General features: G+C 41.2%; 1 protein-coding gene across 5 annotated transcripts; it reads left to right on the top strand.

Annotated features, from left to right (window-relative positions):
* Positions 1-56,067: 56,067 nt before the first annotated feature.
* Positions 56,068-106,114, top strand: GPCPD1 (glycerophosphocholine phosphodiesterase 1). 5 transcript variants are annotated; one of them, XM_047852002.1, is made up of 20 exons: positions 56,068-56,252; positions 61,206-61,282; positions 63,799-63,895; positions 67,907-67,991; positions 73,780-73,855; positions 75,728-75,769; positions 77,646-77,769; positions 81,618-81,849; positions 83,731-83,893; positions 84,210-84,342; positions 85,089-85,143; positions 87,580-87,672; positions 90,326-90,403; positions 91,134-91,173; positions 92,563-92,624; positions 94,316-94,381; positions 95,912-96,048; positions 96,551-96,686; positions 97,121-97,281; positions 102,696-106,114. In XM_047852002.1, the coding sequence occupies exons 2-20, from the start codon at positions 61,234-61,236 to the stop codon at positions 102,883-102,885; spliced, it is 2,019 nt and encodes a 672-aa protein (XP_047707958.1). In that variant the 5' UTR covers positions 56,068-56,252; positions 61,206-61,233; the 3' UTR covers positions 102,886-106,114. The 5 variants fall into 5 exon arrangements, with proteins under 5 accessions (XP_047707958.1, XP_047707960.1, XP_047707959.1 ...); XM_047852004.1 differs by lacking the exon at positions 56,068-56,252 and adding an exon at positions 56,384-57,381; XM_047852003.1 differs by lacking the exon at positions 56,068-56,252 and adding an exon at positions 58,549-58,584.
* The last annotated feature ends 38,065 nt before the right edge of the window (positions 106,115-144,179 follow it).

Raw genomic sequence — 144,179 nt, 5'->3', positions numbered from 1 at the left:
CAATTTTTTCGCATCTATGTGAAGTGATGGATGTTAGCTAAACTTTTTTGGTAATTATTTCACAATATATGTAAGTCAAATTATTACGTTGTACACCTTAAACTTATACAGTGTTGTCTGTTATTATATATCCATAAAACCAGGGGAAGATAAACAAACCCAAAACACACAATGTTGGGATGGAAGGAACCACAATTTAAAATCCTTAATGGCAGGTGGGTGAAATAGGTAACGCACGAATGAATACGAAGGAATGCACTTGCCATGATGAGCACTGTGTGGTATATGGAAATGTTGGATCACTATATTGTACAACTGAAACTAATATAACACTGTATGTTAACTATACTGGAATGAACATTTTAAAATAAGTAAATAGGGCTGCTTGGGTGGCTCTGTCAGTTGAGCCTCCAACTCTTGATTTTAGCTCAGGTCATGATCTCACGGTTGTGGGACTGAGTCCTGTGTTGAGCTCCATGCTCAACATGGAGCCTGCTTAAGATTTTCTCTCTCTCTCTCTCTCTCCCTGCCTCCCCCGCCCAGCCAGTCTCCCCCCCGCCACGTGCTCTCTCTCTCTCTAAAAAAAAAAATTAAATTAAAAATAAAAATAAATAAATAAACAAATAAATAAAATCCTTAACAATAATTATAGTTAAAAAATCACCAATGGTGAATTAGGGTAATTAAATTATTTGCAGTTTACTTTCGTGTATTTCTCAAAATTTAAAATTTTTTTTTTCAACATTTATTTATTTTGGGGACAGAGAGAGACAGAGCATGAATGGGGGAGGGGCAGAGAGAGAGGGAGACACAGAATCAGAAACAGGCTCCAGGCTCTGAGCCATCAGCCCAGAGCCTGACGCGGGGCTTGAACTCACGGACCGCGAGATCGTGACCTGGCTGAAGTCGGACGCTTAACCGAGTGCGCCACCCAGGCGCCCCTCTCAAAATTTTACAATGATCATGTTTCCCCCTTATAGTCAGAAGAAAAACAAGAGGATTTCTTTTTTTTAATGTTTTTATGAGATGTTATAATGTTTTTATAATATCTTATAATTTTTTTGAGAGAGACAGAGCATGAGTGGGGGAAGGGCGGAGAGACAGGGAGACACAGACTCTGAAGTAGGCTCCAGGCTCTGAGCAAGCGGTCAGCACAGAGCCCGATGCGGGGCTCGAGCCCACAAATCATGAGATCATGACCTGAGCCGAAGTTGGATACTCAACCAACTGTGAGCCACCCAAGCGCCCCAAGAAAAATACGGGAATTTCTTAAAAAGAAAATTAATTATCCAGTCAGCCTGTTTAATATCTTATATGAAAAAAAAAATCCTACCTTAGACTGACCAGCTACCTCCATTTTGAAAGTGACTCACCTGATGCCATCTGGTCATTTAGTGGCTGACTGGGGCCATTAATTCCTGGGATGACCCAATGCATTGGTCATCCTTAATGCAAAAACCCCAGGGGCTGACTCTGAGGCAAAGGCTTAGAGTACTGGTTTATGTGGCAGATAATTTCAGGAATCCCTGTGGGAGGACAGGTGAGATAATATAGGAAAGCAGCCGATCAAGGTGAATTACCAAGGGACCTAGCACTTGGAGACCCCAAGCTGTGTCTGCAGGGGATCTCTGGGAGCCAGAGCAGAATACACCTTAGGGTGTCCCATTGCCACTGCCCATCAGTCAGGCATCCAGGGCTACTCAGGGGCAGTGACAATTCCTGGGCACTCTGGCCTGTCTTGGGGGTGGACAAAGTGGGCTCTGGCAGGAGAAAGCCCTGGCAGCTGGAAGTGGGGCCTGCACCCTAACGGGGTCAGTGTGAGGGAGCATGGGTGGCCAACAACAGCATCTGCTACAGGTATAATAGGGAGGAAATCAAACAGTGAACTTGGAGGTGCATCTAGATCCCTAAGTACCAAAACCATAAGCCTGCACTGGTGGTCACAGGGCTCCAAAGTCATCACCATGTGACAGGGATAGTGGTTTTGACTACTGTGATTACAAAAGGCAACAGACATTACTGAGAGAAATGCTATCATACCGTTTCCTAACTCTTCGACTTTGGGTGTGGCCATATGACTTACTTTGGATAACAGCATATGGAAAGAAGTGACAGCATGTCAGTTCTGTGTCTAGGCCTTAAGCCATGTGTGTTTCTGCCTGTGCCTCTGCCATCAGCACGAAATGAACATGTATGAGCTAACCCGTTGATTCCCGGAGAAAGGTGAGAAATACATGGAGCTGAGTCAAGTCACCAAGGCTGAGCCAGACAAGTTGCCAGACTCATGAGCAAACAAATAATTAGTGCTGTATGACATAAGGATGTGAGAGCTACTAGTTACACAGCAATAGCTAACTGACACATTATGTTGGATATAGCCAACTTTACAGCCCCTATTGTTCTTTACTGCACTTAGTGATCTATATGTCATATCTCTTCTAATGTACTATGATATTCCATTGGGAAGGTAGTGGGGTTTTTCTTTTTTCTTTTTTTCTCAGCACCTAACCTGTACCCAGCACACCGTGTATACTCAGTGTATACTTATTGAGTAAATGAAGAGATGAAAGCATGGATAAATGGATGGACTTTTCTTTTCTTTTCTTTTTTTATTTAAGATTTTATTTTGGGGGCACCTGAGTGGCTCAGTCAGTTAGGCATCCAACTTCAGCTCAGGTCATGATCTCACAGTTCATGGGTTCAAGCCCCACGTCAGGCTCTGTGCTGACAGCTCAGAGCCTGGAGCCTGCTTCAGATTCTCTGTCTCCCTCTCCCTGTGCCCCTACCCCACTTGCACTCTGTCTCTGTCTCTGTCTCTCTCTCTCTCAAAAAATAAACACTTAAAAAACTTTTTTTAAAGATTTTATTTTTAAATAATCTCTGCACCCAACATGGGACTCAAATTTAAAACCCTGAGATCAAGAGTCACATGCCCTATTGACTGAGCCAGTCAGGTGCTCCTGAACGGGCTTTTCTACATGGATTATGATTTTAAAATTGTCCTTGAAGGTCCAAAAGAACTTGTGATATAGGGAGAAGGGGAGAAAGTTTATGAAACTTCTTTCAAATTTTAAACTCTATAAGTGATTATATGATTATGTCTATAAGTATACTGAAACAGTGTATAAAATAATAATCATAACTAGTATAACTACTATTATAAGTAGTAGTATATAGTATAACTACTATATATCATACTATTATAAGAACACTTTTTACACCACTTCCCAAAAAACCAATCAGCCAACATAAAACTTACCCCCAAATCAAAACAACGTTTTCAGGTATTGATTGCTCAAAACAAGTTTTTTTTAATATTCACGTGGTAGGAATTCTTTATTTGAACCTGGGGGAAAAGGGATTTGATTGATCTGGATAGTTGCCTTGCCCTGAGGAAAATGGTGTCACTCATCCAGAAAGTGTGTGTCCCTTCTCTGGGGACCAGGGCTCCACCAGGGCAGAGAACTAAAGCACCCCAAAGGGGTTGCTTTGAGGCAGCAGCAGAGGATAAAGCAGCCACACGTGAGGAAACCCAGGATGACAAAACAGCTTGCTGTCTACCTGGGTAAGTGTGTCAGAGATACGAGAGGAATATACAGCAAAATCTTTCCTTAAATAAAAAAAGGAAATAAATAAATTTCACCCTAGCACAGTCACGTTGTTCTCTGTTTTATAGATGGAAAAGTAAAGGTCACACTTTCCTGAAATGAAAACATGAAACTGGCGTAAAGTTTTCTAAATAGTTTTGCAATACTCTGACAGCTGTTTGCCCTTCTTTTCCAGGATGTTAAACTGGCCTCCATCCATTATTGACTTTTAAATTGGAAGCATAATGTAGATTGTTTGTTAAAAGGAAATCTGTGATGGTGAAAATACAATGTCAAAGTGTTGACACTTCTGTTTTACCATTTCAGGGAGTTAATTTCCCTTTCACATAGCTCTGTATTTAATAATTAATTTGATGGCAAGTTAAAACTAAGTTATTTGGGATGAAAAAGTCACAAATTTGTATTATAATCAGATCATATTCTCTGGTTTGTTTGGAGGTGGTAAAACAAAAGCTAAGAATGCCAAGAGGTCTGTAATTGTTTTTTTAAGATTTTATTTTTGGGGGGCACCTGGGTGGCTCAGTCAGTTAAGTGTCCGACTTTGGCTCAGGTCATGATCTCATGGCTTGTGAGTTCAAGCCCCAAATCGGGCTCTGTGCTGACAGCTCAGAGCCTGGAGCCTGTTTTGGATTCTGTGTCTCCCTCTTTTTCTGCCCCTCCTCTGCTCTCTCTCTCTCTTTCTCTCAAAAATAAATAAACATTAAAAAGGGGGGGCACCTGGCCCCCTCTCTCTGCCCCTTCCTTCACTTGTGCTCTCCAAAAAAATAAACATTTTTTTAAAAAAGATTTTATTTTTTTTAAGTAATCTCTGCACCCAACGTGGGGCTCAAACTCATAACCCTGAGATCAAGAGTTGCATGCCCCACCCACTTAGCCAGCCAGGCACTCCAAGAATGCCAAGAGTTACATAATAGAAACTGAATCTATTTCTCATCCCAAGCCTGAAATTCTCAGTCTCCTCCCTAGAGGCAACCATTTCTTCTTTCTAGAATATTGTCCCTAGAATATTCCATGCACACATATGCATGCTATAGCTTTAAAAATTTTAAACACAAACTTCCCAACACCTGTGGTGTCATAGCACCTTTTTCCCAAATGTTCTCTTTCTTCCTTCTTAAAAATATCCACTCTTTCTCATGGGAAAAAAAACAAAATCTTGGAGTTCATTTTCTAAGTGACTTGCACTTCAACACAATCCCTGGAAAGTGACAAGAAAACATGGGAAACCAAGATTGTTTTGAGTTGTTTTCTTATGAAAAAATAGGTTAGCAAGTGTTTTCGTTCATGAAAGCACCCACATGTGCTCTGGCATTCATGAACTGCATATTAGAAAACCCAAGGTTGGGGCGCCTGGATGGCTCAGTCAGCTGAGCTTCTGACTTCGGCTCAGGTCATGATCTCACAGTTCGTGGATTCGAGCCCCGCATCAGGCTCTGTGCTGACGGCCCAGAGCCCGGAGCCTGCTTCGGATTCTGTGTCTCCCTCTCTCTCTGCCCCTACCCTGCTTGTGCTCTCTCTCTCTCTCTCTCTCTCTCTGTCTCAAAAATAAGTAAACATTTTAAAAAATTTAAAAAAACAAAAACAAAAACCCAAGGAACGTAAGACGTGAGCAATCAACTGAAGGCATATTTTGTAATGGCCACTGACTGTGAACACTAGAAGCACTAACATGAGCTTCGTGGTAATAACTGCTTTGTCATGCCTTCAGTGTCACTGTTGGGGATTATAAGTCATAACAAAGTAAACAGTGCTCTTTAACAGGGAAATGCAAATTAAAATAACGATCAGCTATGATTTCAGAGCCATTAGGTTGGCAAGGTTTTCAAGTCTAATCAACTGTGTTAAGAGTGGAGATCATATATGGGGGCTTTCGTAGTTGGCCTGTGGGAGTGAAAACTAGAATAATTACAATAGGGGGCAGTTTTGCAATACTTAGCAATGTTAACATGTACGTAATCTCAACTCAACAAACACTTTTGTGTATATGTGCAACCAAGGTTTTTGCATGTGTGGGTCGGCCATCTGTACCTAAGCTTGTTCTTTACCGCACTGCTTGCAATGATGAAATGATGGGGTACTCTAGAGCAATTAAAGTGAACGTATGAATTAGAGCTACGTTTTTTTCAGCATGGATAAATTATCAAAACTATCATGGCGAATGAAAAAACTTAAGTTGCAAAAGTGCGTATAAAAATCGGACACCCTCTAAGCGCATCTGTGAACCACACAACCAATGCTTTGTTTTCTTTTGGATACATATTCTCTGCTGCCGGATCCACCTTCCAGCCTTCTCTCCCAGGCTCTGGCCCTGGGAGGCTTTGTGGACTTCATTAGGGAGCTCTTTTTCCTGTGGCTTCAGTTGGGTTCATCCCGCTGGAGGCACCAGTAGGAGTCTGAGGGGAGGAGGAGAGGGAGGCTGGGTATTAACTCTGCCCCCCTGCCTGCCCACTGCCCCATCGTCAGGCTGCATTAGTTCACCGAACGCCACAGCTGCAGTCAGGTAGTGGCTCCTATGGTGGCAGGTCTACCTCAGTCTATAGGGGACTCCGACAAGTCCCTCCAAGCCTAGACATGATGACGACTCCCTTCAGCTGCTCTCCCCAAGGTGATTCACCACCCCTTTCTGAGCGTCCTCATCACAGTCTACACATTTGCAGATAGAACTTTTAGTCGACTCCCTCAGGTAGCTCACTCACTGTGCCTGCCAAAGTCCCGAATGATGCACGTATTTCCGTGGGAAGATTTAAAAGCATGCCTGCTAATGTTACGTATACACTCAGTTCAGGAGACTGGGTACCTCTGCGAAAGGGAATGAAATTAAAGACGGGAGAGCAGAGAGGAGAACTGTAGCTGTGCTGTATTTGCCAAAAAATGTTTAAATAAAATTTTGAATAAAATGTGTGTGAAAGTATATCAGCTAAATCTGGGTGGCTAACACATGGGTGTTGTATAATGTTTCGATTTAAATATTTCTAAATATGTTTTCTTTTAGGGGCACCTGGGTGGCTCAGCCAGTTGAGCATCTGATTCTTGATTTCGGGTCATGATCCTAGGCTGGTGGGATCGGGCCCCATGTCGGGCTCTGTGCTGAGCATGGAGCCTGCTCAAGATTCTCTCTCTCTCTCTCTCTCTCTCTCTCCTTCTGCCTCTCCCCCCATTCACATGTTCTGTCTCTCTCTGAAATAAAAAATAAAATTTAAGATATATATATTTTTTTTCTTTTAATAACGAGTTTTAGAAAGTGAAATGCTTCTTTATCCAAATTGACACAAGAGTAACAGGAGGCCCAAGGCACATTGCATCTGATGGAAAGTTCTTCTTCCTCACCCTGGGATCTCTCTTCACCAGCATTTCTTCCAAAGACTCAGGATAAATCCTGCACAGCTGGACCACCTCTTTGCTTGGAGGTTGTGAGATAGAGAAGAAGTGCAATTAAAACTAATGCACAGGGGCGCCTGGGTGGCTCAGTTGGTTAAGCATCTGACTTCAGTTCAGGTCACGATCTCACCGTTGATGGGTTCAAGCCCTGTGTAGGGTTGTGTGCTGAGAGCTCAGAGCCTGGAGCCTGCTTCAGATTCTCTGTCTCCCTCTCTCTCTTCCTCTCCCCTGCTCACTCTCTGCCTCTCAAAAATGAATAAACATGTTTAAAAAAAAATTTTTTTAACTAGCACACATGATGAAGACGAGTTAAACTTGGCCCGTATTCAACTCTGGAAGGCATCATCATTGGTGACAGCCAGCCTGTTCACAAGACAGATCATTGGTATCTGTTCTTTGCAAAGCATTGTTAACCAAGGCCTGAACTCATGTTGCTAAGGAAGTTGCTTGTATAGCCAAAACAGATACAAAGCAGTATTGAAAGTTGCACAATTGTTCAACTTCCTTGAGTGAAACATTTGTAACTCTCTAAAACTTAGAATTTAGAGTCAAAGACTGTGTTGCCTTCCCTTAGGTACTGCTGGTTGTATGTTCTAAGGTTTTTAAATATTTGTATTGCTTTCTATGGTATTTACACAAGTTACATTTATTGCTGTGAAAAAGTAAACAACACAAAGTGGAAAGTTGACGGACACGTCCCCTGGGCTGTTCCAGCCCCACCCAAGCCTCTCCCTTTCTCAGAAATAAACACTGCTATGAATGTGGTGTGTTTTCTCCTGGACCATTTTCTATGTGTGTGTAAGCATGTGCACGCAGAAAAACTGTCTCTAATAGCAAAGCTTTCATCTCGGTGTTTTACAACTTGATTTTCTCATTTAACGTATAAAAGCTAGTGGCACTTGTTGATAACGTGAGACAGGTGTGATTCAAATGCCTTACCTAACTCCCATGTCAAAAATTTAAAAAACACAAAAACCCAAAACTCTGAGAGGAGCGTACCATCTTTTTTCCCATTTTACAAACAGGGAAGTGGAAGCATAGAAAGTTTGCCGCAGCTCAGACAGCCAGGAAATGCAGGCACCAGGAGATCTGAGTCCAGGCAGGCGGTGGTAAAGCCCTCATTGGGTACCTCTGTTCTATACTGCCTTTGTCTTTAAGATCTTGTCATGTTTGCCCACATAAGTCCTCCTAAATCTTTTTAGGTGCTGCATGGTTTTCAATAGAATGGATCAACCATCGTTTACGTAACCACTCTCTGATGCTGAAGGTTTGCACTCTTTCCGATGTTTTGTGACTCAGGCCTGCTCTCTGTGTACATGGGTAACCACTTCTGGGCTAAAATTGAAGTGCATGCATGGAGGGTATGCATGCTGAATGTTGGACATATACCACCAAATTCTCTTTGGGAAGTGCTCTGCCAATTTTCCTCCTTTCTTTATGTGTGTGTTTTTATCATGATAAGAGCACTCTTTAATCCCCATTACCTATTTCACACAACCCCCCCCCCCCACCTGCCTCCCCTCTGGTGAACATCAGTTTGTTCTCTATAGTTAAGTGTCTATTTCTTCGTTTCTCTTTCTTTCTTCTATTCGTTTGTTTTGTTTCTTAAATTCCACATATGAGTGAAATCATGTGGTATTTGTCTTTCTCTGACTGACTTATTTGCTTAGCATTATACTCTCTTCTTCCATCCATGTTGTTGCAAATGGAAAGACTTTATTCTTTTTTTTGGCTGAATAATAATCATATATATATATAATATGGTATAATAATATATAATTCCATACATATGGTACATCTTTATCCATTCATCTATCAGTGGACACTTGGGCTGCTTCCATAGATTGGCTCTTATAAATAATGCTGCAATAGATATACGGGTGCATATGTCCTTTCAAATTAGTGTTTTTGTGTTTTTTGTGTAAATACCCCATAGTGTGATTGCCGGATCATATGGTAGTTCTATTTTTTTTAATTTTTTTTTTTACGTTTATTTATTTTTGAGAAACAGAGTGACACAAAGCATGAGTGGGGGAGGGGCAGAGAGAGAAGGAGACACAGAATCTGAAGCAGGCTCCAGGCTCCGAGCAAGTAGTCAGCACAGAGTCTGACGCGGGGCTCAAACCTACGAACTGTGAGATCATGACCTGAGCCGAAGTTGAAGTCGGACACTCAACCGACTGAGCCACCCACGTACCCTGGTAGTTCTATTTTTAACTTTCTGAGGAAACTCTATACTGTTTTCCAAAGTGGCTGCACCCGTTTGCATTCTTACCAACAGTGCACAAGGGTTCCTTTTTCTTCACATCCTTGCCAACACTTGTTTCTTGTGTGTGTTTTTTTTTTAATTTAGCCATCTGACAGGTGTGAGGTAGCATCTCACTGTAGTTTTTGATTTGCATTACCCTGATGATGAGTGAGGTTGAACATCTTTTCATTTGTCTGTTGGCCGTCTATATGTCTTCTTTGGAGAAATGTTTGTTCACATTCTCTGTCCGTTTTTTAACTGGATTTGTTTTTTTTTTAATTTTTTTTTTAATGTTTATTGTATTTATTTTTGAAAGAAACAGAAAGAGCCAGAGCACGAGCAGGGAAGGGGCAGAGAGAGAGAGGGAGACACAGAATCTGAAGCAGTCTCCAGGCTCTGAACTGTCAGCACAGAGCCCAATGAAGGGCTCAAACTCATGAACTGTGAGATCATGAATGGAACCAAAGTCAGACGCTAAACCGATTGAAACACCCAGGGACCCCTAACTGGATTTGTTTTTTGGGTGTTGAGTTGTATAAGCTATGTATATATTTTGCATATTAACCCTTTATTGGATATGTCATTTGCAAATATCTTCTCCCATTTAGTAGGTTGTCTTTTGGTTTTATTGATTATTTCCTTTGCTGTGCAGATTTTATTTTGCTGTAGTCCTGATGGTTTATTATTGCTTTTATTTCCCCTCGCCTCAGGAGACATATCTAGAAAAATGTTGCTACAGCAGATGTCAGAGAAATTGTTGCCTGTGCTCTCTTGTAGGATTTTAGTGGTTCTAGGTCTCACATTAAAGTCTTTAATCCATTTTGAGTTTATTTTTGTATATGGTGTAAGAAGGTGGTCCAGTGTAGGGACGCCTGGATGGCTCACTCAGTTGAGGGTCTAACTCTTTATTTCAGTTCACATCATGATCCCAGGGTCATGGGATCGAGCCCGGGGTCAGGCTCTGTGCTGAGCATGAGCTTGCTTAAGATTCTCTCTCTCCCCCTCTGGCCCTTCTCCTGGTGCACACACCCTTGCTCTTCCTCTCTCAAAGGAAAGAAAGAAGGAGACAAAGGAAGAAAGGAGAAAGAAAGAAAGAAAGAAAGAAAGGAAGAAAGATGTCCAGTTTCATTCTTTTGCATGTAGTTGTACAGTTTTCCCAACACCATTTTTTGAAGAAAGCGCTCTGACAATTTTAAAAGTACGTATCCTCGGGGCGCCTGGGTGGCTCAGTCAGTTAAGCGTCCGACTTCAGCTCAGGTCACGATCTCATGGTTCATGAGTTCAAGCCCCACATCGGGCTCTGTGCAGACAGCTCCGAGCCTGGAGCCTGCTTCAGATTCTGTGTCTCCCTCTCTCTCTGCTCCTCCTCAGCTCACTCTCTGTCTTTCTGTCTCTGTCTCTCTCTCTTTCAAAAATAAATAAAATGTTTAAAAAGTACATATCCTCATAGACGCCGAGTATTATTGGCCTTTTAAAATTTTTAAGAGAACTCATGCCCTCACCAGCTCTGGATATTACCAATTTTTAAGATGTTTCCTAAACAGATATGCTAAAATGATATTTCATTAGTGGTCTCAGCTAACTTTCTTTGGTTTTTAGTGAGGTTAAGATCTCTTTATGTTTATTGGACATTTTAGCTTTGACTTCCCACAAATTACTGTTATCTTTTGTCCAGTGTTTCATTGGGCTGTTTTCTTTTTCTAATTGATTTGTATGAGGTGCCTAAATAATTAAAAATCTTGTTCTGCTATACATATTGCAGTCTTTTCTCCCAGTCTATCCCTTGTCTTTTTACATTTATTTTTGGTGTCTTTTGACTCAAGAGGTACTTAATATTTATAAACACAAGTTCATCAGTCTTCTTTTTGATTTCTGAGGTTATATTTCTCACTCCCCACTTTTAGAGGAAAAAAATACATAGTAATTCATGTTTATTGCACTACAGGTAAACAAAAAATAAAAACAAAAGTCAAGTATAATCCTATCCTTCAGATACCAACCAAAAAATGTTAACGTTTTTGGTATTTCTTATTAATATTTTAAATTAAATATTGTGCCTGGGCGGCTCAATCCATTAAGTGTCTGACTCTTGATTTCGGCTCAGATATGATCTCATGGTTCGTGAGTTCGAGCCTCACATTGGACTCTGTGCTGATGGGAAGATCCTGCTTGGGATTCGTGCTCCCTCTCTGTCTCTGCTCCTCCTCTGCATGTATGAGCATGGGTGTATTCTCCCTCTCAAAATAAATAAATAGACTTAAAAAATTTTTTAATTAAATATTTTTACTTAAAACATTTAGACATTTAAAATTAATATTCTTATTAATATTATAAACCTTTAAAAAAAGAAAAACAGGGCTTTTTTCTTTTAAATTAAAAGGTTCTGGTGTTACTATCTTTTAATGTTTGGTAAGCTGTTTTAAGACACTCAAGACTGTAGGGTAATTATTACACACCAAGGAAAGCAGTCTGGGCTGGAGAAATGTAAAGGCGACATTTTGAAGCAGTTGGTAGGATTTACCTCTTTTATTTCAAGGTGAGGAGAAGATACCCAGATGAACAGAGGCAGCCCCATTTGTTGGAAAGATGCCTTTGCTTCCATTAGGACCCTGGTTACCCCTTGTGTTAAAAATGGGTAAACACCTCTGGTTACCCCTTGTGTTGTAAATGGGTGACCAAGGACCCTGGACTCCAACACTCTCTCCCTCCATCACAGACCCCATCTGAGCACTCAAGCCCCATATGTCAGCTGGAACTGAGCCCCAAATTCTCATGAGTCTCATTTGCTGTCTTGCTCTAGGCGCTAAAGAGGCCGAGAACAGTCTCCATTGTTTTCAAAAGAGACCTGCACTAACTGAGCTCCTGAGGCTGTTAGAAAAATATATGACTTTGAAACACTAAGAGATGAGGGGGGGGCATTTTTTAGGGAGAAATGTGTTTAGAAGTATTGTTTCTCTCTCAGGTCCAATCAGTGCACAAACATCATTATAACAAGGTAAAGGAAAGAAAACATTCATTGCTCCATTACCACCTGTTTTCAAATTTTTGATGCCTTCCAGCAAAAGCAGTATGTTTAAAAGAACAATTTAATTTCCTTCTTCTCACCTAAAATCACTCATAGTACAGGACAAATTCTCTGCTGGTGAATTTCACTGGTGTGTGTTAAGCACTTCTGTTATAATACACGTGTTTGTTTCTGTCTACATTTGTGATCTCTCTCTGGCTATTAAGCCATCCATGGCTTAATTCATGTATATTGTCAATTCATTGGGAAGTCTAGGCAGAGGGGTACTAAAAATTCTATTTTCTCCAATCAAATTTTTGACCATGCTCTTTTGAATCTCCTTCTCCATTCCTGAATGATATCTACAGCACATGCTATCTGTGCCTTGATCCTATGGCTCTGACAATTCACACCAAGTGCTTTTAGCTGCCAGCACTTGGAATTTTCACCTGAGCTAACTCCAAAGAGGGCAGGGAATTAACACCTCTGAAAGCAGCCCTCAACCAGTGACAGATGGGAGTTGGTGGATAAATACCCGAGCTTTCTTACTCCTCAGGTAGGACAACTGAGGTGTGTGGGATTGAGGGCTAGTTTCCCATTTCTTTCTCCACGTGCTTCCCTACTCCCCTACAGGTGCTTCCTGGGATCCTCTCCAAAAACAAAACAAAACAAGACAAAGCAAAACAAAAACCAAAAAACTACTTTCATGCATATCCTCATGTTTTGCTCTGCTTCTAGGGGAAGGCTACAACAATACTCACACAATTCATTCCTGGTACCTGGCTGTGGCTGGCTGGACCCAAGTTGGGTGGGCATCTGACTGTGCCAACTGGATTCTCTCCACAGATTTTTCATATTGGAACTGAAAGGATATTGGTGAGTGTCTGCAGGATGCTGGAGCTTTCGCATATGAACTCAGGAGCTTTCTGGGGTCATAGTGGATCACAAGTGTAGAAACAAACAGAACCAGTCTGTGGAGTGGGAGTAAGGGGTGTGAGAGAGAGAGAGAGAGAGAGGATGGGTAATAGAATCAGAGATGAGAGATGGCTTCCTGTCCCAGGCTTCCTCCCTTCCTGTAGCCCTTCTACATCCAGCTTATGGTCTGTGAATTATGTCTGTATAGTTATAAGAAATTCCCCCCTTTTCTCTCAAAGTAGCTTAAATAACATACTACCAAACAAAGGGTTAACACAGAAGATCATCAGAAAGTTAGACCCACCCTCTCACAGAGCTGGAAATGTTCTAGAACTCTCCCCCCACCTCACGCCCCCTCCAACCTTCCCAGTCTCATTCTCTGCTGTTGGGACTCATGAGGAGAGGAGGCTCTGACCTCTGACCTCCTACTGTGTGACCGGCTTCCTGGGACGACTCCTTCAGGCTGGTTCTGCCGCAGGTGAGCCCCACAGAGTCGGTGGGCTATGCTGAGAGGGTATATGTGGTACTTCTGGAGTGTTGCGTGACTTCATCTGGACCCTTTTTGCCACTGAACACTGACCTCAGGCAGGGGCAGTCATGTCTTCCCTCATCCCCCAGGCCCCAGGCTTTCTCTGGGTGAAGCATCTCCTTGTTGGACAACCACTGGGGAAGCCCCTTGGTATAGACCTCTACCCTAAGGAGCCTGGGGACCCCTTGAGGTTCTCTTTCATGCCCTCAGGTGAAGGGAAACAGGGTGAGTAAAAAAGTCTCCCCATCCTCTCCTTTTGGGGAATGCTGCAGTGTGGTCACTGCTTATCTAGTACAGATGGCCTCATCAGGCCTCCCTGTTTCAGAATTTTTATTTATTTATTTATTTTGGGAGAGACAGGGAGAAAGCGTAAGTTGGGGAGGGGCAGAGAGACAGGGGGACAGAGATCTGAAGCGAGCTCTGTGCTGGCAGCAGAGAGTCCAGTGTGGGGCTTGAACTCATGAACCACGAGAACATGACTTGAGCTGACGTCAGACGCCTAAGTAACTGAGCCACCAGGCGCTGCCAGAATTTTCTAGTCAAGAAGCATTGGCTGATCTCTGAGTTCATGAGCACTCTCGAATTCCGGGGGCCATATGTCAACTCTCCCAAGAATTACAAATGCCTAAAACCGATTCTCTGATAGTCTCCCCAAATCTGTTCCCTATGGTCTCTTCGTATCTCAGCCAGTGGCAATTCCATCTTTCCAATTACTCGGACCAAAACCCTTCTTGACTCTTCTCTCTTCCCCATACTCCATATCCAATCTGAGAGCAAACCTTGTCAGTTCTACCTTCAAGATATAGCCCAAATTCAGCCACTTCTAACCACCTTGACTGCTATCGTCAACTCTTGCCCAAATTATTGTAATATTCTTCTAACACAGCTTTCTGCTTCCAGCTTGCTCCCTGTATCAGTTATCCATTGTCATTATGAAGATGAATAAGAAACAACCACAAAACCTTAGTGACATACAACAATGAGGCAACTGGGGTTAACTGGGGATCAGCTAGGTGGCTCATATTCATGCCTGGGGCTAGCTGGTTGGGCTGACTGCTATAACTTCATCCTTATTCTTTCTATCAGCCAAAGCAAGTCAGAGTTAGAGGTCCTTTCCAAGTTCCATGGCTGAAATCAAATCAGGTGTCAGGGAAATGCATGTCACTTCCTGTTGGGAAGGGCACCAATGTGACATGGCAAAGGGTGTGGATGAGAGAAGAAATGCAGAACTGGGGCCTTGAATACAATCAGCCTCCCACATCTCTGTCTTGTGAATATTCCAGTGACGCATCACTTCCCTACTTAAACGCTCCCATAGTTATAAAGCTCTTAGAAAAAAAAGCCAGAGGAAAAGCTTCATGATACTGGGTTTGGTAATGACACCAAAAACTCAGGCAATAAAAGTAAAAATAGAAAAATTGGACTCCATTAAAATTAAAACCTTCTGGGCATCAAAGGACATGATCAACAAAGTGAAAAGGCGACCACCTATGGAATGGGAGAAAATATCTGCAAATCACGTATATCTTGCAAGGCGTTAATATCCTAGAATATATAAAGTACGCCTGCAAGTTGGGGCACCTGGGTGGCTCAGTCGGTTAAGCGTCCTACTTCAGCTCAGGTCACGATCTCGCGGTCCGCGAGTTGGAGCCCCGCGTCGGGCTCTGTCTGGGCTGATGGCTCAGAGCCTGGAGCCTGCTTCCGATTCTGTGTCTCCCTCTCTCTCTGCCCCTCCCCCGTTCATGCCGTGTGTGTGTGTGTGTGTGTGTGTGTGTGTGTGTGTGTCTGTCTGTCTCAAAGGTAAATAAATGTTAAGAAAAAATTAAAAAAAAAAAAGAATGCCTGCAACTCAACAATAAGAAAACAAACAACCCGCCTCAAAAATGGGCAAAGGAATAAATATTTGTCAAAAAAACCCATACAAATGGCCAAAAAGAGCATGAAAAGACATCAGCAATCAAATCAAACCACAATATGATACCACCTCACACTCATTAGCATAGCTATCAAAACAAAACAAACCCCCAGAAAATAGCAAGTGTTGGCAAGGATGTGGAGAAATTGGAACACTTATGCGTTGTTAGTGGAAATGTAAAGTAATGCAAACTGTGGAAAAGAATATGGCGATTTCTAAAAAAAAAAAAAAAATTAAACAGAATTACCATATGATCTAGCAATTCTGGGTATATAGCCAAAAGAATTGAAAGCAGGGTCTTGAAAAGATATTTATATATCATATTCACAGCAGCCAAATGGAAACAGCCTAAATATCCATCAATGGATGAATAGATAAACAAAACATGGTATATACATACAATGGAATAATATTCTGCCTTAAAAAGAAGGAAATTTTGGGGTGCCTGGGTGGCTCAGTCAGCTAAACGTCCCACTCTTGATCTCGGCTCAGGTCGTGGGTCGTGGTCTCATGGTTTGTGAGTTCAAGACCCACATTGGGCTGCTTGGATTCTCTATCTCTGCCCATCCCCTGCTTGTGTGCTCTGCTCTCCCTCTTCAAATAAATAAATAAACTTAAAAGAAAAGACGGAAATCTTGAAACATACTATAAGGTAAATAAAACTTGAGGATATTAGTCTAAATGAAATAAGCCAGACACAAAAAGATAAATACTATATGATTCCACTTATATGAGGTACCTAGAGTAGTCAAAATTGTAGAAACAGGAAGTAGAAGCATGGTTGCCAGAGGCTGGAGGGGAGGGCGAATGGGGAGTATAGTTTCAATTTTGCAAGATGCGAGAGTTCTGGAAGTTGGTTGCTCAACAATGTGAACATGCTTAACACTGAATGGTACGCTTAAAAATGGTTATGAGGTAAATGCTATGTTATGTATATTTTACCACAATTATAAACAAACCCTCCTGTGACACTCAGAGTCCCTTCTTTAGCCTTCTTAAACCATGTGTGCTGTCTCCTTCCCAAATACTGTTCTTCTATATTTCTTCCTCACTGTTCCTAGGCTGCCCAGCCACTCCAGAGACAGACACATGCCTGGAATGCTCTTGCCTGGAATGCTCTTTCTCTAGATAGCTATATGGCTCACTCCTTCACCTACTTCAGGTCTTCTCAATTGTCACCTTCTCAGTGAGCCTTACCTGGAACTCTATATCTAAAATGTCAGCCCCTCCCTTCCCCTGCTTTGGTTGTTCCCACTCACCTCTATCTCCATCTAAAATTCCATGCATTTTACTTATTGTCTCGTCTTATTTTCTGTTTTCTCCAATAGACTTCAAGTTGGGCAGGCATTCCCTGGAGGCAGGGATTATTGTCTGTTTTGTTTTGTTTTTTACTGTTGAATTCCCAGAGTTTAAAGCATGGTGTCATGTGTAGTAGGAACATCAAGGTTCTCCAGAGAAACAGAATACATAAAATCTATATATCTGCACCTCTATCCATATCTATACCTATACCTATACCATTATCTGTATCCGTATCTAAGTCCATTGGGGTTGCTGCTATAACAAATTACTTAGACTGGGTGTCTTACAAACAACAGAAATTCATTTCTCACAGTTCTAGAGAAGACCAATGCTCCTACTCAAATACACTTAGGCAGAGAGAGAGAGAGCAAATTCTCTCTTATTCACCCTTTTTTTCTATTCAGGCCTTCCTTTGACTGGATGAGGCCCACCCGAATGAGGACTTTACTCAGTCCCCCAACACAGATATTAATCTCATCCTAAAACATCCTCACAGACAGATTCATAATAACGTATAACTAAATATGGAAGCATCCTGTTGATGAGGGAGTATAAGGCAAGATGAGGGCAGAGGGTAAGCTAACAACCCTCCCTCCCCCACCCCCAGGTGGGATACTGTGTGATATTCCTCAGGCACTCCTGGATGCTCAAGAACAAAGGAAAGGACAGAAAACAAATGGTTAAACTGATAGCTGTCTCCATCAGTTTATAAATGTTTTAGTAAATTACAAGAAAAAGGCAATCTTATCAATAGCTTAATCTCTAGGAACGCCCTACTGTTTTAATGATAATGCTTTGTTAGAAGGAAAAACCACCTTAGCTTGACAATAGCTAGGCCTCTAGTAAACTATGAGTTTTCTTTAGCAGATGGAAACCCTTTAAGAAACTTCCTCTTGACTTTACCTCCCCCATACTCCATCGTATATAACCAGTCATTCTTCACAACCCAGTGCAGTTCTTCCTGCCCCCGGGTCCTGTGCCTGTGCTTTAATACAATCACCCCTTTGGCACCAAAGACGTCTCAAGAATTATTTCTTGGCCATCGGCTCTGGGACCCCATCACTCTAAAACCCCATCACCGTGACTCGGTCAAGCTGGCATAAAATGAACCATTCTGTGCCCAATAAATATTGGCTTATTAAATGAACCCCCATCTTCTGTGCTGACAGCTCAGAGCCTGGAGCCTTCTTCAGATTCTGTGTCTCCCTCTCTCTCTCTGCCCCTCACCTGCTCACATTCTGTCTCTCTCTCTCTTAAAAATAAATAAACATGAAAAAAAAAAAAAAAAGAAGTGGGGGAGAAGTGAGGAGGTGGGGTGTGGCTTACAGGAGCCTGAGGAGGAAGCATCCGGCCCCACAGGTTGGCAGATCTCTTTAGAATAGGAGGTGTTTGTGTTTGTTGTTGTCAACAATGCAACCTGGCAGGCGCCCTTCCTCTTCCATTTTGAAGGGCCTATGTGACTACATTGGACCCACCCAGACAATTCAGGATAATTTCCTTATCCAAAGGTCTGTAAACTTAATACCATCTACAATGTCCTTTTTACTCTGTAATGTTACATACACAGGCCTAACACCACGGATTAGAGCATAGACATCTTTGGAGGAGGGGCATTATTTTATTTACCATAGAGACCTCAGATGAGAGCATCAGAAGAACCACCCCGCTGAGCCCAGTTCAAAAGCTGACCCAGGGGCACCTGGGCGGCTCACTCGGTTAAACATCCAACTTCCACTCATGTCATGATCTCACAGTCCATGAGTTCAAGCCATGTGTCAGGCTCTATGCTGACAGCTCAGAGCCTGGAGCCTGCTTCAGATTCTGTGTGTGTGTGTCTCTCTCTCTGCCCCTCTCCTGCTCCCTCTCTCTCAAAAATTATAAACATTAAAAAATTTAAAAAAAAAAGTTGACCCACAGAATTGTCAGCAAATAAAATGGGCAGTTTGCTAATGCAGCAAAAATGAACTGATACATCCTATATACAATAAGATCTGATCACTACACCAACAACAACAAAAAAGTCTTTGGAATATGTACTTAAAATTCTTGTTCTTGTGCTCTTGGATTCCCGAAAGGTCCCTCAAACCTTGAAAATCCTCAGAGACAAAGTTCTTAAAAGTCTCCCTGAAAATGGGAAATGGATGTTAAATCTTGAGAAACCAATGGATTCTCAAAGCATGTTATCAGTAAAATGTTGTAGCTGTCCCCAAGTGATCATTAAATTTCTATCTATGCTCCATGCTTCTCTAAGTCACTTTTGGCTGCATGTTGAAAATCAGTTGTGGTGCCAGATGGGTCCCTTTAAGGCTGCCACTTGTCCTGCAGACAGTTGGACACATTTCCCTACAGTATGCAGCATCGGTGGAGAAGAAGGCTTTACTGTGAAAAGGCAAAAGCCACAAGACAGACTCCTACATGGTCTTCAATTTCTCATTAAATCCTGCCGCAGTCAGGACAACCACTGGATGCAGAGTGGGCTCATTCCAGTGAAAGGACAGTACCCAAGCTTGTGACTCAATGGGCTGGCTAGCAGGGCAAATGCAACAGCTCATGGACTGCAAATGCCCCAGATTCAAAGTGCTTGGCATCCCCAGACAACTTCACTCAACATCCCAAATCCAGACCATTTGCCACCAATCTGTGCCATAGGAGGGAGAGGAGTTGCTGCATTAGAATAGAACCCATGGCATCTCCACAAATGCCCTGGATCTGGCATAGCTTTCTTGAGATAGGAAAGGAGGGAGGACTGCCTGCCTTTCTGCTTGCTAGTTTTTCCTTTCCCCAATAAGGCTGCTTTCGTACCCATTCTGTATCACATTGTAGCATTTGTTCCTACCTCTTATGTGGCAGATTTTAACCCTGCAGGATCCCACTTTAGCATGATAGTAGCTTTTTGAAAATATACAGATGCTGGTACCACCCAAGATCAACTAAATAGGCCCACACACTGGAATTTTTTATTTGCCATGGGCCTTGTTGCCACTGGTGGAAACCTGTGAACTCCTGCTCAGAGTAGCGTTTTTATAAAGTATAAAATGAAATGCATACAATTACAAAGGAACTCTCCCATAGCAGAAGAGAGAAATCAAAGTATTAAGAAAACAAGTTTGGGATGTAATAACATATTTGCTTCCATGTTAACACATTCAGCAAGATGTAGCGAGGGGTCTAATACCACAATAATTCCAAAACAGTAACAAGCGCAAATTTTTTCTCCAGATTTTGCTCTCTACCAGTTCTCACCTTTATGATCTCTAATGCTTTTCCCAGACAAGAGTCCCTTTACATGGTTTCCCATGTTTGAAAAGAGTCTGTCTTCTCTAGTAATGGCAATAACTCGTTTTCTCATTCCTGGAATGAAAGTAGCTTAAGAACCATTGTTATGGCCTCCAGGAAGTCATTGGATTCCAAGGGCCCTATACTGGAATGACTACATGAGCAAATACCAGCTAAGATATTAGGTGGTAGCACCTTAAACTGATATCCTTCTCAGAGGCATTGACATTGTAACATGGAGTTATTTCTATGTGTATTTAGAATGGAGATTATTTTTGCATTTTATGTAACACATCCCCACTAGAAGAGCTAAGATTACAAAAGCTGACAAAACCAATTGTTGGCAAGGATGTAAAGCAATTCGAACTCTCATACATTGCTGGTTGGAATTCAAAATGGCACAGCCACGTTAGAAAATAGTTGGGCAGCTTTTTACACAGTTAAATGAAAACTTGCCATGGTGAAACATACCTACCTTATGATTTATATTCCCATGCCTAAGTAACAACTCAAGAGAAGTAAAGACATGGGTTTACACAAAAACCTGTGTGGGAATGTTTACAGCAGCACAATTCATAAGAGCTAAAAATTGGAGACAACCCAATGTCAACCAACTAGTGAATGGATAGTATGGTATATCCTTATTATGGAGCAGTATTCAGCAATAGAAATGAATGAACTGCCAATACAATACAGATAAGTCTCAAAAGCATTAGACACTAAGTGAACAAACTCAGACATAAAAGAGTATACACACTATGAATCCATTTATCAGAAATTCTAGAAAAGGCAAAACTGTATAGACAGAAAACCAATCAGTGGTCAGTAAAGCCCTGGGCTCAGGGAAGGGGAAATGTCAGAACATTTTGGGGTAGTGGGAAAGTTCTAAATCTTGATTGTGGAAGCACTTAAACTCTTTGTCAGAGTAGAGTTACATTTTACAAGTATGAGGTTGGAATCAGAGTAGAGGTGTTAATTCTGAAAACTGATAGAAAAGGTAGAGATAGGGTTTGGGACCCTAGGTGCTACTCAGGGGTCTTGGCTACTCAGAGTCCCCGCCTGAATGAAGGGAAGAGACAATGGAGGGATTAGGCAGAACTCCACTTCTTCCCACAGATCAGATGACAAGATGTCTGTTCTGAGTAAGCCCTGGGTGTTACAATCCGAAGGGAGTGAGGAGGGAACTGTTCACCACAAGTCTAGAATTGGATTTCTCCATTGCTAAAGCCAATAGAGGTTGGGTCCAATTTAGTTTCATTAAAGAGTGCAGAGGAAGGTGACAGTTTTTGAGTTTGATTCTCACGGAACAAATTCATACAGATTCATATATGTGAGCATAAAATCATATTAATAGAGGGCTGTTAGGGAATATCCAAAGGAAAGGACAGCTCTCTCACTGAGAGAGGTGGTGGGAGAACACCTTGGCAGCAACAGGGCTCCTGGGGTTTTGCCAGAGGCTGGTACTTCTCACCTGCTTTCTTAAAAGACTCACTTGCTTGGGCTTAGGGTCTTTTCAGGGAAGTGTACTTTGGTGGTCTGTCGTGTAGCAAATGGAAAGTCAGCTTGAGGACCATGAGCAAATTTGCAAAGACTGTCATTTCCAAGCAGTTTGTTTTGAAGAGTGGCCTTGTCTATGAAAGGCAGCCAACAAGCCAACAGAAGATAACACTGTATTGCATCAATATAAATAAAGGCTCTCTTCTTATAAATACATGCCCTAAATACCGTGTGCAGCTCACCCAGGCTTGGGAGTTAGCAACTGCATGTTAAGGTAATGATTGAGAGTTTTGAATTGGGGAAGAACCCTACCAACCCAAGATGTGTCTTTTCAGGGTAAACCGGAGAAATGGATGATTATGTTCGCGTCAGCTTATTATACGTATTTATTATTGCACCAGAACCATCTCCTTACATAATCGCTTGGCTTCCTAACAGTTGAGAAAGGCACTTACATGTATAAATATGGAACTGTGACTGTAATGAGATTATAATGTTGAGGATCTTTAAAGATCAACCAATAGGAGTGGATTAAGAGTTTTTGAAATGTCTCAGGTTTCTCCCAGCCCAGGGGGTCTTAGTTGGCTTGGGCCACCATAACGAAATACCATAGGCTGGGTGGCTTAAACAATGTATTTTCTCACAGTTCTCAAGTCTGGAAGTCTGAGATCAGGATAGCCACATGGTTATGTTCTGGTGAGAGTTCTCCTCCTGGCTTCAGGTTGCTGCCTTCTTGCCGTGTCCTCACAGGGCCTTTTGTCAGTGCTTGTGTATGGACAGAACAATCCTTCTTTCTTCCTCTTATAATCCTATTAGATCAGGACCAATTCTATTAGATCGGGACTCCACCTTTATGACCTTACTTAAACTTAATTACCTCCTAAAACCCTATCTCTAAATACGGTCATATTAGGAGTTAGGGCTTCAACTTATGCATTTGAGACACAAATGGGACACGAGTGGGACACACTTCGCTCGTAGCAAAGAATACACAGTCCATCCTCACCTCAACATGGAACTTTCAATGTAACCACCATTGAACTTGTAAAGCATGAAGCAGTAGCAACTGGTAAGGGGGGGTGGAATCTACAGCTCAGAAAGAGGAGGGCTAGAGTAGTACTCAAAAAAGACTTTCTAAAGTTAGCACTCTCTTGGGACCATCAAGCCTAACTGCAGGTTTTCTAAACCCTGAATCCAATCTGATACTTCCTTGCTCAATGGCTTCCAATTGCTCTCAAGAAAATGTCCAGAAAAGGGCTAGTATCCAAAATCTATAAAGAGCTCACCAAACTCCACACCCGAAAAACAAATAATCCAGTGAAGAAATGGGCAGAAAACATGAATAGACACTTCTCTAAAGAAGACATCCGGATGGCCAACAGGCACATGAAAAGATGCTCAATGTCAGTCCTCATCAGGGAAATACAAATCAACACCACACTCAGATATCACCTCATGCCAGTCAGAGTGGCCAAAATGAACAAATCAGGAGACTATAGATGCTGGAGAGGATGTGGAGAAACGGGAACCCTCTTGCACTGTTGGTGGGAATGCAAATTGATGCAGCCACTCTGGAAAACAGTGTGGAGGTTCCTCAAAAAATTAAAAATAGACCTACCCTATGACCCAGCAATAGCACTGCTAGGAATTTACCCAAGGGATACAGGAGTACTGATGCATAGGGACACTTGTACCCCAATGTTTATAGCAGCACTCTCAACAATAGCCAAATTATGGAAAGAGCCTAAATGTCCATCAACTGATGAATGGATAAAGAAATTGTGGTTTATATACACAATGGAATACTACGTGGCAATGAGAAAGAATGAAATATGGCCCTTTGTAGCAACGTGGATGGAACTGGAGAGTGTTATGCTAAGTGAAATAAGCCACACAGAGAAAGACAAATATCATATGTTTTCACTCCTATGTGGATCCTGAGAAACTTAACAGAAACCCATGGGGGAGGGGAAGGGGGAAAAAAAAAAGAGGTTAGAGTGGAAGAGAGCCAAAGCATAAGAGACTCTTAAAAACTGAGAACAAACTGAGGGTTGATGGGGGGTGGGAGGGAGGGAAGGGTGGGTGATGGGTATTGAGGAGGGCACCTTTTGGGATGAGTACTGGGTGTTGTATGGAAACCAATTTGACAATAAATTTCGTATATTGAAAAAAAAAAGAAAGAAAGAAAACGTCCGGAGGGGTGCCTGTGTGGCTCAGTCAGTTGAGTGTCTGGCTCTTGATTTCAGCTCAGGTCATGATCTCAGAGGTGTAAGATTGAGCCCTGCATCAGGCTCTGCACTGAGAATGGAGCCTGCTTAAGATTCTCTCTCTCTCCCTCTCCCTCTGCCCTTCCCCTGCTCACACTCTCTCTTTCTAAAATAAGAAAGAAGGAAAGAAAGAAAGAGAGAAAAAAAGAAGAAAGAAAGAAAGAAAGAAAGAAAGAAAACGTCCAGAAAGCAGATCCTCAATTCTACTTCTAAGCCTCTTCTCTTGCCAACCTCTGATGCAATCCTACTGAATTTCTTTCAGGATATGCTCCTCTACCTTCAAGCCTATGCCCATGCAGTTCCCTCTACCTGGAAGATTTACCCACCTAATACCTCATTCTCATGCCCTTACCTTCGGTTTATGCCTGCTACTCCCTCCCATCCTGAAGTCTCAGTTTAGAAGACACTTCCTTCAAAAAACTTCAGATTACCCCCACCAGAGCTGGTTATGTGGTTTGCATGTTTACTACACGCCATAGTAGAGAGAACAATACCATGAACTCCCTCTAACCTGTCACTCAACTTCATTCGATGATGGAATATCATCAAATATTCTATCAGTGTTTAAATTCCCTTAATTGTCTCATAAGTAATTTAAACAAGTTTATTTCTTTGAATCAATATTCAGAGTTCACATTTTGCAAAATAACACTTAGAGTTTTTCACTGAATTAATATGTATAATATGTATCGAGCGCTCATCCCTTGCTACATTGGTTGAATCACAGGGTATCGTCTGTACTTGCATACACCCCAGGCCACACACCTGGGGTGCAAACTCACGGTTCACATTTATATTTGCAGAGCTAACTCCAGCCACAAACTACGACTGACGTTGTCCCCCCAGAACTAACTCACCCAAATGTATTGACAGACAGCCCAGATAGACCATCGGTGTGGTCATTGTCAGCACAAACTAGCTTCATTGTAGTGCCCTTCAAAGCTGGAAAACAGACCGTGAGCTTTAAAGGAAAAGAAGGGAAAGGCTGTGTGATGCTGCAGTCAACCAGCACAGCCTCTGAGGGCATCTCAGGCAGTTTATAATAAGCCAGATGAAATGTGTGAGTGCACCCTGTGAGACATACTGCACCAAAGGCTGGATCTAAGTTTAGGTGGATTCCAAGATCTTCCCTCTCCTAAGATCCCCTGAAAATAGCTTCTCTGTTACTGAGGAAATCTGTGCTGCCCCTGAGCACAAACATGCTTTGATTTGACTCCAACAGAAAAAGGCATTACTGCCTGCAAGAAAAAACAGGGCTCTTAGTGAGGGTAGGGAACATGGATGGGTAACGTGCGCGATCTGCAATTAACATTCCTTGCCTTTTAGAATATACGTAATGCTCCTCTACCCCCGTTTCTGTGTTTCGGGCTGAAAACACAGAGGACGGGGGCTTCACCATTGCAGTTTGGGGAGTGTTAGGAGGAGGGAGATACAAGCAGTGTTCCCAGTGCTGCTTTGTGACACAGAACGTGTCAGAGAGAGAAATGCCGGAAAACAGAGAGGAAATAGGGGAGGATTTATATTTCCATGCTGGCAGCTGATCACATTCAGTCTTATTCAGGAAGCTGCTTCAGTGCCTGTTGCCATGGGAACCAGACATGATTAAGTAGTTTATTGGATGCGGCTTCCATGGACCAACATTCTGAAGCTGGGTCAGGTTTTGATCCTCACATCAGGTGTTGTAAAGCTACCAGGGTGTTTTCTTCCCATAGGTGTGTTTCTCATTTCATCACCCGTGATGTCTGGATTCACATCCAAAACATCTGAAATAAAATGGCCACGTGCACGAACCTAATATTCGTAACATTTTTGACTATTTGGTCAGGAATGAAATAAGTTAGCAAATTTGCCCGAAGAAGGCTGCGATTGTAAATTTTGGCTGTGTACATGCTGCATTCTGCATCATGATGTACAAAACTCTGCGAGATCACCAAAGCCATCCCTGATTCGCGGTCTTCTCTTTCCTGACTGTGCTGGGTCAGAAAAACATTCATCACCGTAGTGACTTCTTTGTAACCTTTCCAGATTCTTTACGTGCCTCTTTTTTTTTCAAAGCCAGCAGTTCTCTGGTGTGAGTCTGGCCAGTCATCTGGTCTCCCTACCCACCCAGGGAGGTGTAGCAACACTGATGTCCTCCTCACATCCTGCCCTCTTCCTTACTCACACGACACACACGTGGATGGGCAGCTGACACTTAGATACTGTGTATCTGGGATTCTTTCCAGAAATACTCTGTAGCAGTCAGTGTGTAGAAATCCGCACACAGCAGACAGGAAGCAACAAGGTGAGTGCTGGGGCAATGCGGGCTAAAAGGCCTGCATGCAGATCTGGGCTTTGCTTCTAGAAGTTGGGTGAATTGCTTCCTTTCCCACACTGCTTCGTGATGACTGGAATGCACCGCCCAGATTCCTCTTCAGGCCAGAAGGACTTATTCTCCCAGCTGCTGGAAGTGTTGTCAGCTGACAGCCCAATCTCTCTCCAGGAATCGCCTTCTCCTGAGACGAGCTGGTTCCCACAGGGCCCTGCTCCCTCCCTGGGCATCCCACAAACAAAGTCTGGTTTCTACAACCAGAGGTGAAGGTGGGGGTGGTGTGAGGGCCCCGCCCCTCATTCCCACTTACCTTATTCCAACTCAAGATAACTCTGAAGGGTCAGCCCGGCACCAGAGCTCCCTGTAGAGTTGGCCACAACCCTTGTTGAGATGTCTTTGCAGTCTGGCTTTTCCTGTGCTCAACCCTGCTTCTTCCTCTTCCCTTCCAAGTTGCTGCTCACAAGGACACCCCCTAACGAACGTGTACATGAATGTCCATCTCAGAATCTGCTTCTAGGATAAAAATCTGCAGCAACACTAGACTTCCTTTGAGAAGTTCTCTCTCTTACTTCTGCAGTGCAGTTTGGGAATGATTTCTTTTATACTCAGCCTCAAGTTTAGGGTTTTTGGAAAAGTCCATCTGCTCCTCCACCTCCAGGCCACGTTGATGTCTGAATTAGGGCAATGAAGGCTTGAGAAAAGATCTGAGGAAGACTTCTGAAAATGAAGCTTTCCTAATTTTCCAGAAGATCCGCCAGAAGGGAGCTTCCGTGTCAACGGATGTGAACAAGGAAGCATGTGGCCTTTGAGTTGCTGACAGGCATCTAAAGATGATGAGGGGCTCCTGGGCTGGCTCAATCAGGTAAGCATCCGACTTCAGCTCAGGTCACGATCTCGTGGTTCGTGGGTTCGAGCCCTGTGTCAGGCTGTGTGCTGACAGCTCAGAGCCTAGAGCCTGCTTCAGATTCTGTGTCTCCCTCTCTCTCTGCGCCTCCCTGCTCATGCTCTGTTTCTTTCTCTCTCTCAAAAATGAACCTTTAAATAAATACATACATACATAAATACATAAATAAATAAAAATAAAATGATAACGAGACCTACTTGCTGAGATTATAGACAGCATGGGGAAGTGGAGGCAAGAAATAATCACAAGATTAAAACCACTGGCTCAAACCACGTCTACACCAGTCACCAGGGCATTTCTCAACCTACAAACCAATTAATTCACTCTATTGTCTGAGTCCATTTCAAGTTCCCCAACTGTAAAATGGCATCGATGACTGTAGAACCTTCTTCATGAGGACGTTTTGGAGAATCAATTATCAATGTGCCCAGCACATCGGAAGTGTCCCATGGATTTTAGTAATTCATATGGATTGCAAAACCCATAGCTAATTTACTTGATGGAAGCATGGGTTTTTCAAAGGTACAAGGGTCTTTACTGGACAATATCTGGGGCTTTCCTTCAACCTGTAGTTAGGCTTATTGCAGAGCTAAGATTTTCAATTTTTATGCAGTGGCATTTTAAAAACAATTTTTTTATATATTTATTTATTTTTGAGAGAGAGACAGAGTGTGAGCAGGGAAGGAGCACAGAGAGAGGGAGACACAGAATCTGAAGCAGGTTCCATGTTCTGACCTGTCAGAGCCCAACCCAGGACTCAAACTCAGGAACCTTGAGATCATGGCCTGAGCCGAAGTCGGACGCTCAACCAACTGAGCCACCCAGGTGCCCCCATTTTTTTTTTTTAATGTTTATTTATTTTGAGAGAGAGAGAGACAGACAGACAGACAGAGTGCGAGCAGGGGAGGGGCAGAGAGAGAGAGGGAGACACAGAGTCCGAAGCAGGTTCCAGGCCCTGAGCTGTCAGCACAGAGCCCGACGCGGGGCTGGAACCCACGAACCGCGAGATCATGACCTGAGTCGGATGTTTAACTGACATAGCCAGCTAGGTGCCCCTGCAGTGGCATTTTTAAACCTGAAATCTCCTGTGGAAACTGTGAATACACATACACATAATAATCCCCAAAATGTTTAGCACACTTACTGTGTGCCAGGGACCATGCGTACCGTTTCACTTTTACGTTATATGTGCGTACTTGTGTTATGTACGAACTCACCGGCACCTCCCAACAACCTTGTGAGGTACACGCTATCATTGTCATTCGTAGTTTTGGGGGGAAACTTCTCGAATGCATTCCCAATAGTACAGAGAATGGTGGAATTTGATGAGTATGACTATTTACTCTGAATAATAGACACTGTGAATGCAGTTTGGGGGGGTGGGTCACAAGAGTATAAAAAGCAGGAAATCGAATATATGTAGCAGAAATAGCATAAAGTAATAGTGCGCACACACATTCACACACAGTCACACACACTTATTTCTGAGCTTTAGCTGGTTCTCCGTGTGGCTGAGAACAGTTATTGAGGAATGCAGCCACTCAGTCACAGATCTCTTTCATATTCCGAACAGGCCTGAAAAAAGCCATCTGAAAGGGGGAAAGGGAAGGGAAGGCAGATTAAGGAAAGGAAGGAATGCAACCTTATATAGAGATGTGGAGTTTTATATTCACTGGGGAAAGATAACTATGCCAATTATAGGGTATGTAGGAAAATGTTTAATTTCCTCGTTTTGGTTTAGACTAAGGATTTACGTCTCTCTTTGGGAGACTGTGCATGTGTTGTGTGTGTATGAGGCTTTAGCATCCTGAGGGGCAATGAGAGAATAAAGGGTTTTCTCTGTAACCACACTGGCAGGGACACTTGGAGTTCAGAGTTAGGACTTAGGGACCCACATCCCTATTGGACTCTTGGAAGAGATTTGGAACACCGATACCTTCAAGAACCATCCTGACACCCATGTCCTCAACGTGTTGACCCAGACCAAATAAATCAGCCTTGAGGCCATGAAACACTCAGGGAGGGACACCTGATGAGGACCCAAGGCAAAGTCATATGGGCAGGGGCTGGGTTTGAATGAGCGAAAGAGCTCTGTGTGGCAGTGAAAGAGACTCTTTCACAGACGGTAAAAGATGAGTTGGTGAGGGCAGATTTCAGAACTGGGGTGTGCCAACAGGAAGTCTCAGTGAATAACTGAACTGTTTGAAAAGTTTTCCCTTGAACTAGAGAAAACTTCTTGCCCGGCGTCATCTGAACTCATATCTTTCCCCTCCTATGTGATCTGAGTTTTCCTCAACAGTATGGTGAAATCTGACCCAACAGCATACCTTGTGAGCTGTGACAATCAGGGGGCACAGGACCTGGGGAGACCTGCATCCAAAGCAGAAAAGGGGAGGGGGAGGGCCTCTTAAGACTGGGGGGTTAATGGGGTCCATAATAGATATTGGGAACCTCTTGTGTCCCAAAAGAATGTGCTGGGGGCACCTGAGTGGCTCAGTCGGTTGAGAGTCTACTCTTGATTTAGGCTCAGGTCATGATCCTAGGGTCTTGAGATTGAGACCTGCTTGGAGCCTGCATGAGATTCTCTTTCTCTCCCCCTACCACTTCTTCTCTCTCTCTAAAAAAAAAAAAAGGACGGTGCTGGCCCTCAAAGGGTCCAGAAAACCGACCCTTGAGTTACAATAAGCTTTTCTCCTTAGCAGAGTAATCAAAATGCATTCCAACATTTCTCTACAGAATTAAAAATATTTGTTCAACATTTCCTGTGGTAGAAATGTGAGATCATGTTAAAGACTGATCAAAGAAGTTGTGGGAGCCATGTATTTCTTAAAGAGAGACATTCAGCACCAGTGGACCTCATGTTACCGTGTGCAGAGGATCCTTTATGCAAGGACCCCGGGTCCACGAAACACAAGCACATTTTAGCAAGAAAAGAGAGTGGTGTACGATGGGAAGCCAAGAGCTCCAGCTTCAACCCCCCACCAGCCAGCAGGGTAACCTCCGGCACATCCCCTCAGCCTCTTGGAGCTTCAGGCTTCTCTTGTTCAAAATGAGAGGGTTGCAAAATCTGCCATTAGAGATTCATTCTTTTGGCCTAAAGTGTTTCCTCCTGCTAAAATATATGTACCCCTGAGAGTGTGGTCAAAAACCATAATCAGGTATTTATGCTAAAGCGAATTTATTCAAGAACAGGCTTTAAAAAAATTGTTTTTAATGTTTATTTTTGAGAGAGGGGGAGAGTGAGCAGAGGGGGGCAGAGAGAGAGGGAGAGAGAGAAAATCTGAGGCAGGCTCAGCGCTGTCAGCGTAAAGCCCAACATGAGGCTCGAACCCACAAACTGTGAGAACACGAGCTGAGCTGAAGCTGGATACTCACCCCACTGAGTCACCCAGGTGCCCAAGAAACAGGCTTTGATGGAGGAGAAGGGAGACGTGGAGGAGGTCACTAAGTTGGAGAAAAAGTACCAAGGGGGGAGGCCGGAGAGGCCAGCATGCGGTTTTGATTGGACCTAATGAGCTAAGAGAAGAACAATGAGGAGTCTTGACATTGTTTCCATGTCAGAGTGAGAGGGAAGTAGAAGGCAGACACACGGCACCAGAGTTGAGTTTTACTAAATATCGGCTCTCTTGGTAAACAGTTGTGCTAGTTAAAACCCTGGGGGGCAAAACTGGGGTCGTCATATGACTGCCAGGTAGACCTCGGAGTGGGAGAATTAGCTAATGCCTTTCTTTCAGATTTCCCCTCTGTAATGTATGTCTGGTGATCGTTTTCCAATTAAATCATTTATTGAGAATGTAGGAACGTTCTACTCTGTTTTATCAACTCCAAGCTAAAAGATGAGTCAATGATTTAAAAAAAAAAAAAAAAAAAAAAAAGGTAGCATCAGAGGAGGTCAGCCCTCAAGTTCCTTCCTGAGATATTTGGGTTGCCTGTCTTGCCTTGCATCTGGAAAGTGGAGGTATTTGAAGAAGGCCCAGGCCCAGGCCCACAGGACCCAATTAAAGAAGGGGAATGCACCGTGCTCGGGGCTGACCAATTTGGCTGACTCATGGAGAGCAGAAAATGCACACTGTCGGTATTTATTGAGCAGTAAAAGGAGAGCTGTAAAACAAATAAACAAATAAAAATAAATAAGTCGATGAAGAGCTGTGTCTTGTAGCTGGTGGCATCTCCTAATTTCTTCCAGGAGCAAGGCAGACACTGAGTTAGTGATGAAGCCAATGTCATTTTCTACCTGCAAGTTAAGCTGGTCACCTCAGTGCCGGGCTCAGTACAAACAGCTCCCTTTAGGAGCAGCCAAGGAAACGGTCTTAACAAATACAGCATGCATGGATCGGTTAGGACAATCTCTTAATCCAATCATCTGATCCTTACAGTTCACCAAACAAAACAAAAATGCTTCTCTTGATATCATTTAAAAGTTTTAATTGGGTCCTGCATACCATAAGGATTGTAATAATTGGCAGAAGAAAATATAAAAGTGGCATTTTGGGGGGCGCCTGGGCAGCTCAGTTTGTTAAGTGACTGACTTGGGTCCCAGTCATGACCTCACAGTAAGTTTGAACCCGCATAGGGCAGTCTGCTGTCAGCAGGGGGCCTGCTTCAGATCTTTCTTCTGTCTCCCTCTCCCTCTGCCCCTTCCCCGATTGCCCTCTGTCTGTCTGTCTCTCTCAAAAACAAACAAACATTAAAAAAAAAACTTTTAAAAAGTGGCATTTTTGTCACTAAAATAAGCTTTCTTCCTCATAGAAACAAATACAAACTGGGCACATTTCCTCTTCAGAGTTTCCTCAAGAAAAAATGAGCTTAGGATCTTTGACCCTTGAGTATCTATTGACTCACTCTCTACAGGTGAAAATCTTTTTAACTGTCTGAAGATTGGCCAATACAAGCCTATTCCCTGGACAATACATTTCTTCCCAGAGAATTTCATCCACGCACTTTTTTATGATTTTTATTTATTTATTTATTTATTTTATTTATTTTTGGGACAGAGAGAGACAGAGCATGAACGGGGGAGGGGCAGAGAGACAGGCTCCAGGCTCTGAGCCATCAGCCCAGAGCCTGACGCGGGGCTCGAACTCACGGAGCGCGAGATTGTGACCTGGCTGAAGTCGGACGCCCAACCGACTGCGCCACCCAGGCGCCCCTTTATGATTTATTTTGAAGCACTTGAAACATTTTTGGTTCTTTGGGTGGGGGGTTGGGGAGGATGATCTGAATTCACTTAACATAGGCTGAACTTTCCGGATCTGTAACTTGACAAAGGGATTTATGGCTTTTATGAATGCTGGAAAGTAGGAGCTTCTGCGGGTTAAATTCCACTGATAACTTGCTGGTAATTTGTACCCAGCATTTAGTGATTTATTAACAAAACAGAAAGGGAGCTGTTTAAGGTGTTAGAGCAGGATTCAAATCCTGAGTCAGATGTAGCCAAGTAAATGACAACTCCCAGTTGCATAATTATTAGACCTGTTGTCTGGCTCAGAGAGCATAACACAAAGTGGCTGTAGACTTAAAAGCGAGACATAGGACTTTGAAGGGTCTATTTCCTTAATGTTAATAGTTTCTATGAAGGTGAGAGTTTAAAGTGTGAGAAGCTCATCTGGAATTTCATTCATGCGCTCATCCACAAGAGTTTAAGCCCAGTTCGAACCTTCTTTTCTTACGCCATTTCCCAGGACTTCAATCTTAGGGACAGAAAAAAGAGAACAACAGTCAACTCCAATGAGAAACACAGGAAATGAGACTGGTGAGAAAATTCTTCCAGTCTCTGCATGTTAAGTTGAACGCAGCTGTGTGTCACTGAGGGCCAAGACCGCAGCAAAATAGGAACTGCTTAGTGAAACACTTTCCACTGAAGGGGTCTCAAGAATGTCCTTATTTTTGGTTTCGGATGCTGATTCACCTTATCAATTGTTTAGATATGGATACTATTGGGTGTGGTTGGTCACATCCAGCAGGATCCCCAGAGAGGAGAGAATTCATTGTTTATGTTGCCTTTGGTTTGTTTCAAATCTAATAAGTTTCCTTAAAAGTTTCCCAGTGTCATTCATGGAAAAATTGGGCTGACAGTATAACCATGGGAATAACTGTGATGATGGGGGTGGGGAAAAGGAGCCAAGAAGAGAATATAGAGGAAGAGAGAGGCTTACTTTAGATAGGATGGTCTGGGAGGCTTCTTCGAGTGGACAATAATTAAGCTAAGATCCAAAGGAGGAAAAGAAAGTGCTAGGATAAGAAGAGTATGGGAAGAGCTTTCATAAGAAGGTATAGCATGTGCAAAGGCCCTGAGGCTGGACAGGGCCAGTATAGTGAGCCTGAGAGACAGAGGTATGAAATGACTTGGGGAGGTAGATAGAGGTACTATAGCAGCTTAGAGGGCACAGCAAGTTTATATTTAATTCTAAGTGTGGTAGAAATCCATTGAAGGATGTTACATAGATCATGGCACGATGTGATTTTTAAAATCAACCTATTGGGGCACCTGGCTGGCTCAGCTGGTTAAGCATCCGACTTCAGCTCAGGTCATGATCTCGCAGTCTGTGGGCTTGAGCCCTGCATCAGGCTCTGTGCTGACAGCTCAGAGCCTGGAGCTTGCTTCGGATTCTGTGTCTCCCTCTCTCTCTCTCTCACTTCTTCCACCACTCATGCTCTGTCTCTCTCCGTCTCTCAAAAATAAATAAATATTTTAAAAAATCATAAAACATTAAAATCAAATCAACCTATTTAATATGTAGAGAATGGGTACGATAGGGCAAGGAGATTGGGTGGTAGTGGAGGTGGACAGGTTTGAAGTGGGCTTTGGAAATAAAATCAATAGCCATTCTGATGAATTGGATATAGAGAGTGAGGGAAAGGATGAATCAAGATACACTGAAGTTTCTCACCAGGAAGACTAAATAAGGGGTGGTACTGTTTACAAGGCAGGTTAGGATTAGGGTGTGGCAACAGATTTGGGAGGTGAGGAACTAAGAGCAGACACATTGTGATATCTGTGAAATTCTCTAATGGGAATATCAAGAAGGAAGTTGGATATAGGAGTCTTGAGTTCCAGGAAGAGATCACGGCTGGAGATGTATTAATGTTGGCATTGTTGGTACCTACATGGTGTCAGAGCCGTGGGATGGATAAAGTTATGCAGAGAGACAAGAGAGAAAATTACCAAGTTTAGAGGTTGGATGGTAGAAAAAGAAATTTCAGACATGGTGAACAAAAGGGATTTATGGCCGAAGAGTATTTCCAGAAACAGTGGGATGGTCAACTGGGTCAATGATGCTTAGAGATCAGTTAATACAAGAAACAGAAAAATATCCATCAGATTGGGCAACCAGGAGGTTCGTGTTAACCATGATGAAAGCAGGTTCGATGAAATGATGGGGGCAAAAGCCAGGCCAGAGGGATTGGGGGAGGGGAAGAAGTTGAGACAGCATGTGGAGGGCATTCTTCCAAGAAACCTGGCTCTGATGAAAGTAGTTAAAAAGATCTTTGCTTCCATTCATGTTGTGCAAAAACAAAGCTCTAAGATTCTTTTCATATTAGTCTGGTTTTCCCTTCCTGTTTTGATTGCAAAGTCCTCTTTGCTTCAATTTTCAATTAGCACTAACTGCAAAATCACCTCCTTTCATCGCAGCATGAAACCTGGACATTATTGTCCCGTGAAGTAACTACTAATTATGTCGGCAAAAGTAAACTTCCTAAAAGATTGTGTCTTTGCTGAATAAAGATATCATTTAGGCAGCCCTGATTTCTTGTTAGAAGCTGAAAATATTTATCTTCACAAAACCAAATAGTTATTCAGGAGAAATAGTCTCCTTTATGGATCAGCCAAGAAATTGAAAATGACCTTTAAGGGCAGGGACAGTTTGTCTCCCATTGTTAATACGATAATAACTTTGGAGGAGGAGAAATTGGCCTGTCATGCTCCCTTCTGTTTCACTTCTTATCTTCCACAAGATGTGTCAGGGACTATTAGCCCTCAAGACTCTCTACCCCATTTCCAGCTCCCACATGAAAACTATTGCTTGACTTCTCCTTAAAATGCTCCTGGCTTCAATATTACATACATCCTTTGTGTCTTCTTTTCTTTTCCCAATCATCTTTTCCTTAGTTTAACTGAGCTCAGTTTCTAGGATGGCTCCCAATGATCTCTACCTCCTAGTATTTATTCATGTCCTTATGCAGTCCCCTCTTTCATTGAAAAGGGCCAATGTCTGTGACCAATAGGATATTACAGAAATGACAGAGGATAACTTCTGAGTCCAGGTCACAAAAAGCAATATGGCCTCCACTTTGCTGTCTCTTGGACTGCTTACTCTGGGAAAAGGCAGCCACCGTGTCAAAAGAACAGCAAACAATTCACTGAGAGGTCCTCAAGGAGAGGAACAAAAGATTCATGTCTATAACCAGGAATATGTGAGCGTGCCATCTTGGAAATGGATCTTCCAACCCAAGTCAAGCCTTCAGATGACGACAACTCCAAACTACATCTTGCTACAGTTTCCCACAAGACCTGGAGCCAGAATCACGCAGCTAAGTTACTACTGAATTCCTGACCCATGGAAACTATGATATAAAATGCCTATTGTTTTACAACACTAAGTTTTGAAGTTATAAAGCAATAGACGACTAGTACATCACCAGCCCCTATCTGCTCCAGCCACTCAGCCGAGTGCAAGTAGAGAAGCCATCTTGGACACCTGGTCAGTCTTTTAGCCACCTCCAGCCCCAGCTGCCATGTTACTGCAACTGCATAAGAAACCTGGGCAAGATCCTCCCAGCTGAGCCCAGCCAGCCAAAAGAACTGAGGGAGATAATATAATGGTTGTTTTACAACACCGAATTGTGGAATGGTTTGTTCTGCAGCAAAAATAATTGGAACAATGAAAGAGGGAATTGATCAGAGAACACTAGGATGTGTTAATGCTGGTCATTAGTTTGTAATGAAGCCATTATCCAGCGGTGTGACCTCCTCCAGCTTGGCATCTCAGGTTCAGGAGTAGAGGGAATAAAGGGTAGGGTTATGCAAGATTAATATTTTGCTACATGGCATGAAGAGACAGAAAACATTCCAGGGGTGATAAAACGGGCATGTAATGAAACTGAATTTGATTTAAAAAGGAGAGAAGGAATCCAGAAAATGGAGGTGTGGTTCCTAAAGTCTTGTTGTCTAGGGCCAGTGGTACCCAAAGAATCAAGTTGTTAAAAAAAACAACAACACTACAAGACAAAAAAAGACAAAGCTAATGCATTTTCTCTTCTGAACTCTTCGCCTTCTCGGTTCATTCACACTTTTGTGTCTTCCACTGTAATTACTTAGGCACTGAGTTATTTCCAACTATGACATGGTGACATTTAATAGGGCAATGACCATCTCATTCTTTTGAACATCCTGGTAGTCCCCTGCCTTATGCTTTAATCAGGCCTTCAATAAAAGTTTGTGGCTGCTAGGCATTTAGTTTTTAAGAAGAAACATCAACATCCTCTTACTGTTAACATTTTTCTTGATCATGAGGCAGAGTGCTGGAAGCTGTCATCAAATCCACTAGAGGGGCACCTGGCTGGCTGAGTCAGTGGAGTCTGTGACTCTTGATCTCAGGGTTGTGAGTTTGAGCCCCACATTGGGTGTGGAGCCTACTTAAAACAAAAAACAAAAAACAAAACAAACAACCAAAAAACACTGGAAATATGCTTCCTATCACTGTCTTTGGTCACTTTGATTACTTCTCTTGGTCGGGTCAACCTTCTCATTCTTGGGGTAGCTCTTGACTTTGGTGAGGCTTCTAATGGCAAATATTTCAGACTCGGATATTAGGTACACCACTTAATAATGAAAATGCTTATTCTTCAGGGAGGTAGAGTAAGGCAGGATGTTTTGTTTTGTTTTGTTTTCAATATGAGCCTTTGCCAGGGCATCCGGCTGGCAACAAAGTGACATTTAAGACATTATAGAAAGGACCTAGGAGATGAGTGCCCCTAAGCTTATCAAGTGGATGGTTTCTACTAGACGGTCAAGAGTAAGGTGATTTATTTTCAGAAAGCAGGTACATGCTATTAAGAGAATCAATAGGACAAAAGTTTATTCTCTTGACTTGTACACCTGCTATTTTGAAGGTATTCTACTTGGAGAACAAAATGTGAGACTCATTGTCTGGGATTTCCATAAAAGCAGTCTCAGTGCCTGCTGATAAGTTACAAACTCTACAACAACCACTCCCAGACCATTAAAACAGGCCTGAACCCATCCTGTCTGACAAGTAGCTGATATTTCACAAAACAAAAGTGAGAAAAGTAAATGCAAATAGAGCCCAAGATTGCAACCCATGACTGTGTTGACTGGGCATAGAATATGAAATACCCCTATGTCTACAGCGTTGGGTTTTTAATCTCAATACCCAGAAACTCTCAACATATTTCAAGCAGAGACAATCAAATGGAGACACCAACTTTCATTTCCCTAAAAAAAGAAAAATACAAAGGTTATTTATTACATACTTTGAAAAAAAATTGTTGTTTTAAAATACTTTTTAACATCTTAATCTTTTTTGAGAGAGAGACAGACAGACAGGGACAGAGACTGAATGGGGTGGGGGTGGGGGGGCAAAGAAGGAGACACAGAATCCAAAACAGGCTCCAGGCTCTGAGCTGTCAGCACAGAGCCCAACATGGGGCTTGAACCCGTGAACTGTGAGATCATGACTTGAGCCAAAGTTGGACACTTAACCCACTGAGCCACCCAGGCACCCCTGAAAAATTTTTTTAGATGACTTAATATCTTGAAAAGCAAAGCAGCTGTAATTCTATAATCTCATTGTATCAAATAAATATGTAGGCTATTATATGAATTTAACATTAAACATACAAGTCTTTTTTCTGTCATTTAAAAAACACCTTAAGGGGCGCCTCGGTGACTCAGTCGGTTAAGTGTCAGACCTCAGCTTTGGAAGGTAAAAATCTTTAGTAAGTAAAATAAATTTTAAAAGTTATGAACTAAGTGTTCAAATAAACTTTCACCTATCGATGGCAGTTTTTTTTTTTTTTTAATTTTTTTTTTCAACGTTTATTTATTTTTGGGACAGAGAGAGACAGAGCATGAACGGGGGAGGGGCAGAGAGAGAGGGAGACACAGAATCAGAAACAGGCTCCAGGCTCTGAGCCATCAGCCCAGAGCCCGACGCGGGGCTCGAACTCCCGGACCGCGAGATAGTGACCTGGCTGAAGTCGGACGCTCAACCGACTGCGCCACCCAGGCGCCCCTCGATGGCAGTTTTAATACATCACCTCGCAATTGCTTAGATTCTCAGCTATGATTATGCATAGTTTATAAAAATAGCTATCCTTTTAGCACCTGAGACTGGAAATGGAAGGGGATTTTTCCTAAATAATCAAGTTGTATAGAATCTGTAAGCTCAAAAGGAAGATTTGCGTAGATGAAAACAACATGGTATAATTTAGTTCAGCCTAACTTCTACCTGACTTGGGGAATTTGTAGAATTTATCTCCGTATTTTTTTTTTCCCTTAGAGAGATCACCCAACCCACAGTTTCACAACATCTCTGGTGGGTTGTAAATATTGTCTCTACTTACTGGCTGTGGAAATAGCATAAGAAGTTTGGGGATTTATCAAAGGTCTTCACAAACTTGGGAAAAGCTAAGTGAATTTGGAACCAAAGATGTTGAAGATCATCTTGATGTGTGTCATTTACCTTCTATGCAAATACTTTCCCACTTTTGCTTTGCTTTCATGAGTCATTATGTAAAAGCAACTGCACAAAGGCGGGGTGTGGATTGTCAGCCGGCCTCTGCCGGCAGGGTGACCTGATTGATGGCAGGGGTGGCCAAGCCGTGCATGGCTGAGGGAATTCAATTCACCTGAGGCAGATCAAAGGCTCTAGAAGTTTAGTGAATACACCGCAAGGGAGCAGTGGCCCACTGGTCAGCTAGGGCTTATGGATATTTTGAGGTGGGTCATCGAATGGGCCTGTTTGCATTCAGCCAGGAGGTTGGGGGTCACTGTGGGGCCCTTTACCTTACTCAGGTTTCCATTGCTCAAGCCTATTGCCTAAAAGCAGCCTCTACAGGGGAGGCAATTTAAACCCAGGGTTGCAGGGGTGTCTGGGTGACTCAGTCGGTTGAGTGTCTGACTTTGGCTCAGGTCATGATCTCATAGTTTGTGGGTTTGAGCCCCGTGTCCAGCTCTGTGCTGACATCTCAGAGCCTGGAGCCTACTTCAGATTCTGTGTCTCCCACTCTCTTTTTCCCTCCCCCACTCACACTGTGTCTCTCTCTCTCTTAAAAATAAAATAGACATTTAAAAAAAATTTTTTAAACCCAGGATTGCAGTATCAGGTCATGTGCAGGGACGAATGCTTTTGTTTAAGAGGCAACCCTATGATTTTAGGTGTCCATGTAATTTTTTCATGACTCACACTGGCATCACCTTGAAAGCTAGTTGGTGTTCCACCATCTAGAGCTTCTGAAAATACCTGATCTAACCCAAGAACGTTAGGTGAGAGAGGAATCACAAAAGGCTTACGAAATGACCTATTCCTTGAGTATTACTCCACTGTGGCTAGACTGTGTGAACCTCAGTGGTGATTTGAGGGTAAGTTAAAGTTTGAGAGGCACTGATCTAGGCCCTAGGTTCCAGGCCATCCCATTATTGTATTTAATTGCCTCAAATTATCCAAAGACCCATGACACCTCTCTCCGTCTCACTTCCACACATCTCTCTTCTGTTCTCTTTATCTCTTCATCCTCCTTCTCCTTCTTAGTCTCTTTCTCTCTCGTCCTCCCTGCCTCCCTCTCTCCTTTTTCTTCTCTCATCTATAGAACATATGCTAGGAAAATAGAGACCTTCAATTCAAGCATTTCTATGCGTATTTGCAAAGCCAAATAACCCAGCCCACATGGAGCATAAATCTGTAAAGAAACTGAGACCGGGGCATGGAAAGGTAGTGGTTCTAGTTGTTTCTGCTGAGTTGGAGCCACTCTCTCTTCAGCAGCAGAGCAAGGAAGGAAAAGGCAGGTGGACCGTGGCAAAAGGGGGGTTTTGCCTCCCTCCTCTGCTAGCCTGAGATTGGTCACTGAGATGTCATCACTTAACTGAAGTTATTGAAGAAGAGGCAAGGTATCATGACTCTGTACCCTTGCCCCCTTGTTTTCTTTTGTTACTATTTTATTTTGAAATAATTTCAATCTTAAAGAAAATTGCAGGGGTGCCTGGGTGGCTCAGTCGGTTAAGCGTCCGACTTCAGCTCAGGTCACGATCTCGCGGTCTGTGAGTTCGAGCCCCGTGTCGGGCTCTGGGCTGATGGCTCAGAGCCTGGAGCCTGCTTCCAATTCTGTGTCTCCCTCTCTCTCTGCCCCTCCCCCGTTCATGCTCTGTCTCTCTCTGTCTCAAAAATAAATAAAAACATTAAGAAAAAAAATTTAAAAAAAAAGAAAATTGCAAAAAATAATGCAAAGAACTTCTGTATATTCTTTATCCAGATTCTTTTTTTTTTTTTAAATAAACTCTATGCCCAACATGCAGCTTGAACTCACAACCCCAAGATTAAGAATCACATGCTCTAGTGACTGAGCCAGCTGGGTGCCCCCAGATTCACCATTTTTAACATTTTACTATATTTGCCCTGCTCCCTCTCATTCTCTCTGTACACACACACACATACACACACACACACACACATGAATTATTATCTCAGTAGGCTGTATCCATTATGCCCCTTACTCTTATCCCCATTTTTTTAACGTGGAGCAGACAAGGATCATACCATATTTTCGCAAACTTGTGATTTGAATTTTATGATTTGGGAGATTATCCTGATTGTTTAGTAGGAAAAAAGAAATTCAAAGTTCTCAACATTAAAAAGCTTGCCTTGTCCATGAATTCCACTCTTAGATTAATTAGGCTTTTGTTTTGTTTTTCCTCTATGCCTGTTTACATACTCTATCATCCTTGAGAACAAATAGCCACGTTTAAGCTGTCTTTCTAATCATTTTTATATGTATTTTTTTGATATGTCTGTAGGGAAAACTAGCAAGAGCTAACCACATTTTGCATTTGAGTGTGTGTGTTTTTTTTTTTTCCCCAACTTTTTGAGATAATTAGCATACAACATTGTATACCTTTAAGGTATACACATCGTTGATTTGATACACTTCTATATTGCAAAATGATTGTCACCATAGCATTAGCTAAAACCTCCATCCTATCACATAATTACTATTCCTTTTTTGTGGTCAGATCTACTCTCTTAAAAACTTTTTTTTTCAACATTTATTTATTTTTGAGAGAGAGCGGGAGCGGGAGCAGGAGAGGGGCAGAGAGAGAGGGAGACACGGAATCCGAAGCAGGCTCCAGGTCCTGAGCTGTCAGCACAGAACCAACATGGGGCTTGAACTCACTAACCATGAGATCATGGCCTGAGCTGAAATCAGACGCTTAACCGACTGAGCCACCCAGGCACCCCACTCTCTTAACTTTCAAGTACACAATACAGTGTTATTCATTTTAATCACCATGCTGTACATTAGGTCCCCATGTACATCAGATCTCATAACTGGGAGTATGTTCCCTTTGACTAATATTTCCCCATCTCCCACATCCCCCAGCCCCTGGTAAACACCACTCAATTCTGTTTCTCTACTCCTAATACTTTAGTGTGTATTTCCTAAAAACAAGAATATTCTCTTACAAAATTAAAGTATAAGTTAACAAATTCAGAAATTCAACATTGATAGAATACTATTACCTAATCTATAGTCCATATTCCAGTTTTATTAATTGTCCCCAAATGTCCTTTATAGAAATTTTTTTTCTGGAACAGGATACAGCCCGGGAGCACATGTTATGTTAGATGGTCATGTCTCTGTAGCATTGTTTAATTTGGAACAGTTCCTCAGCTTTTAGACAAAGAAAGATGGGGTGACATTTTAGAACAGTATAGGCCAATCATTATTTTTACATTATTAGATTCAGATTATACATTTTTGGCTTGAATACTCCACATGCTATTATGCCCTTCTGCCTGTGTTTATTCTAAATGACAATCGGGAAGTTTTAGAAAGCTCACACAAGAGATGTTTTAACAACTTTGAGTCTAAGGTTTCAGTATAAAAATTTCAGATTCTCCATATCAATACTCCTTTTCCTGTAGGCTAAAATATTTTCCATGCCCAGGTTGTAACAACCAGAAAGTTCTGTGCAATAGTGGAAATGGTCTGCCTTTTAGATATCAGCATGGACTTGGGAAATGCAGAAAACTTGGGCCAGACTCTTAACAGACATGACTCGGCAAGGCCATGGCCAGGCACTGGCCTCTTAGGAGGTGTCTTGGGGAAGGGAACATGAAGATTACTGAGAAAGGGTAGGCCCTGGTAGCAGTTAATATTCTTCAGGCTACTAATAACAAAAACCTGACTCTTCTTATCTTGTAAGAAAGGGAATATATTGGACTATACTAACGAATATATTAGAGCCTCCCTACTTAAAAGTGTGGTCCCTGCACCAAGAGCATCACCATCACCCGGGAGCTCGTCAGAACTGCAGAGCCTCAAGCCCCACCTTGGAACCACTAAATGGCAGTCTGCAGTTTAACAGGATACCCAGGTGATTCACCTGCGTGTTCAAGTGAGAAGCACTGACATGGGTGGGGCAGGGGTCTCAAGGAGATGGAAATAGCTGCAAACCAAGCGCTAAGAGGCAAGAGCCAGGGCAATTCTGGAGCTGTAGGGGCACATGACTCTCCTGTTGGAGTTCACTGTCAGGAAGACTTAACACAAAGTCACGGAGATGAAAAGCACAGCATAGGGAATATAGTCAATAATATTGCAATGATGTCGTATGGCGACAGATGGTGACTACACTTGTGGTGAGCAGTAATATACAGAGAGCTGTGAAATCGTTATGTTGTACACCTGAAACTAATATAACATTTTATGTCAACTACACTTCAATAATATGATTTTTTTAATTTAAAAAAAAAAAAGACTCAGCCCAAGTATTCCCTAACTCTGATCTCTGTGTTCAAAACTCCCAGTTCCCAGTGAAGTAGTTTCTGTTGATAGCCTAACCATGGTCCTCAGCTTCTCCCAGAGATCACCTGCACACCATTTCCCAATGTTCATGGCTTTCAGTGCCTTCTCTTTGTCCAGAGGTGTTCTCTGGCCACCTGCCTCAAGTGCGGCAAGCCAGCAGGTATGCAAAGCTCATGCCCCCAGAAGCAGCCCTCAGAATGAGAGATGGGATAAATGAGAGTCATGAGGCTTGGGATAAAAGCCTCAGCCTCCTCACCCCTCAGCAGGACAGGGTGGTCTTCTGCACAGCCTCTGTGCACCCCAGGAGGATTGAGCCCTGGTTGCCCACAGTGGTCACTCCCTCTTGTGTAATGGGCTGGAGACATGTTCTACTGGCCCTTGAGAGCGAATTGTTAAATTTTCAGAAATGTGGCAAGCTTAGAACCATGATTAAAATAAATTAGATTAAAAACAAAGGTAATACATACTCAAACTCACTTCCTAATTGCTTTTGAGGTTATTTACACCTATTATTTTGTATGACGGAAATGCTGTATAAGGGCATGCAATTGTGCGTTTCATCCCAGCTCAACATTCAGTGATGTTAAGTTGGTAGGTGAAAATGGCCATGGTGGGGTATTGATACTATGGAAATTGGCAGATGCTGTAAATTAGATTTTTTTTTCCTTCTGGAGGGTCAATACCATGAACTTACACATTCTTTACTGGCTCTTCTCCATTCCTTGTCCCCTTCCTCACTCCCTCATAATACTTTCTGAGATCACTATGCAAACAAACTACTTGCATACAAATCTTGGTCCCAGAGTTTGCTTTTGGAGAAATGCAAACTCAAACAACAGGAGAGAGGGGCACCTGGGTGGCTCAGTCAGTTAAGCGTCCAACTTCAGCTTAGGTCATGATCTCAAGCTTAGTTCGTGAGCTCAAGACCCACATCCGGCTCTGTGCTGACAGCTCAGAGCCTGGAGCCTGCTTCAGATTCTGTGTCTCCCTCTCTCTCTGCCCCTCTCCCACTCCCACTCTGTCTTTTTCTCTCTCTCTCAAAAATAAAAATAAACATTAAAAATAATTTTAAACAACAGGAGAGAAAAAATTTTTCCAAGCTGACACCGCTGCTCACCTCTGGATCAATTAGCTATAGCCAGGGAGGCTGGATCTCTTAACACAAAGCTGCGACCATGTATCCACCCTTACAGTTTCCAAGCAATGAAGAATCCTTGTGAGCCCTGTAGTCACTGCAAAGGAGGCCTGACGGAACTCTCAGCCTGGTGAAAATGTATTTCAAAGGAGACATTAAGGGGAAAAGGAGCTGATGTGGGCTTCATTAGAGAAAAGAACTGAATTCCCTACTCAGCAAAGCTTGTGGGTGTTATGTGTATGGAATTCATGGGTTTTAGCACAGGTCAGTGGCTATCAGACTTTTAGAAATTTTAATCCAACAAGGTCAATTTAAAATAAAATTCTGGATCTAGACATAGGATTGCCAGCTTTTAATATTGCCAAATAGAGCATTATGAAACATCTGCCTTTTACTAGCCATGTGACCTCAACCTCCTTATGCCTCAATTTCCACAGTATTATATGGTAGTAACAATCTACCATTGGTAAAAGAAAAAAAAAAAAAACAAAACAAACTACTGTCATTTCAATTTTAATGCTATTTTAACCTTTAAAAAGTAGAATAAATAGTATTTATTACAGGATATCTTTTTGTGGGATAAATTCGGCTTCATGGAGAATTAATGACACTTCCTTTGGATTTCTCATTTCTCTTCTGACTAGTGAACGTGCCTCCAAGGAATCATTGCTTGGGGAAATCATTCTTCTGATCAGAGTTCTAATGGTTTTACAATATACAAAGAGACAGTCTCTGAAGTGAACAAACATAAAGAAGGAAATGAATGGTTTAATGGCAAGGATGCAGTGGAGATCACATGGTCCATATTTCAGACATTATTCCCTCTGCTTCCTTCTGTACATCTATCCTGCCTGTCTGTTCTTTCTACTGCCTTCCCCTGTTGACTCATCTTGGACTCGGCCTGAGTATTTACAACCTCCTGGCCTAAATGTACAGCACTTGCTGAGGACTTCCTCCTCAGTGTCTGTTATGGGATGAACTGTGTCCCACAAAAAGATGAGTTCAAGTCCAACCCCCACATCTGTGAATGTGACCTTCTTTGGAAATGGGGTCTTTGCAGATAAAATCGAGTTAGGATGAGGTCGTTAAGGTTGGTATGAATCCAATATAACCCGTGTCCTTAGAAAAAGAGGAGAAGAAACACAGACAGACACACAGGGGAGCATGCTGTGTGAGGACAGAGGCAGAGACAAGAATGAACCACCTACAAGTCCACAATGTCGAGGATTGCTGGCAACACCAGAAGCTAAGAGAAAAACATGGAACAGATTCTCCTAGTGCCTTCAGAGACAGCATGGTTCTTCTGCTGGCTCTTCTGGCTTTCGAAACTGTGACAGAATAAATTTCTCTCGTTTTAAGTCACTAAGAGTGCAGTACTTTGTTACAGGAGTCCTAGGAAACTATTACAGTCTCCTAGCCAAAGTTGCTGAGAGAAGCCTCTCGGGTGTCTAACTCTGGTCCACTCAGAGGCCAGCTTTGCTTCCCAGCCTGAGAAACTCTGAGTGGGACAGCTTGACCTACGTGTCTAATATAGGAAGGCTGGCAGTCTAGGACCCCCTGGAGAAAGACCAGTGAGTGTGGCCAGTGGCTTGAAGACATACGGGAAAGCAGGACTCTTACCCTCAATCTTCATTGACTTGCAACTTGGCTTTTAGAAGGGGACGATGAACCCCAAAGTCTCTCATTTCTTCAGCCATAATGAGAAACTCTCAATATTTTATCATGGGAGAAAGGGAAGCTTTCCAGGGTTGAATTCCAAGCGCTAAAATAATGCTGACCAATACTGCCTTATTTTGATAAAATACCTTAATTTCTCCATGCTAGGCATTCTTGCAAGATATGGTTCCACAGGAGAAGAAACACAGCCTGATTAATGAACTAGCTGTTCCAAGGCACAAATATGCCAAACAAAATGGACTATTCATAAAATTATTAATCTGGGCCCTTTCTGGCACCAATAAGCAGGGTAGAGAGTCAAAAGAAAAAGAAGAAAAAAAGCTCACATCAACACCCAAAGATACTGTATGTGGTGTATTGTTTCTCTAATCAGATTGAAGCAGCTGAAATGGGAAAAATCTTTTTCTGGGGCTTTTTTGCCATTCTTGAAATTCCTCCACATTGCACTGGGAAAATAGACCTCATGACATGCAGAGCCAAGTGATGAATCATTTGCCATAAATAAATAAATAAAACCTGAATTTGAGCCAAACCAGTAAATCCATTATCTTTCAATCTAGGAGCTGTGGTGTGTTGGTAAATATCCAACAACCAAGTCTCCAGAGGGAAAGGCTCTGGTTTGCAGCCCTTGCTGGTTTCTTACTCCCACCATGACTTCATTTCCAGTCACCACCCTAAAGACAGTGAACTTGGAGTTGGGAAGAGGTGTCTACAACTGACTTGTGAGCTAGTTCCTGCATGCTATTGCTTAGGAGTTTATTTTAATAGTTGTACTTGACATCTGTAGAGAACCTAAAAAAAGATGTTTTCTTTATATGGGGTGTTTCACAGAAGAACTCCTTCACAGTTGACGTCCTTTTTTAATCCTTATACTTGATGAGGTCGATGCTATCTTAGGTTTATAGGCCATAAAATTGAAAGCCTCAGAGAATGAGGGGTTTAGATGAAGCCAGGTAGCAGAGCTGAACCAGGCAAGTTATTTAATCTCAATGCCCTTTGTTTCCTTTGCTGCAAAGTGGTTTAATAAGAGCATCTCAAAGATGGTGGGAAGAGTTTAATAAAATAATGCGTGTAAAATTCTTAGCACATTGCCTGGTATGCAGTTCTTCTCTATTTCAAATGTGATAAATATTCATTGTAGAGCATTAGAAAGTACCAATAGGCAAAAAAAGGAGAAAACTTAAAATATAAAAATTCCCATTTAAAATATTATAACAACGTTGGTGCAGAATTCTGGTTCTGGCTTCATACGACTTAGGAAGGTCAGGCTGAGCATATGAAATATTTTTTCAGTGATGAAGTATCTGAACAATCGTTGAGTGCAATTCTGTTTGGTTCATCATGGGAGCTTAGGTCGCATACCGATGTATGCAAATTACTTTTTAAAATAAATTAGAGCCGGAATAATAATGTCGTTGTCACTGGAGTGTGCTATGATGTCCTCTCTGGAGTGGGAATCCTAAGGAAGGAGATGTAGCTGGGGCCACAGGCTGGGACATGGGGACACATGGTGGTTGTAAACTACACCTCCCATGAATGTTGCAAGAGAGATGGGGAGAGAACAGAGTCAGCTAAACTCATAGGGGGAGCTAATGTGTTTCTTCCAAGTCTGCTCATTGGTAAATGCTCTGTATGCTGTGTGCTACGTTGCAAAGGACAGCAAGGCCTGTCCTCTGAGGGGGGCAGCAGGCTGTGTGTAGGTCAAGCTTACCATGGAGAGGAGGGGGAGCGGTGGTTTGCATGCCAAGGACACGCTATTTTTGGTAGGTGGCAGTTCTCTCTCTGAGTTGACTGAGGATTTTCAGTGGAAACACGAAGTGATACTTTTCTTTTGTTCCCCAAATTTTACATTCTCTTGTCTCGCTTTTGTTTTCTTTGTTACGGTAACTCAGTATTTAGAAGATGGGCTGGTAGTTTAGTGTGCTTGTGTATGAAAGAATCTTTCCTGTTGTTCTCAGGCATGATAAAAAAATTAACACATATTCACATCTAATATTTGAAAAACTGAGAAAAATGAAAAAAAAAGCAACAATGTCACATAGCCTCACTGCCTTTTTGTGCATTTCTTCAGCCTTTTAAAAAGTGTTATAGCCACTAGGAGGAATTTATCTAAGGGATACAGGAATGCTGATTCATAGGGGCACATGCATCCCAATGTTTATAGCAGTGCTATCAACAATAGCCAAATTATGGAAAGAGCCCAAATGTCCATCAACTGATGAATGGATAAAGAAGATGTGGTTTATATATACAATGGAATACTACTTGGCGGTGAGAAAGAATGAAATTCTGTCATTTACAATGATGTAGATAGAACTGGAGGGTATTATGCTAAGTGAAATAAGTCAGAGAAAGACAGATATCATATGTTTTCACTCATATGTGGAATTTGAGAACCTTAATAGAAGACCATGGGGGAAGGGAGGGGAAAAAAATAGTTACAAACAGAGAGGGAGGGAGGCAAACCATAAGAGACTCTTAAATACAGAGAACAAACTGAGGGTTGATGGGGGGTGGGGGAGAGGGGAAAATGGGTGATGGACAATGAGGAGGGCACTTGTTGGGATGAGCACTGGGTGTTGTATGTAAGCGAAGAATCACAGGAATCTACCCCCGAAGCCAAGAGCACACTGTATACACTGTATGTTAGCTAACTTGACAATAAATTATATTTTTTTAAAAAGTTCTATAGCAACATCTATCTCTGTAGATATACATATATCAACATACACTTCTCAAAAAGCAGGATCATACTATGCACCTACCATTTGCTTTCTTTTACTTAAAAATAGACTGAACATCTTTCCAAGTCCGTTCGTAAGGAGTAATCACATTCTTTCACTTATGTATCACTTATATATCCATTACCATACTTCCAACTGAAGGGTGTTTACATTGATTTACTTTTTTTTTTTTGAAAAATTTTAAATATTTATTTATTTTTGAGAGAGAGAGATACAGAGAGCGAGTGGGGGAGAGGCAGAGAGGGGGGGGGGGGGGCACAGAATCCGAAGCAGGCTCCAGGCTCTCAGCTGTCAGCCCAGACCCCAATGTGGGGCTCAAACCTGTGAACCAAGAGATCATGACCTGAGCCAAAGTCAGATGCTTAACAGACTGAGCCACCCAGGTGCCCCGCTTTACTTTTTTTTTTTTTAATGTTTATTTATTTTGAGAGAGAGAAAGAGAGAAAGAAAGAGCATGAGTGGGGGAGGGGTGGAGAGAGAGAGAGAGAGAAAGAGAGGGAGAGAGAGAGAATCCTAAGCAGGCTCCATGTTGTCAGCACAGAGACCACATGGGGTTCAATCCCACAAACCATGAGATCATGACCTGAGATGAAATAAAGAGCCAGATGCTTAACCAACTGAGTTACTCAAGTGCCCCTACATTGTTTTACTTTTTACTTTTGTTTTTCGTTTCTGTGTGTGTGTGTGTGTGTGTGTGTGTGTGTGTGTGTGGAGTTTTTTCTTTTTGGCAATTTCAAGCTATGCTACATGAATATTCTTGGTATATCTTTATGTGCCTGTATTAGTATTTTTGTAAATATATATTTCTAGAAGTACAATTTGTGGGTTGAAAGCTATGCACACTTAAATTATTCATAGCTATGATCCAAATAATCTCCAAAAAAGGGTTATCAATGAATCTGATAAGGATTAATGTGCCAGAACACTCATTTCCTCACATCCTTCCAACAATGGGTATTACAAACCCTTATCACAGAAATAGGTAAGTTTCCATGATTTCCTCCTTATTAAGGATTCTTGGAAACTGAGGAGGTTGAAGGCCACAGAACTACAGATGGGATGGAACAGATTGCTCCATGGGCTGCTAGGAGAGGTCTTTGGACCTAGAGTCAAGGGGGCCATCCTGGGATCTGGGACTCACGCTTGCCCTCAAACCTCAAGGACTAAAGCACTACACACAGTGTAGGCCTGTGGTGGCAGTAGGGTGGCATGGTAAGATGGTAGGTCCCAGCATTTGGCTCAGGGCAGCATCTCTTGTACGAGAAACAGGATGGGGAGCTAATGTGTACTGGAAACAGGATAGGAGGAGTTTAGTGCTCAGTCCCGTGCCAAATTTAAGTAGTCCTGTGAGATTAAAGATCTGTGATTCTGAAATCCCTTTAAACTCTATTAAAGATTAGATGATCCTTTAGGTGACTGAGTCTAAGTACAAGATAGGGTGGGCTGGGCTTTAGAAGGCAATCTTTTATTTCCTCAGGCAACATAATTCATCAACACTATCTTATAGGCATTGTTCTAGGTACTGGGACTTCAAAATAGAAATAAGATAAGGTTCCTGACTCCAAGGAGTTTCTACTCTAGCTGGGGAGTGCAGAGGAGGTTGAAAACCAGAAACCAGTACCTTCCCTGGAATTCAATCCAGGCGTGAGGAACATTTGCTTATGTAAACTTCTCCCATATAAATTTTTGTCACACCCAGAGAGGAAGAACTAAGGAGGGAGGAGGATGTTTGGAAGGATAATGCTTCCAAGATGAGTAGCAGATCACTCTATTGCTTCTTGGAGCTAATTTTACATTGGTTCAAGTAGGTGGGTGGGTGGCCAGTGAAGAAGGGTCTTGTAAGAGATTTTCTCAAACTTTGTACACGTGAATCCCTGGAGTTCTTGTTAAAATGTAGGTTCTGAATCAGCAGGTCTGGGGTGAGGCCCGAGAACATTTCTAACAAGCTCCCAGTGAATGTCAATGCTCCTGGCTCAAGAATCACACTTTGAATGGCAAAGTTCTAGACTGAGGAGGCCCTGAATCCTTTAGTATGACTGGGAAGGAAAGAAGTGGCTTGGGTCAGAAATAAAGTTTGAGAGGTAGGTGGGAGATAGCTGAAGAATAGCTATCTAATTGTGGGGAGCCATTGGGACACTAAAAAGAGGAATGATGAGTTGGGGAAGGTCATGGAATCTAATTCAGAGAAGCAGACTATGGAGAATAAATCTCCTGCTTCCTCCCTTTCTCCTTCTCTAAGAATTGTTCTTCCTCTCCTCCTCCTTATCTTCCTCCCTTCTCATTATCATCATCATCATCTTGCACTGAGGCCATAAAAGTGGAGAATTACTTGAAGCAGGCAAAGGAGATTTCTAAAACTATAGATTCAACTTGGCCAATAGAACACAGACAACATATGCCAGCAGTATTTACAAAGAGGTGAATAGATACCCTGGAGGGAATCTTGGTTTGGTTGAATTTGGCACACAGTGAAATCAGCACTATTGTGAAGACAAAAAAGAGATCTTTGGCTATTACAGGATTCTTAGGTCTCTGAATTCCTTAAAATTTCCAAGGTGAGTTTTTACCTATAAAACAATTTTGAGCTATTTGCCTTACACACTGGGTGTCTGCTTTGACTGTAATTCTATGATTTGAATAGTGAATTAGTGAGTATACAGTGGCTTCTCTGGACTGTGATCTGATACCTGAAATAATCACTGATTTTACTGACAAGTTTTCTCAGACTCTGAGTCCATTTTCCTATGGAACTTTTCTGTAGTAAACTCTCTACCTGGAACTTCTCTCCCCAAACTCAGTAAAATCAACATCTGTACAACCAAATAGTTGAATTTATCAATGCTCAATTTCTGTAGTTGGCTGGGCAATACAATAATTCGGGAGACAATTTCCATTTCTGATGGTCTTTGGTTGACACACTATAAATTAGTCCTCTAACCATGAATCATAGATATGATGTTTGTATTAAATAAAGGAAGTCTACTTATTAAGATTAAACAACAAAAAATGCCTAGTAGTTTGTTAAATCTGGAGGAAAAAGATGGCCTCAAAATTCTAGCTTCCATCACTTTCATAGGTCTTTAGAGTTTTCTTTCTTTCCTTTAGGAAACGATTTTGATTACTTTAATTTTTGGTGGCTTAGCATTTTTATGTACAGTCACATTAATTGATTGCATGGTGAAGCCGATGAATCCCAAGTGGTTTGAATGATTCTCACCCTCTATACTCCTTGGGTTGGGACTTATAATTGCTTTTTTTTTTTTTTAAAGGAAAATGCAATAAGGAACACAGCCATAGCATGCACTTATTTCCATGATAGGAAGACAAGGTTCTCTTGAGCCCCACTGGACTAGGATAATCCAGCTGGGTTGCCTTGGAATCCAAACTCAGAGGGCTATCTGGGCCAGGAAAGACAGAAGTTGTAGGATGAGGACAATGGATAAGTAATAGGGAATGGCGGGGCCTGTGTTGGGCTGGGGTGTGCATTCAAAATTAAAAAAACCAAAAAAACAAAAAACCAACACTGTGTGAGCCATATATCCATGGCTGTAGGTCAGAATGTCATCTAACTAAATGTCAGTGTTGATAATCAGAGCAGTAATTCTGTAAGACAAGTGAGTGAGTGATGTGAGTGCAATGAGAGGCCATACAGTGGAACCCATAGCAACTGAATCCCTGCTTCTGCGGTGGGTATACACAACATTGCTCATCATTAAATGCTGACTTCTAGAACTGATAAACTTACTTAATACTTTTTCCTAAAATTTTCAGTGATTTCTATAAGCGTGTTTATACCTGCTATGTGCCAAGCACTGTGCTGGGATATGAAGGTCGATAATACGTAATCCTGGCCCTCGAGAGCCTGATTACAGGAGGGCAGAATAGCACTATCACAGATAAAAGCAATCAAGTGGAAGTTCTCACTCTCATTTTCGTTTTATAGGAAAAATAACAATGGTATGGTGTAAGCCAACAAGTCAAAAGTAAGACAAAGGGCAGAATCATTGCCTCTAATCTCCCCCATCTAAATCATTCACATAATAAATGCACCACTATTGCCAAGAACCTCTGCCTTCCTGGCTAACCCGGCTCTCTGGCATGTTGCCAGCCTCGAGTGAGCAGCTGGGATTTTGAGGCTGCTGTGTAGTAGCAGTGCTGTTAGAGTCCTTTTGTTCAAAGTAAGGATATGCCCTGAAAACAACAGCTCATTCTGTGGACAGTCATCAGTATTTTCACTAAAATGATAAAATGATAGCCAGTCGACTGCTGTACAATTTGAGCAGTAAAGGGAATTCCCTTGGGGAATCCATTCTGATGCAGAATGCACAAGACCGAGAGGCATTTAGAAAGACAAAAAATAATGAGAAGAAGAGGCTAAAAACAAAATGGCTCAGTTCAGCGTTTTCTGAAATAACTTGTGCTTTTTAGTTTTATGAGGTCTTGTCTCCTAGAGTCCATAAGATAGATGCCTTCTAGAGTTGTAATCATGTTAAATTACGTTACATGTAGTAATTTTTCTTTAGACACTGATGATATCCAGTTTTACCAATGTACATTTACAAATGGTATTCTACTCTCCTAAATATGAAAATTAGAGCTAACATTTATATGGGGTTGGTAAATGACCCCAAATGGGGCCCACACATGACTTATTTATAGATGAAAAGTTACTTTAGTCAAAATTGAATTGAGATTACCTCAATTACTTATGAAAAATGGTTATTTATATTCAATGATTTATACTCAAAATGTCAGATGGTGAGGGGTAGGTTTCAAGTTGAAGTCTGGCCCCTAAATCTAGAGCTTTTCCATCAATATCATTACCTTAACCCAGCAAACGTGAGTTGGCTCCTTGGTGAGTCACAGAAACTACACCGGTTGAGTTGATACACAAAGAAAAAAAACCTTTATTTGCAGCAAATAAGGAGATCACTTGGAATAGCTTGCAAAGCCATGACTCCCCGAGAGAGGGTGAATGGGTACCTTCTGTGTAGGATTATGATGAATATTTCCATAGGGAAGCCTTGTCATCAAATGTAGAGGCGGACATAAGGTCAAGCATGTGCCTTAAGGAAACATCATATACATACATTGTATGTTACGTAAATGAGGCTGGGGCTCATTCCTTGGGAGGAGATTTACCTTTAATGAGTTAAAGGTCATGGTAGATCGTTCCAGAGGTCACTCCATGGCCCATCTGTGCAGGCTGGAGTTGGGGTTTAGCTCAAAGGGTGCAGGTGGTCTGGGCCAGTGGGAGGTCTTGTCAAGGCAGTTGCTATCACCTGAGGGGTGGTTTTGAGTTTCACTGGCCTGAGATAAGAGGTAAGTTGAAAGAAGAGCTTAAGGAAAAATGCAAGACTATGGTTTGTGAGTACAAGCAAGTGGGCAGTACAGGTCAGGTGTTGGGATCTAGCTGATGACATCACCACCTTTAAAAAAATTACAGTATAAAGTGAGATCATGCAGTGTTGATTTTAGATGAATGAGGTACCATATTTCATTATGTAATCAAATAAGATGTTAATATTTTGTAATATTCAATATATATGGAGCTCTTCTGGAAATAATGAGTAAATCAATCTCATTAATGATGTTTTTAAAAAATAATAACATTCCACAGAAGTGGCAGGAGGAAAGAATGTTTTATATTCTACCTGAATATCTCAATCAGAATGGGGCATATATGATGTAATCTAAAATATCTTGCACTATTAAAGAGTTTTTAAGCAAGGTTTTGTAATATGGCATCTCCAGGAGTACCTTCTTCCTCCGTGTGGGTCCAGGTTTTTCTGTCCTTATTCTTCTTCCAATCATCTAATGCTATTGGCTTGTTTTAGATCTTGTAGAAATTCCTCAACTTCCAGCCCACTGATGGCATCTTTCGAATCTATGTAATGCTTCTATAATTTCAACAGGATTTAGGGAGGGAACACAGACTGGGTCCATCAACTTGAACCATGAACATCAGCCAATAATAACTTGACTAAGTGGTGATTACAGGAAAACAAAGATCTATTACACACATTTAAAGGAAGCAAACTTGGGGTGAAGAAATCCATCGCTCAAGTATGACTAACAACAGAAAGAAATGATATAAACTCCAAGCTATTAAGAAATGTACAATAGCAGACTTCAGCAGATAATGGTACATAATTGGGAGGAAATTTTAAGTCTTTAAGAAATTTGGGATTAAAATGAGCACTATCAAAAAACCACTGCATCCTGTGCCTAACACAAAGCAGGCACTTGATAATTATTAACTGAATGGGTGACATTGTCATTAGAGCCCTGGGATCTCATCCAAGCTCAAACATCAAATGTGGTCGTGAGCAATTTGATTTATAAAACTAGAAACTTTCTAAAGCTAGCGTTTATCCAGTACAAACGCTTTTTTTCAACCAACTTGCAACTCGGAGCTATGTCTTTAACTGCAAGAGTCCTTCAACATTCACTAAAAAGGTAGTTCTTTAATTGTCAGCACCTCACTTGATTTAAATGAAATCTGCTAACGTAATTTTGTATTAGAGGTTAACCAGAGGTTAACTTTGATGCCGGACAGGTAACAGTTTAAGTTAGGTAAGTGGCAAATGCTGATTAATATTTCTGGGACCATCAAAGGAGAGAAAAAACTTCACTTTTTTTTTTTTTCTTGTAGGGTCGATTTTTCAGAAAACAAAAAAGTACTACGTTTGTTGAGAGGGTCTTTCTTGCTTTAGGAAAAGTTCCTTTAAACTTTAATTTGCCTACAAATAACCTGGGGATCTCGTTAAACGCAAATTAGATGAGGGCTGAAAAGGTCCTGAGAATGCGAATTTGACAGCTCCCAGGTGACGCTGCTGGCTCTGTAATACAAACATTCAAACATCTTAGGTCACCTAATTCTCGTTTTCAACTTTAAAGATTTGGTCCAAATGTGCTTGCTGTTTTGTAACGAAAGAAAGTTTCCAGAAAACCTTAGGCCTGCTAATTTCCATCACTTTTGAATGGCAAAAAATGCAACTCAGAACTGCGGTTCCGGCCTCCACATTCGGTCGTCCTAAGGCGGCTTCGGGAACCGACTAAGGAACGCGTCTAAGTCCCGAGCCCGGGTGTCTGCGCGGCATCCCGCCTCGGCTCGAGGTCTGCGGAAAACGCTCACGGCGGGAACTCAGGGGATGCCCGGCCGCCCCCGGCCGCCGATTCCCTTTCCAGGAACGCGCGAGCCCGCCCCCCGCGCGCGGCCGCCGATTGGCCAGGACGGCGCCGGCGTGACGTCACGCCCCGCCCCGCCCCGCCGCCCCTCCGGCCCCGCCCCGCGGGGTGGCCTGGCGGTTTGGTCTGGAGCAGCTGAAACCGGTTTGAGCGGATCCGCTTCCTGCCGCTCGGCGCCGCCGCGGGCTGCCTGGGGGAGCGCTGGCGAGGCGCTGACGGCGGGCGCCGGGCATCTCGGCCCGCGGCCCTCGCTCTCGGGCGCAGCGGTAGCGGCGGCGGCGGCGACGGCGCGGACCCGCGGACCTGGCAGGTGAGGCGGGCCGCCAGAGGCCTGGCCCAGCGCTCGGTACGGGGGCCGCGGCGGCAGCTCACGTGGCGGTGGAGCTGTCAGGGCGGCCCGGCCGGGGACGTGGCGGGGCGAGGGGTGGGCAGGGTGCCCCGGCCCCGGCGGGCGCTGCCCAACCCCCTCCCGGGGGGGGTGTGTGTGTGTGCAAACAGCGGCCTGGACCTTGGCGCCCGCACGTCGGTGGGCAGTCTCTGTTTATTCGACTTGTATTGTTTGCTGCCAACGATTCCGCTGGCCTGCCTGGTGCTTAGTTCCCCTCTGAAAAATGTGTGAAGTCTCTTCCATGCAGCAGAAGGCATGGAGCGTAAGACCACCACGAGGAGACGAACTTAAGGAACGAAGAAACACAAATTGGCGCTGAAGTCGTTTGCGTACCCCTAACCCGCAGCGTGTCCCTCGCCGACCACCTCTCGATCCGTCCATAAGTAATTCCCGGTGTTTTGGCGGCTGCTTGTTTTCTGAAATTGCCCAACCGCATAGTGGAAGGCATGCTTGTGTAATTCAGCTGTATTCCAAAAAAAAAACCCCAAAGTGCCTTCCTGTCCTGGGAAGAGGTTCCAGGAATAGACATCTGTGCTGTCCATGCAGTTTTGGGAGAGCTGCACCTTGTCGCCAAAGCTGTACTTTTCCCAGAGCTGTTCGGATTGCCTTGATGACTTCTGCGCCAAAGCCCCCGTCTCCTACCCCACTGCCCGCTTATAAAGGGAATCATGCATGCGTTCAGTCATGAATCGTAGAGAATTGTTTCATTTTGAGGCCGCCGTGCCGTGCCGTCTGATGCGGTGATAACGTAGAACAAGATCCAACCAAGCAGGATGTTTCGACCTGATGATGTTTTCTTCATACTGTGCTGTGGGGCTCCCTGTGCGTCCCCGGCAGCTCCCCCCTCCGCTGCCCCTGCATGTGTCTCCATCTTGCTACGTTTCTGACAGTTGTGACTTAGCTAAGAAGTGAATACAAGCTGTCGGTCCTCTGTCAACTCCTGATGTTCTGGAGACGAGGAGTAAGTCAGGATGAAGCAAACAGGTCAACCTGCACATGGCCTCATCTGTTCTGGACCTAAGGACTAGGGAGAACCAGTATTCTGGACAAAGTAAGATTTAGGAAAAAGTTGTGTTCAGAAAAATAGTGACCACGAAAGAAGTCTTACAGCGGCAGAGTGGGTAAAATTTGATACTTACAGAATGTAGGTTGATGAATCAAATCCTTTTGTATGTAACTTCGCCAGGAAAAGTATGTGGGTTATACGTGAAATAATACCAAGACCAAGTGAGATGGAAAACATTTGGAAGAGTTTTACTGCATTGTTTACAAAGTTGAACAAGGACTTAACCTGAGTGAAATCTCCAGAAACGCTTTCTTTTGTAAAAGTCCATTCATGTCTGCATACGTTTGATTAAAATATTGGCTCAACTGTACTGGGGTCAGAATAGTGGGGGGATCCTACGACAGGGTGAACAGAAATGAACTCTGAAAAACCTAGGCATTTCATATATTCCTTATAGCCAGTTATGAGGACCAGAGCTGCTGACGTCTAAGAAAGAGCAAGACTTGGAAATGGCTTTTTTTTCTTTTTGAAGGAAAACAGAGATGTTCTTTTTGGCCAGGAAAACACACTTTAGCTAAAAATATCTATGACCTCAATTTAGCTCTAAACTAAATGTCCCTGTACCTTTGGTTTGCTTAACTATCCCTTTTGTTCCCCAAGCTGGTAAACCAGTAAGATCATGTGTTGGGATAGTTTATTTGACAAAAAGAATAGAGTAGAATTTATTTTGGCAGATAGTGTAAACTCTGAAATATTTCTTGAATGTAAATTGCAATGTCATATTTTACTAATTGCTTGTGTCTTTAAAAAACTATTAAAATAGTGTTAAATGCTACTCAAAATCTCAGATAAGAATACTGTTTTATATTTGTCTTCAAAAAGCGCAAAATGGAAGTTATATATAAAACAAATTGAGTTGGTTAAATAACATTTACAGTCAGCTCATACACATAAAAAGGACTAGGATTTTTCATCTTGTTTTGTGTATGTCTGGAAGAGCTCCCCCCTCCAAGTTGGGGTGGTTTTTTTGGTTTGGTTTGGTTTGGTTTAGGGTTTTTTGGCTTGTATGGAAGAAGAGTTGGTGAGTGTGTAAATTTTGCGTTCCATGACAGGACAGTATTTTACTTTGTCACTGTTTTGGTGGTAACTGGGTGTCAAAATTGTACATGCCAGTCCTGCACCAGAATTTTGGCCTCTGTTCACGATCAAGTAAACTGGTGTAGGAGCAGCTCCACAGGCTTTTATTTGGTATGATATTAAATTGTGGGAGGAAGGGGAGTGGAAATTAAACCAGACTATAGGACTTTTGGCAATCCAAGCGGAAAATGATGCTTTGTTGATGTCCAGGGAGTTTTTTTTGGGTGGTATTTTTGTGGTTGTGTATATAGGTTTGTATAGTACCTTTACTGCAGCTGTTTACAGACAAGTTACTATGGCCACTCTTACAAGCAGCCTTAAGATTGAAAGTCAGTTTTAATAATCAGTTGAATTCTTTTATTAAATTTATTGTGTAAGTTCCCCATTTAATGCAGTAGAAATTTAGAGGTAATTTTGTACTCATTGTTGATTTTAATATATAGGAATAATTATATTTGATTTCCCTAAAATTGGCTGAAGTAGATATTTAAAAGTGATCAAAAATAGTTAAGTACCACCTATGTAATTATGTAGACGAGATGATGTAGTCTTCATTGAAAATTGTGACAGTAAACACTGGGTGAAAGTAACAATTCTAGGTAGAGATTGAGGTTGGTTATTCAGCAGTTTTGCTGGATGATGGGGCTTTTTGCTGTGTCTTTAAATTAATTCAGTTACGTAAAAGCCAAGCTCTTTTGCTAGCCTTGAGGTTTCTTTATATTACATGAATAATTAAATGTAAGAAGGCAGTGTTTCAGTCAACTATTTAATTATTAGAAAAGGATTATTCCTACTCTTAGAGTTATACTCAGATTGATATGTCATGTTAAAGGAGAGCTAATAAGATGTTTGGATTGGTTGATGAGGGGGTAACAATGTAGAGCTATTTTTAGATTTAGAACATTCTTTGCTAGAACTGGATGTATATGCTTTAAATAGATCTTGTTTATTCTTAGACACAGAAAGTGGATTAAGGCATCTTGGAAATTATTTTGATCAAGGACAGGTTTTTCTCCAGTGCACGGTCTTGGGTTTTCTAGCTGAAATAGTAGAGTTATCAAATAGGGAATTCTGTATATAGGTGATATGATACTGACGGGTGGTCTTGCTTAATATACTTAACATTTGCGTCTTATAATTGATGAAAGTGGGATGATAAATAATACGTAGCTAACATTGAGCCTGGATTCTTGACCTTTATAGCAGCCCCCAATAGATCAGCTTTCTCAAACTCAGCTATATTAATATTTGGAGCTGGGTAATGATTTGTGGAGAGCTCTTCCGTGCACTGCATGTGTTTAACAGCACTATTGGCCTCTACTGACTAGATGCCAGCAGTATTGCCCCTAGTGAGAACTGCTGCTATAGATCCACCTTGACTTTGAAGTGTAGTTACTGGAGTAGCAGTGTTCTTTAAATGCCCATCACATAGTTGTGCATGCGGGGGCGGGGGGGGGGGTACAGAAAAATGAATAGCTGTGAAAATTACCTCATGATTTTTTAAATAATGTATAAATGCAAATAACATTTATGCTGGTAAATTAATGAAATGATGCAGAGTAGAGCCATTGAAATTCTTTTAGGAACACATTGGTTCACAATGGTGAAATTCAGAGGGAGTTGGAGAAATTGGAGAAATTATGTGGAATATGATCTACCTTTGTGTAGAGTATGGGTTTTTTCTCTATATAAATTGTGTAACCCATTTTAGAATTGATATTGTATATATTTTTAAAAATCTATTTGTCATCTTCCCTCAGGTACTTAAATTAGGGGATAGTAAACAGACTGGTTTGGGTGGGGAAAACAACCAAGTAATGAAAAATCAACTAAAGAGAAAATGTGGATAGGACATCAAAGGCTTAGGGGTTTAGATTTCTATAAGTAATCAAGCTAATTTCAAGCCAGGGACATGAGGAAGAATATTCTAACTGACATAAATATATTATTGGGAAGACATTTAGAAGCCAAAACACAGGTTATAACGGATACTTAGGAGTTTGAATGAAGTTCAGACTGTAGACAGATAGGCATGGATGTAAGAATCAAAAGGATTTGGTAATAGATCGCAGAGTCGAGACTCTAAATTCCAGTCTATAGAACTACAGTAATGACAATCCTATGGTTAATACAAAGAAAATCTGAAAAGAATGATTTATGGGGGAGGGTTGTGTTTCATTTTAAGTTATTAGTTACATTACTTAGAAGCAGAATCTCCCTCTTGTAGCAGAACATAACTAGTTTGTTTCAGTGAATGGTACTTAAGTTCTTCAGTTGTTTCCTTGTTATTAAAGTTGAAGCGTTACTGAAGTAGAAATCTTTTCTTGAGCCAAGTTTTTTTCTATCTGTAGTTTTTTTGTTTTTGTTTTGCTTTTTTTTTCTTCTTCATAACATGAGCCTGGTCTGGAAAGATAGGCTGAGTTCAGACCAGCTGCTTATCAGAAGAGAAAGTTTGTAACAAGAGAATCTTGAATCCTTAAAAAAAATGTTTGGACATACCTGTTTTGCAGTCTTTCTGGCCCATACACACAGACTAGGTTTTAACATTAGGCCCTAAAAATTGCTAGGTACTTCTTAAAAAGTCTTTATATGTAAGTTTTCTGAAAACTTTTGCTCACAATTGAGATGTATTTTGGGTTTTTTTGTTTGTTTTTAATTTGTTTCTTGGAGGTAGCTATCTAGAGCTAAGATTTTTATATACTGTAAATGACGTTTTCTCTTCTTCTTTCTAGCACAACATTCTAAAATAAATTCATCAGAATGACACCTTCTCAGGTCACCTTTGAAATAAGAGGAACTCTTTTACCAGGTATTGTAAAGTTTTATTTTAAAACAAAATTTTAAGTTAAATGAGCATTTTTCTTATCTGGAATGTCTTAAATATAGAGTTTGTTAATACAATGGGCCTAATTTTTAGATGAAGATACCTTTAGGGCTTGCCTGATGTCAGAAATGTGCTTGGAGTATAATAAACTCATGAAAAAAACCCATACTTCCCCAAATAGTAAATATCTTAGTCTCATATTTTCCAAGAAAACTGTGAATGTATTTAATTTTCCATAGACAGTTGGACTATGATTTTTAAGTACTATGAAAATGAGGGAAGTTTTGTTAGTGCAAGAAGTTGGTGAAATAAAATTAGTTGGCTAAGATAACTTTGTTCCCTTTTTTTTTTTTTTTTTTTTTTTTGGCGACTTGTATTTCTTGCTGTCTATTAAAGCAGTGTGAAATAATTTTAGTGTAAGCTAGCAAATCAAAACAGTATCATGCCTGGGATATGGATCTCCTTATTTGATATACTCTGGCTAAACTGACCATTTCTCAAATCTGTTACATTCCTTCCCTCTTTTGGGGGCTTTTTCAGATTATTACCTCTGTCTGTATCTTTGACCTCCCTTCTCCCCTTTAACTCTCCTTACTCTAACCCCACATTTAGCTAGGTTAGGATCCCTGTGAAATTCAGAATTTTAGTACCTTTAAGATTTTATTTGAGGAGCGCCTGGGTGGCTCAGTTGGTTAAGCGTCCGATTTCGGTTCAGGTCATGATCTCACGATTCATGAGTTCGAGCCCCGCATCGGGCTCTGTGCTGGCAGCTCAGAGCCTGGAGCCTGCTTCAGATTCTGTGTCTCCTCCTCTCTCTGCCCCTCCCCCACTTGTGCTCTGTCTCTGTCTCTCAAAAATAAATAAATGTAAAAAAAAAGATTTTATTTGAGATTGATAGATTGTAACCACTGTGAAAATTTGACCTTGTGTTCATGCTGAGTGCCTGCACTTAACACAGTACCTGGCTCAGAGCTGGTGTAAAATATGTGTTCAAAGAATGAATGAGTGGTTCACTTGTGTATATCCAGCATCTTTGGTATAGCAGCCATCAGAGCAGTTGGCAGAATGTGTGTTTGTCCAAGTTCAAAGTCTTAGCCAAGAAGATCTGGTAAAGCTCCATCTCTGGGCAGGATTCTGCAGATTGAAGATTGCTAGTCAGCTGATAGGTTGGCTCCTTTGGGTCAAGAGCTCACCTCTAGTCCAGTTTGGAGCCTTCTCTATGGGTAGAAGACTGCAGAAGTGTATTGTACTCTCTCACGGAATTGTTCACAGGCAGCTTAAACTAGGAGGAGGAGCTTGGCTCTACCAGGCAAATGGACCAAGCACAGAATTAGCCACAGAAGGGTCAGCTTGATGAGGGTCTCAATCTTAATGACTAGAGGAAAGATCGTGGCGGATGTGAATGTAAATGAATCTGTAGGTGCAAAAGAGAATATTTGTATTTAGCAACAGTGTTTATCTTTTCATTTTGTATCAGGGAGGGTAGTGATAACCTAAGTTTACTGCAAAACAAAATCTGGTTACCCTAAAGGATTGGTAAGTATTTTGATGTGAAATCTCTATATGTAACCCCTCTGTGCTTGACAAACATGTATTTAGAACCCCGAAAACTCCTGAAGGACTATCGCACTTGAAACTTTAGTTAAGTTTTAGACAGTCCAAGCTTACAGAGTACTCATGCAGGTGGCTGAACCCAACTATAGTTCTCGTTTTACTAGAGTAGTGCCTAGAAGTTACTCAGAATGTGGAGGAGTTTGTCTTGAACTTTGTTCACTTGGGCTCAGTTCATCTTTTTCTTTTATGAATTTTAATTGTAGTAATTCAGAATGTATTGATACATAAGTCAAAGACTTCTTCATACTTCTATCCAAGAAGTTGTAGACTTTTACCGAATATACAAAATTCAGCAAATGTAGGCAATAGCTGTATTTTGGTTTGTCTCTTGATGATAAGTGTTCAGGTAAAGCAGTAGTCATTATTTTAGTAAGGAAAATTAGATTTGTCACACTCTGAGTCTGTTTTGAGTAGTTTTTGTTATTGTTGTTACACCGCTGCTTTCCCATTGATCATTTTCTTGACGTTTAGTGTGTTAATAGCCACTGTTTGTTCCTGGAAAATACTGGTTACTGTTTATCTAGAATACTTAACATGCATTTAGTGTTTGCCTTTTTAAATTGGAAGCTGCCTTGAAGGTAGGAACTGATCACTCAGACTGATCACTCTGTCTTCTTGGTGCTTGTTATTGGCTCAGTTAAGGAGTTGAAAAAACGAAGGTTAGTTCATCCCTACACATCCCTCCTTTTCTTTGGCTTTGGTTCTGTAGAGGTAGGTCAAGTTAAGAACGCAGGGTCCAACACATGTCTCTGGTAAGGTTCCTCCATCTGCTAAAGGGGACTCTGTATCCAGGTGATCTAGTGCAACGGACTGTTCTTTTCTTCTTTAAACTGAAATTTGAAACTTTCTTACTTATCCCACTGTAACAGGTTGTTCTGTTTCTTTAGGAGAAGTTTTTGCCATATGTGGAAGCTGTGATGCTTTGGGAAACTGGAGTCCTCAAAATGCTGTGGCTCTTCTTCCAGAAAATGAGACAGGTGAAAGGTAAGCAGGAAGACAACAGTTGACAGAGTACTTGCGACATTCACATTATAAACTTAGGGGGTTTATAAGATACCTTCGTATAGTTTCCTCTTCTAGTTTTAATTTTTATCAGTTCTCACATGTGCCAAAGAGTGAGGTAGTTGTACAAGGTTGGTGGTAAACAAACAAGTTTCTCTGTTTCTCAATTTCTACCTCTCAACCATTTTCAGCTTTTGGCTGGTTCTTTTGGTAGTGACTACCATTTTTCTAAATAACTGGCTTATATTGCTATTTCTTTCTTTCTTTTTTTTTTTTTTTTAACTTTTTTAGGTATTATCTTTTGGTTCTCAGTACATATTCTTTTTTTTATATTTTTATTTTATTTTTTAATGTTTATTTTTGAGAGAGAGAGCAAGAGTGAGCACGAGCAGGGGAGGGGCAGAGAGAGTGAGTGAGAGAATCCCAAGCAGGTGCTGAGCTGTAAGCACAGAGCCCAACATGAGATCATGATCTGAACCGAAGTCAGATGCTTAATTGTCTGAGCCACCTAGGTGCCCCTCTCAGTACATGTTCTTGATAAAAGATCTTATTTTTGCTTTAGCCTATAAAATAATTTTCTGTAGCAGAGAGTGGAACAAGTATGTTAGCTAATGTACTGAAATGAATTCACAACCAATATTAAATACAACACTAAACTTAGCATGGATGTATTGGTGCATTGCCCTAGGGAAAGGAGGGTCTGGGTACTGGTTTCAGTTCTGTAGTTAACTGTGATCTTGGGCAGATCTGATTTCTCTAGGCCTAGGTCACATCATCTACACAGTAAAGAATCATGAATGTCGATAAAGGTGGGACTTGTTCAGTTGGGGATATTTGGAAGTGTTATGGGTTGTCGAGATGTTATGTGTGGGAGGTAAGGAGATATGAAATCTTAAATAGTATACAAACACATACAATGGCCTAAGGGAGAAGCACCAGATTGTGTGATTATTAGGCTCAAATTCTGTTTTCCTGTCGAGCAGTGCTACTGAAAATGTGGCCTGTGGGCCAGTGCTAGAGAAAAAACTTTATTGTCAGTGCATTATGGGAGAAATACAGAAATTAAGAGCAAGCAATGTTTATAGCAATTTGACATTGCTGGGACATTCATGCATGTCACTGTGGATTCATCTCTGTTGTACTGGATACATAGACCAGAAGTATTGGTTGCAGGACAGGCAAGCAAACGAAAATTGGTCCTTCACAGCAAATAGTTTGAGGAGCACCAATGGCGAAGCAAAGGAAAATAACAATACAGTATCACAATGTAAGCTAAGAAAAAGAAAAAACATCTATGAAACACTCTTCCCTATTTGTCATTAGTGTAATACATTTTTCAGCCAATTCTCAGCTTTTTTTTTTTTTAATGTTTATTTTTGAGAGAGAGAGAGAAATAGTGCAAGTTGGGGAGGGGCAGAGAGGAAGACAGAGAATCCAAAGCAAGTGAAGTTTTATTGGTAAATACTGGGATCACAGAGGAATGAGATGTTCATTCCTGTTTAGTGGCTGGTTTTTCCTCCAGTTTCAGATCAGCCATTCTGATCTGAAGTAAAACCTCATGTCTTTCTGAACTTGTTCCTAAAACACAACTCTGCTCTGGATGCTTGAGCTGCCCTGTCACCTGTCTTAAGTCCCTTTCCGCCAACCTGGCTAAAATTATGTGAACAGATAACACTTAACTACATAACTTCAAGGGACCAGCCACTTTTGCCTTACTGAAGTACACTGAAATGTAATTGATTCATATATGTAGATAAACAGTGTTTCACATGAAGGAAAGAAGATGATGATACAAGATGATAGAAAAGACATTTGCCTTGGACACCATTCTTGTATTTTAGAAGAGTGTTTGGTGTGCTCTGCATTTTTTTTTTTTTTTTTTTTTTTTAAGTAAGCTTCAGCCTAGCGTGGAGCCTAATGCAGGGCTTGAACTCATGACCCTGAGATTAAGAGTTGGCCGCTGAACCCACTGAGCCACCCAGGTACCCCCTCAGTGTGGTCTGCATCTAAGCCCTCTGTACCTCTTTAGAATCTCTTAAGCCTCTCCATACCTACAGGCTATTAGGATTTTTTTTTTTCAACTTAAAGATAATTTGAAGGTTGTAGTATTGTTTTCTAATAATGCAGAAAATGTGGGTCACTTGTGGTTTTATTTGCTCTTGTAGATTTTATAGTATTTGGGGGCAGGATATGAGGGGGCTATTCAAAATCAGGCAGGTATACTAGACCTCATTGTCCCTGTGTCCTCCCTTTTCTTGAATTTCATCAGATTATGTTCATTTTTGATGTCACTGAACAGTTCTGGTTCATTTTTAACTTTGCAACTTTTATTTAAGGGAAATGGAGTAAAAAAAATTCATTGCTTTGTTCTCCCCATCTCTTTTCATTCAGTGGTTCTTAACCAGGGGTGCACATTAGACCCACTTGTGAGGGCTTTAAAAAATACACGTCTAGATCCTACCCCTGGGCAATGAGGAATAAATAATGCTTGAGAGAGGGGCCCAACACATTTTTCAAAGCTTCCCACTAATTTTATTGTACACATGGGGCTAGTTTCACATAGTCTGGCTGACTATGAATGAAATAGTATTAGAGATTTGCTATTTTTTTTGGAGCAGAGGTGAGAGAGAATTTCACCTCAGAGTTGGTAGTCTGCCTGGGGTGCTATGTTGAAAAGATTCTGAGGCTTACCAGGGAAAAGTAGTGGGGCACGTATGCCAACCATTTGCTATTCTTGTTTTATAGCAGTGCTTCTCGACCAACCTTACGTGTTCAGATACTCTGTGAAGTTTGATCAGACGCCACATGACCAGGCTCCACCCAGACCTATGAAATCAGAGTCTCCTAGGGTGGAGCCAAGGCATATGTATTTTATTACTACCAGATGAATCTAATTGTTGACCATGGGTGACAGCTGGTTGTGGAGATTTTGTTAGGAACCAGTATTGAGTCAGAGTGAGGATAATGCCCTAAGGCCTGTCTTGGCAGAGCCAGGTGGGGAGCCGTGCTAGCCATCTGGTGTCATGGAAGAACGTTTGGAGCTGCTGTTTATTCACCGAACTATTCATGCTGAATTAAGGTTTGGGTAACGGCCTGTGACGGTGGCTCTCAAACTTAAGTGTTCATATCAGAGTCACCTGGAGGCTTGTTAAATTACAGATTGTTGGACCCTCCTCCAGAGTTTCTAATTCAGTAGCTCTAGGTGTGGCCTGAAAATTTGGATTTCTAACAAGCTCCAAGGTGATATTGATGGCCCTTGGATCACACTTTGGATACCACTGGTCTATGACTGGAAGGTAAAAGTCAGTTATCATCATGAATTGTAGTGATTTCTTTCACTGTTGAGTCAAAACTTTAAAACAGCAATAGACTATGTTAGCGTAGCATTGTTTGGAGGAAGATGTTGAGTTGAGACAAGTAAGATACAGATACTGATTGCTTGACTAGGGGAATGAATAGCCAGAGGCTGGGTGGGACAGTCAGAAAAAGGGACAGTTGGGAACATGAGTATAGCTTGCCTGCCTCAGCCCTAAAGCCTCTTAGGCCTGTAACATCTCTGAATAGGTGGCAAGTCAGAGAAGATTCTGACTCTGGCTTCCACCTTTGGGCTACTTTTTCTGTTTGGAACACTCTGGCTCTTTTATGGCTGATTCCTTCTCATCACGTAGGACTCCTGTCAGACAATTCTTCCTCATTGAGGCTTCTCCTCCAAAACCTCCTGTCATGTCAGAAAGGCCAAGCAGCCTTACTGTGTGTGTTTGGTTATTTGTCTACCTTTGCCAGAAAGCAGTCTGCTTGAAGATAGAGCTCTTTCTGCCTTACTCATCACTGTTCCCAGTGCCTGGTACAGGGTAGGCCTGGAATAAAATTTTGTGTGGGAATAAATAAATGCTGTTGGTCACAGACCTTGCTTGAGGGATTTTATGAATTGTGAAGTTTCTGTGCACTTTAGCTTCATCTTAATGCTGCTGCTCTAATTCTTTTTTGTCACAGCATGTTATGGAAAGCAACCATTGTACTCACTAGAGGAGTGTCAGTTCAGTACCGCTACTTCAGAGGGTGCTTTTTAGAACCAAAGGTATGTTTTCTTTATCTAGTTTCCAGTTTCGTTAACAAACTTACTTCTTTCAAAAGCAACTAATTTAAGTTTGGAAACATTCAAAGTAATATGAGTTTGGATCAAATAAGGAAAACAGAACTCTAGCTTAATAATATTTTAGTACTAAAAATCAAGGAAGTAGCCACTTCAGAGGCAGACGATGTCTGCAGTGGAGTTTTAAAAGACTAATAGTAAGTATCTTCTGCAGTATTCTTGTTATGAAATTGGTTTTAATGATAAGTGAATGTTGTCAGTAGCTGTACATTTTCTGTTACTTTTGTAAACCTGTTAGTAACCAGTTACAAGGGTTTTCTTTTTGTTTCATTTTTTTAATCCTTATGTGGTATGAATACATTTGGAGGAATATATAGCCAGCTTTGAGTAATTCTTTAAAAAAATTATTTCATAACAGCCATCTCTCAGTGGCTGCGTTGTTTTAACTCCTATCAAAACTGAAGTCATTCCTCTTTAGATTTTTTCAACAATGGTGTTGATAGATTAGGATCTTTTCTGAAGGCTTTTGGAATATCTGTTAAACCTAATCTGCTTGCTCACAATGTTTTATTATTTGGGGATTGTTTTCATATTTGGAAAAGAAAAAAAAATTGATTCTTCCCTCTTATTTTAAAGATGCTTATTTCCTGAAAGGATTCTTTTCCTTCAGATTTTTATCTTTGAGCACACTTGGGCTGCATGTGAACAGGGGTTTAGGCAGGAGTCTAGGAAGCAAAACATGGAATAACCTTTTTAAAAGTTTTATTTCCCTTTGGGATCATTTAATACTTGTTACATGTGAAAAAATGCAAGCAGCCACTGTTAGCTCATTCTCTTAGCCACCATTACAGAAAAGAAAACTGACAAAGCCACTTCAGCTGTCTTTTGCACCTATTACGTTTCTTAATCCAAGAATATATTGTAAATACTCAGTAATTAAAACTACATTATGGTTGATCATTGTGTTGGCTTATCTTGACAATAGTCTCATTTTAATGACTTAAGATCGTTTATTTGGCATAGGGGTTATGCATTGTGGCAAAGTTTTTTGGTATAAATTGAACAGTTGTGCAGGGACAGTAGGTCATAACACTCGTATCATCGAAGGTTTATTTGAGGATCCTGGTATGTGAAATTTGTAATATGTGAAATCAACTAAATTTTACTTACAGGGGTATTTGGACAAGAAAAATCATGAGTCTTTTGGGTGTAGTTTTCTAAAGTAAGACTATTGTCAACATGGATCAAATTAAGCCAACCTACAGTATTTTTCCTCTTCATTAAAAATGTAACCAAAAGCAGCAAATCAGTCCAAATTGCCTTTCTGAAAAAATTGGCAAGAAGTCTGCTTACAGTAAAAAACAAGTTTTTCCCCTTGTAATACTTGCAAAAGTTCACAGTATGTGTTGGTGAGTGTGTTTCTTTAAGTAGGTGCTCTGTATCGTGTACACATGTACCGTGTGATGCAGGGGCTGCCATGGTAAGTATGTTTTTCATGGACTAGAGTAAATAGCTACATAAAATCCCATGCATATAGCTACAGGGTTTTTTTCCCCACATGCCAGCTTAAAGTGACACTTCCTTTCTTTTAAAAGTTGGTGGCGCTTTTTAAGTGAAACATTTTAAATAGAAATAATTATGAAACTTTGTCTCCATTGTGCATTGTCAAATGATAAAACTAATGTGCAAAGAGCCTTACACTGTAAAATGATACAAGCTATTGGGATATATATTTTATGCATATAAAGGATGATAGGAAAGCAAAGTAATTATGAAACATTGAAAATCTGAAATGAGTAATGAGATTAATTTTGCTGAGTCACAAGTTTTAGGAGGTAGTCTACCAAAGCATTTGTAGAGCCTAAGCTAGAAATCTTGTGATCTTGTCACTTGACCTTCATATTTCAGTTTCCTTATTTATAAAATGAAAGGCTTTGAACTATAGATTTCCTAGGTCCCTTCCATTGCTAAAATTTTATTGCAAATAAATAAAATTTTACCATTCATGCTTTTTCGTCCATTTTTGCTCTTTGTAGCATATTCCTTTTAGATTAGAGGTTAAGAGTCTTGAAATCCGTTTTCTCTCAATTTTTCATGGCTAGCTATTCTCTTTTACTTTGTAGAATTCTAATAACATGTTAATAATGTTGAATTTTAAAATAGTGTCATAAGTGACAAATCAAAATATTACCTTAAACGTAGCACACAAAGGTGGTAGATATTCCTGGAATGAAAACACGGGTGTGAGTCTGCAGATGGTCCATTAATTTCACATCTTCACCTAAGATGATTTTTCAGTGAACATGTAACATTTTTTTTATCCATGTCTGTCCCTCTATATTTGTGGCTGGAATTAGGAATGTAACCTTATACTGAAATATTACCCAATTTTTTATTATATTGTCTTAGAGATTTTTCTTTCATTTCAGTGGAAATAGCTATTTTTCAGCAACTCATCTCCTTCTGATTTTTATAGGTGTTAATGTTTACTCATAATTAGGTCGTTACAATCTCTTACTTTGTTCTTAATCTCCCTTGATTTTTGTTTAAATCCTGTAACAAAAGAATCCTCTGTGATAGGCACCCGATTGTTTATTTTTGCAGTAGCCCAGATTCTTGTTTTGTATAGTAGTTTTCTTAATAAAATTTTCTTGGATGTGAAATACCTTCACCTGTTAACCTCAAATTTGAACCATCTCAGAAATGTCTGTCTGCCTCGCTTTCTTCACTTCATGCTTACTTACCTAGGTGACCATTTTCCTATTGGTCTTATTAAAAATAATTATTAAATAGCTATAGGTCTAGCCTCTGCCATCATAGATAAAAATTGCTCAGAACCCCTTTTTATATGCATCTTTTTTTTTTGATTTTTCAAAATGTGGAAAAACAATAGTCAATAAAGTTTCAGAAGTTTACATTTGCATTTTTCATATTTGAAAGCAGCGATATTGCATGACTAGTTGATAATTTTGCTACATGGTTTGTTCAGAACAAAACAGACCAAAAACCTCAGTCTGTGTGTTGTTTCTCTCCATGCTTTTGATATTGCTGACTGGTGTCAGTCACTGTTTAAGAAAGCAGTCATTATACTTTTTTCTTTCTTTTCAGAAATAGATTATTGGTATTTTTGTTAATATGTATGTTTGGAAACATTTCAGCAACTATCTGATTTAATATATGCTAAATTGTGAAACAACTATCAGCAATGGAATACTGTCTTGGACTGATGATGTTATTTTTTTCTTCAAAGATCCACGTACACTTGACTCCAAAGTACTTAAAATTGTGGCAGCCTTTTACAGAATGGAACTGTTCTTTTTTTTTTTTTCAGATCTTGAAGAATGAGTTTATTACAGTTAGCATATTAAAAAAGATGCATGTTTTGGGGTCATTACTGAGATTTTTAATTTCCCAGTGCTTAAGTCTTAAATTTCTTAAGAATTTCAGTAAGCTAAAATTTAAGATTACCTTCTAAAGTTTAATGAAGTAGCCACAACAATTTTGAAAGTTCAGTGTATTTTGGAACTTGGTGGATTTTTTTCTATCTTGTAACATTTTATTGTACCAACCAACATGGATTTGTAGTGTGAACACTTGTATACACAATAAGTCACCTGTTGAATCAGCTCTTTGGACTGCTCCTCAAATGGTCCATTCTGTCAAGCCTAGGTTATTTTATGCTGGGAGTAGTGGTTTGCTACTAAAGCAGATGAGGATGGAGTTATTAACGTATTATTAAAATATGTCCTTTATCATATATATTTTATCCATAGGGCTATTCTTACGTGATTAAATGTAGATATTGTAGCTAACACTTTGTAAAGTTCCCCCCCCCCCCCACACACACACCTGAATTAATACAAAAACAAACTCTTCTATCCACTTCTTATCCCTGCTGATATTTAATATTATGTTCCTGGCACCCTTTGAAGTCACCTGTGGTTTAGTAACTTCTATAAGACTGTAGATTGCACCATCTTTGTAGCAAAGAGGCTATTTTCTGGGAAGGAGGGCATGCAGGGGAACTGAGAAGAATGGAGGAAGGGAATACATTAGATCTTTCTGGCTGCTGTTTATTGCTAAGAAACATTGTTCCTTTTTTGATATATACATTTGCATCATCTTTTGAGGATTAGAAAGTTTGACGTTTAAAACACAAATACAGAAAAATGTGATAGGGAAAAGTTGTAGTAAAAAATGTCTAGCGGATGTAGAGTTAAATGTATCTCCTTTTTTTTATTTTTTATTTTTTTAGTGGAAATGAAATTCATATTTAAGATGAATAGTTTCACATTAAAAAAAAAAATTCACGAATATCTGCCCAGTCTACCAGTTCATAAGTGAACCCTTAAAACAGGGAGGTATTCAGCTAGAGAAAATAAGGATTTGCTATATTATCCCAGCATTAATGATTTGAATGAATACCTAATGCTATTTTAGTTTTCAAGTTCAAAGGTTTGCAAGTTTTAAAAAAGATTTCAACCTCTGGTTATTTTTAAGTGGCAGAATTATCTCTTGTGTTTATTTTCTGTGCCTAATTTGTCTCATGCTCATTTGTTCTCATTTGGCACATTTAATACTCATCAATATTGAAATTCTGTAAAATGATATAGAAGAGTATTTAATGTTATCTAAAAGTGTACAGTATATAGAGAGAAACTTGTATGTTCTGTGCTTTTTAAGAGTATGCTTAGGAAAGGGCTTGAAGATTATGTATGACAACAATGACAGTGATTATCCCTAAGTGGTATGATAATGAATGATTTGTTTTTTCTTTTTGCTTCTTTATATTTTATTAAATGTCTTCTGAAGATGTGAAAAGAAGAGAAATGTAAAATACCTTATAAAGTTACAGTTTGAAATTTTGCTTCTAAAATGTGTACTTAAGGGTTTTGGCACATAAGTTTAGTCAATTTTTTTTTAATTAGAGGGAAATTAGGAAACAGTACTTCAGGCCTTTAGGTGTTGATAGTTCATTTTTTTTTTAATTGCTGTAGATATTAACACATAAAGCTTTATTTTCTTTTTTTAGTAAGAGCTTGATAACAGAAGACAATATTAGTTGTCACACTGTATGAGTTTATAAACTCTAAGGCATAGAGTAAAACTAGATGTTAGTTCCCCTTTTATCAAACTTACTCTTCAAAGTTACTCATGTACATGTCTTCTATTTTAGGGTTTTCTGTGCTTTTAGAAACACTGGTTTCTATGAGAAATCTTATGTTCTTCTTGCTATTTACTTACTATAATAAAGCACTTTATTATGCCCTCTAGTTTCTTGAGTAACTTGTGATCGTTGATCCTGAAGTACTTGCACCTACTGTTCCTACTATCACAGAGTTTAGGCTCTTTCCAAACACTTGGAGAGTTACTTAAGATGAGCTACTTTATTCCTTGACTGCTGACATAACCAAGCCTAAATTATATTTGGTGTTAGTTTAACTTAAGACAGAACATCAGCTAAAGATGAAAATTTCTTTTAAAATATTTTGAATATTGTAGGCAGATTTAAGAATAAGGTTAAGATGGTTTTATGTGCCAGTTTCATCTCATTTTTCTCTGTTTACTGCCTCACCCTCATTTTCTTCCAGCACTCATCATGTTTTGTGACCTGGTACATTCCTGATTTCTGGCATATAACATTGATAAATAACAAGATGAATCTCTTGGTTTCATATTTAGTATAAGACTTAGGCCACAAACATCTAATGGAGTCATGGGTAGAAAATAAGATCTAAGAAATTATTGCAGACGTTTAACTTTTAAATTGCAGACTATCGGTGGTCCATGCCAAGTCATAGTTCACAAGTGGGAGACTCATCTACAACCACGATCAATAACCCCTTTAGGTATGGGCATTAACTGCATCTGTTTGAGGCATATGCATTAAAGTTACTAATATGCTGCACAATGGCTTAGTGGGATTTAATAAATTTTTATTCTAAAGTTTAAGGTCAATGCATTGTCAGTACTGCAAATTTCACTTAGCATATCATGGATCTTTTAAAACTAAACAGTTCTTAATTGCCTTTCTTTATAAACTTTGTTAGAAATGCTTGCCAAGTTATTTGGGGGGTGGTTAGATTGATTTATTGTGGAATATTTATTTTCATTTGGAGTAGTTACAGAGTTTGTAAAATACCATTCTTCTTGACTGAGCATCCATGGCTTTGATTATTTGCTCAGAGAGCTTCAGAGAACATTTGAGGAAAGAATTAATCCAAAACAAAGATTCTTAAATTTTTAACTTTGAATAGTAAGAGCAGTAGAATAAGTTATCCTATTTATTGTGTTTTGTTTTGTTTTGTTTTTAACTAGTAAGTACTTGAATAAGCTTGTATGAACGCATTCAGATTTCTTGGTGGTAGCAGACGTATTTTCCTCCTAATTTACTTAAATACCTGCTGGCTATGTTTAAATGGATAATCAGTTTTGTTTTGTTTTTTAAACATCATTCAGTTTTCTTGTGCCTAAAAATGGCATTTCTCTTCATACAAGTATTTTTGAATTTCCTTTTCCATACTGAGATTATAAAATTTGAAGTTCATTTCACATACGTAAATTCCCCACTTGGATTCATCTGTAAATTGACTCAGTGCTGAAAACTGTGTCTTTTAGTTTCTAGAGAGAATTAGCATTTAAAGATAATAAATGGCTTGCTAGTAGCTATCTTAGATTAGAAAGTAGTGAGAGATCCTGCTTTAGCCTGTGGCAAGGGCACATCTTTGTTTAAACAGATATTTCATTCCATCCTCTTTATTGGATTTTCTTTTTTTGTTGTAATACATTTTTGATAGTATATTTAGAATTTTCGTGATAGTGTACTTTAGAATTATAATAGTCCCATACTGAGGTTGGAAAATAATTAGGTATTAAAGATTAAAAAATAATTTGCGTTTGGAAGCATCTTGCCGTTAAATATATATTTACTTATTGTGAGAAGTGAGATGTTTGTTTCTGGTCTTCTAAAAATTAATGTTATACTTTTAGAAAACATAACTTCTAAACTTAAGAGCTGCGTGAAGTCTACCAAGAATCTTTATTGGAAACTATCACACATTTTAAGGAATATATCAGACTTATGTTTATCGTAAAACTGGGAAAGGAAGTAGAAGGGGAGATAGCGTTTTACTCAAGAGGGTGGGGCTTACCAGCTTTTCTTACTTAGCTGAAATTTCTGTTAGAAGGGAATGTGCTAGCACTTATTCTTTTGGTAGTTCCTCACAGCTCTGTATACGCAGGTAAGTTTGTGCTGTTTGTAAAGCTTGTAGCCGGCTATAGAGAATAGTTGGGGTTTGAGGAGAATTACCTTTTAGATAAGTTCAGAATATGCACTACATAAGAATAAGCATTTTAATTGTGCCAAGACCTTTGGTTTAAACAATCAGCCGGGAGATACTGTTGTCCAGCAGCCTGTCTCATAAATTGGTGGGTGCAGAGGTTTGCCCCAGAGCCTCCAGAGCACCTCTCTGAGGAGTTTTCTTTCTCTTCTTGTAACACCATGAATCATCACCAAGTTTGTAAGCACTTTTACCGTTTGAGAGTCTCCTTAAAAGGGAATTCTTTATTGAGGGCTACAATAAATATGCTTATTCACTTTGGGCTGCTTGTAAATTTTAGATTTAATATTTTTAAAAATCCTTAAGGTGGGTGATTTCTCAGTTGTTCAATCTGTATACATCATGAATTTTAAGTTTTTTTTTATTTTCCTTCAATTCTAGAAAGTGAAATTATTATTGACGACGGACAATTTGGAATCCACAGTAAGTGAGACTGAGTTTTGAAGATCTTTACTACTGATAATTGAGATGTTACTTTACATTTCATTAGAAACAGCACAGGGAACTATGACAGAGCATGATATTGAAAACAGAGACTAGATCCAAGAAACAAGTACATTCTGTTAAGTAATAGTTTCCAATATAATTCTTAAACTTTAAAATTTTATCCTTTCGGTTTTTATTTGACTGGTGACTTTGGGTATATGAATTAATGTACTTAACTTGAAAGTATTATACCTAACTGTTAATATATCATCACTTTTTGACATTTATGTTTGATATTAATGTTTCTAAACAATCCAAACTCTTCAGCTAAGCTTGTGCATTTTGTGTATGTGTATATGCATTTACAGTAAGATCCAGATTAAACAAAATGTTCCAGTAATTCTCCTGAGATTTTTAACAATTAACTTATAGTATAGTAGACAACGCTTTTTCTTCTGAATATGTTGAAAATGTTACCCATTCATATATTTTTTTGCTTCAGTAAATACTTCATCCTGAGGGTTTAAGTTGTCTTCAATGACTGGAATTCTCACAGTATAATAGCATTATCATGCTAAACTGCATTTTTATTTTAGAACCTATACTGTAGAAGTCAAAGATAGAAGGGGGGGGGGGGGGGGTGAGCAGAATGTGTGCTTGCAGTGACTGTGAACCAGAGATAAATTGCTGATCCTAGGTACTTGTGTTTATGCATTTCAAAAATATACATGCTTTGACAGTATTTGGATAGGAATTTAACTTCTTTTCCTTAATTTTATTTGGGATTACAGTATTTATATTACATTGTAAGGTAGCCTAAAATACTTGAATAGCTTTAGCATGTAGTGTTTTAGAGTCTTGTCTTCTTTATTTACGAAAGATTATATTTTTATGTCACATGTTTTAGAGAGCTTGGTTTATGGAGTAGTTTTCTCATGTCCTTAACTATAGTGCATGACATTACATTCCTCTATTGTATGTTAGTTACTATGTGTAGTTATAAATGCATGGCATTTCTTTCCTCCTTTGTAGTTGTTATTCTCTTAAAACTCAGCTTAAGTTAGCTTTTAGGATGAAAAGCCATTTCTCCAACTTTGTCCATTTCTGAGAAGAGTTTAAAATTAAAAAGGATAATGGTTTCTCTTTATTTTTAAGATTTGAAAATTATTAAACCTTTTAAAGTTATACCTAAAGGAAAAGGTTTCTTCTTTTTTTCAAGTCCTGTTGATAAAAAAACAAAACAAAACAAAAACAATTCACGTTCAGAACAGTTGGTAACTCTCTGGTATTTATGAAACTTTCATTACATATGTTAGCAAGAAATTTTAAGTTAAATAATGCTAACACAGTGTTACCATGATCATGCAATTTATTTATGGCAGAAAATATAAATGTGAGAATACATAATTCACTCACAGTTTTGTCCTTACCTTCTCATGTTTGAAGCTTCAGCTGTAGTGATATGAGTAGTTTCACCTGCATAGCTCATGTGAAGCCTTGCAAGTGTGATCCCCAGTGAAACAGCTGCTAGGTTAGAGATATTTGGAACATATATTCTTCCAGAAATAGATTTGTATAACTTCGATAATGGATTCAGTGAGAATTTACTTAAGTTTAAATTTAATTTACGTAAGTTGTTACATATGGTTAGTTGTTAATATTCATTTAACTTTTTTCCCCTTAATATAAAAGTGTTTTTCAGTGATAAATTTAAGACTATCTCTATGTTTGCTTTGGAGAGAACTTCCAGTGATATATAACTTGAGTGTATTAAAATGTGAATATGAACTAGAATTATCAACGTGTGTTGTACTTAACAGATTGCTTCAAAACATATGTATAATAATTACTGTTTTCATATTTACTCTGCCAGATGGTGTTGAAACTCTGGATTCTGGATGGCTGACATGTCAGACTGAAATAAGATTACGTTTGCATTATTCTGAAAAACCTCCTGTCTCAATAACAAAGAAAAAATTAAAGAAATCTAGATTTAGGTATTGCAATGTGTATATGTTACTTAGACCATTTGTTTTTACTAATGCTGTAGATTTCTTTTCTTTTTTTTTTTTTAATGTTTATTTTTGAGAGAGAGAGTGCACGCACATGAGAGGGGGACGGGTAGAGAGACACACACAGAATCCAAAGCAGACTCCAGGCTCTGAGCTGTCAGCACAGACCCCGACATGGGGCTCAAACTCATGAGCCAGAGATCATGACCTGAGACAAAGGTGGACACTTAACTGACTGAGCCACCCAGGTGCCCCTGACCCATTTGATTTTTAGCCTTTAAGTGTATAAACTAAGAACATAACACACTTATAGATAATGTTACATTTTCTAATTGAAGGGTCTTGTAAGAGTGAACTGCCTCCCTGACTCAGATTGTTACAGTTAAACATACTAGTCTTTTTTTTTTTTTTTAATGTTTATTTATTTTGTGTGTGTGAGAGAGAGAGAGAGAGAGAGAGAGAGAGACACCAAGCATGAGCAGGGAAGAGGCAGAGAGAGAGGGAGACACAGAATCCAAAGCAGACTCCAGGCTCCAAGCTGTCAGCACAGAGCCCGACATGGGGCTTGAACCCACAAACCATGAGATCATGACCTGAGCCAAAGTTGGACACTTAATCAACTGAGCCACTCAGGTGCCCCACTTCTTTTGGTCTTAACTGCTAAATTTGAAACCAGAAAATTTTGGTTTTATATAGATAAGTGATTTCCAAGTGTATGTATCTTTGTAGTTTCTACTATTTAAAATTTCTTAGTGTTGCAGTATTTAAACTTGCCATTTGAGCCCTGCGTTGGGCTCTGTGCTGACAGCTTGGAGCCTGGAGTCTGTTTCAGAGTCTGTGTTTCCCCCTCTCTCTGCCCCTCCCCTGCTCGAGCTCACTTGCTCTCTCAAAAACATTAAAAAAAAAAAATTTGTTTTTTTGTTTTTTTGTTTTTTTTTTTAAAGAAATTAGTAGATAATTAATGGTTGGGGTTCTGCTTGGATTGCAAATGCATACGGAGTCCTATACCATTCTTGTTTATGTAGAAGTTACTTTGAGTATTTGTATATATTATTGTGTTACTCAGGCTTATATTGGAATCTTTTTGTATAACCATACTTTGGTGGGCTCTACTAATTAAGTAACTGATTCCTATTGAAATAATTGTGTATGGGACACCTGGCTGACTCAGTTGGAAAAGTACGTGACTCTTGATCTCAGGGTCCTGAGTTAGAGCCCCATGCTGGGTGTAGAGATTACTAAAAAAAAGAAACTTAAAAAAATTCTGCATAACTAGAAATTTGTGTTTGTTCTGACCACCTTTCCCCCACCCCCCAATTCATATTAGTGATAGACTAAACCCTCATGGCATAGGAAATAAATTTACCTGCAAGAATATCAGGACTTTAAAAATCTAGCAAAGGTTATACATTTTAACACTTTTTTTTTTAATGTTTATTTGTTTTTGAGAGAGAGAGACAGACAGACAGAGCGGGAGTGGGGGAGGGGCAGAGAGAGAGGGAGACACAGAATCTGAAGCAGGCTCCAGGCTCTGAGCTGTCAGCACAGAGCCCCCACGCAGGGCTTGAACTCACGAACCATGAGATCATGACCTGAGCCAAAGTTGGACACTCAACTGACTGAGCCACCCAGACACCCCAAAAGCTTGTACATTTTAAGTAAAACACTAGACATGTTGTTCTGTCTCATTATCACTAAGTTTTAAATACAAGTTTCTCTTTTATTTGACTTCATCAATAAGGGGAAAGCAGTGTCTCTTTATGACCGATTATAACCTTCATATAGCTACTTAAAGAAAACCTTTAACATAAATGACTAAAATTCTTTCATGGATCCCTTTAAACTTGAAAATTTTTATTTTATTAAAACTTTTTTTTTTTTTTTTTTTGCTAAAACACATTGCTGTTAGCAAAATTGTCATTTTTTATTTTTATTTTATTTTTTTTAATGTTTATTTATGAAAGGGGAGAGACAGAAAGTGAGCAGGAGAGGGGCAGAGAGAGGGAGACACAGAATCTGAAGCAGGCTCCAGGCTCTGAGCAGTTAGCACAGAGGCTGACATGAGGCTTGAACTGACAGTCTGTGAGATCATGACCTGAGTGAAGTCGGTCACCCAACTGACTGAGCCACCCAGGTGCCCTAATAGTCATTTTTTAAAAAATCTTTATGCCTTTCTTGCCCACTTATTACTATGCAGTTGTGATCTCTTTTCATATATCCTGGTAGAGAATGTTTGTTCCTTCAGGCTAACTAATAGAGTCAGTTGTCCAGAACTCTTAAGAGTTAGACTTCTGAGAAAAGATGATTTTTGTTTCTATTAAAATACTACTCTTGATTTTACTGTGTGATTATAGAACAGTATTGCTAATTGAGTTGTGTAGATATACCCTCTGAGAGACCTTGGGCCTCAGCAGTGGTTGTAGGCAGTAGGTTATGTAGAGAGAGCAGGCCCCACTAATACAGTTCCATTATTTGTGTTATCAGATCTCATTTAAATCTAGAGTGAAAAGTTTTCATACCTTAACTGTTACTCTATACAGCAGGTAACATCACTTCTATGTTCATAGTTTATAATTGTTTAATCTATGTACACTTTTTTCTTTTGTAATGTTTATTTTTGAGAGAGAGAATGAGAACGACTGGGGGAGGGGTGCAGAGAGAGAGAGAGAGGTAGACACAGTATCTGAAGCAGGCTCCAGGCTCCGAGCTATCTGCATAGAGCCTGATGTGGGGCTTGAACTTGTGAGATCATGACCTGAGCTGAAGTTGGACGCTTAACCAGCTGAGACACCCAGCCGCTCCTAATCTATGTACATTTCAATTGGTGCAAGAAATATTCTAGAATTGAGTTGACTCTTTGGCATTACAAGTATGCTATGCAAGTAATTGTTTCTCATTGGGAGGAGACTGGTTTTTGTGGCTCTGTGGCTTAGACAGTTTGATCTTTGTTTTCATTGCTTGAAGCCTATAAAAAGTTTTAGACTCTTGGTCTGTTTTTTGTTCATTTGTTTCATTTAGAAAGCACATAAATATAAATACATAACACATGTAAAAAGTATGCATACACACAAATAGATTTAATACAATATTTTTCCTTAATAATGTACTTTTCCCAGAGTACCTGGACTCACTGTGGATAAGGTAGAAGAAAAGAGAAAAGTTTTAGTTTACAGCCTCCAACTCTAGTCTTTTAATGTACACTAACAATATGGTTCAATTTTATGCTTGTTTTATACGTATGTTCTTTAGTAAGACATTTCAGAAGAATTTGACATGGCCAGTTATAAATGAGATAATAGTAAATGCCTCTGTAGATTCAGTTTTTTAAAAAACAATGAAAACAACTTCAGGCATAATGAGCATGTATCTTGTTTTTTTTAATACTTTGCAGAAACATATGTAGATAAAAACATTAGTATTTTATGAAACAACTAATGCCATAACCTGTAGTATGATGCAGTCTTATATAATATGGTATTTGTGTTATTTAAAGAATTAGCATATTCAAGGAAAACTTGTTTTTTAATTAAAAACATTTTTTTTAACATTCATTTTTGAGAAACAGAGTGTGAGTGGGGGAGGGGCAGAGAGAGAGGGGGACACAGAATCTGAAGCAGGCTCCAGGCTCTGAACTGTCAGCACAGAGCCCGATGCGGGGCTCGAACTCACAGACCGCGAGATCATGACCCGAGCCGAAGTCAGGGGCTTAATCAATTGAGCCACCCAGGTGCCCCCAGGGAACACTTTTGAATTTAGCATTTAGGTAACATTTATATGAGTTTTCCTCTTCCATTTTTGTTTTTTGCATTTCATTATTTTTTCCTTTCATGTAGGGTAAAGTTGACACTAGAGGGCTTGGAAGAAGATGACGATGATAGGGTGTCTCCTACTGTTCTTCACAAAATGTCCAACAGCCTGGAGATATCCTTAATAAGCGACAATGAATTCAAGTGCAGGCATTCGCAGCCAGAGTGTGGGTATGGCTTACAGCCCGATCGTTGGACAGAGTACAGCATACAGACAATGGAACCAGATAACCTGGAACTAATATTTGATTTTTTTGAGGTAAGTGATTATTTCACTGAGGGGATTGAGAAAGAATGCAAGCATGGGCTTATTTTTATATGTTTTAATTTTTGTAGTCTGATTTGTGTAAACCCATGATCATACATCTTTTTAGATGTTTATTCTATACATTTTAGCAGGCTTAAAAAACTTGGAGTTGATAGACTCAAGTACTATAAAAAGAATTTCAGCTGAATTGATGTTTTACATCAATGTAAGTGCCTGTTTTTTTGTTTTTTTTTTAAGATTTTTAACGTTTTATTTTTTATTCTTTTTTGTTTTGTTTTGTTTTATTTATTTTGAGAGAGGGAGCAAGGGAGAGGGGCAGAGAGGGAGTGAGAGAGTCCCAGGCAGGCTCTGCACTGTCAGCACAGAGCCTGATTCAGGGCTCGATCTCACAGACTATGAGGTCATGACCTGAGCTGAAATCAAGAGTCACTCAACCCACTGATCTACCCAGGCGCCCCAAAGAATTTTTTATTTTTAAGTAATCTCTGCACCCAACATGGTGCTTGAACTCACAACCCTGAGATCAAGAGTCACGTGCTCTTCCAATGGAGCCAACCAGGTGCCCCTGTGCCTGTTCTAAATGTAAATGAATAATATCCAAAGGAGCCGCTAAGGGTAAATAGAGGGACAAGCAGACTGTATAACTATTGGTGGGCAACCCAGTGTAACCAGCATGATTGTGTCCTCTTTATGACTGTAGTCTGTGGTTTATTGAGGCATTTTATTATAAGAATGCATCATAACAGTGAACTCATTTTTGCAACTTTACTTGATATTATAAATATGTAGTAAAACATAGTTACTGTGAAAATTGTGCCAGGTTGTTTAGAATCTGCTACCAGCTTTCTAGAGCTGCTTGTGACTCTCAACATTAGAGCTCTCTGGCTTGCTGGCTGTACAGGTGCTCTCCTCTCCACAAGTCATGCGGGGTCCTCCACTGAGGTCCTTGCTTTATTGTGCCTGGCTAGTAGTTATGTGTACTGCTCTCCTGACACTCTTGCTCTTTGTCACTTGTACTCCCATTTCCATTAGATTAGAGCACCTAACCACAGTTTTGTGAAAATAGCAGAATACAGAATGGATTTAAGCTCGCAGGTAGCACCTGTTACCCATAATTAAAATCATTATAGTCTTCAAGTTTTAATAGTCTTTATGCATAGCTGTTGCAACTGGCATTTTGGCTACCTTGCATTGTATGGGATTTAAAGTGTTCCTTTCAAAAAACTACAATAAAGAATTCTATTTTTAAAAAAAATCTCTGATTCAGTGTTCCCTAAGTAATAAGATCTGTGGGACTTTATTATAAAAATGTGAGGTTTTGGTTGACTGTTTCCTTATTTCTTCAGGACCTACCTTTTAATACTCTCTTGAACATCCTAACTTCCTTTTCATTTGGTGAGCAGTTTTGGAAATACTATTTCTTTCATAGATTAGGCTGATAAAATATCCAGTGTAATCTCAAAGTGAGTATTCAGTTTCCTAGAGAGTTAACTATCCCTTTATGTCACCTGTGTGGATTCATTTTTAGAGAATATAATACACATTAACAGCCCACTACAGATACTTATTAGTCTTTGAATGTAAAAGTACTTAGAAACTTCGTCAGTGTTTTAAATTCATCTAATACATGTTAGAGGATCAGAAGTGCAAATCAACAGTTACAACTAATCAAGTACCATATAAAATCTTAAAATATTATATATTAAAAGAAAATGTATCTTTTATATTACAAAGAAGCTATCTGAATTACTTGAATATAAGTTTGATTCATATTTTATGGATCTTCCTCCATAGGTTCTGAATTAATGGAAAATATTGAAGTATAAGAAATTGAATTCATACCTCTTTTTTTTTTTTTTTTTTTTTTTCCAGGAAGATCTCAGTGAACACGTAGTTCAGGGTGATGCTCTTCCTGGACACGTGGGGACAGCATGTCTCTTATCATCCACCATTGCTGAGAGTGGGAAGAGTGCTGGAATTCTCACTCTTCCCATCATGAGCAGAAATTCCAGAAAAACAATAGGCAAAGTGAGAGGTAAGCCTGGAGAAGCAGAGGGTCCCTTTACAAATGAGCAAAGATTAAGTTCAAATTTTAGCTAGGGTCAAATTGAGCTTTTGCGAATGGTGGTGATTAAATTAATAATTTGTTTTAGAATATTTACTACTATAGTAATAAGGGGCATCAATTACATTTTCTGGAAGCTTTATTTGAATCAGTTTTGACTTGTTATTTTCTATTTGATAGAGATAAAGTTGGTTTGATTGGTATTGAAATGTAGTGCCATTTAAATGTTCATCGTGGCCTTTTTAATCATCTTTGTCTTTGTTTCTCCCCTTTTTTTCTATGAAAGTTGACTATATAATTATTAAGCCATTACCAGGATACAGTTGTGATATGAAATCTTCATTTTCCAAGTATTGGAAGCCAAGAACACCATTGGATGTTGGACATCGTGGTGCAGGGAATTCTACAACAACTGCTCAGTAGGTTGACTATTTGAGTGGTATTAGCATTTGGTAGCTTATGCATGGTAAGGTTCCATTGGTTTGGCCCACTAAAGGTCAAATGAGCCTTTTATTATTACCTGGGATTTAATGTAATTTGGTGATTAGGGTTCCCAATTCAAATTAATTGGAGACTCTCTCCTAAGACTATCTGGTTAATCTAATGTCTGCTGAACTGATGTCGAGAGGGACATTAACAAGAGAAATCCAGGAAAGCTTGATGCGGGGAGGCGCCCAAACCTCAGTCTGTGTGTTGTGATCCCAGCTTTTGGCATGCTTCCCTTTCTGGGGCTCAGTTTCCTCACCTATTCTCAGTATCATTTACATACTTCTGCCCTGCTGGGTGTCAGCCTTTCCCCACTCCCCTGGTCTGCCAATATTTAAGTCCTCTGAGGCACCATTGCAAGGAGCAAGTATCTGCGTCTCTCATACTTCATGTCGCTGCAAGATTGTTTTCCTTGACAGGTCAACTCACTTGGGGAGGTGTGCGTGGGTGTGGGATGTTTGTATTAAGCTTGTAAATACCTATAATCATTAGAGCTCGCATTTATGGAATAAATGCATACACCAACTAAGTGATGGTCACAATCTTAATTTGGTGGTGGCAGAAGTAGCCTCAAAACAGGATAAGAACTGTTTCCATTGTTGAAGATAGAGTTGGCTTATCACATTTGTTTTGTCTTTTCTATAGTGGATGATAACTATATATAGTTCTTCTCTTTCAGGCTTGCTAAAGTTCAAGAGAATACTATTGCTTCTTTGAGAAATGCTGCTAGTCATGTAAGTGACTCTCTCTTCTTTTAAACAACTTGGGAATATTGGTCCAAAGGTAGGAAAGTAGAGAAATGTGGGCCTGGGGAGTCTCTTCCATTAGTAGCTTAAAAAAGTTAAGTAGGTTGAAACTGTATGCTTCTTCTGAATGTATATCTAAGTGAAGATAAAGTATCTCTAAGCATTTGTTTTTAGATTCTTGGTGAAGATTGGCATGAAAACAATGGAATCATTAGCATCTCTGTTTGAGGTTACAAGTTTTGAGTGATGGGGGCAAGGAAAACATTCCCCAGTAAGCATTTGTTTTCATTAACTCAGTAATGTGCTCATTGAGATACTTTGGAAATAATGCTTATAGAAGGATTTGATAGTGGTTTTATAAAGTTAACATTTAAGTCTGTCAGTTTATATCCTGCATACCATCTTGATTAGTTAAATTATGTTAAATTAAGAAATTTATCCAGTTATAAAGTGTCCATTTTTTAGCTTGTAGTTTTTTCCAGCAACTGCAACTTGACATATTTAATCAAGAACCTGAGATTCCCCTGTGGCTCCCTGCTGCCCTGTACCTGACTAAAAGGCCTCATGCTCCCAAGTTAGGCTAAGGTGAAAACGGAGGACCATCTCATGCTCTTATTATCATTTTTTTCCCCACAGTGTCCTCCACATGCCTTAAACTTTGCCTTTTAAAAAAGAGTTCAGCAAGTAAACTTGATCAGAGAGATGTTTAACTTTATCACTTATATGAGCACACTTATTCTAAGACATACTTTTTCATATTTTAGCATCTCTAAAATGGGTATGGGTTTTACAACTTTCTTAACCTTGCATCATGGTTTGGCACCATTTTTTCCCCTTTTAGTTGTATATAAATGTTGCATTTTATAGTTCATTACATCTTACATTAATTATTTTAATGTTTAAAAATATTAATAGTGGACACTTCTGTCTTTGTGTTGAAAGGATTATATTAAATCTATGAGTATGTTGGGCTCTAGTTCATCATTTGGAACCAGTTTTAGTTCATTGTAGCTAACTGTTCTAAACATTGGTTTATTAGCTGTAAGTACGTGAAGATCCCTGTTAAGGAACTTTAGCTGTCTCCATGCTTTTTGAGAGAGAATGTCATTAAGCCTTTTTTTCTTCCATGTTCTGATGAGATCCTTTGTAATTCATGCTGATCACATTTCAGAATGCCATATGCAAGTTATTAATGGCTTATTTGTTTTAATGTTACACATATCCCTGTAGAGGTTCTGGTACGTTATTGGCTTATTTCTTAGAGCTCACTCACACATGGATTTTGGGATCAAGTTTTATCACTTGGTAAAATTATCTTCCTGAAGGATGGTGATCCTGTAAAGTTAAACATTTAAACTAAAGAGCTACATAATTCGTTTAATTTTTGTAATTATTTAAGGGTGCTTGGGTTTGTTCTCTTCGGTAGAAAAGGTTTGTGTTATTGTCTTGTTTACAATACTAGAAGAAGGTAAACTTATTTCCTGCTTCAGAAGTCATTAAGGAAATGGGCTCCTTCGATTCTAGTCTGGGATCCACATGTGCTCACAAGTTGAATACCCTCCGTGACCTAAAGCTTGGGGAGGGGTGTAAGTGTATCATCCGTCCCCACACAGCACTTCTTTGGGCTGCAATATCGAACAGAATTCTCAGACCTTGTTTCCTTTGATCCCAACTGGCTTTCTTTCAGTGAACTCACACCTTTGTGGGTCAGTTTATGTTCTCAGCTTTATTTGAGTTAATTCTTATGTCAGAGTGGGTCCGACTTGGAAAAATGCATCCTTAACTCATTCTTGTCGTCCTCCATCCTGTTGCGGCTCTGTCCGAAGATTGGGCTTGTGCGGTGCAGTTCTTGACCCCATTGCTGCTCTCTGTGTTTTCAGCAGCACCATCCTTTCCTCTTGACGCTGCTTCTGGGGTTTTGCCTGGAAGGGCTGGAAGGTGTGCTGCTCATGTTCAGCAGGGAGCAGAGCTAAGGCACGGCAGTTTACTCCTTTCCCTCCTCATCTCCAAGGGCCAGCTGTCCAGCTTTGGGACCTAGGGGCAAGAAGGCACCAGCTGGCCCTGTACTTTTGGCTCTTGATGGACTCCATTTCTGCTAATAGCAGTGGTGGAGGTGACAGGCCGGCCGTTGCCACAGAGTGGCCCTGGGATGTGTTCAAGAAGATCAGTGCCCATATTTTTGCCAGGAAAAAATTGCTATGCTATCACAATGAAGTAAATACTTAAAATTGTTTTCAGAGAAGAAATTAGTTTTTAGAAAAAGCTTGAAGTATAACATTAATTCATGAGGAGTTTTTTTTGTTTTGTTTTTATGTACAAGTCTGTAAGTTTATAGTGAACAGTAAATTTTTTACATCCTTGTAATTTTGGATGTATTGTGGGCCAGGTAGTGTTTTTCAAATCCCTGTTTCCTTTATTTGTTAGGGTGCAGCCTTTGTAGAATTTGATGTACATCTTTCAAAAGATTTTGTGCCTGTGGTGTATCATGATCTCACCTGTTGTTTGACAATGAAAAAGGTATGTTGAAATTCCTTCATTTTTAACTCTTAGAGTTACTTAGGTTTGAACACTAGAAAGTTGGTTTTATGTATATGTATATATTTAGTTATTTATTAAGTAGAGTTGATCAGTTCATTTTCTTAGTTGATTACTACCAATTCTTTCCTCTGTCAAGCTTTTGCAACATCAAGAGAGTGAGGAGACAGGAATAATAATTCCCTAGAGCAGGATCTCTGCACTGCTCAATTTGCTTTTTTCTGTTATCTAACAAAAGGACGTTCCAGGTGCCTTTTTTTTTTTTTTTTTTTTTTTTTTTTAACGTTTATTTATTTTTGGGACAGAGAGAGACAGCATGAACGGGGGAGGGGCAGAGAGAGAGGGAGACACAGGATCGGAAACAGGCTCCAGGCTCTGAGCCATCAGCCCAGAGCCTGACGCGGGGCTCGAACTCACAGGCCGCGAGATCGTGACCTGGCTGAAGTCGGACGCTTAACCGACTGCGCCACCCAGGCGCCCCTCCAGGTGCCTTTTATGTCAGTCTGCCACTGTTCCTGTATTGAAGCAAGAGAGGAAGCTTTTATAGTGTCTATTTTCTAGGCTCCCTTCTGTTTCTGCCTCCAGCTTTTTCCCAAATTAATATGCTAATATGATTTGGCAAAATGAGAAGAGCCACAGTGGAAAAATGCTTTGGATCCAGATAGTGGAGGACCTCAGTAATGGGGTGTAGACCTAAGAGCTGGGGAGATGTGACAGACTTTTGAGCCAGGAAGGGAAATGTTCAGAACTAAACTTCCCGGTGTAAGTACTTGATATAAGGGGAATTTAAGAGGACAGAAACGAGAGACAGGGAGAGTGGTAATGTGGCCAGAGGTACAGTATGCCTGGACTGGAGTGGAGATAGAATGGAGAATGGCATGGTGGAGGATAGAGTCCAGAAGATTTGAAAATCCATATAGTTTCTTAAAAATTGTAATTGTGTAAATGTAATTGATAATTACATAGTGCTTAAACTTTAGTATACCAATTAAGTGATTTCTTAAGGACTTAAACTAGGAGGGATCATTTGCCATTTTCTTTAAAATTGTTGAGTATCATTTTCTGTTGAGATGATTTAAAGTTCAGGCTAATTTGCTATCATGTATGATGTTCTACCAGACACTATTGTTGTGGTATATGTGGATATGGCAAGGCACCTGGCTCTGCCTACTCGTGAATTCGAATCAGTCATGGGGATTCGGATTAGTATGATGTATAGAAAAGCATGGTTTTGTTTCTGTGAAATGGTATTAGGAGAAGGAGGGGAGGATATATATGCACCTGTTTAGATGATAGAGGTAAAATATAACTTAGTAGAAAAGGAGCAGATGGTTTTGCCATGGGGGAAAAAATCAGTGCAAAATAGAAAAAGAAGGAATGGAGAACTAAAGATCTTAGTAACCAAGATGGAGGTTAATGAATCCAGCTGTAATTTCTAAAAATCTGTGAGAGTTACCTGAAGAGTATTACTGATCCTATTGTTAATCAGATTTTGTCTTGCTCTTCAGTTGAACCTGGATGATGAGTTAGGGAATGAAAGTATCAAATTGTATGTATTTTTAGTTTTAATTTTTAAGTAAGTACTTTAAGCAAGTACTTTAAGCAAGTTTTATTTCATAAAATAAATTCATGTTCATTATAAAACAGCAGAAGGGACGCTTGGGTGGTTTAGTTGGTTAAGTGTCCGACTCTTTATTTCAGCTAAGGTCGTGATCTCACGGTTTGTGAGTTTGAGCCCTGCTTTGGGCTCTGTGGTGACAGTGCAGAGCCTGCTTTGTGTTCCCTCCCTCCCTCCCTCTCTCTCTCTCTCTCTCTCTCTCTTCCCCCCCCTTTCAAAATAAATAAACTTAAAAAAAAACTGCAAAAGATTATGAAGAGTAAGCCTTCCTTTTTCCCCTTTTTCCTTGGTCACACTCTCTTATTCTTAATAGTTTATTTTGTATCCTTCTAGAAAAGCTTTATGCATACATGGCTTCATACCATATGTACATGAATGAATATACATGTAAAGGATTTAGCATATTTGTTGAAGATTTATTGGTGGTCCATTAACTCATGCCTAAACAATGTGACATATGATATGGTATTAAAATATAAAACATTTGCTCATGGGGAAAACATAATAGATTAGAGTTCCTATTACATATTACTGCTTAGCGCTAATCAGACATTTGTTTCCCGTGACCATTGATTTCTGTGGCTATTTTTAACCAACTTAAGTATGAAAGATTGAGAAAAGTTTAGAAATTTACTGACAGAAATTAATCCTCACATAGTACTTGTACATGTTGATTGTGTAGTCATGTAACATGGATATATAGGTCAAATAAAATGTGAACAGAATGACAGGAAGTAGGGGAAAATAACTGATTTCTGGCTTTGTTCTCTGTGTCTTCAGGGCCCTATCCTCCCCCCAGCTGTTATTTTCTTCCAGGCACTCCCACCTACATCAAAAACAAAAGCCAGAATTTAAGAGCTGGAAGGTGGTGCTAAAAGAGAGGAGCTCCCCTACATGGGCTCACTGTGGCCACTGAACAATTATTCTCATCATTCACTAAGTTAGGATGTTAGGTCTGACTAGGGTCAACATTAAGTAATAATTTGAGGCTTATTTTTCTCTTTATTTTCTTTTTAGAAATTTGATGCTGATCCAGTTGAATTATTTGAAATTCCAGTAAAGGAATTAACATTTGACCAACTCCAGTTGTTAAAGGTAGTCACAATAGCATACAGTGTAAATGATCTTTCAGTTTTAGAATGATTTATACTTATTTGTTTATGGTAGTGTTCTCTTTGTGCATGGAGATGACTGTATATTCAACATGTATAGAGCGTATGCTTTGATTTTCTGTTCTGTTAGGAAAAATGGGTTTGTGCTAATCCATTTGTCTTCTCTAACAGTTTCCGTGGACCCCACTGTTTCTGCATATGTGAAGGGGCTTGGCTCTAATCCTTTGTAGGTAGACCATAAGGGCTAGCCCTTCTTTCTCATTCGTAGTCTCAGGTCGCCTCTGGTCGGCATTAGCCCTTCTTTATCTAACTGTCTTTATTTTACAGTTGGCCTTTTATCCTGTCCTTGGTTTTTATATTTCTGTTACTATCTAAGCTTTGTGTATCTTTTATACCATGTAATTTTATATGATGACTCTTCCTGTTCTCGTTAGATACCTAAATAAATGGTTGATTGAATATAAACACTTTCTTAAGAATTTTTATTTATATTCTTCTCCCCTACTTGGGTATTTGATCATGATCTTATGTGTATGTATGCACATATGAAATATATACAGTTGTTAGTGATTATTCTTACTAATAATTCTACATTTTACAGTTTTCTTTAACTTGCTAGCTTTTCAAGTTACAGTTCTGTTAACCATACACCTTCATAAACTAAGACTTTTTTCCAATTGCATTTTGTGTGTGTGTGTGTGTGTGTTTTCTAGCTCGCCCATGTGACTGCACTGAAATCTAAAGATCTGAAAGGTATGTACCGATATGGAAGTGCTGTTTTCATTTCATAGTTAACATATATATGGTATTTCCTTATTCTTTTTAACTACTGTTGGTCATTTTAATGTGTATAATACTGGGCTATCTAAATAGTTTTATAGATATGAGGTCTTTACGTATATTTTCAAATGCATTTATGTCGTGTGTATAGTAATTACATGTTTTTACTGTTATGAGTTTTCTTAGCTTGATCATCAAAGTTCTTTATGATTTTGTACCTATCATTCTTTCTAAACATTCTTTTTCTTTTCTCTTTCTAAACATTTGTAACCATGACAAAATAGAGGAAAAATCAAGTATAGAAGCTGGCTCCAGAACCAGGAGTCTGAATCCAGTTCTAATATTTACCTACTGTAACCTTGGACAGGTTACTTTAACCACTCTGTGCCTCAGTTTCCCCAAAGCTTGTCCTGCCTGTGGAATCCCTTTGTAACTCCACTTTGTACTCTCATAGAACTTTATAGTTTGTGTCATTCATTTGAGATTTAGTGGATCCTTTTTTTAACCCTTTATTCTGTACATGTCCTGTCTCTTCAACTAGAATGTAAACCTCTCTAGGGTGGGGAAAAATGTTTTTGTATTCCCTGAGACACTTACAGTGCTCTGTATATAGTAGGTGCTCGTTAGATGTTTACTTGCAGTGGTGATAACAGGATAGTTGGAATGCCTTTATGAAGAAATTGTGAAGTGCTAAAGACCGAAGTGTATCCCTAGAGCATAGATAGGACTTTCTAAGCTTTGTAGCTATTTCATGACTGTTAAAAATAAAATATATTTTATTCATTTAATTTATTAGTATTGCTTAATATTTACGTGGAAAATATTATATGACTTTAGTCTTTGTAATACACTTTTGTTTTTTTTAAGAAAGGAAAAGTTGGATATTAAATTTTTTTGCCCTCTTGGAAAAAAATTCTTACATGTTTTGAGATAAAATTTGAATTAAATGGTAGTGGTAACAAAAGCACAATGGTAGCTTTAGATTCTCTTAATTTCTAGCTTCTAAACTGATTTTGATATTTCAAATAGAAGCCTTAGCAAGAGGACCCTGCTCTTTAATTCCATTGAGAAATAACTAATCACTGCTGGTGACTACTTTGTAAAAGTAGTAAGAAATAATCACTGTTGGACTCTCAAACTTGGTGTTTCTATGAAATGTTGCAAACTAGTCTTCATAAAGGATGCTTATTTCAAAATGGAGGTTTTATAAACATAATAAATATACGAGCTTTCAAAAAATACTGCATAAAAAGGATCTCCTAATTACCTCTACATCTCTTTCTTTGTCCTAAGAGTTTAGGAAAAGATCTTAGTGATAAAATGGTATTTTATCTACTGAGTTTTTATAATTTAAAATTTCAGAATCTGTGGTTGAGGAAGAAAATTCTTTTTCTGAAAATCAGCCATTTCCTTCTCTTAAGATGGTAAGTTTCTTAGGAAAACTAGCACAAGACTTACTTCATTCATTCTGTTATAACTTGAATAATTTATTTTGGGCACTAACAAGGCTGTGTCAAGGACAACATTTATAAAAACTTGTTATTGATTCTTTTTAGAGAAGATACATTTTTGGTTTGTGTACCTATCCTTTTTTTTTTTTTTTTTTTAAGAATAATTCACCTGCTCAAATGAATAAAAATGCTCACCTCAATGGGTTAATTTGGTAAGAATAGGAAATTCACACATTTCTGTATATAAACAAGAAATAGAAGGCACAGAAAAAAGGGATGAGAGGGACATGTGATGGTGGGAGAGGTATTTTTACAATGTTTAAAACTGTTCCTGGGGCATCTGGCTGGCTCACTTGGAGGAGCCTGCAATTCTTGATCTTGGGGTCGTGAGTTCTAGCCCCACGTTGTGTGTAGAGATTATTTAAATAAATAAAAACTTGAAAAAAAACCAAACTGTTCCTTAGCGTTTGGAGAGAAATGAGATTGTCCAACCAAAGAAAATGAGTACCCTGGTTACATAAAATGAGACACAAATTTCGAGAACTCCCCTGAAAAAACATAACAAATACTAGAATGAGGATTTAAAAACTAGACACAATTCATACAGGAATCCCTTTAATATTATCAGGCAAGCCTATATGGATGCCAGGCACTCCTTGGTCATGCTGGGTCTGCTTTTTTTCCCACTGGCTCCATTTCCTAACTTCTGCTTTTCTCCATTGTCTTTTTCTGGTGATGTCAGGTACAGTAGATATATCTTAGGCAACAGTATATCATTTCAGTTTATCATGATTATTCACCCTACAGAGGAAGCTACCAGAGAGCTCCTAAAGTGGACATTGTTGTAGTGTGTTTAAAACCTGATTGGAGTAATTTTTCAGTTATTTATGAAGCCCAGTTAAGTTACATCATTTCTTCTAGTTCAGAATTCTGAAATCATTTGGTTCTGAGAAATCACATGATTCCTAGACTTGTGATTAAATACAATTATTAAAAAATTGTGTATTAACAGTTTAACATTTATTTAACCAGATAAATTAAACACACATTTATTCACTCTGTCACCATCGCTGTAATTTAATCACAGATGTTTTAAAACCGAAAAAGGCTAATAAATACAATCCTAATTTAAAGGAGAAACTTTGATGTTTAGGAGTCTTAACACGAATATACAGTATTTTCCTTATTTTTCTAATTTTGTATTAGCTCAGTAACAATGTGATAGGTACATTAAATAAAATAAGGCTAAAGATACCAGAGAAGAAGGTCAAACAGCCACACATGAAATTGTTTACAAACTGTTTAAGGTACTTGTCATGCAGCTGGTTAGGGCAGACCCAAGATCCCTGATGGCGAAAGGACTTTAGGTTAAGGATGTGTCTTTTGTAGTGGTAGTGTATCTGCCCTCGCAGATGTTGCCATAGACCACTGCTTTTGCTGCTTAATCTCTTGTTTAACTTAATCACCAACCATGTTGTCATTCGGGGTATGGGAAAAGATAGTGGTTTATGCCGAAGGCACAAAACATTTTATCCTTACTTAGTGATATGTTTTACTATCGATTGCTTTTGTAGTAATTCTGTTTTCCTTTTTTTCTTCTCTTATTCTACCATTCATCTCACCAAAAACAAAACAAAATTCACCTCCAACAAACAAAACTCTAGGTTTTAGAGTCTTTGCCAGAAGATGTAGGGTTTAACATAGAAATAAAATGGATCTGCCAACAAAGGGTAAGTAATCCTTGACGTAACACATTCTTCTTCCTCTTTCTCCCCATTTCTTCAAATGCATTTGTTCCTCTCTCCTTGTTTTAGTGGAAAGGTAAGACTGAAATCTTACTCTGGCTTCTTTCGGCAAGCACAGTGCTTCTTGGACCTTTTTAATAAAAGCATACTTTATCCTTATATGTGAGTACTTGAAAGGAGTGATGAATGAATTGTAGTATAAATTTCAGTTTAAACATGTCCCATGTGGATATTAATATGATGGTTTCTGGACATACTTATAAAATGAACAGTGGAAACTAAGAACTTTATATAACTGATGAGTTTTTGTTTTCTTATCCTCCATTTAAACATATATTTTCAGTAATTTCCTAAGCAGTTTTCTGTTAAGTGGCAATAGTAGCTAGTAATAGTTAATCAAGAAAAGAAATTTTCTGCAGGTGTGTTTTAGATCAGTCACAGATTTAGACTTTTTGCTGTTGTTCCACAGTTATATATTGAAAAGCTGCTATGGGTGAGCATTTTGTTGGTGCTGGGTTCAAGTACTGAGCAAAACAGAATAAAACTTGCCTTCTTGGAATAGTGTAGTTGAGGAAAATAATTCACTATTGAATATATCAGATGGAGATGTGTGTAAATGGTTGGGATGTATGGTAAGAGGGTTGTTGGGGTGGGGAGGGCACTGAAAGCGGTTAATTCAGGTATGATTGGGCAATCAGAGCAATATCCTAGAATTTGTTTTGATCAGAATAATCTACAACTGCCCTCAAATCATGCCTTCTAAGTAGCTGTTTATGATAAGCTGGTCCTGGTTAACATAGTGATTTTTCTTAATAAGTGATTTTTAGTTTTCTGAGCTCTTAGGGTTATTTTATTTTATTATCATTTTTTTTTCAATATATGAAATTTATTGTCAAATTGGTTTCCATACAATACCCAGTGCTCATCCCAAAAGGTGCCCTCCTCAATACCCATCACCCATCTTAGGGTTATTTTAATGACTAATATATAAAATGCCTAATATTTGAATATCAACAGGACTCTTGGTATCTTAGCTATATTTAGAGACTATTTTTATTACGTGTTGAGGGTACTTGATATGCCTTAGAGCCAAAGAATGAGATTTTTAACTAGTAATTCATAATTACCTGGACTTTTTGTAATGAGTTAGCAAGTGAAGTAGAGTCCTTTTGTCTTACAGTTCATGAAGATTATATAAAAATATTTTAAAGTTAGTAAGGTGCAGATTTCCAGAGTTCTGGTTTTTATTCTGTTAAACTTATTAAAGCAAAAGTTTATTGATGATATAATCACTTTGCATATAAGTGTCTCTACCTGAAATATGACAGCTGCACCATCACTAAGCAGCTGTGTGGTCTTGGGCAAATCACTCAATCTTTTCAAACCTTAGCTTTCCCCATGTAAAATAAGAGTTGGGTTAGATGTTCCCAAGATTTTTTTTTTTTTTTTTTTTTTGGCACTGTGATCCTAGGATATTTAATGGCCTTTGTTTTTCTGTTTATTTTTTCCATATAGGATGGAATGTGGGATGGTAACTTATCAACGTATTTTGACATGAATCTGTTTTTGGACATAATTTTAAAAACTGTCTTAGAAAATTCTGGGAAGAGGAGAATAGTGTTTTCTTCATTCGATGCAGATATTTGCACTATGTGAGTAATATTAAATTGTTTTCACCTAGACTCTTAAACCGTAGCTGGGATTTAGGGACAGAGGTTGTGATTGGAGGTGGGGAAGTTGCCCAGACTTCACCCTTGACTTGTCCTCTCAGTTAGGTTCTATATATTCTCACACCTCTTCAGAACTACCCTCTACTCCAGCAAACCTCACACCCACAGGGTCCTAGTACCTCACACTGTGTTCATTTTATAGGCAGGTAACATCCTCCTTACCAAATATAAACCCTCGAGGGCTTTCTTGTTGGCCATTTCTGAAAATATTTTAGCTTTTTTATAGAATAATTAAAAAGTTTTCTTTTATTGATTGAAAGATGCAATACATGTTAATGGTGATTATAGCTCAGTAATGGGATTATGCTCTTTTGATGGGGGGGCAGGGGCGGTTTCTTTATATAGTCACAGTTTCCTAAAATTCTAAAATGATATATAAGAATTATCTCCCTGATGAAAAGTACTTTCTTATTGTCTTCTTTAGGGTTCGGCAAAAGCAGAACAAATACCCCATATTATTTTTGACTCAAGGAAAATCAGATATTTACCCTGAACTCATGGACCTCAGATCTAGGACAACCCCCATTGCAATGAGCTTTGCACAGTTTGAAAACCTACTGGTAAGTTACATTTGAATTTTTTAGATTTTAATTTTTTAAGAAATGTCTTAGAGCAGTAGTGAATAAGTTTTTGTGTTATTTTACACATCTGATTGGTTAGTTTTGACCCATGTGTAGCAAGCTGATAGCTCTACTTAAAAATGAGGATATTAGATCTCAAAATAAAAAGCAGTTAAATGAACATTAAAGTATTTTCTTCCAGGCCTAGGTTAAGTAAGTTCTTGTAGTTTAGTTTTCTGAGTGGATTTTATGAATCATCTAAAATGGCTAGACTGTAGACTTCTTTGATAAATAAATTGTAATTGTAAGAAAAAGTCCTAACAGTTTTTTCCCTGTGCATTCTACTTTGGAGAACACTGATGTAGAGTACGACCAATTAGTATTTGCAGTTAATAAGTTACTTTCTCATGAGTAAATTATTTTTCTTCTTTTAGGGAATAAATGCACATACTGAAGACCTGCTCAGAAACCCATCCTATATTCAAGAGGCAAAAGCTAAGGGACTAGTCATATTCTGCTGGGGTGATGATACCAATGATCCCGAAAACAGAAAGAAATTGAAGGAGTTTGGAGTTAATGGTCTAATTTATGATAGGTATTTGTCTTTCATGAGAAGTTTTCATGTATTGTTAGGAAAAAAATAGTTATAAAATTAAAAATAATATTAACCTTAGTTAAAATTCTGTAGTTCAGCCTGAGGTTTAACATTTGTTTGTAGAGTTTTTCAAACTTTGGAGTATAGCACAACCACTTGGGAATCTTGTTAAACATTCAGATCACTGGGCTCCATACCAGATGTACTCTTGTCTTGGTTGGGGGGCTCTCTCCCCCAGATGCTTCTCTTTCTCCACCAACTTTCTTGGGGGTCTCATCCAGTTCTGTGGCTTTTCATACCTTTATTCTTAAGTTTTATGTCTCCAACTTTACATCTCAGACATTTCCCCTAACTGCTTAAACTTTTGTATCCAGCTAGCAACACCTGTTCTTTCTGTAGACTTCCTGATTTCAGTATGACAACTCTGTCTTTCCAGTTTCTCAGGCCAAATCGTTGGAGTCTTTGGTGACTGTACTTAAACTCATACCCCAAAACCAGTCAGACAGAATCTTGTTGATTCTGTCTTCAAAATCTACCCTGAATGTATCCACTCGCCACACTTGCTATATAGTCAGTCTCCACTGAGAAGGACACCTCATTTCTCACGTGGATTATTGAAATTGTCTGCTCACTCGCCACTGCCTTTACTCATGCCTCCCTGCTATCTGTTCTTAGCACAGCAGCCAGAGGGAGCCTGTTCTAATTAAAGTCAGATCCTATGACTGCTTATAACTTGCACAGTTTTCTGTGTCACCTAGAGTAAAGTCACAGGCCCTTCCAAAGCCCCGTGTGAGCGGATTCCATCTCTTTTCCCCCCTCCCCCACCCCAACACGCCCACACAAACAAGCTCCGTGAGGATAGGCTCTTTGCCTGTTTTGTTCACTATTTTATCTCTAAGAATTAGAATAACGTGTGATACACAGTAGGGGTTCAAGTATTTGTTGAAATTTTTTTTTCTTTTTTTTTTTTTAAGCTCCCTAGGTGTTTCTGATGTAAGTTTGAGAGCCACCAATCTGATAGATGAAAAGATTGCTTAATATAAAGATATTTGGGGTTTGAAGGGATGTCATTTAGTCCACTGAGGGGTGGGCAATCTTACTAATACTTGAGCAACATCGTACAAAGAATAAGTGTTGAAATTCTTACCAGGCTTGTTTTAAAAAATACTTTCCTTGGGGCGCCTGGATGGCTCGGTCTATTAAGTGTCCGACTTCAGCTCAGGTCATGATCACCAGCCCCACGTTGGGCTCTGTGCTGACAGCTCAGAGCCTGGAGCCGGCTTCAGATTCTGTATCTCCCTCTCTCTCTCTCTGCCACTCCCCTGCTCATGCTGTCTCTCAAAAATAAATAAACGTTAAAAAAAAATACTTTCCTTGATTTTAGTTCACTTTACCGTTTGTCCTGTATAGTTGTATCACTTATAGTAGACCTTTCCAACTAGTTCAATGAAGATAAAAATTTTACATCACTTATATGAGACATTTCCAACTAATTAAAGGAAGATAAAATGTTTACATTAATCATTTGAAAGAAGTGCTGGCTTTAGCAAAATTTTGGAGAATATTTCTTTCTTTGAGGAGAAGGAAGGGATGATTGCAAATATTTTCAGGCAAGGAAATGTATTGTGAGACATACCGTGTATAATAACTTCCCTTCATCTGAAGGGCCTTACTTAGAGCCAAATTGTGACATGTAATGGAGAACAGGAATATACTTTGTGATAAAAAGCCCCCAAGAAAGAGAGTTCTTCCTGGCTAAGGATCAATAAGAGTACCTTTTTTAAAGTTTATTCATTTATTTTGAGAGAGTGAGAGAATCCAAAACACTCTGTGTTGGGGCTCGAACTCATGAACTGTGAGATCACCACCTGAGCTGAAATCAAGACGCTTAACCGACTGAGCCACCCAGGTGCCCCAATAAGAATGCTTTCAAAGAGGAAGTGTTGAGTTGGTTTTTGGGAGTGGCTAAGTTTGCTTTGACAGGATTTGAGTTTCAGGCAGAAGCAATAGCATGACTCAGGGCAGGACTATGTTGAAGACATTGAGGAGATAGCTCAGGGTGAGGCTCCTGCTAGGATCTGTTAGAGTTGGTGTTTACCCTTGAACTTTTTTTTTTTTTTTAACACTTTAATCTGAGAACTACATATATAAGTATGTATGTGTGTTTTGTATGTGTATACAAGATTTACAGTGAAAACCAGCAGTCCCCTGTGCCTGTTATCCCTTTCATTGTTTTTAGCTGAGTTCCTGTGCCCTGATGTTTTTTAAGCTATTTTGTTCTGGTATGTAATGTGCTTATGTTACTATTTTTTTTTTTTAATCATCAAATTTAGACATTGTGGAGTTTTTGAACGATAGTGATTTGGGAGCCTTTGATTTATTTTACATTGGGGGAATTATTGATAAGATGAGGTGTTTTAGTGGGTCAAAAACCGATTTAGTCTCCTTTTACAAAGGTATTAACACACCGTAGATTTTACATTTAATCATGTTTTTGCAGTACGTTATGGCATATAAAGAGCTGTGTTCGATTTGGTGATATTTGGAGTTTTTGCATTTGTGATAACGTGACCTTTAATTTACCTTTCTCAACTGGTTGTTTCTCATTTTGGTATGGGGCAGATACTTGCCAAATAGAGTAATTAGGCAATGTTCCTATTTTTATAAAATAATTACTGTACCTGCTCAAATGGTTAAAAAATTAAAATATAAATTCAGTAACAGACATGCATGTTAAAGAATATTAGCATTAGATTTGAAGTCTGCCGTTTGCCTCTCCCTAATTCAATTCCCTTATCTCCTCTCTCAGATACAACTTTATCAAATTATTATTCTCTTTTTAAAAATTTTAAATTCTTATTTCGATCACTAAATAGTATCATTTAGTTTCTCATGGCTTTAGACTTTATTTGTACTTTTTTCCCACTTGTTATAATGTTCTTAAAGTCAGTCTGTTTATTGTATGTAATTATAATTTATTCATCTTCGTGACTGTGTAGTATTCATGGCTATGTCTCTACCACTGTTTATTCTACTTGAGAACATTTAGGTAATTGCCAAGTTTTTGCTTTTGCAAAACTTTTGCTTTTGCTTCCTATCATCCTGAGTGAAGACTGCTCCCTGACCCTTCCTGTGTCTGAGCTTCCATTTCCTGTGGTCCAGATATTTTTTGCTTTATGGTTATTTTTATGGAACACACCCTTCAGTAACTTCTTAAGAAAGGAAGACATGGAAAGTAAATATGTGGTCTTGCATGCTTGGAAGTATTGTGGCTGGGCATAAATTTTCATGTTAGAAACCATTTTCTTTCAGAATTTTAAAAGCATTTCTCCGTCAGCTTCACAGTTTTCAGTGTTACTGTTGAGGAGTGTGAAACCATGTTGAATCTTGTTTCTGCACGAGTGGTTTCTTTGTTTCCTGTCTGGAAGCTTGGAGAGTCTTCTTTTTGTCACCAGTGTGGTAAAATTTCATAGAGATGGGTCTTGTTGTGGGTCTGGTTTCATCCCTTGTGGTGGGCACATGGCAGCCCATTTAATCTGTTGATGCGTGTCCTTAAAGATGCCGAAAATTTTGTAAATTATTCTTTGATTTTTGTCTCCCATTTTTCTGGGGTTTTTTTCCCCCCCTTTATAAAAGAAATCCTTTAGTTTACATATGACACACTCTTGGACCAGGCTTCTAATTCTTATTTTTTCTTCTATTTTCTATCTTTGTCTTTTTGCTCCACTTTGAAAGATTTTGCCAACCTTATCATCCACCCATTCTCTTGATTTTTTTGTGTCTTTAATTTCTAAGAACTGTCTTTATTCTCTGTATGCGCTTTTTTTTCTCTATATATAACATTCTGTTTGGGCTTAATGAACTATTTCTAGGAAGGCATCAAGGACTTGTATGTGTGTGTGTGTTTGGAATTTTCTTCTCTTTGGCTCATTATCTTACATGTTAGAAGTTTTCCTCAAGTTGCTTAGAAACCCTTGACTGCTTCTCGTGATAAGAAATAGGGATCTAAAAAGCTTGTTGGAGGCTCTGTGTGCATGGGGCGTGTTCACTTGGATTTCACTGTGGGGTGATGTGAGTGGCCTGTTTGGTCATACTTCTGATGTCAGTAGATTCAGAACTTTACTTTTTGACTGACCAGATTCCTCACAGAAGAATCTATATAAACTACCTAGAGGATCCAGATCTGGCTCCCAGGGTTCTTGGGAATCAGGTAAGGGACGAGATCTGGGGAAGGGAAGGCATGTCTCTGAATTTTGCATGTGTGATATGTGTGGACTGTCTCCTGGTGCTGGTGGCTTTTGTAAAATGCCCAAACCCTTACCTGGTTGTCTTGTCCTCCATTCCAAGACATTTCCTGTTAAATTCTTGAAATACCAACCTCAGGGGTGTGGGGCAGCCTCCATGGCAGGAAGTTAGGAGGAAGGGAGATGCTCACTGCTGCTCAGGCCCTCACCTCATCTGCCCTGTTTTAGTCTCCCCTCCCCCTAGTTCTAAGGGGAAACGGGTGCTGCTTTTAACTCTGCCTTCTCATGGTTTCCACTACTGGCTTGAGATTTGGTGATTTGGCCTTTTCTGCTCGGCTAACTAAAATACTTTGTTATTACTTACGCATCTGTTTCCCAGCTCCCAAAACTGTGTTACTGTGTCTCTTTGTTTCTGTTTTTCTCTGTATGCATGGATTCTTTTTTAATCCCTTTATTTTCTTTTTAATGGGATATACAGGGAAAGTAAACGTAGATGCTTCAGTTCAGTCTTCTGTCTTGACCCAGAGGTCACTTCTCATTTTCTTGGAAATTGTTTCCTGCTCTGATACCACAGCGACTTCTGTCATCGCACCTCACGTGAGCTGCCCGGCCCTCATGTTTAGGCCTGAGAGACTGTCCTCTCTCTGCTGATGGGCAGTGCAGTGCTGGCATTGTCACATGGGCTTTTTCTGGGCTCTCAACTGTGAGTGCGTGTGCCTGTGCCACACAACTTCAGGACAGTTCTCAGTGCACATCTTCAGTGCTTTGAAGTCACAGCTGGGTATGGATTCCAGCTCTGCCTCTTTCTAGCTTCCCGTCATAACATAAGGCCTTGTCGATTGATTCACTTGGAGAGAAGATACCTGAAGAATCAGTCACTCAGTAAACTACAGATTTATTTCATTTTCTGTTTCAGTTGCTTTATAATCAGGCTTTTTCATCACGGGCCCCAAAAGAAATGCTGTTATTCTGCATTATTAGAAAGATGGAGAAGTATTTTTAAACAGAGCTGATAACTTCCATCTTGTAAAAAGTTGGGGGAAGGTGTGCTCCTGTACTATGAATGTTCCAGGCGTTCTGTAATCAAATTCTCCTGAAAAGGTTAAGTCAGGTCTTAAGGGAACCATGAAATTACACTATTTTATGTGTTTGTTGTTTGTTTCATCATAGGATATATGATTGGATGCCTGAACAGCCAAATATATTCCAAGTGGAGCAGTTGGAACGCCTGAAGCAAGAATTGCCAGAGCTTAAGAGCTGTTTGTGTCCCACTGTTAGCCGCTTTGTTCCCTCATCTTTGTGCGGGGAGCCTGATATCCATGTGGATGCCAACGGCATTGATAACGTGGGGAGTGCTTAGTTTTTACTGGGCAGAGGCCCTTTTGGGGCACGCACCACTGTTGTGGGGATTCACTTTTCATCACTGAGCATTGTTTATCTATGCCTTCTAGGTTTCTCAGTCCAATGAAGCAATAATGAAGTATTTTACTATTTCACTACAATTCTTGCTAGGATTTCAAGTATGCTATTTAAATCATTTGGCCAGGTATAATTACCAGTCAGTCTCTTTACAATGAGAAAATTTATTGGTTGGCAAACATTTTAAACTAAATATGTAAACATATAATGTTAAACGTCCATTAAAACCATAGTGCTTGGAAATTAACTATATAAATATCTTATATTTACAGTTCTTACAACTTTCATTTGATCAGGTCTGAAATATTTAGCACTTGAGGAACATGACTATGCATAATTATACCTGACCATGGAAAAAATAAGTACCTCAAATGCATGCATTTGCACTGGTGATTCCAACTGCACAAATCTTTGTGCCATCTATGTATATATGTATTTTTTACATGGATTGACATGCACACACACCATTTTCATTCAGTATGAACCTTGAGGCTGCTGCCATTCTCCCACTTAACCAAACCAATGCCTGTGTAAACAGCCTGGAGGTGATCCTTGAAAACTTGTCTCATAAGTCTTTCAAAAGTTGTTTTGCATAAATGTTAAAGTTTCAAAATGCTGCAGGGTAATTTAATGTATAAAATATTAGAAGTATGTAGTGCATACTTAATAGAGTAGGCCATAATGTGTAAATTCTATTCCATGCATGCTTTAGGTTTTAAGCATGAGATTGTACATGTTTACTGTAAGTCCTTGCATCTGTGGTGCTAGGTGAGTGTGAGAAGGTGTCAAGGACTGAAAATATTTTGTTGCCTAAAAAAAAAAAAAAAAAAAAAAAAAAAAGCCTGTTTGTAGGCATTTTAAATATGCTTATTTTAAGTGTCTCTCACTACCTATTACACACCGTTGCTCTGTGGGTTTGTTGTGTGTGCGTGTGTGTGTTGTACAGCAGTTAAATCTCCATGCAGAAAAATAAATGTCCTGAATTCTCACATTGGTATTTTTTATTGGTTAATGTATATCAGGCATGTAACTTATTTAGGAAATGTAGACGATCCTTCTAAATGTATATGCATGTATTTAGGATTATACTAAGGTTTCTTTCCTTAGAAGCTGATTGTTTTGGCATTAACTGTAACTTAAGAATGAATGTTGAATAAAATACACAGATTTATTTTCCTCCTTTTAAAACAAAATTTCAGGAAGGTATTACTTTTATAGACTTGGTTCTCTTACTACGAGACATTGGCCTCCTGCCCTAAAGTAATGCCCTACTTGCATCTGCCTTTTACTGCATGTTCTTCACTTAGGCAATTTAGTCATGCATTGACACATTTTAGTACTAGCTGAGAATCCTAGCTGAGAACCTAAGACTTGGAATTACACGGTGTATCTTTTTATTTTTTAAGCCAAACAATGCAGTTGTGGTTCAGTCTTAATCGTGTGAGGATAGGCTTTGAAATCCTGTTATGGTGGTGTGCTGTAACACTGATATTTAATGGAAAAGAGTTTAGGAAATGCAGTCTTCTACAAGTGTTCTATATACTTTTCCCACACTGATTTTCCAACACTTTGGTGTGACTTTGGTGTGAATTAGGGAGTTTTAGAAAACTCCTGAAAAAATTCATTTTGTCTGCAGACCTGTGTACAGTACAGTGACCATTACCTTATGGCAACTCGGTTAGCTGTAGGTGTGCGTTTTCGGTCCTGTTCACTTGCCCTCCTCCCCTGTGCCTTTCCAGTCCCATGGCAGTGCAGCTCCATGTTGAAGACTCAAGATCGTAAAGGGAAAGGAGGGGGGGATGGTTCCTGAACAATGTAATTTGCAAAGAGCTCGCAAGGACTGCTTATGACACAGAAAGAGCCTCACTGCTCACTTCCTTTGCATCCCTTCCTGACCTTATAAACCAGGGTTAGTAGAAAATTAAAGCATAGCAAGCAGTAGCTCCCCCACTTTTCTAGGACTAAGTCCAGGCGTCCATACCACTAGCCGTTGCCCTGTGCAGTGCTCTGGCCACACTGTGCCCACTGTGCCCACCATTCCCCTGGCCACGCCATGCTCCTACGCTATTCCCTGTCTGTAGCCATGCGCCCTGTGCCTGGAAGCCCTCTCCTCCCCACAGACACTTTCGCCCTGCCAGACTCCTTGCTCCTTGAGCCATCGGCCTCTCCTCTGAGTCCTTGCTGAAACTTGTTCAGAAGGATGAGTCCATCTTTTACTCCATAGCCATGTGCATACCTGGATCATGCCGTGCATTCTAGGTAGGCATGGTGGTTTGTCTCACCAGGCTGCAGTCTCTTCAAGGGCAGGGACCTTGGCTTTTTATTTCCACAGTGCATGGAACATAGTAGAAAAATGTTGGAATTACTGGGATAATAATTTGTATCAAATGTCCTTTTGAATTAAGAGATTTAATTATGTTTACTAAATGTAAACTTTGGTTTACATTTTGACAGTGGGAACAGTTTGTTGATGTCAATTTTCAATGTAGAGGTATAATGTTAAAATCGTTTTATATTTTCTGGAAATTGCAATGTTTGATAAAATGCCGCCATTGTTCTCTGGTGTTTTCTACTCTCTGGAACTCTGTACTGTAACTGACTGGATGTGAATGTGAGGAATACAGTTCATTCCTGTGTCGGTAGTGCCTCAGGGCTACCACAGCCACTCATTACCTCACTGCCATTGTTCCTTGTGTCTCCTCTCCTCCCACCCCCCCCCCCCACCTTAGGCCTACCTCAGTACCCCTTTCCTTGTCTGAAATGCCTTCTCTGTCTTCCTTCAGTGTCCAGCTCAGGTACCGCCTCTTCCATAAAACTTTGCTCAGCTTCTGATTGGAATTATGATGCAAACAAATGCGTGCAGCCTCTAAATCTCACTGCTTCGTTTTGTAGCTGGGCCAGTAAACCCAGAGAAGTGAACTGACTTTTTTACCAGGTTGGGACTAGAACTGGGTTTTGTGATTCCTAATCCCGTGTTCTTGAACTATGCTGCCTTCTGAATTCTCGTGGCGTTTGTTAGCATGTGCTTTCTTACAGTCTCTCTATGTGCCTGTTCTATTTCCCTAAGATTGTAAGCCCCTTAAGGGCAGGGACCTCTTTGCATTTCTAGCACTACTATAGTGTTCCATACTTAGTCATGAACTAGACAAATAAATGGCGGTGGCAACGATCCTAGTTTCCTAACTCAGATTGTTTCACAGTATACATACGGTTTTGTATGGCATGCTTGGCTATGTTGTCTGGAGTGTGTGTGCTCGTGTGCATGCGTGTGCATGTGTGTTTGCATGTGTACTCTGCCCCAGTTGCTTGGGGTCACAGGTGGGTTATTGTAAACCAATTTTCTACTTCATGCTAAGTGAGGACAGTTATGAGACTGAGTGGAAGATGAGGTACAGGTTTCCCCCCAGGCCCGGCTGCCCCTTCCTGGGGAGTACACCTAAATCCTGCAGCTGGTGGCCTGATAGGACAGGGTACACAGCCTTGGATAGGACTTGGGTGACCTGCGGAGTGGCTGTCTCATTAGTCCCGGTGGAGTGTCATTGTCTTTTGTGCCTTGGCTCTTTCTCTTCACAGCTGGACCGCATTTCTGTCTTTCACGTTATTACTGGCTTGGCATTCTAGGTTGGCAGTGGAGTCCTGTTCATTTAGATTTGGCTACAGCCGACTCCTTTGCATTTTCGGTTTGAATTGTGTGGTGTTGGGGTAGGAAGCAAAGTAAACACAGGAGGAACACTGCATTATTTTGGTGTGCATGAGTGGAAATTTCCTCAAATATCTCAGTGGGTTTGCATAGTTTGAGAAATAGATTTGAAATGTTGAAAATGCAAGAGAGCATATGATTAAGACCGTACAAGTATGTGTTCGAGATGAGAGAAAGAGGTTAAGTTGAAACAAAGCTCTCGAGCCCTTGCAGAATGGGGTAGAGATCAGGGTGGTTGTGAAGCCACTTTGGGGCATAATCATTGTAAACTCAGGCCAAGGTAGTATTTGTAGTATGTTTAGGGAGAATGAAGAAGCCATCCTGACAGTGTGGAGGATATTTTTTTTTACTGATTTTAAAGGGAAATGAGAGAAATGCATTTTAAAATAATGAGGAAAGTAGTATTAGTACAGGAGTAATAAAAGAAGTACAGAGATTATTTTATCTAATCTTGTATGAAATTGGTCCAAGCATACATCTACCTGTTTGCTCAGAAAACAAATGCAGACAGGATAAGTGAACTTCTGAAACTAAACTTGCAAAGCCAAACTATGTAATGTAACCAGAAGATAACTAAAAGTCTAGCAAATGTTCCACCCCATGGCTTCAAGTGTCTGTCTGCAGCCCAGACTCCTGTAAGCTCAGATTCACACATCCAGCTGTCTGTGCACATCTCTAGTTGAAGGTTGAATGGGCACCTCATACGTCATGTGCCTCCAAAAAACTCTTCCTCCTTCCTTCCGCTAAAACTTCCCATTCTACCTCCCGCAATGATCCGAGTCTTAGTAAGTGACATCCAGGAGTATTACACTAATCACTCGTTACCAGGAAGAGAAAAATCATGGAAGTTTATATTATGGTATGTGATAGGTCAATTGCCCATTTGTTACTTTTTAATTTAAAAAAATCTTGCACATATTCTTTTAATTGCATAGAATTACCTTATCAAGTGCCAGAAAAGTCCCCTTGGGATTTTGATCAGTGTTGGGTTGATTTTCTGGATTAACATGTGGGAAGGATTTAATGTTTTACAAGCATGAAGTCTATCCAGAACATAGTGTGTGTCTCCATTTTTTTCAAAATTTTTACATCTTCCAGTAAAATTAGTTTTTCACATAGGTGTTTTAAACTTTTTAAAGCTTATTCTTACATTAGAAAACTTAATAAATTTGTTTTTTAATTCCTATTTTCCTTAAGTATGTTCTTCAGTAATCAGTTAATTTTGGTTTACTGCTCTCATCTGTAGCTACTCTGCTGAATCCGATTAGTCAAAACATTTTGTTATTTAACTGGGGTTTTCTAGTTGATCATATTATCAAATACGTTTTCTACTTTTTAATGACAGCTTTCTCTTTATCTTGTCTTACTTCAGTAGCTAATAACAATTGTAGGCGTCCTTATTTCTTTACCGTCATGGGAAATAATATGATGGCTGCTGGAGTTTCTAGTTATAGAGGTGACCCTTATGAAATTAAGGAAATTTCTTTTTCTTCTAGGTTAGCTAAAGGATCCCTTCCCCCCAGCCCCTACCCACTCCCAAGGAATAGGTGCTGAATTTATTCTGTGGGTTTTTGAGGAATTAGAAAACAATCATAATTCTTATTTCATCTGTTAATATTAATGGAGTGAATGAGGCTAATATATTTTCTAATGTTGAATTACCCTTCAGTAATTGGTATAGCACTGATTAATGTTTTTTTGACAGGTATTGACTGATTTGTTTAGGATTTATTATCTGTATTCATTAATGAGATTGACTTCGTTTTCTTTTGCTATTTTTGTCTAGTTTTGGAGACCATTAGGATAGCCTTATAAAGTCAGTTGAGTAGCTTTTCAGGTTTTTCTGTCTTTGGACCAGTTTATGTAATGTTAGTATAGTCTGTTCATTGGCACTTTGATAAGTGCTCCTATAAAACTATGTGCATATTTTGAAGTATTCCTACCCTTACAGTTACTTCTTTAGTTAGAACCTGTTAATGTTCTCTTTTTTTTTTTTTTTTTTTACTTTTTAAAAAAATACTTATCTTGAGAGAGAGCATGAGCAGAGGCGGGGCAGAGAGAGAGGGAGAGAGAGAATCCCAAGCAGGCTCTGTCCTGTCAGTGCAGAGAGCCTGATGGGGGCCTGATTGATTCCAGGAACCATGAGATCATGACCTGAGCTGAAACCAAGAGTTGGATGCTTAACTGAGCCACCCAGGTGCCCCTCTCTACTTTTTTTTTTTTATTATTAAATTTATATTTTTTGGGCACATCAGCTAGTTTTCCTAGATTAAAAAAAAATTACTTGTACATCCAGCTGTATAGGGTGTATATATTATACATTATATACATTATAATACATACTAAATACTGGATATCATAAGTGTATGTAAACATACATATGTGTATATATGTATGTGTGTATATATGTATGTGTGTGTGTATATATATATTATATATATAATATATATATATTATATATATAATATATATATATAATATATATATATATATATATGTATTTGTATATGCTTCCAAGAAGTCTTCCAAGAAACAATCACTTTTTCTTAATATTTTCTTGGGTGTGAAGGGGTGAGTTATCCTTGATTAGATTGCTAAAGATCTACTTTTTAAACTAGGCTTTACTAGTATTGAGCAGTGTTTGTTTTTGGTTTTTTTCATTAATTACTCTTAAATTTAGTGTGCAAAATTTTACCTAATGTAGATTTATTTGGTACCTTTTCTTGGGTTGAACCTCCCTCAATACTATAACAACATAATAGAGTTGGCCTTGGAAAAATACTGTTGTTGTTGTTTTTAATGTTTTAATGTTTATTTCTGAAGAAGAGAGCCATGAGCTGGGGGTGGGAGTGGCGAGAGAGGGAGACACAGAATCCGAAGCAGGCTCCAGGCTCTGAGCTGTCAGCACAGAGCCCGACACATGACTCGAACCCATGAACTGTGCAATCATGACCTGAGCCAAAATCAGATACTTAACTAACTGAGCCACCCAGGCACCCTGGAAAACCATTGTTTTAATCAAAGGGGAACAAGAATTTTACTTTTTGAAAAAAAAGTCTATACAAGGAGCTATTGTTTCTATCATGATGGAAGTATGTATAAAGTGTGAACCTTATGTTTTAGTTTCTAGCTAGACTGAGGGCTTAGGAGAATAAAGTAGCTTCTGTCTTCAACATGCTTATTACTTAGTTGAGGTATAATGTATGTTTTAAGATTGTAAAGCAGTTGTCGAAGAGGGCAACAGAAGGAAAGTAAGCGTTAGCCTGATATTAGCTCATTTAATGACAGATAAGTCCTACCACACTTCAGCCACAGTGACTCTGTTCTGACCTGTTTTGGTTCTCCTAATAGAGATGTGATTTGAAGGTAGGATTTGAAGGTAGGGCTCCTTGGCTAAAAACACTTAAGATGCCTGTCAGACGTGTAAGTGGAAAGGTTGTGTGTGTGTGCACGTGTGTGAGTGAGATGGTTGATTTCCTCAGTGTTGTATTCCAATTGTTTGCTTCCACTGTATCTCATTTACACTTCTTACTGAATTTTTAAATATTAAACTATATTTTTAATTTCCAGGATTTCTAATCAATTCTTTATGTCCATCTGATTTTATTTCATTACTTTCCATTTTTATTGAATAATTTGCAGTTCTTTTTTTTTTTTTTTTTTTTTTTTTTAGTAGAAGTATAACTTCCACTTATCTCTTTAAACATTCTCAACCTATTTCATTTTACCCTATACTTTTTAGGCCTTTCTGGAATGAGTTCTTTTTCTGATTTTGTTGGCTATCTTTATTTGCATTGAGTTTTCTGGTGTGGTTTGGAGTTTTGGTGCACGAGCTTATGCTCTTGTTTCTTTCCCGCTTCCAGCTTCTCTGCTGGTCTTGTGGTTGGCTCCCTTAGGAGTTCTGGGACCTCAGTGTAAATCCAGGTATATGATTGCACCTGGTAATTACTACCCAAAAGGAGAGTGGGGACATTTGTACTCTATCCCAGAGTCGCTTGGTAGCATCATTTTGATTTCTTGTCCAAGGAGTTTTTTCTATTTTATTTTATACTTTTTTCCTCCCTCTTTTTGTGATTTGCCTATTTTTCCTGTGTATTTGTTTGGTGTTGTGTTTTGTTTTGGCACAAACTCACCAAATCATCATCCAGTGCTAAAAATTCCCACCATCCCAGAGGATTGTGATACAGGTTCCTCCTCTCCAGAGGGGACCAAAGTTCATGTGTGTAGTGTATGTGGTGGAGGTTTATGGGTGTCTAGCTGCCCAGCACCCACCTCCTATTTCCTGAGAGCAGTATTTTGGGGGGATGTTCTCTCTCCTCTGTTGGGTACAGTCTTTGGGGACCTGTAAAATAAAGCATTCTCCTTTAGCCAAGGGGCTAGGTGCATGAACAAAGACAGACCAACTGGACCCTGTCCTGCATCATTGTCTATTAATCAGAACAACCATAGAACAAGTGCTTAGACTATTTCCTTTCTAGAGCAACTCTAGTACCTACAGTGAAGCCCATAGAATCTTCCCGCTTGCCCCTTCTGACCTCTGCTAAGGCCTTCCCTTCAGTTATGTGAGATCACCTACATCCCTCTAGTGAATTCCTTTCTTCTAATATTAGAGGCAGTTTTTGTTGCTTTAACACCCAGGAAAACTTGACTGGTAGACCATGTACCCTTACACATGTATATGCACCTACAAGCATGTAAGTGCTCAAATATAATTTTTACATACTATGCTTTGCAGTACAGCAGCCTGCATTTTCCTCACACACGTCAGACACTCCATGTACTTGGCATTAAACAAGCAGTAAATAATTCGAGTAGGTTCTACTCTGACTTGGTGTAGGGATAAATGAACAACGGGTAGGTCATATCTCAGTTAACCAGGCAGGTGTCGTCTTGCTGCTGTGAAAGCAATGTGGCTAGAGTGGCTTTATCCAACCTCATGGATGCTCTCCTTCCCCTGCTGCCTCCCAGCCTTTTCTCTGGCCATCCTCAGCCCAGGCCCTCCTCTCCTGTCACATTTCTTTCCTCGCTGTCAGAAAGCTCTTATGTTCTCTCTTCTGGGTGTTTGCTTTTGCCGTATTTTATTATTTCACTTCTTCCTTCCTGCATGACCACCTCAAAGGCCTGAAGTGTTTTCTGAATTCTGAATAGCCTACAGGGCAGTGCCCTTTCCCCTGCCCTGAATTCCCCGAGTAGCTAACTGCTGTTCACTTCACAGTTGCTTGCCTTGTTACTTGTGTGTCTGAGTCCAGGATATAAAGAACACTCTGACATTGCTTTGATGGCACGTCAGAGAGGCTTATCTCAATGCTTGGTACACATATACTTGCTTTCTGTCTTTTAAATGCCCATCATGGTGTTATATGTGCACTGTTTCATCCACTAAGCAGGACCCCACACACACACAGGAAATTTATTTCATTACCCAGCACCAAGGGTGAAGAAGCCCGCTGCCCCCAAAATGATTTGATTCTGCTTCTGCCTCAGAAACCTTGTGAAGCCAGTTTTTTCTATGGCTGGTTCTAGTTCTTAAGGAGCTGTCAGAAACTCTTGCGTGTTATGAATTGGAGAGACCAAGGTGCTGTATGTCCTCAACGACTGGAGCCTGGACCTCTGGTTACAGATATGGTGGTGGCCCATAGGAATGTCTTGTTTGTAGGGTACATGGACAACTTTATTCACCTAATAAATTTCTTGTTTTGGTAGCATGACAGACTCAGAGACTTTAATTTCTGAGAACCAACAAAAGCCAAAATACACCTACATCAATCAGAGGTGATAATAGTCTCTTGAAAATTTCTCAGATTGCCAGGAGCCCAGCAATATAGTAATATTTAAATACTTAATACATTTTATAACATGTGAAATCGTTTCATAGTAATGTCCCTTAGTTAACATCCATAGGAAATGAACTGAGCTGAATATATGAAGTCTCTGAGAAAAGTTAACTAATAGTCTGAAGATGAGAATGGTAAGTGGCTGCTTTCTGCCAAAGACAAGCAGGAAGAAAATATTTTAAAAATTGGAACAGAGTTCATATTGTCAGTAAGGAAGGGTTTACTGTTTTAAGTTGCTAAACACGAACAGGTAGCAGTTAATTAGTGGACTAGTAAGGACTAGAACATTAAAATGTCAGATGACCCATAAAACGAGCATGAACAATGACTAGATATTCTTCTGGCATGTCTAAGCCATTTTCATGGTTTCTTTAAAAGTTAACATACACTTACCAGTCAGCCATTCTACTCCTAATTGTTCACCACAAGAAATGAAAGCCTGTGTCCACATGAAGACTTGACTGTTCATAGCACCGTATCTCTACCAGCCCCAAACTGGAAGCAACCTATGTATCTATTAAGCGGATGGATGCAAAAATTGTATATCCATAGAATAGAATGCTTTCATCAAGACAAAAGAGTTCATGCCACATAAGCCCATTTATTTAAATTCTAGAATACAAGAACTAATGTAATTAAGCAAATCAGTGATTCAGAGGAATGGGGGTGAAGTGGGTTACAAATAAGGCTTGGGGAAATTTGGGGGAGTGATACGTTCAGTATATCAATTGGAAGTGCTTGTTTTTAAGAAAAAAATTATTCTTTGTACCCCAGCTCCTCCTGGTGCACTAGTCATGCTTGGAAGATAAGCCAGATCTCACAAGAAAGTCTGTTAGAACTGACCCCAGACCACAGCCTATTGCTATAAGGTAGCAAAGTATATACTTTGACTCTCGAGAGTATCCACTGTGTTCATACAGGGAGGCAAGGAGGTAAGGGTTGTTCATATCTGAACTGTCTAGCCTGCTTACCAGTGTCATTTGCTGGTGGTGGCAGTCAAGGAGGGTCTTTGCCCAAGATACCAGCCTTTCTGCCCTCTGGCTCCATTGATTCTCCATTTGGGAATTTCAAAAAGCATTCTAAAATAAGCGTCCAAATAGATCCAAATACTGTTTGGCTTCGGTAGTTTGGAACCCACACTCACATAGCAAAAGTGAATATAACCTGGGGTTTTCATATGAAGGGAAGACACTAGTCGAAATCAACTGGTAGGAAAACAATTCTTTTTTAATTATTTCCAAAGTGATACATGTTCATTATTTTAAAATGGAAAATAGAAGTAAACAAGAAACACAGATATTATCCACAAGTCTATGACCCAAATACTATTATTGTAATTCCGTATACTGTATACTTCTAGTCCTTTTTCTGTGCATGTAGTACATTTTATTTTTGGTAAAATTGTAGGTCTTTTTTTTCATTTTTTGATTTAATATATAATGAAAAATTGGACTCCTTCCAGAAAAATGGAAGAGACGGACTTTCCATATTCCTGCTGCTAGTGCAACTGAAAACCTCATCAACATTATATGTAACACAAACATAAGACTGAAAGGCAGAGGGAAGAAAGATGGCTAGGGACCTTGGAACTCAAGGAACAACATAGTGGTGAGTTCCCTGGGTTTTCTTTTTGCCTCAGCTATCCCAGAGAATACTGGAGAAGCTGGCAACGAGGAAACACCGAGTGTAGACAACAACAGCAAAGCTTGCTCTCTACAGCCACAAAACCAGGAAAAGGAGAGCCTAGCAAGACAAATCTTTTAGGCAATAACGGCTCTATTCCAATCAAATACCATGGGAAAGACTGCAGCCCCATCCTCCCCTTGCGACCAGTAAAGGCCAGGTGGAGAGCCTAGATTCCACCCATGCCAGGCTAAAACTGCCCCCCCCCCCCCAATCCCTGACAGGACCATGCCAGAAAAGGCCTAGAGGGGAACCTGTACTCCACCCTCACCTGTAGTTGTGAGGCACCCTCCCCTTCCCTCCCGGGATGGAGGCAAAAGAGACCCAGGAGAATCGGGGTTTTCACCACCACACGGGTAATGAGGCAGCTCTGGCTACAGTGTTCGTGGAAACTAGACAGGGAGCCCAGACTTCATCTCCTTCCTGTGGTAACAAGGTGCCTCCCTCCCCGCCCCACCCCTGTCCCCAGTGGGCGGTGTCAGATGAGGTCTAGTGTGGAGCCTGAACTCCCAGCCCTTCCAGTCTCCAGGGGCCGACAGGAACCTTCTCCCTGGCAGTAATGAAGCAGTGCTGGGGCAGAAGAGGCCTGTTAAAATACACGATGTAAATAAGGTCCAGAGTCTTGTAACATACTGCTAAAAATGTCCACCTACCATAGCAAGCACTAGGAAGATCTCAAACCACGTGAGAAAAGACCATTGTCAGCACTGAGGTGACACAGACACTAGAGTTATCTGTGAATGATTTTAGAGTACCCCATCACAGAAATGCTTTGACAAGCAATTAGAAACATGCCTGAAACCAATGAAAAATACTCTTAGCAAAGAAGAACTGCATACACATTTTAGAACTATGAATATAAACAAATTTAAAAACTCAACAGCAGAATAGAGAGGACAGAGGGAAGAATCTGAGAACTGGAATATAGAATAAAGATTACCCAATCTGAACAGAGAGAAAACGGACTGAAGAAAAAAAAAAAAAAAAAAAAAAAGAACATAGCCTCAGGAGCATGTGGGACTAAAGCAAAAAATAAAAAAATCTAACATTCATGTCATCAGAGTCCCAGAAGTAGAGGAAAAAAGAGGGTGGGGCTGAAAAAAACGTTCAAAGAATAAATGACTAAATTTCCCAAATTTGGGGAGAAAACCCCATAAACCTAAAGATTTAAGAACCTAAGCAAACCACATACAAACCCAAAGAAATCCACACCAAGACATCATAGTTCAACTCCTGTAAATTAAAGACAAAGTCTTAAAAGCAGCAAGGGAGAAATGGCCCATCACCTACAGGGGAAAAGCAGTTCAAATGCCAGCACATTTCTCTTCTGAAACCATGGACGTTAGAAGGAAGTGACATTTTCCAAGTGCTGAAAGAAAAGTACTTCCAGCCCAGTTCCTGTATGCAGCAGAAATAATATCCTCCAGAAATGAAGGGAAAATCAAGATATTATCAGATAAAAGAAAAGTAGGAAAATTTGTTGCCCAAAAAACTACCCTGAAAGAATGACCAAAGGGAGGTGTCTAAACAAAAAGTAAATAATGAAAGTAGAAATGTTGAAACACCAGGAAGAAAAAAAGAACTTGGGGGGCACCTGGGTGGTTCAGCTGGTTAAGCATCCAACTGCGGCTCAGGCCATGATCTCACTGTTCCTGAGTTTGAGCCCAGTGTCGGACTTTGTGCTGACAGCTCAGAGCCTGCAGCTTGTTTTAGATTCTGTATCTCCCTCTCATTCTCTGCCTCTCCTCCGCTCCTGCTCTGTCTCTCTCAAAAATAGACATTAAACAATTTTTTTAATTAAAAAAACTTGGTAATAGCAAAAATATAGGCAGATACAATAGAATTTCCTTTTCCTATTGAGTTTCCTAAATATCATTTGATACTTGAAGCAAAAATAGCACTAATGTTCTCAATGTATGTTGAAATATTTAAGACAGTTATAAATGGGAGAGAGAAAAGGATGTAAAGGAAATATTTCTACACTCAAACTGGTAAAATCATGGCCCCGGTAGACTTTGATAAGTTTATGTACATACAAGGGAATAAGTTAAGTAACCACTTAAAAAAAAAGCTATACAAAGAGATAAACTCAAACGCTATAGACAAATAACAACGTGATTGTGAAAAATGTTCAAGTATTCTATAGGAAGGCCGGAGAAAGAAAACAAAGGATAAATAGAAACCAAAAAAACGCCAATTTAAGCCTTAACATATCAATAATCACATTAAACGTGAACATTTCTAAACACACCAATTAAAAGACAGATTAGCAGAGTGAATTAAAAAAGACCCAACTATATACTATGCACTTCAAATACAATGATGTACATAGGGTGAAAAGAGATAAACCCTGCAAAAGTTAATCAAATGCAAGGCAGGAATGACTCAATAAAGTAGACATCAGGGCAAAATAGCCCAGAGTCAGAGGGACATTTACAAAATGAGAAAACAGTCAACCCACCTGGAAAACTCAGCTGTACTAAAGATTGTATATATATCAAGCAGAGCTACAAAATGTGAAGCAAAAACTGATAGAACAGTAAAAAGAAATGGACACGCAGTTATACTTGGAGACAACAATATCCTTCTCTCAACAACTGATAGACCAACTAAACAGAAAACGGCAGGATATGAAGAATTCAGCATCACCATCAGCCAACAGGATCCAGCCGACATTCGCAAAAACATTCCACTGAACAGAACACGCATTCATCTAAGTGCCAAGAGAAACGACATCCTGGGCCATAAAACAAACTTCAACAAAGTTAAGTGAATCGAAATCCTACAGAGCAAGTTCCCTGACCACAGTGCAATCAAACTAGAAATCTGTAACAACAAGATAACAGGCAAACCTTCCAATACTTGCAAACAAAACATTGCTAAATAATCCATGCATTGAAGAGGAATTTTCAAGTCAAAATTTTTAAAAATGCATTGAACTGAATGAAAACCAAGCAGCATCACGTCAAAATGTGTGGAACACAACAAAAGCAGGCAGGAGAAGGGAGCCCACAGCACTGGCATGCATCTCTTGGAAACAAGGAAATGCCTCAGGTCAACAGCCAAAGTTTCCATCTCAAGAAACTAGAAAGAAGATCCAGACAAACCCAAAGCAAGCAGGAAGAAGGAGGTAATAAAAGGTAAATCAGTAAACCTGAAAACAGAAGGAAGAATAGAGAAAAACCAATAAAACAAAAAGCTGGGTATTTTAAAAGATTGATAAAATTGATAGCCCTCTAGTAAGACTAACAAAAAGGAGAGAAGATATAAATTATTGATATCAGAAATGAAACAGGTCCTACAGACATCAAAAGGATAACAAGGCTCCTATGAAAAACTCTACACATGAACTGGACAACTTAAGAAGAAACAGGCCAATTCCTCGAAAGACTACCAGAAGTCACCCAAACTACCAGAAGTCACCCAAAATGAAACAGATAGTTTGAATAGCCCCATAACCATTAAGGAAATCAAGTTTTAAAACCTCCTGAAACACTCCAGGCTCAGACATTTCCCATGGAGAATTCTACTGAATGTTGAAAATAGAATTAGGACTCTACAAAATCTCTTCTAGAAAATGTGGGAGACCAGGTGAAAGGTATGAAAGACTTCTCTTTGTAACATCTTGTGAAACTATAATTATTTCAAAATGTAAAGTTAAAAAATATACATATATGCAACGACAAATGCCCATGTCACTTTCCTGTATTTTACGACTTCATCCGTAATGGCTGCTTGGGGACCCTGACACTTCTGATCACTATTTTAAGTGTTTTACTACCTTTTATTTTTTTAATGTTTATTTATTTTTGAGAGAGAGAGAGACAGAGCAGGAGAGGGGGAGGGGGAGAGAGAGAGGGAGACACAGAATCCGAAGCAGGCTCCAGGTAAAAATGCAAAAACTTCAGGACAAGGTTTCCATAGTGTGTGCGATGGCATTCTGGAGCCAAAGGTAAGGTGGAAGAGGTATTATACAAGGCTGTGTAGGTGAAAGTTTAGGGAGGGGCGCCCAGGTGGCTCAGTCGGTTGAGCATCCGACTTCGGCTCAGGTCATGATCTCACAGCTCGTGAGTTCGAGCCCTGCATCGGGCTCTGTGCTGACAGCTCAGAGCCTGGAGCCTGTTTCAGATTCTGTGTCTCCCTCTCTCTCTGCCCCTAACTCACTCACATTCTGTCTCTGTGTCTCTTAAAAATAAAACATTAAAAAAAAAAAAAGAAAGGTTAGGGAGACATTCCTGCCCTCCACCTTCACAAATGCTGACCAACAGCCCATCAGAAATTCTGGGGAATCAGTAATCAAGAAACCAGGAATAAAGGAGTCAGTCATACAGAAATATATTTAACCTCAAAAATCATTTGTATCTTTTCTTGGAAACGCAGCTATAGGAAGATTTTCATCTGATCAGTCCTTTACCAGAGTGTGGGTTGATTTCCAGATGTAGGTGCTGGTGAATGTTCTGACCAGCAAGGAGAGCAGGAAGAGAATTTTGGAGCACAGGATATCTGGGCCTTGTCCTTCCTTCCAGAATACAGGTGTGCCAGACAGTATGAGGGACAAGAGCCCAGGGAAACAGGATATAGAGGAGGGTGTGAGAGCCTGTTAAAGAGAAAAAAAACTAATAAACAGCATTTTGCCTGGTGTGGCCCTGTACCAAGAAAGAGACAAGCCTCTTGTCTTCCTCTCCCTCCTCGTCCCCATGACCAGAAACTCAGACTAACAGTTCAGCAGTTCAGCAGCGTTCATCTGTGGTGGGCTAGCCTCCACTGCCTTGTAGAACATGCCCAATGGGTAGATGGTATCCAACAGTTTCAAAGAATCAACTCATAAGTAACTTTCAGCAACACAGTTTCTTGCATCAAGTGTCTTTATTCAAGATGGAACTAGGAATCTGTCTCCATTGACTTTCAGCAAGGCCAAGGACCAAGGCTTCGGGACGAAGCGTGATGAAGCTATTCCAGGCTTGACATTGGGAGGAGAAGGTGGGGAGGGTGGAGAGAGAGGGGCCCAGGCTCCAGACAAGTTTTAAGGGCTCTCTGGAAGTACAGGATTTGTGTATCATGACTCAGTCCTCTCCCATCTGGGGGAATCAGCAAGGACTCACCTACCAGTCCAGCTTCCAAGGTGAGCACCATCTTCCCCTCTGAAGGCATTTCATGGTTGTCTCAAGAGCATATGGAGTCTGGACCCAACTACTCTATCAACATATTGATTAAGTTTGGGTGGCGATACCTTTGGCTCAAGAAGAGTCCCCAGAAGTTTGCACTTCTCACAGTTAATTTTAAGCTTGGGAAACATTAAGACATAAGGAAGCCAATGGCTGGTGATGCCAAAAATGCAGAAGCAGGGACCCCTCTGCTGTGGTCCTTGTGATGTGTCCTGTGGTGGAACAGGTCAAGTATGGGCAGGGCTCAATGCTGCAGCTCCTGTTGTCGAGTCCTCAGTTTCCCTGTGAGGTATGCTTTGGGGTGCGGGGAGTGCTCCTGATTTTATATAATCCACAGACACCCACAAGATATCTTTTACCAAGTCAATGCTGGTGCTATGCCAGACACTGGAGCCTCAACAGTGAGCACCCGTTACCCCCTCATGAGGCGCCACACCTACAACAGCTAATGCACTGGAATCCTGGTTCCATCTGTATGAATCCAAATCTCTGAGCCTCAGTCTACTTATCTGAAAAAAGGGGTAACAGTCCCAAGCTGGCAGAGTAGGGTGTGGGTTAAAGGTATGTGTGTGGCATCTAGTTTAGTGTGAGATAGATGTTTGGTCGTTAGAGATCATTGTATTACCTGTGGACAGCTCCTGTGGGTTCGTGGTGCTGCCCTGCCAGAGACAACCCCAGGGGCGAGCATTGGGCCGATGCCACTCATGCTCCAATCACTGTCTGCTTCCGCGAGCTATACCTGGGGCCAGCATGCCTGGGAAAAAGGGGTGTGGGGGTGAGGTCCCTTCTTCGCCCTCTAAGAACAATTGCCTTGAATTATCCTCAGCCTTATTTTACCCAGATGAGTCCCCTTAAGCCACACCAACCTCTCTGTGCAGGCACATTGCCCACGTGCTGATGAAGGTGTAGTTAGTGCCAAGAATGATCAGAGCCCTGTGCACAAAAGCTCCCTCCCCTTCCATCCTGTATCTACAGCCCGTTTCTGGGCATCTCCCCTGCACCCTCAGGGCACTGAGCAGCCTGCAGATGAGTAGGGGCTTATCCAGAACTTTCTGGCCTCATCACCCCACCTATGGCACTTGGCACACTGATTTGTGCTTTTGATGTATGTGTTCTTTGTCGTACTGTGTTCGGGCTGCTACAACAAAACACCACAGCCTGGGCGGTGGTGTAAACCACAGGGATCGATTTCTCACTGTTCCAGAGACTGGAAGTCCAAGATCAAGGTGCCATCATGGTCTGTTTCTGGTGAAGGCTGCCTCGCTGTGTCCTCGTCTGGCCTTTTCCTCTGTGAACACTTGGAAAGAGAGCAAGCTTTCTCTCTCCCTTTTCTTGTAAAGGTACTAATCCCATCGTAAGGGTCCCTCCCTCATGAGCTAACCCAAGCCTAACTACCTCCCAAAGATCCCATCTCCAAATACCATCACATCGGAGCATCAGGCTTCAATTTTGAGAGGATGCAGTTTAGTTCCAATGGGTACACAGGCAAATAAATAACAATGACCTAAATATAACACTGCAGGTCTGTCCCCTGATGACGGGGTTATACCAGGTCCCCCATGGTCCTGAGTGCCTGGAGGGGTCCCAGCAAACCTGGCAAGGTGGAGCCTTGGGTCAGCCTTGGTTCAGGGCTCCTTTCCAGGCATGGTCAGAAAAACACCTCCAAGCATATACCCTGGGATGGATGGTCCATTATGGTTCATTATGAGGTAAGGTCTCACTGTCTTTCTCCTCCAAAAATATCTTACAATCTGTAACTTTACTACCTTAAGGAAATTTAGAATATAGATAAGCAAAAATCGAAAATGAATGAAATAAGGGCCCCAAGAATCCCTGAACGAAAACGCTAATTTGGTTAGGCTATTTCAGACCCTTCTCTGAACTTAAATGCATGTGTGGTTGCACGCTGTGTATCACTTGGACTCTGCTTGTCCCCACTGGATGGTACATCTTGGGGAGAATTCAACCTCTTTGGTAGCCTTTTCAGCATAATGTAAAAAGGCTGCTTAGCACTTGGTCTTCCTTGCTTCAGGGAGGCAGCTCCTCACAAGGGCTGACTGAGGACATGGACCCGGATTGGGGGGTGAGGGTGTTGCCCTCGGGGAGCTGACGGTGTGACCAGGGCCCTGGGCCACCACGTTGGGAGAAGTGAAGAGCAGGAAGGGGCGAGGCAGGTGATGCTGCCTCGACTGTCTTCTGCTCCAAGGGAGGAGAGTCAACAGGGACTCTCTAGGCCACTCCGGGCTCTGTAACCCGGAAGGAGTGGCTTCCCCTCCTGGGAACATGGAGGATGGCTCTCTGCAGTCAGGACAGATCTCCCCTGAAGCAGTGACATCACCCCAGGGCATGAAAGCCAGCAGCAAGCTCTGGGGAAGGCAATAAGGGAAGGAGGGGACAGCCCCTTTTCTCTTTATCTCATCCGAAGCCCCTGAGACTAGGTTGCAGGCACTTGGAAGCCATGTGGGTGGGAGAAGCAGTTCTGTCTGAGCTTTCCTAAGACAAAGAAGGGGGATGGGGAGATGGGATGCTTAAGATAAATGCAAGGGTCCAGCGTCACTGTCCTGACTCTTACACCAGGAGGACTGTCTCCAGTTTCTGCTTCTACTAAGAAAAGACATTGTTCATCCATTCAGTCATTTATTCTACAAACCTTTATTGAGTCCCTACAGTGTGACAGGCACCACAGAGTAAACACATTTCATCTGTATTGTAAGAGGCCTTCACCATCAGAACAGTTTAAAGTTGAGCTGCCTTAGGGGTAGCGAGGGGCTCCTTGCTTGTCATGAGATGGGATGGTCACCAACTACCTTCCTGAATGAGATGAGTTTCAAAGCTAATATTAAAATTTTAATGAGTGTTTGTTGCAATGAGTGAGTCATTGGCTTGTTCTGACCCCATAATCTAGCCAAGTTCACCCCTGGTGTCACAACAAGTTCTGGGCTTCCCTCTAAAGTTGGGTGAGGGCTCTTGGGAGGGGGTCAGAGGGAGTGAGAAAGGAACTTATCTGTCTGGGGCCCGGTGCTTCCTAGATGGGCTGGTGGCAACACCCACATCCCCATGTCAGGCCTCATTAATCACCTGTGCTGACTCACACTGGAACGTCCTAGTCCTGACCTCTGGGCAATCGAAGGTCACAGCTGTTCATCCTCTGCTGAACTCCAAGCTCTATCCATTCTACCATTCGAAGGCTATCATCCCTCCACTGGAGCTGGGTCACCGTCCCCTCAGTACACTAAACTGGACGGCTAATGGTCTGATCCCATTTGGAGATACGGATATTTTGATATGCAAATGACAAAAGATGTAATCATCAACCTGAGCAATCTCAGGACAAAATTGTTTTACAACCACTTTGCTGTACTAAATAGACAAGGCAGTGAACTTTCAGCTTGTTCAACGGGACTTGTAGCTGGTATGTGCACACTGGGTAATTTCACTCCACCTTCAGGCCTCATTCTGCCCCCCATGGGCTTCCCTCTCTTCCTCATCCTCTCTGATTCCCCCCACATCCCTGAGCCTCACCTCCGGCCCTGAGCTTCACTCCCTCCTGCTCCAGCTGCTCCTACCTCTGCTCTCTGTCCCTAATCTCTGACCCTCAGAGACAGGGGAAGAGTCAGAAGTGGATAACAGCAGGCAGAAATTTGTTCTTTGCATGTTGGATGTCAAAATGCCCATTCCAGAACCTGCCTTAACTGAGCTTATCCACCTTGGGCCACGGGCACCAGTGTTTGGTGAGAAGGGGATAAAGGAATGTCTGAACTGAGAGTGAATTCTTCCAACAGCAGACCTGAATCTCCAGAATGTTCTGATTTCTTCCCCTTCCCCTTTGTTTCTGCCTACGTGGTTATGAAGCAGCCATGTTAAAGCCAAAAGCAAAACAAAAAGCAAAGCATGAGATCTGGGTATGCCAAGGGCTCCCAATGCCTAAAAAGAAAGGAGCCATATAAACTCAGAGTATAACTCTTGAGGTATCTTGCCAAACATAGAGGTGTCTAAGACCAGCATCTAATGACCATGACTATTAGCCAGAGGAAAGGCCCAGAGAAGTCCAAAGGAATAGGAGATATCAGGAGATGCAGTGAAATGTCACACAAGTCCCACTAGACCAGCAGAAAATAGAATTTAACAGTTTAGGGCAGGGCATGGAGGCACGCATGGACATCTCACTCTGCCAACAGCAAGGAAGATGTCAAAGGCTAATGGAATGAAGTCAGAGGAACACACTAGCCAACCTGAAGGGACTTTCACTTGCCTGAGATCAAACGGTTCCAGCACCTAAATAGATAGTGTCTACAATGGACTGAAACATCACAATGATACAAGAACAAAATGAAAGAACAGAAAACCCTGCGTTTGTCAATATTAGAAGTTTCAAGAGCACAACTGATAAATAAATGGACAGAATCAGGCAGTTATCCTACCTTTACTGGACCAGCTGTATTTCAGGAAGTCTTCCTTTATAGAAGAATTCCAGCTAATAGAAGCTAAGAGAATGATAGAATCAGAAAACTTGTCATCTGCAAGCACCACGAAACAGTGAATGCAGGCAGTGATCATTATAAAATGCTGGAATCACAGTATGGAAGTTGATGGGGAAGGGCGGGGGCGGGGCACTTGGGTGGCTCAGTCGGTTGAGTGTCGGACTTCAGCTCAGGTCATGATCTCACAGTTAGTGAGTTCAAGCCCCACATCGGGCTTGCTGCTGTCAGCCTGTCAGCACAGAGCCTGCTTCAGATCCTCTGTCCCCCCGTCTGCCCCTCCCTGCTTGTGATCTCCCCCAAAATAAATACATATTAAAAAAAAGAAAGAAAGAAAGTTGTTGGGAAGCTTATAATGGGAGGGATCAGACCAGTGCAGAACCTGCAGAACGGTCTTAGCACCACCAGAGGTAGTCAGGAGCTAGTATATGGCCCCCGATGGGCAGCCACAGCAAATTCCCAATTTGCCTCCTCTCAATTCTTCTTGCCTCAAAAGCTAAATCTGAATATGAGCAAGCGTTTACACCTGACTTCCAGTGTACAGGCAATACAGGGAACAAAAAGCACCAGGGTACATGGAAGACACCATGGATGTAAAAAACAACAACAACAACAACAACAAAAAAAACAACAAAAAGAAACCAAACCAAGAACAGGGAACATTCTAGAACACAATTGATCCACTCTCTCTAAGGAATTAATGGCATTAAGACAAAAAGAGAGATAAGATTGCCGTGGACCAAAAGGTAGTTAAGAGACATACAACCAAATGCAACGTGCGGACCTCTTTAATCCTGGTTGAAACAACCCAACTATTAAGCCAACTTTGAGATAAATGGGGAAATGAATATGGACAAGCATTAGATGATATTAAAGAAGTCACCGTTAATTTTATTGAAGGCTTAATGGCATAGGTTTTTATTTCTGAATATTCTTAGGTGAGTTAGAGAAGCCTACCAAAGTAGTACAAGAGAAATGATGAATCTTGGATTTGCTTTGAAACAATCCAGTATAAATATAAGTGTATGTGTGGGGGGGGGGGGGGGAGGGGGGTGGATAGATAAAATAACACAGGGCAAAATGCAGCTAATTGTAGCTGAGTGATGAGTATCTATGAGTTCATTAGGCTATTCTGTCTACTTTTGTATACACTTGAAATTTTCTGTAACAAAAAGTTAAGAGAAGGCAGAAACTGACCAGTTCTAAACTTGAGCAAGTCAGCTCACCTTTCTGGGCTTTTGTTTCCTTATAGGTGAAATCAGTTCTTTAAAATAACCAGCTTCCAGCTCCTGACTTCTGTGGTTCTTTATCCTCTCTTTGATCTGGGAGCCATTTTTTTTTTTAATGTTTATTTATTTTGAGACAGAGACAGGGCATGAGCAAGGGAAGAGAGAGAGGGAGACACAGAATCCAAAGCAGGCTCCAGTCTCTGAGCTGTTAGCACAGAGCCCAACACAGGGCTTGAACTCGTCAACCACGAGATCATGACCTGAGCCGAAGTCAGACTTTCAACTGACTGTGCCACCCAGGCACCCCTGATCTGGGAGCCACTTTTAAATGTTTTCCCAGTTATGTCCATGAGAAGAGGCATCTGTAGTATCAGTTGCAAGGGAAGTGTGGGTGTTGCGGGTTCCGAGGGAAGGAAGTGGAATGCAGAACCAGCTTAAGGTTAAAGGGTGATAAACAAGGGTTTATTGGTGTTCTGTTTTAGATGACCAAGGAACTGCAAAAGAGAAGAAAGCTTCATCTGATGCAACTTCCTTTTTTAATTTTGTTTTTGTTTGTCAGTGTATGTATGCTGTTGGTCAATTTCTCACAGAAACCTCTAGGCTGAGAGTCTGGACTATTTACCGGTTGGCCTAATGCAGAGGAAATGGCTTTCTTCAGCTGGGGTGATGTGGCTGGTTCAACCCCAAAACTTCTTCCAATTTTAGTATATGTACTGCCAAAGTGAGCACTCAACCCCACTTGAGTTGGGTAACTCAACTTCTTACCCAACATTTTATGCATGTGTGTATGTATGTATGTATTTTAAATGTTTATTTACTTTGGAGAGAGAGAGCTTACCAGGGAAGGGGCAGAGAGAGACAGAGAATCCCAAGCAGGTTCCATGCCATCAGTGCACAGCCTGACGCAGGGCTCAATCTCATGAACTGTGAGACCATGACATGAGCCAAAACCAAGAGTCAGACACTTGAACCAACTGAGCCACTCAGATGCCCCAAATTGGCAGTTATTTATATCATGGTTATTCATCAAGCTATAGGAAGGAAGATGACTGGATTGATCTAGAAATCATTGATCTCAGAATTCCCATCCCAGAGCTTTAACTACAATCTAGATGCAAAGGCCCTCGGCTGGATTTCTCTCTCCAGCTTCCGCTCTTCTGTGACCTGCAGACCCCTGTAGTCAATTGCCCCTTCAAGATTCCCACTTGGAGGTCTAGCAGGGTCCTCAAACCTCACATGCCCCCATATGAAGTCATGGCATCCACTACCACCCCCAACATTCTACTTGCTGTCCCCCTTTTCAATAAAAGGCAACTCGGTTCCTCCAGTTGCTCAGGCCAAATCTTAGAGTCACTCCTGACACCTCTTAGACTTCCATGCCCCATATCCAATCCACTGGCAAATCCTGTTGCATGCTTCCTTCAAAATGTTTCCGACAGTAAATGGGAGTCCCTGACTAGGACTGGATCACCTCCTTGCCTCCCAAATCACAGCTTCACCATCTGTATCCACCTTGAGAAACTCAGGACTTACCTCTTTCTGACTTTCTCCTGGCACCACACGTATCTCTGGACTCCCTGGAGATCCCTCAGCCCCAAGACACTCGTCCTCATGTGACTATGCCTCAGCCTTTCGGACTCCTTCTGGCAGCCCCTGCCAACCCCTGGAGCCATTCACTATGCCTTCGGGACATGTGGTCAGGTGACTGCTAAGTGCCCTGTGTCCTCTATTTCTTCACTAGCTGTCCCTTTCATCATCGTTCTCTAAGCCAGCACTGCCCAACAGAAATGTAATGCCACATATGTAATTTTAAATTTTCTAGTAGTCACATTAAAATAAGCAGAAAATAAAGCAAGTAAAATGAATATAGCATTGTACGTCAATTATACTTCTATAATAAAAAAAGCAGGTGGGGCACCTGGGTGGCTCAGTTGGTTGAGCTTCCAACTTCAGCTCAGGTCATGATCTCGCGGTTTGTGAGTTCGAGCCCTGCTTGCTCCGGGCTCTGTGCTGACCGCTCAGAGCCTGGAGCCTGCTTCGGATTCTGTGTCTCCCCCTCTCTCTGCCCCTCCCCTGCTCACACTCTGTCTCTCGAAATTAATAAACGTTAAAAAAGTTAAAAAGGGAGCTTGGGTGGCTCAGTCAGTTAAGCGTCTGACTTTGGCTCAGGTCATGATCTTGTGGTTTGTGGGTTCAAGCCCCGCATTGGGCTCTGTGAGGACAGCTCAGAGCCTGGAGCCTGCTTTGGATTCTGTCTCCCTGTCTCTTTGCCTGTCCTCCCCCCCCCCCCCCCCAGAAATAAACATTAAAAAATTTTTTAAAAGCAGGTAAAATTAATTTTAATAATATATTTCATTTAACACAATAGATCTAACATGCAAAAACATATTTTATGTAGCCCAATATATTTCAACAAGAAAAAAGTATAAAAATACTAATGAGATCCTTTACATCTTTTTTTTCTTCATACTGTCTGAAATGTGGTGTGTATTTTACACTTAGGGTATACCTCAGTTTCGTGGGTTTTTAAAAATTTTTTTAGTGTTTATCTTTATTTTTGAGACAGAGAAAGACAGAGCATGAGTGGGGGAGGGGCAGCGAGAGAGGGAGACACAGAATCCGAAGCAGGCTCCAGGCTCTGAGCGGTCAGCACAGAGCCCAACATGGGGCTTGAACTCACAAACCGCAAGATTGTGACCTGAGCCAAAGTTGGACACTCAACTGACTGAGCCACCCAGGCGCCCCTTAGTTTGTTTTTTGATGGTTAAAGCGAAATGTAGTCCTACCAAAACACTAAAACTGTGTTTAACAGAAAACATAGTTCATAGTGCTTCGATTTTTAACTTAATTGGAATTGAATTCAATTAAATATTCAGTTCCTCATTTCAAAGTGCTCTGTAGCCCCGTGTGGTTGGCGGCTGCCATATTGGACTGTGCAGATCTGAGTGAAACCTCACTTTCCCAGCAACTGTTTCAAGCTGTGGGCCTTTCCTAGATCTTTTGTGTTATCTGTGGCCCTGAAGGTGGATCGGGGTCTTCTTAGACTCTCCTTGTTGCTTGGCTGGGACATTCTCCCTACTTCCCACCTCAAAGCCCAGGTAGATACCTCTCTTCTTTGAAGACTTTGCTTCCTGGCTCACTGCTACTTTCTTTAACACAGTCCAGTTACGATCCTTGGAAATATCAATATCTGTAAATAATATTCCAGCATAAGAGCTATCATTTCTCCACCAATGATCTTGTCTGCTCAGCCATTCATTCCCATGATCATACCCTAGACCTGTTCTGCCCACTATGGACAGCCCCTCAAAACAGAAATGTCAAGCATCACCCTCTCTTGTCACTGTCCACCCCCTTACACCCTCCCCTCAACAAGATCACCAGTGCATTGATTCATCTCCTTTAACTACAGCCCACCCCCTGCCTCACCAAGCTTCCATCGTCAGAATCCCTTCCTCACCCATGCCCTCAAGGCCCTGCCCTGTCTTGCTTCATCAAGCCCCTCTGATGACATCCACCTCACCTCCAAATCTGCGTCCGCACCCACACAACTGAACATGCCGGAGGAGGGAAGCAGCACTTCTAACTGGCTTCCACCACATTCAGCCACGAGCTAACCCCAGTGGGTCTGCAGAGCTGGTCCGAAACCTGACACTTCTGTATGCGTTCAATCCCTGACTCTCCTACATGATGTTTTACTCTCCTTATAAAAGCGCAAAAGACTTCCACTTAGCTAAATTCATTTTTTCCCTGGATAGATCACTTAGGAAAGTTACATGATACCACATTTTCCTGATTTGAAAAAAGAGAAAATGCCCAACCTACAGGATTATTGTGAAAGCTTTACATAGCTTTACATAATTTATGTATGCCATATATACCAAAAGTGTGCATATCAAAAACTAGAGACATTATTTCTAGTGGAAAGCTGTATGCCAAATATGTTCTGATAGGATTTGGTTAGCTTTCTTTATTCCTTCTTTTCCTTTCCTCTCCTCTCTTCTCCTCTCCCCTCCCCTCTCCTCTCCTTTCCTTTCCTCCCTTCCTCCCTCCCTTCCTTCTTTCTTTCTTTCTTTCTTTCTTTCTTTCTTCTTTTTCTTTTAAATTGAGATATAATTGACATATAACACCGTGTGAGTTTTAGGTGTACAATGTATTGATTGGATACACTTCTATATCCCCAAATGATTACCTATCACTTCCATCATATCACATAATTATATTTCTTTTTTGTGGTGAGAACATTTAAGATCTATTCCCTTAGCAACATTCAAGTATATATATAACACAGTATTGTTAACTGCAATCACGACACTGCATTAGATGGATTTGGCGTTTTCAATAATACTAATAAAAAGACAGGAACTTCTTTTTTTTTAAGTTTATTTATTTATTTGGAGAGAGAGTGCAAGTGGGGGATGCAGGGCTCAAACTCATGAACTGTGAGATCATGCCCTGAGCCGAAGTCGGATGCTTAACTGACTGTGCCACCCTGGTGCCCCAAAAGACAGGCACTTCTGATTTCCTATTTGCTTTCTCCTGAACCGAATCTTGTTCCCTTCCCCCAACTGAGCCAGGTGCCTGAGTGCCTGAGTCAGATGGGTGTGTATGAACTGCTAGGCCTGAAGTGGCAGGATTCCCCACGGATGAAGACAAGGCACATGTGCATCAAGCAGACCTCACCTGTCTCCCTCCTACCTGCCTGCCTACCTGTCTTTTCATCCATTCACCATCTTATCACTTACGTACTATGTGTTGTTGAATATCTTGAGCCCCTCCACCCATTGTCATAAATAAGAATGGAGAATAGCCAAATTTCCAAAATTAAAAAAAAAAAAAAAAAGGTGTTACTATTCATGTCCGGCCACCTCACCTGCCCCCTGCCCAGCACCAAACTAGCTGTGCGTCTGGACACGGGCCACGCAATATCAGCTGTATATACTTACCTGAGATCTGTCACTTCCACAAGTCTTTTGCCAAGCTATGGCGCTTTGGGTACCAATGTAATTTTAGTCCTGCAATTACTGGAGTGAAAAAAAAAAACCAACCATCAGGTGCCCATGTAATGTTATGATGCTTTTTCTTGACAACAGTTGCTAATTAGCAAATAGCCTTGCTATTTCAAACAAAGGGTTCTTCTCATTTGGGGTTAGATGGAACATACCAATGATTATATTTGTTATGAAATATTTCTGATGGAAGGAGAAATACCCCCCTTCAGTTAGCATATTGGTGCTAGACTTCTGGGAATCATGAACCACTAAAAGCTCAGACATGAGCGCTACCTAGAGGAGTCCTCGTGTACTGGGTGGCATTGGGTGTCAGACTGGCTGAGTTCAGAGTACACCTCAGGCTTTACTTACTCTGTGCTATTACCAAAGTTCTTAATGACTCTAGTCCCTGCTTTTCGCGCCTGTAAAATGAGGCTAATAATAGCTACTCCAAACGGCTGCACTAAAGTTTGATGCATAACGCGTGTAGGACATTGCCAATATGCACAGCGTCTGGCTGAATTCTCAATAAATGAGATGCAAGGACAGTACCCCGCACAGCCAGTCTCAAGCCATGAACCCAAGCAGGAAACCTGTGCTTCACAAATCCTTTCGTCAAATATTGTTAATTTTTGGCTTCAGGTGCAAGATACATAGTCTAACTACATGATCTATGGTCATCCTTTGAATCTATGTATCTACCTAAAGAAATTCTTCATGCGTTTGCAACATATTATAAGAACATGCTTCATGGTAAATCAGAAAGTGTAGGGTTTCCCAGAGGGCGGGGCCATTGCTGGACAGTTTAATTGCAAGGTTATGTGGGTGAAAGAGCTTGAATGTCATGTGCATGTGCTGCCATCTTGTGGTACTTGGGGGAACATGTCTCTGATGCATTCTGGAGCTGTTAACTGACTCGGTGCCCTCCATCCTTTCTGGGGATTACATACACGTCTATGTATTACACGGACGCCAGTAACTCCGCACACACACAACTACAACACTGGGTTTCACAAAATGGGTCACTTTGCCCATGAAGTTATTCAAGGTTGTTCTAAATGTAGGAGAACAGATGGCAAGGCATTTTTATTCCCTTTTTACTCTATTTTTACTCTATTTCTACTCCCCTGAGATTTCCTTTTTGATTCACACATTATTTAGAATGTGTGGTTTAGTTCTCAAGTGTTTTGGAGGTTTTTCTCATTATCTTCCTGTTATGAGTTTCTTTAAAAAAAATTTTTTTTAATGTTTATTTATTATTGAGAGACAGAGAGAGATAGAGCGTGAGCAGGGGAGGGGCAGAGAGAGAGGGAGACACACAATCCGAAGGAGGCTCCAGGCTGTGAGCTGTCAGCACAGAGCCCAACGCGGGGCTCCAACTCACAAACCTCAAGATCATGACCTGAGCGGAAGTCGGATGCTTAACCGACTGAGCCACCCAGGCGCCCTTCCTGTTATGAATTTCTAGTCTGATTGCTGAGCAACTAGTCTTCTGTTCCCTTCTGTGCTGTCCTGGCCAGTCCTACCTAGCTCGCCTCCTGCTGTGGGGGTAGGGGTCACAAAGGGACCCTCATGCCCTCACTGCCCCTCCCCGAGGTACTTGATTCTGGGAGTTGCTCCCTGCTTGCCCCAGCCCACCTGAGGCTGAGCCAGTCTCAGAAGGACCCATCAGCAACTGTCCTTCCCCACTTCTACCTCTTGCTTCCGTCTCTCCCCACCCACCCTGATCTGTCCACAGTGAAGTCAATTACACATCCCAGGTTTGCACAAGAAGAAACATCTGAGATTCAAAGAGGGTAGCATTGCCACAAGTTGATAGCCAGGTGTGCAGATGTAATGAGCAGGAACACAGAGGGCTGGAGCCTCCAGATGCATGGCCAGGCTTCGGGGACTCAGACAAGAAAAGGTGAGGCACTGAAGCCCAGGGCTCTGGACCCGGGGATCAGGCTGGCAGTGATGCAGAGCACAGGAAACCAGGGTCTCAGCAGCTTAAGTTGGGGAATATGGGTAGAGGTTTGGCTGACGCATCCCAGATTATTTCTGGGCCCTTGGTGGCCAGTGCTAGGACCAGCCTGAGGAAGACATAATGTGGTGGGGAGAAGGGGGTCTGTTTATGGAAGACCTTTGGTGGAATTGTCCTGGAAGGGACTCAGCGCTTTGTCAGCAGAGGCCTGAGACCCCCGCAGGGGACAGAGTCTATGGGTCAACACAGGCCAATGGCCAGGAAAGGGGCTCTTTTATATTATTTTCTATTTTTTAAAAATCAAACTTATTTATTCACATAGATTGAGCAAAGAACTTCAAAGAGGTTTTATTTCAGGAAACCTCCTCCCTGACCTGTCCCCCATTGCCTGCCCAATCAGAAAGCCATTTTCTCCTGTCTGAGCTGAGCTGCAAAGATCTTCCGTCCCATTCCCTCCCTCTCCCCATGCCCCCAGCTCTGCCCGCTCCTGTTCACGGAGTCCTGCTGTGTCCCCTTCTGTTCTGGGAGCTGTTACATCTCAAGATTGCTGCCTGATAACTCGTGGCAACAATTTGGGTCATAGCTGTCTTTGCTCTAACATTCTGGTGAGTGTTCTCAGTAGGATTTGCTTTGCCCTTTCTTTTCTTTTTTTCTTTTCTTTCCAATTCTTCTCCCCACCCCCACCCCCCCGTACTTCTCTCCAGCTCTTACCACTCTTATATATTCTTGAATGATATAAGCTTTACCCAGATCGGTTTTTAGCAGGGGGTCTGTCCAGAGGAGGACTGAGCACTGTGGCCCAGATTCTCACAAATCTCACCGAGACTAAGGTTTTTGTGTATGGGATCTTTTACTCCATCTTGAAAAATGAAATGCAGTAGCCAAACTCAAAAGAACATCAGTTGCATACATGAGGCAGGAAGGGATCTAATCACGAAATGTCTCCTGGTGGAGCTATCCCTGAGCCCCAGAAACAGTCCCCTGTGATGATGTCCGCAGGCCCCTGTGCACTCTCACCACCAGCCACGTCCTCGGAAACCAATGGCCAGAACTGTGGTTCTCAATCAATTGCCTTTCTTCCTTCTTTCTTTTCTTTTCTTTTTTGAAAAATTTTAAAAATGTTTATTTATTTTTGAGAGAGAGACAGAGAGACAGAGAACGAGCTGGGGAGGGGCAGAGAGAGAAGGAAACACAGAATCGGAAGCAGGCTCCAGGCTCTGAGCTGTCAGCACAGAACCCCATGTGGGGCTGAAACTCACAAACCGTGAGATCATGGCCTGAGCCAAAGTCAGAGGCTTAACTGACTGACCCACCCAGGCACCCCAATCAATTGCCCTTCTTTGTAGTTTGATTACAATTCTTGTATATTTGCAAGGATTGCATTGAAGGATTTTATGTGTCTCTTCACACCGTGCTGTTCTTCTGGACTCCTTGGCTGCTCCACTGTGCTTGTGACTTGCTTGCACACTGAAGTGTAGCAAGCTTGCACGTCTATACCTCTGTGGATACGCCTCCGCCGTGGTTCTACCACGATTTATGTCTCCATTCTCCTGTTGATGTACATTTGGATTGTTTTTAGTTGTGCTCCTTGGAACAAGATTCACCTGTCCTCTGGGACACATGTGCAACATTGTATCTAGTAGTGGAATTGCAGGGCCAAAGGGGCAAAGTTACACGCTCGACTTCATTGGATGAGGCCAAACTCTCTTCCAAATTGGTTGTACCAAACCCAGTGTAAATAAGTTCCTCCTATTCTACATCCCTGCAAATACATTAATTTTTGCATTAATATTAACCCTTCACTTCTCATCCAGCTGACAGGGACAGGTAACTGTCAGTTACAGTAACGGTGACGCTGCTTACCAGAAAAGTCTCCCCTTCCTCCTCCATCAAAGTGTTTTTCCTTGTAGCGATTTCACCACCTAGTATCACTGTCTTTTTATTGTTGTTTCCCCTTCCCTCTTAAAATGTAAGTTCCAGGGGGCAGGGATTTATTTCATTTGCCTCTTCAAAGCTGTTCCTTGGGGTTTAGAACTGTGTAATGCACGCAGTAGGTACTCAATAAATACTTGTTAAATGAATTAATAAGAACATGAACTAAATCAGAATTATTATGGTAAAAACACTAAAACACAGAGCCTTAAAATTACACAAACACTGAGGAAGAGGCCCAGAGTCAAAAAGAAATCCACCGAATTGCCTGGGAAGTGTTCTATTTCTCTCTCTCTCTCCCTCTCTCTCTCTCACAGGTTACGTTCCCTTTTTAGGCACTTATTTCTGGCCATCATTCCTCTCTACCCACTTTCTAGTCCCTCTTCCAACCACAGGCAAATTTCTTGAGGCGGCAGTTGCAAATTCTGAATAGCTTCAGTCCAATCCCATCTGGTCTCAGAACCCTTCTCCCTGTGGTTACCGTGTCTCCCATCCCCATTTGACCCTTCACCTCTGGACAGGATGCCCCGGGTCTGTTCTTCTGAACCCCTCTTTTCCTGAACCTCAACGGCACCACATCCACCCAACTCCAGCTTAACCCATTACATTTCCTGCACTGGATCCCCCCACCTTGTTTAAGATCCTAGAGACAGAGCTGGGCACGGGATCACATGACTAGTTGGGGGCTGCTCCCAGGAGAAACTGAGAGAGCAAGTGGGGGTTTTGCCCACTGGTGGGTGCAGTGAAATGGAACCTCTGCCCGATCCTGGGGTGCTGTGGAGTGTGAATTGCACTCTGTAGTCTGCCCTGTCCCTAGACAAGGGACGTCCACTCTTGTCCCCCTCACCCCAGGCAGGCCTTTGCTGCAGGCCTACAGGGAGGCAGGCGGCACGCGTGGTCGCCCAGCAGCAGGGAGGATTCAAGCGTGATCCTCCAGGGGAGGTAGGTAGGACGAGCCACTCGGCCAAGCCCCCAGAGCTCCTGGGATCCCAGGGCGTCTGGGTGGGCACAACGGACCTCCTCTTACAGGAACTTCTGGGGAGCACCTCCGGGTCAGCCCTGGGTTTTCTCCTCATTTCCCACTCTCCACTTCACAAGCAGGTCCCTGCGCACAGCTTCAGCCGCTGTCTATGCGCCAACCGCCCCCAAAGGCTTTCCTCTCATCCACGCCTTTCCTCCCAGTTCTAGACCTAACAGCAAACCGCTCCAGACCATCTCCTCCTGATGCTTATTGAACATCTCAAACTCAACCTTCTATTAAACAGGGCTTTTTTTTTTTTTTAAGTCTGTGCCACAGTGAGAGCGTGCAGTGGACCCTGTCCGTGGCTGTGTCTCAGGGTGAGCACAGTGCCTGGCATGGTAGGTGTTGAGTATGCATGTAAACAGGGGATGAATGAATAAAGCAAGATGCTGGGAGGTCAGACGGGGCAGCCCCAGCTGGTGAGGGGAGAACCAGCACCTGTGGAGAAGCAGTGAACAGGCCTCCAGGGAGGCTCAGTGGTAAACACACTGAAGAAATCTCTCAGATTTGAGTGGGGTCTCTGGGTTGGAGATGGGATAGCTATCAAGTCTTAGGGAATAGCTGGGTTTGAGATACGGGATATGGATGCTGTTGGGATTGAGGATGATACACTGAGGGCTTGGCGGAGGAATTCTTAGGTGTTGGTGCAAGGAATCGGGTGGGTTGGTGCAGCTGAGGCTTGGGACTTTTGAGGGACACCAGGTGCTCTGGTGGAGAGGTGGTGTTCTGTAGAGTCACGGGGTCCCCTGAAATGTGTACAGGAAGCGTGTAGCAGTCACAGGTGAAGAGAGTCCTCATTAGGGGAGCAGGGATGTGGCCACACAGCTGGTGATGGAATCACTCCAGTGAATGGAAAAGAAGAATGGGTTTGAGGGTTGGGATAAGAATGGGGGTCACTGAGGATAGATTATGGGGTTGGAGGAGGATGTGTGAGGCCCTGGTGCAGGGGAAGGTGAGGCTGGAGCTTGGGACTGCTATGTAGCAACTATTCCTTCTCTGGTGAACCCCGACAAATATAGCTCCCCGAGTTGCTCTCTAAGTGCAACGCAATGCCTGTCAAAACTCCAGCTGGTCTCTTTACAGAAGCTGACAAACTGATCCTAAAATTCATGCGGAAACTCAAGGGGCCCAGAATAGTCAGAACAATATCGGGAAAGAACGGCAAAGTCGGAGGAGTCGCGCTTCGTGATTACAAAACTTCCTACAAAACTACACTCATTGAAACAGTATGGTACCAGCATTAAGGATGGATACATAGATCAATGGAATAGAATTGAGGGCCCACAAAGAAACCCTGATATTTATGGTGAATTGCTTTTTGAGAAAGATGCCAAAACAATTCAGTGGTAAAAAGATAGTCTTTTCAGCAAATGGTGCTGGAATAACTAGGCAGCCACAGGCAAAGTAATAAACTTGGGCCCCTACCTGACATCATATATAAGAATTAGCTCAAAATGGGGGCGCCTGGGTGGCTCAGTCGGTTAAGACTCGGACTTTGGCTCAGGTCATGATCTCGTGGTTCATGAGTTCGAGCCCCGTGTTGGGCTCTGTGCTGACAGCTCAGAGCCTGGAGTCTTCTTCGGATTCTGTGTCTCCCTTTTTTTCTGTCCCTCCCCCACTTGCTCTCTGTCTCTATCTCTCTCAAAAAAAATAATAAACATTAAAAATTTTTTAAGAATTAGTTCAAAGCAGATCAAAGACTTAAATGTAAGTTCTAAACTATAAAACTTTTAGAAGAAAACATCGGAGTAAATCTTTGTGATCTTGGGCTAGGCAATGATTTCTTTTCTTTTTTTTTTTTTAAGTTTATTTATTTTGAGAGAGAGTGTGAACAGGAGAGAGGCAAAGAGAGAAGTAGAGAGAATACCAAGCAGCCTCTGCACTGACGGTACAGAGCCAGACCCCGGGGCTCGAACCCACCATGTGAGATCATGACCTGAGCCGAAATCAAGAGCTGGACACTTAACCGACTGAGCCACCCAGGTGCCTGGCAACCATTTCTTAGCTCTGAGACCTAAAGCACAAATGACTAAAGACAAAGAGAAACCGGGACTTCGTCAAAATTTAAACCTTTGTGCTTCAAAGGACACCACCTAGAAAATGAAAAAGACAGCTCACAGAATGGAAGTCTTTGCAAATTATATATCTGATAAAAGACTTGTTTCTGATAAGAAACTTTTATCTAGGATACATAAAGGACTCTTACAACTCAACAAAAAGACAAAAAAAAAAAAAAAAAAAAAAACAACTGAAATATGACCAAAGCATTTGAATAGACTTTTCTCCAAAGATGATGTACAAATAGCCAATGACACATGAAAAGATGTTCAACACCATTAGTCACTAGGGAAACAGAAATCAAAGCATGAACTTAAGATACCACTTGACTAGGACAAATGAGACACCGTCCCACTAGGAGTCTGTCAAGGAGACAGGTGATAACAAGTGTTAGGTTGGGGGACAAATGGAGTCTCATGCATATATTACTGGTGAGAATCTAAAATGGTGAAGTCACTTCAAAAAAAAACAGTTTGGGGGCTCCTCAAAAGGTTGAACACTTTGACCCAGAAATTCCACTCCCAGGCATATGTTACTCAAGAGAAATGAAAACCTATATCCGTGCAAAAACTTAGCACAAATGTTCATGGCGGTTTTATTCATAATAGACAAAAAGTGGAAACAATCCAAATTCCTGTTCAATGAGGAACAGATAAATACCATGTGATGTATATGTACAATAGAGTATTTTTCAGAAACAAAGGAATGAGTTTTTGAGACATGATTTAATAAGGATGAACTTTGAAAACATACTAAGTGAAAGAAGCTGGTCACAAAAAAACATGCATTGTATCATTCCATGTATATGAAAGGTCCAAATTAGCAAACCTCTAGAGACAAAGTAGATTAGTAGTTGTGTCTGACTGGGTACTGGTGGTGAATAGAGAGGACAGCTAATGAGTACAGGCTCTCTCTTTGGGGTGATAAAATGTTCTAAAACTAGATTGTGGCGATGGACCCATGACTCTCAGTATGCTAAAAACCAGTGTACATTTTAAATGGGTGAATTGTAGGGTATGTGAATTATATATCAATCCATCTGTTAAAAATCAAAGAGGGAGAATAATAACAAGGTGACTCAAAGAGCCTGTGGTCAGCCTCCGGGCATTCCCGACCAGCCTCCCCTCTCTCCTGTCCACCCCGATCTCTCAAGCCCTCCTGACTCCCAGGGTCTGTCCCTCTGACAAGCAGCTGGTGACCAGTTGGCCAGCTGGACCTATGCTGCTCGGCCAATCAGCATCATCCGGCAGTTGGTTCCCTGGAGACAGAATCAGTTAAACTGACAAAGCTTCTGTCAGACTCCTCGGTGAATCAGGACTGTTTGTTGGTCTAGGCTCAGGCAGGAGGGCAGTTACTGGAATGTTCGGTGTCAGGGAGGTGGCCGACAGTTGGCAGGATCAGGCCACGGAGGGACAGAGTGTATACAGCCTGCCCTGGGCCCTGGAGACATGCAGACACGTGCTGCTTGTGGTGGATAGAGGAGCAGGTGAGGATAGGAAAGTCACTCCCCTGGTGAGAGGTGACAGCACGCAGCAGGGCTGGGCAGCATGAGATCCCTTTGGGGTCAGCCCCCCCCCGCCCCCCCCACCGCACCCAGGGGCTGGAGTCCCGCCTGTGACCTGAGGTCAGGCCTCTTTGGAGCCAACTGAGGACAGGCTGGGGACCTGGGAGGGGGCAGGGGCAGGAGCTCGGGCACAGGGATTAGGGTAGGATCCTGGGATGTGACCTATCAGGGTCAACAGGGAGCTGTCTGTCCTGTGGGGAGTGAGAATAGCACCCACCATAGTTGAGGTTAGAGATGATGGTCTGAACCCTGGTATTACTTCTTATTCTGATAGGTACAGGTGAGGGTGCCATGGGAGCCGTGGCCTGGGTGGGGAGGGGCCCTTGTGCTGAGCTCACGTTTAGCCTTAAGTGCCTCACTGTGCTGTCTGCCAAAATGTGGCTTAGAGGGTGGGCGAGGGGCCTTAGTACACCTGGGCCACATCCCACTTCTGACATGACGACAAAGCCACCCTGTGCAGGTGACAGCACACCTGTCTCGGCCTCCGGTTCCTTATATTCCAATGCCACGAGCAGCCCCCGCATCTGGGAGCACATGCATTCAGGAGCCCCTCGGAGCAGCTGAGCCTCCGCTTCCTGGAGGGGCTGCCCCTGGGGAAGGGACCCACCATGCTGGTCCACCGGGGGCCCCAGGGCTGGTGGGTGGTGCCCAGGAGGGCACACCTCTCCCCCAACAGCCCCAGTCACCGTCCCCTCCAGGCGTCTGGTGAGGCGATGGTAGCTCAGACAGGTCCCCAGGGCTTCCCCCTTGTTCTTCTCCGGGAGGCCAGCCAGATGCCTGTTCTGTTTGGTCTTGAAGTTAGCAGAGGAAGACATGTGATCTAGAAAACACTCTCGCTTCGATCGGTTCTTCCAACTGAAAGCAAATCGCACACAGTTGGGGAGTTTGGTGGGGAGACGCCTCCCTCCAGCTCTGGGAACTGCAGTGACCAGAGTGGCCCAGTTTGGGAATCTCTGGGGTCTGTGTGTGGGGAGGCTGGTGAATCTGGGAAGGCGATGGACACGAGGACTTAGGCTGAGGTCTGCATTCTAGGCGCCTCAGTCGGGCCCTGGCCCCAGGTGCCAGAATGATCCGAGGTAAAGGCTTGACCTGAATGAGCTCTCCCTGCTCTTGAAGTGGCTCCAAAGGTCCACACAGAGGGGAAGGGTACGTGGTGTTGGAAAGTCCGCTCTGGGTGGATGGCTGAGTTCCAACACCAGCTCCCCCCTGTATGCACCCCGTGGTCCTATTTACTCCGCTTCTCTGTGCATCCACATCCTCATCTGTGAAGCCGGCGTGACGATAGCCTATCCGCATGGGAGTAAGTCCAGGATGCAATTAGTCAATATCATGGACTTAGAATGCTGCCAGGTACCCAGGAAGCACCCACACATGTCCGCAGGTGGCATAAAGGAATTTGGCAAGCATGTGGCGTCCTGTTAGCAAGGCAGACACCTGCTGATCAGTTGTGACCTGGGAGTCATCCTGGCCATGGAGATATTGGGCTCTGGCCCTTGTGCAGGAAGGTCCTTTGAAATGTCTTTGGGCAGAGTGGAGTGTTAAAGGGACACAGCAAGCCCAGGCTGGCCGGGGGCTCTGTTAGCCACTGGGCAGGGTAGACACAGTGCCTGGGGCCACAAACTTATGTGGTCCATGTTTCAATTTATCTATTTTTAAATGTTCAGTCATTTATTTTTGAGAGACAGAGAGAGAGGGAGCACAAGTGGGGGAAGGGTGGAGAGAGAGGGAGACAGAGAATCCAAAGCAGGCTCCAGGCTCCAAGCTGTCAGTGCAGAGCCCAGTGAGGGGCTTGAACCCACAAACCATGAGCTGAAGTCGGATGCTTAACTGACGGAGCCATCCTGGCGCCCCTGTTTCAATTTCTTTAAAATTCAGGAGGAAAAAAAGATAAACTTTTAACTGGAAGAAAATGTTTTAATATATAATATATATATTTATCATATATTCATATATATAATATACAAAATAGTATAATATTAATTATATAATATGTAATTTTAATATGCTCATAGTTATACCAATAAATTATAAAATCAAATTTAAGTTTTTGGGTTTTTTTTTTTTTTTATGGAAAAAAGGGCTCAGACGAGCACAAGTGCCCAGGACACACCTGTGTCATAATGCAGCCCCGTGTGGGTGTGACTGAACAGGTTGGAAGTCTGGTAATCAGAGGTTGACAGGGGTCATGGGCTCTGCTTCATTTTCAACCATGGCTCCGCTGCCCTGGTGTAGATGTGCAGAAGGGGCACCGTTGGTTTATCGAAGATGAATTTCATTTAGCAACACTGGGCAGACAGCATGCAGAGGGGTTTCTCAGCCAATGTGAATCCCCCCGAAGAGACCGTTTTTACTATGTTCACGCACATAATCCCTCAGAAAGAACAGAACCTGACAGAGCAAAGAATAAATATTAACATTTGATTAGAAATATTTGTGGAATGTGGGATGGGACGGAAGTATAGAGGGGAAAAGGTCATCTTCAAATTAAACTTGGTTACTGCTCACTTTTGCTCAGGATCATTCCCCGTCCTCGCGGGGAAAAGTGGTAACAAAACTGCCCGGTACCTGCATTTTCTCCTGGAGTCTAGCTGATGTGAGGGGTCACCCGGGCACGTAACGAAGGGGGGTTTTGCTGAGCATGTACCCATGCAGATACAAGCACCTAGGCAGCCAAGGGACACACTGAGACACACCCACACTCAGACAAAACCCTGTACTTCTCCCTGCAGCTTAGAAGCAGCATGTGGCAGGGGTCTTGCCTGGAGCACATCCAGGAGGAATGTTCCAGGGGGGCTCCCTTGTCAAGACAACCTCTCCTTGGCCATAACGAATTCGTGGGAGCTGGACCATTGTTTGGGGTGGGGGAGTGTCAGCTGGAAGGGGAAGGTGGGGGGAACTGCCTAGAAATGGCTCACAGGGACACTGGGACACCCCTCCCCCCCAAGAGTGCATAAGGAGACAGGAAACCCAGAGGGAGGGGAGGGGGCCTCCATGTGAAAAAGGGGCTCACAGACTCGCTCCATCAGGGTATCAGGCACTATTGAACTTAGAAGGCTGCCAAGTACCAAGGATGGGGCCACCACCTGCTAAGCCCCTGGCCTGTGTCTTCTGCTCCTGCCTGAGTTTCAGGAGAAGAGTAATGCCTTGTTCATCTGTTTCTCTAGCAATCAGCCATGACTCTCTTTGCATTGCCAGCCCTCCCTGCCTCCTCCTTCCTCACTCTTGTGCTGCTAGCCTTTGGGCTGGGCCATGGGAGTGGCAGACACACTTCCCTGGAGACGAGAACAGGGGACTAGCCCCCTCCCCCAACACCCCTCAGCTCAGCACTGCTGCAGGGGCCGTGGCCACACCAAGAGCCAGAGACAGCCACCACCTGGAGCTGGGGCAGAGAGGCTCAGAAGAGGTGACAGGACTGAAGGACCCGGTCACCAGGCTCCACACACTCTCAGGGTCCTGCAGGTTCCCAGCACCTTCCTCCAGGCTCCTCTGGCCCCGCCCACTCCTCTGAAAGTCTTCGGGGGACAGAGAAGGCCTGAAACACCACCCTGGGCTCCTCCACGGTGCAGATGTTGGCCACTTCTGCTCTGGGGGCCAATTTTTCTGTACAAAATACCTGCTTTCCTCCACCCCAGGCTGCCCTAGGATGTCCAGCCTCCCCACCAGCCCACCTGGGCTCTGGATCTGCAGATTAAGGTCACTTGCTTTCCTGCCCCTTAGGGAATCAGAGTCATAGAAATGAAATGAAATGAAATGAAATGAAATGAAATGAAATGAAATTTCCATTAACCTCTTGGTGGTGATATTATTTTATATATTCTTCATAAGCTTGAAAAAACAAACACTGAGAAACAGGGAAGGAACTGCACACAGAAGAGTCAGCAGGTCGTCCTCAGAGCTGAGCTGGTGCGCCTTTGCTGGTTCTCTTCCAGCTGCTGCTAGACTGTGCTAGAGGCATTGAGTGGTCAGACTCCCAGAAGGACTGTCAGGTGGAGAAATTCCAGAGGCAGGACCCATGTGACTCCTGCCCGAGGCGGTGGCAATGGCCACTCTGCCAGGGGACAGAAGGAAGCCCTGGGCTGGCCATGAGATCCGCTCTCCCTGCCACCTGCCCTGTCCCTCTGGGCCTCCTATTCTGAACGGGAAATGAGGAACACAGAGCAAGACCCAGAGAACCAACAGAGTCAGTAAGGATCATAGAACCCTCAGGCCTTTCACTCTCTTCTTCTGCCAGTTCACAGGTATTGAACTGGTTAGGATGCAGATGGAATGGAAGGAGGAGGCCCCGTGGGTGGCTTCCACCTCCCACAAGATGACCCACATGCCTCCTGGGGTCTCAGGTTGTTTCCAATGCTGAGGGTGGCCCTGAGTGCAAGATGACTTCTCTCCTCCATGTCCCACCCGGGGCAGAACAGGACTTGCTGATCCCGGAGAGGTTCTGTGTGCCTTGTGGCTTCCCCTGGAAACTTGTGCCCACCAAGGCTCCCCTCTGCTGCCATCCTGGTCTTAGCCCTCACATCTGCCAAGAGAGAGCCTGGGCTCGAGAGAGAAACCTGGAACCTGCACACAGCCCCTGAAGGTCCAGCTGGGTCCATTTCCTGAACTCTCAGGGCCTCAGCCTTGTCGTCCTCCTCCTCCTGAGTGAGCGCCAGGGGAGTGTGAGAGCAGGGCAGAGAGCTGGGAGGGAGAAAGTCCAAGGAACCAGGATTTACCAGATCATGCCCTTCAGATGCCTGGGATCAGATGCCATGTGCTTTGGGCAAGTGTAAGAACCTCTCTGTGCCTTTGTTGTCCTCCTAACATGTTGATAAGAGAACCAACTCCACTCGTGTCTGTGCAGAGACCCAGGGCAGCATCTGGGGCCTCTAAGCAAGGATCGCTCCTCGTCACAGTTTGCTGCCGGGAGCGGCTCGGAGCATCATGACGTCTCAGAGCCTGGCCATCGGCATACACCTCCTGGCTCAGTCCGGAGGGTCAAATGAGATAAAGGTCAGAACTTCCTTCAACAGCCATCCAGCTACCTCCCTCTGGACTTCCCGCATCCGAGTCCTGTTGACATGGCCAGTGGGTCCATTTCCCAAGACTCACCAGGTGAGGTTGGTGGTGCTCTTTTTGGTGTTGCTTTTCATTAGAGAAAACAAAAGTATGAGAGTGTGTTTCATGTAGCCTCAAGCTGTAATCACCTGGGGAGGAAGTGAAGGCCCATCTTCAAACCCAAGTCCATTCTAAGCCCATCTCTGTCATGAAAAGGGAAGAAGGTCATTGCAGGTGGCACACGATTGCGGTACCAGGGACCTCACCAGTGTCGGTGCTTGGCCCAAGCCGTGGATTTGGCTCTGAAGACCTCTCTGGAAGGGTTTCATGTCCAGATCGTCCTGGAGATGGCAGCACAGGCTTTGGTCTTTGAAGTATTTCTCTTGCTGGGCCCTGACTTTCTTCTCTGTTCTCTTCCATTCTGTTGTCTTTTTGAGCTCAGTTGCTGGTTGTTAACAGGGTCTTAACAGAGTAACTATCTTCCAATGGCTCACATCTCCAGAGAGTTTATGCTCACCTCCTCCCATTCCTTCTGGAATCTGCTTCTTTGGAGGAGCCATGCTGGTGTTTTCAAAAGCTTCCTTGC

The sequence above is a fragment of the Prionailurus viverrinus genome, chromosome A3 (assembly GCF_022837055.1).
Source record: "Prionailurus viverrinus isolate Anna chromosome A3, UM_Priviv_1.0, whole genome shotgun sequence".
In the NCBI taxonomy this organism is placed as follows: Eukaryota; Metazoa; Chordata; class Mammalia; order Carnivora; family Felidae; genus Prionailurus; species Prionailurus viverrinus.
The sequence above is the reverse complement of the archived record's forward strand: the minus strand, read 5'-3'. Positions and strand labels throughout refer to the sequence as shown.

What these genes read in the sequence shown, in the direction of transcription:
- GPCPD1 (XM_047852001.1), top strand. Translation starts at nt 63,655, where the DNA reads ATGTCTCTGGTAAGGTTCCTCCATCTGCTAAAGGGGACTCTGTATCCA. An exon ending in GGTGCTTTTTAGAACCAAAG is followed by an intron (nt 67,992 to 73,779) that starts GTATGTTTTCTT and finishes TTTAAATTGCAG; the next exon opens with ACTATCGGTGGTCCATGCCA. An exon ending in GAAATCTAAAGATCTGAAAG is followed by an intron (nt 91,174 to 92,562) that starts GTATGTACCGAT and finishes TTAAAATTTCAG; the next exon opens with AATCTGTGGTTGAGGAAGAA.